Raw genomic sequence first — 107,683 nt, forward strand, 5'->3', positions numbered from 1 at the left:
AGTCTCCCTTGCTTTGACAATGATAGTGTGGTGGTGGTGGTGGTGATGATGATGATGATGATGATGATGATGATGACAATGATAATGATATGAGTCAGCTTGAGAGGCATGCACGCACTGTTTCTGAAGCCAAGAGAGTGTGACTTTCCAAAGTGCCTTTTCTGTGTGTTTTTGGTTCTTTAATGGCGATATTGATATCAGAAAACCTCTGAGGCAAGGCCAATGTAAATTGCTGTGATTTTTACAAACCCATGCACAGTGAAGAAAAACCAAAGTCCCTTAACCAAGTACACATTTCTGAGAAGTACACTTGGTCCAAGAACGGTGAAACCACCTTGACATGTTCAATATGCATAGCCATGTTAAACCCAAGGGGTTTGATTATGGAATAAGCCTCTGAAATATGCAAGAGGCCATGTTAAGTAAAGCCATGTGAAATGCACAACTGTGCTGTTGTGTGTGTTTTGGAATGCAGGTTGGGGGTGTTTGTCCAGAAAGGCACCGAGGAGGAGAGGGCGGGCACACGCCTCCTCCTCCTTGCAGGGCTTTGGTAGAGGCTCCGCCCCGGAGAGTGGCTCCGCCCCAGAGGATGGCTCTGCCCCGGAGGGTGGCTCCGCCCTGGAGGGTGGAAGCTCCGCCCCCAGCATGCAGCCACGCCCCGGAGGGTGGAAGCTCCACCCCCCGGCTTCGGCCCCCGGCTTCGGCCCCCGACTTGTCGGGGGGACACCAACCCGGCCCCCGGCTCCAAAAGTTTGCCTACCCCTGTCTTAAGTACTCCTTGCCAAAGAAAATCCTATGAAATTCAAGGAACTGCCTATGAAATCCTATGACATTCATGGCAACCTGAAAGCACATAAACACACATATAGAATCATAGAATTGTAGAGTTGGAAGAGACCACAAGGGCCATCCAGTTCACCCCCTGCCATCTACGTCATCAGAGGGAGAGTGAGGCCTGCCAGTTCCATCGGGCCTGGCCTGAACTAAGTAGTAGTGCCCTCCCTCCAGTCCATCTGCCTTGGTTCAGGCCTCAGAGGGAGAGAAAAACTGCTGGACCTGATCACCTTCCCCACTACCATTCCCTTCTCCTTTTGTGTCGTGTCTTTTTAGATTGTAAGCTTGAGGGCAGGGAACCGTCTAATTAAAAATAATTGTTAGCTGCTCTGATACCCTTTAGTGCTGAAGGGCAGGGTATAAGTACTCTAATAATAATAAAAAATAATAATGCAGGAATTCTCATAGAATCATAGAATCATAGAGTTGGAAGAGACCTCAAGGACCATCCAGTCCAATCCCCTGCCATGCAAGAAATTACAATCAAATCATCCCCGACAGATGGCCATCCAGCCTCTGTTTAAAGACCTCTAAGGAAGGAGACTCCGAGGAAGCATGTTCCACTGTCAAACAGCCCTTACTGTCAGGAAGTTCCTCCTAATGTTGAGGTGGAATCTCTTTTCCTGTAGCTTGCATCCATTATTCCGGGTCCTGTTCTCTGGAGCAGTAGAAAACAAACTTGCTCCCTCCTCAATATGACATCCCTTCAAATATTTAAACAGGGCTATCATATCACCTCTTAACCTTCTCTTCTCCAGGCTAAACATCTCCAGTTCCCTAAGTCATTCCATGGAGGAGAGAGATCTTGTAGCACCTTTGAGACTAACTGAAATAAAGACATTGGCAGCATGAGCTTTTTTAGACTTCAGTCTATTTCCTCAGTTAGTCTCAAAGATGCTACAAGATCTCTCTACGTACTGATTCTGCGGACTAACATGGCTATATATTTGAATTCAACCACATGGAGGAGAGGCTGCTCTCTAATATTTTCCCATCCTTTTGGAAATCCTTTTGGCAGTCTAAGCGTAAGAAAATTCAGCACAACACTATTTACAGTTCTTTTAATGACAGATCTATAACATATATTTAGAACTGTGGTTAGTAAAAATTAGTAAAAACCTATGAGAGGTGATCAAAACATGAAAATTACCTCTGTCTGTGCTTTAGGGTCTCCAGCTTTTGCTCTTTCCAAATGTTCTTCAAACAGTATCTCTTGTTCCTCCATCATGGCCTCTAAAAAACCAGTCAAAACAAAATTTGAAGTTTACTAAGAGATCCTATGAACAGCACTAGCTACAAACATTGGGCAATTATACAGCCCGGTGGTCCATGTCTTCATCAACATCTGAACATAATGATTAAGAGACAGCTTCCAGGATTGCAAGTCAAGTGCTTTATCACTGTAGAAATGAGTTTCTACAAGTAATGAGGCTAATTTACACTTGTAATAAAATGTTACTCATAGCATGATACAGTAGGACCTCCACATTCACAGGGGTTAGGGGTCCAATGTGGAAAAACCGCAAATTATTCCCCCCTGAAGCCTGTTAAAGGGACAGGTGGGTGAGATAAGAGGAGCAGGAGCATGCACATGGTCCTCTTTTTCTCCTGCCCTGACATCCCTTTAACTGGCTCCCTGCCCCTTTCCCAGGTAGATAGCTGGAAAGGGGTGGGGTTGGTGCATGCACCCTTCCCATCTTCTTCCTCCTGGGCTTTTTCCCAAGGGGAAAGACCTGGGAGGGAGGAGGAGGAGTGTGTGTGCAGGTAGCCTTGACCTCATGAATAATCAAAACCGTGAGTGCCAAAGCCACAAATGTTGAGGGACAATTGCTTGATGTACTATTAGCTTTATGTCACTGGAATTGTAATAAGTATGTCGCAACATCTCTAACTCTCCTCTTGAATAGAATTTTTAAAAACCTGGTAAGAATAAAGCAGCATGGAGAAACACTGTCTCAGAACTACCAAGACAAAGATATAGTTTGATTTTATTTCTCTCCTCCACATTCCTGGTTAATTTGTATTTGGAGGACATGTTTATTTTCAGCTCAGAGCTAGGCCTTTTAAAGAATTCTGACTCATATAAACGAATGGCTAATCTTCAAAACAAATCCATACTTTAAAGGTCACTTTCTTAGCTGTTGGAGGGAAACTTTGGCCCAGTACAGATGGGCCTTTTAGCACGTAAGGAGTACAGGGCGCTGCTTACAGATGCCCCGCAACCCTACTACATATACTGTACATCAAAATGGTGGCACCCTGTACAGACGGGTGCTGCCATTATGATGTCATGGCCGTGCGGCATCCAAATGGTGTGGCGCAGGCATGATGTCTTCGTGCCGCATCAGGCTGCTTGTGGCGGCCTAACAGCAATGCCGAAAGGAGCTCCAAAACGGAGCTGAAGCATGATAATAAAATCTCATGACCTTTATTTACTTGGTTCTATGGCTATTCATACTATGAACTACACAGTACATTCTAGAAAACATCAAGGTAAGCAGTGTTGCTTCATCAATTTCAGGCAGAATTTTCAAATACATATTAGACCCAACATATTTTTTATTACAAAGAAGTGGAGGGAAAATGTTGGAATTGTACATTTCTTCATCCTCCACCAGTTGCAGCCAAAATGAGGTAAATAAGATATATGCATTCTATTCCATGTGCAAATCAAGTATTTATTATATTATGTAATTTGGCACCCATTGAAAAAGATTTTCTTTTCTTAGTTTTCTTACCTGTGAATACCTCTTTAGGAATTTCTAGGTCCTCAGTTTGTGCATTTTGGTTGGCCAAATAAAGGTACAGTCACCCCTCCATTTTCGTGAACTTCAGATCCACAACCCTTGCTTGTGAAGAGCAAACGGAGGGGGGGAAATGGGGCAGGCACCTTTGGTACGCACATGCAGGCATCCATGGGTATGCACTGCCATTCAAGCCACTGGGGCTTGAATAGCCACAATTTTCATTTTTGCGCATGGGGGGTGGGTGGGTCCGGAACGGATCCCCTGTGAAAGCAGAAGGGCAACTATATTACTGTTTTGTGATTTTGGATGTTACTTTGATATGTGGCCAACATGGCTCCCCCGAATATATTTTCTGGAAGTGAAGTAAAGGCTACTTCATATATATATTTAAAGGGTCATGATGTTACTATTCTTTCAATACTACCTTATCCAGGAGACAGATTGGGAGCAATCATTTTAAAAGCACCTGGATTTACCTCAATAAGATAAGATTTTTGTCTTCAGTGTTCCAAAGACTCTGTACTTGCAGCATTCCTTCAATAAAGATGAGTGAGATTTATCTCAATAGTGGTGTATTACAATATGTTATCAATGGACATATGGCAAGAGAATACCAAATAAAATGATCCAGATTTACACAATCTAAAATGGCTCACCCACATGCAGGTCCACACATGTTACTTAGTAATAGGCTCGTCACTTTTGTATAATCTTGACTGCCAGTACTATCAAGAAGCAGGAGAATAGTCTTATTCCTCACACAAGCAGATTCTTCCCCACAACATCCTTATATGCATGCAAAAAGAGACAGCACCCTCCACTTACATACCCATCCACATTATAAATAGGATTGCAATACCAGCCAACTGATAGGTTCAATAAAAACTGGCAGGTGTCATCTTGCTGTCTGTTGTCAGACATTCTATTCCAAGAAGTCAGGATACCAATAATCTTTCAAGAACTGGTGTGATGTTCACTTAGCACAACTGCATTTTGAAAACTATTGCCTCTTTTGCTTTTGAGTTTTGTCTGACTCTAGTGCACAGGAAAAGACCTATGGTACTCAAATGAGCCACTTATAGAAACCTTAGCTAACAGAAGGCCAAAACACACTGCAGAAATAATCCAGTTTGACACTGCTTTATATGGTGCCCAATCACTGGGAATCTGGGTGGCTTACAACACAGGGGATAATAGACGGTTCCCTGCCCTCAGGCTTACAAGAAACTACAGTTCCCAGAATTCCTCAGCACTGAGCCAAAAGCAGTCTCAAATTGGATTATTTCTGCAGTGTGTTTTGGGCCAGAGTTAAAAGGCAAAATATTTTATTAGAGCTGCATGAAAGTTATTTTGTTTCACAGTAAGTTATTAATTAATAGTAGTAGTTTGAGTACTGGATTATGATTCTGGAGCTCAGGATTCAATTACCCGTATGGATGTGAAACCCACTGGGTAACCCTGGCAAGTCACTCTCTCTCAGCTTCAGGGGAAGGCAATGAACAAATATTGCCAAGAAAACCCCATTATAGGATCGCCTTAGGGTAGTCATAAGTCAGAAAGAACTTGAAGGCACACAATAACAATAATGAACAAACAGCAACAACAAACAAAAGCTGTATAAGGCACATATAGATCAGTTCTCTCTCTATGCCCCCATGCACGCCTCAATGTTTTGGTTTAACATTTTGTGGGCTCCAGATATCACTGAGCATGCTCAGCCTTCACTAACTATGATGTAAGGGCAAAGCATCATATGATCCTCTTTATTTATCAAAACTGTCTAGCCCTGATAACACAGAACTGCATTATGTTTGCTATTAGAGGGAATTACAATTGTTTATCTGATTCTACCGACAGAAAGGCAAATATTTAAGTCAGCTGTTTCAGAAGCACACTCATCTGTTTGTCTGCCAGTTCCTTCTTCATTATAGGCACCCTCAAAAGTAGGGCTGCCTATAATGAATTTGCCTATACCAAACATTTACACAAATATAGAAAACACTTATATAACTTTCAATATAGTGACTATAATATAGAATTTTCAAACACTATTGAAGATGTTTCTATACTGGAACTGAAGACATAGGTGGCCGACATTTTTTTTGTTTAGAGCTTGATTTTAACACAACATACACAAAGATTCCTGAATACCAGCATTAAGTACAGAAAATCTCCCACTGGAAACTTTTTGACTTCTTCCTCCAGGGCAAGTGCAGCTGCTGTAATAGTATCCTGAACTAAAAATGAGACCAGATATCAACAGGAGTTGCTGTTGTTGTTGTTGTGTGCCATTTCCGACACACAGTGCCTCTAAGGAGAACCTACCACAGGATTTTCTTGGCAAGATGTGGCAAGGTTGCAAATAAAAGGTTGAAAGCAGCAAAGCTTTCAGAAGAATAGGTTCAAAATACAATGAGAAGCCTTTTTCCTCACTTTGGCCTGTTACAGACTGCCAAAATAAAGCTGCTTCGTGTCTCTTTGGAGGTATGCTGTTTAAATGATGCCTGCATCCTAAGAATCCGGAAGCTGCACCAAAGCTGCACTCCAGTGCTTAGGAATGGAGTGTGGCTTTGGCGCGACCTCCGGACTCTTAGGACCCATGCATCATTTGAATAGCATACTGTACCTCCAAAGAGACCTGAAGCAGCTTTATTTTGGCAGTTTTTAACAGGCGATAGATTCTAAGGCAGGAGACAAAAAGGAAAAAGGTGGAGGTTACCATCTCTGAAGTGAGTCAAGTCAGCTCAACCAGCATCCAAAAGCAAAGGCAGTTGGCTAAAGCTATAGGTATATATTTGAGAACAAGAGTCCATCCATATGCTCCTTGGGGTTGACTACTGTACAAACCAAGCTTGGGACTGTTCTGGAGTGGACATCGTAAAACAAATGACAATGCATGCCCATAGGAAAACCATACTTGTGCATGGGGGAATACTTGCCCATAGGGAAACATAGGGGAATACCTGCCCATAGGGAAACATAGGGGAATACCTGCCCATAGGGAAACATGGGGGAATACTGCCCATAGGTGAATCTATGGGTGAATACTTGCCCTAGGGAAACATGGGGAATACCTGCCCATAGGGAAACATGGGGGAATACCGGCCCATAGGGAAACATGGGGGTATGGAATAATTCTGCCCATAGGGAATAGGGAAGCATGGGGGAATACCTGCCCATAGGGAAACATAGGGGAATACCTGCCCATAGGGAAACATAGGGGAATACCTGCCCATAGGGAAACATAGGGGAATACCTCCCCCATAGGGAAACAAGGGGAATACCTGACCATGAGGGAAACATGGGGGAATACTCCCATAGGGAAACATGGGGAATACCTGCCCATAGGGAAACATAGGGGAATACCTCCCATAGGAAACATAGGGGAATAACTGCCCATAGGGAACAGGGGGGATCTCTGCCCATAGGGAAACATGGGGGAATACTTGCCCAAAGAAACATGGGGGAATAATTGCCTATAGGCGAAAAATAGGGAAACATGGGGGAATACTTGCCCATAGGGAAACTGGGGATATTGCCCATAGGGAAACATGGGGGAATACTTGCCCATAGGGAAACAGGGGGAATACTTGCCCATAGGAACATGGGGGAATACTTGCCCATGAGGGAAACAAAATGGGGGAATACCTGCCCATAGGGAAACTAGGGGAATACTGCCATAGGAAACATAGGGGGAATACCCTGCCAGAGGAACCTGGGGATACTTTTGCCATAGGGAAACATGGGGGAATACTTGCACCATAGGGAAACATAGGGGAATACCTGCCCATAGGGAAAACATAGGGATACACTGCCCATAGGGAACATAGGGGGATACCTGCCCATAGGGAAACATGGGGAATACCTGCCCATAGGAACATGGGGGAATACTTGCCCATAGGGAAACATGGGGAATACTTGCTCCATAGGGAAACATGGGGTGAATGACCTGCACTATGGGAAATCAGGGGGGAATACCTCCGCCCATAAGGGAAACATGGGGGGAATATCCTCCCATAGGGAAACTATGGGGGAAATACCTGCCCATGAGGGAAACATAGGAATACCTCTGTTCCTATGGGAAACATAGGGGAATACCTGCCCATAGGGAAACATAGGGGAATACTCACCTATAGAGAACCAACAGAGAATACTTTCCCATAGAAAAACTATACTTGCCCATAGGGAGTCATTGGAGAAAACTTGCCCAGAGGTAAAGATTGGGCAAGTATTCAATGTTTCCCTATGGGCAAGTATTCTGCAGTGGTTCTCTGTGGGCAAGTATGGCTTCTTTTCTCTGGGCAAATCCTGTCATTTGTTTTAGTCTGTCCCATTCTGGAGCCTTGTGGACATTTCCTAGAAGCTGATCAGGGGCCGTCTACCTGCTGCCCTGGAAGTCTCCCTCTGCTGAGTCCCCTCTCCGAAGGCGGCTCTGAGGGAGGGAGGGAGGGAGGGAGGCAGGGAGGCTCCACTCTTCGGGACCTCCGACCGGGATGGGGATGGGGCGCCTCAGAGGGACCCCGAGAAGGGGGGAAGGGCTTAGGGAGGCTCAGGAAGTGGCCTCACCCTCTTGGAGTAAGAGAGGGGCGAAGCCTCCGAGGCAAAGCTTCCACGACCGAGGCCTGGCTCCGCGGCGCCTGGGAGGGAGGAGTCCAGGGCCAGCTGCTTCCTGCCCGCCTGTCCCCCGAGGAAAGGCCTCAACAGCCCCGCCCCACCAGCCCCGCCTCCATCCTGGATAAGAGAGGGCCCAGGGGGAGAGCAGGCAGAGGACAGGCCTCGCCTCATGGCCTCCCCCAGAAGGGAAGGGAAGGGGCCCGTCCCTAGGCAGACCCCCTCCTGAGGGCCTAGGACACGATAGGGAGGGACAGAAGGGTCCCCAGAATGGGTCAGGCCTAGGATTGGCCTCACAGTGTGGGAACTCATGGTGTTACACAGACACGTCCCATTGGCCTCCTTGATGTGATAGCCCTGTTGAGATACTTGAAGGAGGGAGCAAGCTTGTTTTCTGATGCTCCAGATAACAGGACCCGGAACACTGGATGCAAGCTCCAGGAAAAGAGATTCCACCTAGACATTAGGAGGAACTTCCTGACAATAAGGGAAGTTCCACAGTGGAACAAACTTCCTCGGAGTGTAGTGGAGTCTCCCTCCTTGGAGGTCTTTAAACAGAGGCTGGACGGACATCTGTCAGGGATGCTTTGATTGAGAGTTCCTGCATGTCAGAATAGGGTTGGACTGGATGGCCCTTGCAGTCTCTTCCAACTCTAGGATTCTGTGATCCTCACATTTCGCACCAAACAGAATCCTTAGCAATGCTTTTTTTTTAATTAATGTTACTCATAAATCATAATTCCTGTATATTATTGAATATGTAATGCTAATAGTTGTGACATAAACAACCAGCAAAATTAAAATTATACCTTCAGATTACAATATCATACACACAGCCTAAATGTATTTTACATACAAATAGTGAAGATTGGGTTAAAATGGGATTTTTTTTTAAAAAAAAGAACATTTGAAAAAGAATATTTTTTAAAAAACAGTCAACAGTTTTTTAATTTTTTAAAAAAAATAAAAAATATTTTTGTTAAAATTTGAAGTTATAAGCCTCTCCTTTCTCCTCTGACTGAGTTTCACCCCACTCCTACTTTCTCTTAAAGCCTTTTAAAGGGAAGCAGATGAATGGCACAACCCATTGCTGCCAAAAAGTTGGTGTTTGAGGAGCAGTGGTGTCACCCCCGCACCAGGGTGACATCTGTCCACACACCCCTAGTGATGCCACTGGGTAAGGCAAGGGGGCATACTAGCTCACATGTTCAACTTGTATGCAGTGGCACTACTAGGGTTGGTGTCACCCAGTGTGGGAACTCATGGAACACACACACATACCATTGACCACCTCCCTCCCATTTCAAACCACACAGAATCCCTCGTTTTTGCACTAATGTTCCTTGTAAATCAATAATTCCCATCTGCCACTGAATGTCACACTCACAGTTGTGACATAAACAACTAGCAAAGTTAGAATTATACCTTCGAATGACAATATACAGAGAAGCTAAACATTTTTACATATATCCATCAGTGACACCTTTATTGGCCAACCAAAATGCACAATATACTTGTAAGCTTTTGAAGCTCCATGGGCTTCTTCATCAGGAAAAATGTTAGAAACCAAACAGGATTGGGGGGGGGGGGAACCAATGGGAGATTTTAGTGTAACATCTTGCCTGATGAAGAAGCCCATGGAGCTTCGAAAGCTTGTGTGAGATACAGATTTTTCTAAGTACAGTACCAAAGTACCAAATCAAATGAATCAGGACAAAACAAGTGAAGCAGCATTTTCCAGTTTATTAGTTACAATCTTGCAAGAAGGGTGTCTCAGGCAAGAGGTTTCACACAGTATTTATAACACATTTCCTGTTACAATATTTCTATCTCATTTTTTATTGGCCAGATCTAGACATGTGATCAATTTTAAGACCACCTTTTTAAGTATGTAAAAACTCCACCCATAACATATCTCATCATACGTCTCATGACATTTAAATTAGCCATTATAGATTCATAGGTGTGTTCTAATATTGATCACCCCCCATTACGCATGCTCAAAAGGGGATATCTCTTGACTTTTAGTAACCCCACTAAAAAAACAGTGTTCTTGGCATTTAATGAGGATGGAGCTCTCTTATCAGTTGGCTCCAAAAACTGTTTTGCCTCCTTCTTTGCAACGTTGTCCTTGACTTCCAGGTGCAGTCTTATTTATTTATTTATTTATTTATTAAATAGAACACTTAGCCATTTTGATAATCTTAACAGAGACAAAAATACTATTTAAAATAACTTAAGTCCAGCATATTTTATAAGTGTATCTTATTTATTATCAACAATATAACCCCCCTTTATTCCTATAAAATAATATATTTAATATTTAATAAATAACAGTGTTATAAAAAGCTTATCTAAAAACTCTTTCTTTTACTAACTTATATATTTTTATAAAATTCCCTTTCACTTAAAGGGCCTCAGCTGAGCTTTACTCAATCTTATTAGAATATATATATTGATTATAATAATATACAGTGGAACCTCGCCATAGGCGGGCGCGCCATAGGCGGCCTTGAGCATATGCGCTCAAGCTGCGGCACACGCGGGGGGCAGAAGGGGCGGCGCGTCCCATTCAGTTGAATGGGCGCATGCGCCCGTTGCGCCACACGCACCTCCGCGCCGCCATGCACGAGCCCCATTGTTTACAATGGGGCTCGAGCATAGGCAGAAATCGCCATACGTGGCGGGCTCTGGAACGGATCCCCCGCGTATGGCGAGGTTCCACTGTACATGTATATATGTAGTTTCATATTATCTATACAGTATATGTATTTTAATTATAGTATACATTTATATAGTCTAACACGATTTCTACTCTATTCATGTGTTTCTAACTCTTTTTAAACCTTATGTGTTTGATTCAAATCCATTTCTCTCAGCTTGCAACAAGTATATTGTGCATTTCGGTTGGCCAATAAAGGTATCACTGATGGATTTTTGTTTGTATTTATTAAATGGCCAACACAGCTACCTCTGAATGTTTTCTGTATTTACATATACATAGTGAAGGTTTGATTAAAATGTGATGTTTTTAAATAAAATTTTAAAAGAATAAACTTTTCTTATTTTTTTAAAAATTGAAATTTTGAAATAATAATTTTTAAAAATTCTGTGGCCTCTCCTTTGTCCTTTCTATTCCCATCATCTCTTAATCCATTTTAAAGGGAAGCAGGTGATGCTGCAGCCTGTTTCTGCCAAAGGATAGGTGTTTGAGGAGCAGTGGTGTCACACACCCCTTACGGTGTCACCTGGTGTGGGCCAAGTGATGCCACTGGGCCTTACCATGTCCTGAAGGTGCTTAGGACCAGTGGCTTCTGACAGGACACAATATGGAGGAACAGAAAGATTCCTGTTTGGCAGAGGGATCAGGCGAGGGCGCATATGATCACCCTATGTGCTCAACTTGAAAGCAGAACATGTTGTAAGGAAAGCAGGTTCAGAACAAGAGGAGGAGTAAGGTAGGAGCTTCCTCAATCAACATCAACAATCTCAGACATGGGGATGACCCAATATGACTAGGGGGAAACATCACAGACTTGGCAAAATTGCTAAGGGAGGTCAAAAAAGAAAGTGCAAAGGCAGGATTACTGCTGAACGTAAAGAAAACAAAAATAGTGACCACAGAGGATCTTCACAAGTTCAATCTAGACAATAAGCACATAGAAATAGTAAAAGAGTTCTCATATTTTGGATCAAACATTTACCAGAACAGCAGTTCTGCTTTCCTCACTGTCCAGCTCTCGCAACCATAGATGGTAATAGGGAAAACAAAGGCTTGTACATTTTTGACTTTCGTGCTCAATTTTATACCTTTACATTTAACCACTTCTGAGAATTCCTTGCCCAAGAAAACTTTATGAAATTCATCCCATCACCATAAATCAATAGGCGATTGGAAGGCACATACACCCAAGGCACATACACCCTTCCCCACCACCCTTCCCTTCGCCTTTTGTGTCGTTTATAATCTTAACAAACTTTAAGATTATACTTCTATATATATAAACTTCCTTACCTATTTTTATCATTCATCTGTGATTAATGACAGAACTGGCCTCAAGATGATAGAACCTTTGAAAACATGGAAACTTCTTGAGGAATTCATTGTCCTCTGTGCATTTCAGTTGGCCAATAAAGGTATCACTGTTTGGTGGATTTTTTTGTTTGAATTTACACAGCTCCCCCTGCATGTTTTCTGGATTGTGAGATACCACATTGTAGCTGCAACAGGGGAACCCTGAAAAGTGAGCCAGTGGATTGGGACCTTCAACCAAAGTAAAACAACTTTTTTTCTTCTCAAATTTGGACTGGATTGGCATGTTTTACCTCTCCATCACCAAAATGTACCTGATGCAAAAACATTAAGACTTTCTGAAGAATCCATTGTCCTCTGCCTACAAACAAGTCTGTTACCTCACTGGAACAGAGACACATTGGACTGCAACAGAGGGGTCCCTGTTGAGAATGCAAATGGATTTTAAATTTCCTGGACTTTGAAAATCTCCCTTCCCTTCTGGCCATGGGGCAACTGGGAGATTTTCAAAGTCCAGGAAATTTAAAATCCATTTGCATTCTCAACAAGGACTGTTCTCTTGCAACCCAGCATGTTTCCATTCCTGTGAGTCTGAGGAACAGCCCTTACTGCCAGGAAGTTCTTCCTAATGCTGAGATGGAATCTCTTTTCCTGTAGCTTGCATGCATCCATTGTTCCATGTCCTATTCTCTGGAGCAGCAGGAAAAAAGCTTGCTCCATCCTCAATAAGATAAATAGGTAGCTCTGACATGGCTGCCTCAACCACCAGGGGGCGCTCCAGCCCCGCTCTCTCCCGCCCTGAAGGGGCAGAAGGGCCTAGTAGTCAGTTCTCAGCAGCAGGAGACGAAGCAGGAGGGCAGGCTCCTTCTTGGCCATTGGTTAGCCTCCTGCCCATCGGGAGGCGGGGCGGGAGGGCTCTGAGGGTTCTCTGAGAGGCTGCTCTGCTCCCAGCCAGAAGAAGGAAGCAGCGCAGAGCCCCAGGTAAGTTGGAGGAGGGAGCCCTGGGTGCGAATCCTGCTCTTCTGGGCCGCTGGGGAGGGCGGTGAGTTGGGAACAGACCAGGCCACCCTTCTGGAGTGTGCTTCAGCTGACAGTGTTTCACCCCGGAATCATGCTTTTGTATAATGTTTTGGTTTTCTTTAAAGAAAGAAAAAACTTTTGTATGTTTTCAATGTAGGTTATTTTCATTAGGTTTTTTTTTTTATTGTAAGTGTTTTTATCTTGTGAGCCGCCTTGAGTCCCTTTTTGGGAGAAAGGCGGCATTACAATCAAGTAAATGAATGAATAAATCAGAGGTTCGTACTAAAACAAGTGACAACGTTTGCCCATAGAGAATCATAGGAAAATACTTGCCCATAGCAAGTATTCCTCAATGATTCTCTATGAACAAGTATGGTTTCACTATTGTTCTCCAATTATTCCTGATGGAAAGTATTCTGCAGTGATTTCCTATGGGCAAATATTCCCCAGTGATTCTATATGGAAAGTGTTCTCCAATGATTCCCTATGGACAAATATTCTTACATAGGGCATCATTGGAGAACACTTCTCTATGCCATGGGAAGTATTCACTATTCAATACTTCTCTATGCCATGGGAAGTATTCACTCATGATTCCCTATGGGCAAGTACTCTCCAATGATTCCCTATGTGTAAATATTCTCCAGTCATTCCCTATGAGCAAGTCATTTGTTTTAGTACGTCCCAATAAATAGTCAGGATAAATAGGCTGCCCAGTGCTTTTCCTTAGCTCCAGTCAGATTTAGCCCCTGGAAATGGTGGGGAGTCCGCCTTATTCAGGTCCTCCAAGTCCAGGCCTTTTATACCAGAGGACCCTGTTAGATTCGTGTGATCTTCATAGGCCCATGGGAGACTTGTAGGCACACAGTCACACTCATCCTTTCAGACAGCTAGGGCAATATGAAAGGCCCTCTTGCCATGTGGCTTCTTGTTAAAGAAGTCCTCTCAGGGTTGCCTTAGACTCATAGAGCTGGAAGACACCTCAAGGGCCATACAGTCCAACCCCCCATCTCCCATGCAGGAACTCACAAAGCATCCCCAACAGATGGCCATGCGGCCTCTGTTTAAAAACCTCCAAAGGAGACTTGCTGTGTATCATTTGGTGGAATGGCATTTCCCAGGGACTCAATTAGAATAATAGAATCACAGAGCTGGAAGAGATCCCCAAAGGCCATCCAGTCCAACCCCTTGCCATGCAGGAACTCATGATCAAAGCACCCCTGGTAGATGGTCATCCAGCCTCTTAAAAACCTCCAAAGAAGGAGACTCCACCTCACTTCATCACACACAGTGACAAGGACTGTGACTCTCCCTACATTTTGTAGTTCATTTATAACACTTGGTCACCCTGTTCTGGCCTCCCACCTACCAGAAAGGAAGTGCCATGGTGGTTTTACTTTTTTATCTTTACTTTGTGAGGTACCTCTGATGGTAGGGAAAGACGGGATATAAAATCATAGAGTTGGAAGAGACCCCAAGGGCCATCCAGTCCAACCTGCTGTCATGCAGGAACTCACAACCAAAGCACCCCCAACAGACAACCATCCAGTCTCTTTTTATTTGGCTGGTGGCTCTTCCTCACCCGCTTTAGCATTACATCAGTGGGGCTTGGGTATTCCCTATATAGAGAAGGAGCTTCCGTATTAGAATGGGAAAAGGTAGGAGTTTGTGCTCAGACTTCAGGTTTCTTGCTTGCTTGATCCTGTGAATGGTTCCTAAGGGGCAAACCATACACAGGCTGCAACCACACTGTAAGAATAATCTGGTTTGACACTGCTTTAACTGCCACAGCTCAGTGCTGTGGAATTCTAGGAAACCATCTTTGCCCTGGTGCCACAACAAACTACAGTCCCCAGCATTCCATAGCCTTGAGACATGGCAGCTAAATTGGTCTCAAACCAGATTATTTCTGCAGTGCGGATGCAGCCATAGTGTAACATTTTGATTTTCACTTAAAAGCAGCCACAGCCATACATTCCAGTGAGGTCAAGTGCCTTAAACATGACAGTTAAACATGCTGGTGGGAAAAGGTTCATAACACTTTTGTCTAAAAGGGAAAGCAGCTGATTGTTAAGGAGAGGCAAGTAAACAATAAATAGCCCTCCCTCTTTCTTTCCTCCTGCCAATGTTGGAAGAGGGCAGTAAAAGAGGGAGGACCCCCACCAGGGTCAGCGCCACCTCCTCTAAGATCTGCCACTTCTGGCGAGAGCAGGAAAGACACGGGCAAAAGAAGGCACTCTCTTATGTCCCCCTTGACCCACTGGAGAGGATGCCCACTGGCCAGAGCTGAGGATTGCCACGTGGCATGGACGGTTGATGATTGACCCCCATTCCCCCCAAGTGACTGTGCCAAAGATTGGGTCCAAGTAGCCCAGTCCTCCACAGGCTTCCACTGAGAGAGGGTGAGCAAACAGGTAATGATGGTGGCTCCTCCTCAGTCACTCTCTGGTTGAGTCAGGCCAGTACTTCCTGCTGAAGACACAAGAACTTCAAGGCAAGAACCCAAAGATATAAGCATCATAAGCAGGTAGAGCATGATGAAATCAGGAGGAGAGAGCCCTTGCCTATTGTTTCTCCTGAGAGAAGAAGGAAAAGCTGAATGGCTAGGAGGAGACAGCCTTTTTCGAACAATGGTCACATTATTTATTCTTAATTATTTGAAAACTGAATCTGTGGACATTTCACACAGTATGTGGCAACATATGCAAATATGTTGGCATATGAACACTGTTTTTATGTGCCTTCAAGCCATTTTTTACATATGGCAATCCTAAGGTGACCCTACCATGGGGTTTTCTTGGCAAGATTTGTTCAGAGGGGGTTTGCCTTTGCCTTCCTCTGAGCTGAGAGAGTATGACTTACCCAAGGTCAATCAATGGGCTTGTATGGCTGAGTGGAGATTCAAACCCTGGTTTCCTGGATTCCTGGTCTAATACCCAAACCACTACATCATGCTGGCACTCTAAATATGAACACTGACACTCCTTTAAAATTACTGTTCTTGAGTACGTGCACTGAATGTACACATTAACATTGTAAGGTGGCACTAAGGAAAGCTCACTGACCTTAGATGAAGTAGGGGTGATGATGATTAGCTGGGGCAGAATAAGAGGTGGTATTTGCTCTACAGGTAGTGGATTTGTCATTTTCTGTTTGCAGACTCTATATCCTGTCTATTTTTAGATGTTAAGTATATGCTAAGCTTCTTGGTATGGAAGGAGGACAGTTTGCTTCTCTTGAAACCTGCTGTAAACTGAGTTCCACTGCAACATTTTTGCTCTCTTTGGGACTTAATGGGTTAAATCTTGTTTAATCCAACGAAGGTAAGCCCATCATAGCTGCAGGGTTTACAGAATTTTTGACCTAACATCCAGCAATTGATTCAATGGTCTATAATAGGTGGAACTAGAAATTGGATTTAAGAGAATTTTTCAAAAGAAAATGCTACAATGTATTTGTCTCACACTCTGAGATTGGCTTTCAGTGTTAATGGTAAAGCAACTGTCTTTGCCTGTGGTTATATGCGCCAACCCTAGTTCTTGAACAGAACCATGTTGGAGTTTTCTTGAGAGTCCTGCTAGAGCGAGCTGTTGCAAATATCCGGGGGGGGGGGAAGCAAACACAAGTCTACGTTGATCGACATTAGATTTTTTACAAGCTTTTGATATGATTAGTCTTGATACTAGGATTGTGCTTTATCCTACTACACTGAGGCTTGTTTATTTCTTTTATACCCACTATACAGAGATCTATAAAATTTGCTATTGTTTACAACAGATGGGTTAAAAACGAATAAAACTATACTGTTGCATGTCTCTCAGTGGAGTGGGAAGTTACAGGTGCACTAGCAGGTGGGTTTGTCTTCCTTTCACTGATAATTAAACAGGTTAACAAGATATTTTAAAAAATATGTATTTTTAAAAAGTCATTAACTATTTGTTTAATGTAAAATTTGATCTTAAAAATTGAAGCCCATATCTACGTTAGTGCCAACTAGAGTAAACCCATTAAATCTATAGGAACTTGATAAGTCAAAATTTATGCAAGTTTTATTGCTTCAATGGGTCTACTCTAGTTACTCTAATCATTGGATTTAGGCATGTTTTCCTTCCAAATAAAATTTTTCTCCCTTTAGTAATTTTCCTCAAAAACATGACAGACTGTATCTTATAATCTATCTATCTATCTATCTATCTATCTCAACTTCTGTGCAAACTAAACTATGAAAAAAATCAACACTTAATTTTTGGGGTCCTTCTCATATCACCATGCACAATTCGTTATATCAAGGTACCATATACAACACAGTTTCTTTTATCAGGTTATATCAAGGTAACAGTCACTTCATGCTCTCACATGAGACCGGAATATAGTGGGGGGAAGGTATAGCCATCTGACTGTGACACACTGAGCCCAGTGTATCCTGGCAGTTGCCCACTGAATTATGAGTAAACAGAACATAAGTAAGGGTCTGTTAATAGATCAGTAAAGGTTTCTAACTCCCAGCTGTTGAACACAAAAATGGCCTTTTCCACTTAAATTAGGATGCTGAAATGAAGAGTTACTACAGTTTTCCCAAAGGAATATCATATTACAAACAGATCAACTTTAGCTGGGCATGTCCATTATATTCATCTGATACTTTCTTCTTGTCAACTAATCTACATTAATTTTTGTTTTGTGTTTCCTTTAGCACTTGCCATTTTAATGGGCAGAACTGTTTGGCAATTGCTATAACATACATGTGAGTATATATCATTTACACTATGTCTAAGAAGAGTCGCACAAAGGTAGAGAAGGCTGACATGGAGGCTGAAGCTATCCAAGCGTCTCATGAAGAACTGCGGATTAAATTTAACAACATCCAGACTGAATATCAGCAGGAAAAAGTCAAGGTGTGTAAACTTAAGGCTAGACAGAGTAGGTTGAGTTGATGGTGACTAGATCATTGATATGATTAAGATTCAGTGGGACTTAAAGAAAGAACCATTTATCATATATGATGATGATGATGATGATGATGATGATGATGATGATGATGATTTGTATCCTGCTCTTTTCCCAGAACTGGGACTCAGAGTAGTTCAACAATATTAAAAGAATAATGCAATTAAAAACAGAAAAGAAGTGCCTTAAAAAGGAATTGAATTATTACAATATTAAAATAGATAGCTATTACAAGAATAAAATACATTTTTAAAAGATAAAACTGTTTCAAACACTTTAAAATGAAACAACATTGTAAGCCAGTCCTTTACAAACATCCCGTTTTAAAAGCCTGTCTTAGCCTGCCAGCAGAAGGCCAACAAGGAGGGAGCCATTCTGGTCTCCTTGGGAATGGAGTTCCACAGTTTAGGGGCAGCCATAAAAAAAGCCCTCTCTCGTGTCCCCACCAACCTTGCTTGTGATGGTGGTGGAACAGAGAGAAGGGCCTCTCCAGAAGATCTTGGTGTCTAGGATGGTTCATACAGGGAGATACGGCCTGCCAAATAGCCTGGACCCCATATAGGGCTTTATATGTTGTACTTCCACAACTAATTACAGTTGTATATTGTACGTCCATAACCAGTTTCATAATACAGTTTTGTATTATGAAAAGGAATTTCACCATACATTTGATTATGTTCTCTGTGAAGTAAATTAAGGATTACATAACAGAGTAATTTAAATGGTCACTTTACAAAGCAAGGATAGCTGCTCTCCCAAGCCTTAATAGTGCAATTCTAACTCAGCAAGAGGGCCAACAACTGGGTGAGGCAACATTAAGACAGCTGAAACTGTGCTAAATCCAAACCTCAGTCCTTCCAGGATAGGTGTGGCTCTGGCCAACAGACTGGGACTCAGAATTTTATTGTGGAGGAGCTCCCAATGGTTTCCATGGGTTGGCAGTAACCTATAGGGCCCATGTCTCTGGGCTCAAGCAGGTTTGAATGTAGCGTTAATTCAGCTCTTCCCCTGTTCCACTCCTTTTTGGCTGATTTCTGAACTGACTGATCCCTGGGATCAGCTGGCACAAGGGAGTTATGGCAGCATAATGGGAGTTCAGCCGGTTAAGGGCTAGTTAAGCCACCGTAAGTGCCTTACACCTCATCTAACCCTCTCCAGCTGGTCTGTCTTTGAGTTAGGATTGCACTGCTAGTCTTCTGATTTTTTGATTGATAAGTACGTCAAAGTAATAAAAAAAAGTAAGTCAAAGGTACAGAAAATATTTAACTAGTTTGATCCTACTTTCTGTATAGTATATATAAATTAAATTAAGTAAAATACATAGAGTATAGAATTGTAGAATCATAGAGGTGGAAGAGACCACAAGGGCCATCCAGTCCAACCTCTGCCATGTAGGAACTCACAATCAAAGCATCCCCAACAGATAGCCAGGGAACAAAGCATCCCAATAGATGGCTGAGTAGTAAAATGCATCCTCCTTGTCCATTGAAAATCATTCTGTATCTCCATATTCTGCCCTGACAATGGCTTATTGTGTCAAGTATAAACTGTATAGCAGGACAATCAAATGTTGTGGCACACACACCTCTTTTATAGAAATCCATCATTTTTATGATCTACACCAGTGGTTCCCAATGTGCAATCCTCCAAGTGTTTTTGACTTTGGCTCCCAGAATGTCTGGCTGTTGGTTAAGGTGGCTGGGCTTTCTGGGAGTTGAAGTCCAAAAACCTGTAGGACCAAAGTCTGGGAATCACTGATCTACACAATGAAAATTTTGGCATAATCTATAAAGCACAAGTTGATTTTCTTCTGATACTCTTTGTTGTGCTCCATTAGCTGATGATGGTTTGTAGTGCTGAGCCCAGCTTTGACGTCTAGCATTTTTTAATCCATATATGGTAAAAGTCTTGGTTGTAAAATCTTGAGCATCACTTTACTTGCATAGATGATTAATGTTCCCTTTCTCGGAGATTTGGGATGTATATCCATTTTCCAGTCTGTAGACCATTGGTTTGTTTTCCATATTTGTTGGCAAAATGTTAGAAATGAATGAATTCCATCTCTATAGCTTGAAGCAGCTTTATTGGTATGTTGTGAATTGTTAGTATTTTTCCCCCAACTGCTTTGAGAGTCTCTCCTATTTTCAAAAATTATGGATTCATTACCAAAGGTTCTTCCTTGCTTGTAGGAATCTGCCATTCTTTCATCACTTTAATATAGTTCTTCAGTATATTGCTACCAGTGTCTTTTTATATTAACCTAATCATACAATGCTGATCATTCAGCATTCCTATTGTTGGTCCAATTTCTGTTTTTTGCATTGATTGTTATAATTGTTCCCTTTTCCTTGTGTACAAATCAATAATTGTGTTTAGGATTCTGACTGTATTTTTGTTACCCTTTACTGGGATGCCATTTAGATTGTATTTTGGTACTATAATTTACCAGTGCAACTTGGTACCTCAGACAGTCATTCAAAGGGGAGATGCCATCCTTAGTTGGGCTGCTTCAGTCACCAAGGATGGCATCTCCCCTCTGAATGACTGTCTGTGGTCAGTAATGGACTGGATGAAGGAAAATAGACTTAAGCTGAATCCAAACAAAATGGAGGTACTCGCTATGGGTAACCCTAATCTGGGTATGGAGATGCGTTCACCAGTCCTGGATGGGGTCACACTTCCCCTAAAGGACTGTGTTCGCAGCTTGGGGGTGCTCCTGGATTCGTCGCTCCAGCTATCAACTCAGATAGACGTGACAGCCAGGAGTGCCTGTTATCAGCTTTGTCTGATATGCCAGCTGCGGCCCTACCTGAACCTAGAAACGATTGTACATGCTCTGGTAACCTCTCGTCTCGATTTCTGTAACACACTCTACATGGGGCAACCCTTGTGTTACATTCGGAAGCTGCAATTGATTCAAAACATGGCAGTTAGACTGGTTCTTGGAAAATCAAAATTTGACTGCATTACACCGATTCTAAAGTCTTTATATTGGCTGCCTATTAGCTTCTGAGCACAGTACAAGGTGTTGGTTTTTACCTATAAAGCCCTACATGGCTTGGGTCCAGCTTACTTGAGGAAACGCCTCCTCCCATACAGTCTTTTTCACACACTCATGTCCTCTGGGAAGAATCTATTGCAGCCAAATAAAGCAAGATTAGTGGCAACTTCCCAGAGGACCTTTTCAGCTACTACTCCAAATATTTGGAATGATCCGTCACATCACATCTCTTGACGCCTTAAAAAGGTGATAAAAACTGATCTCTTCTGGCTGGCCTTCCCTGACTAACCCCCAAGAAGAACATCCAAACACCTTCCAAACAAATTTCCCTTCATAAGGCCACCTCACTCTAATTTTTATAAGTTCTGTTTTTTCTTATCGTAATTAATTGTTAGTGTGGATTACATGATTTGATTGTATTGTCTTATTTTTGGGAGGGAGGGAAGGTTGAAGGGATGAATTGTTTGGGAAATGTTTTTATTATTGTTTTTGTAATTTGTCATTTGAATTGCTGTTACCTGCCTCGATTCTCAAAAAGGGAGAGGTGGAATACAAATAAATATTTTATTATTGATATTATTATTATTATTATTATTATTACTTTAGTTTCTCTGTAATTTTTTTATTGGCAGTTCATGGTTTGTGTCACAAGCTGTTCCTGGTCTCTTTTGCCTCTGTAGTTGTAGCATAAACTTGGATTACAGTTGTATTAATAGGTTTAGCATGAACGCTTAGCCACTCTTAATGACACTTCATTGCTTATTATATTGTCATTTCTAGAGGAAAATACTATGGATGTTATCATACGAGCCCCTTACTTGCCACAATTATGCTAATTAATAAAAATGCAAACATACTGGTTTGAGAGGAGTCTTTGCAGTTGTGTGACTGGGGCTGCTGCCACCATCACACTCTCTTCCAGACTCCTCCTTAACCCTTAACTTTTTGTGGGTTCTTTTTCCTGCGGAGGGAAGCCACACATTTTGGTGGCTGTGGCTTCCCTCTGCAGGAAAAAACGCCGCTGCCAGCCTAGACATAATGCAAGGTATGTCCTGGGCCTAGGTTGGAATGCCCCTTGTATCCCAGAGTGGCATATAAATTAAATAAGTAAATGATATAGTTAACTATGGAGAAAATGATGTGGGAAAGGAAAAAGGAAAAATGATTTTCAGAGTGGTGATTAGGGATATGAGATGATTTATATAGGAAAGGGGTAAGTTTTTGTGAAATTGTGAGAGCATTTAGGAGGGCAGGATCAGAACAGAAGGAGATGAAGGGAATTCAGCAGTTTTGGACCAGAGCAGCAAAGGTTGAAGGACAGAGTTGCCAAATCAGGGACAGTTTCTAGAGTGGGACAGTATGGTTTGGGGGGGGGGGAGATGTGATGATAAAGGGGGGTGCCAATATCTCAGACAGAAGCAGACTGAAAACAAAGCCAATTGAAGAAAACTGAAGAGCTAATGAGGGGAGCACAAATAGCAAAGTGTTGGGCAAAGAGAAAGTAGGCAACAGAGAAGAATTTCTATTCAGGATGTTAGCAGTGGGGTGGAATAATAACTAAAACAGAAACTAATTGTCTTATAGACTAATTAGGAAGCAAAATAGAAGAATTCCTTCCCTTTATTTTCTGGCCTGTTCTCTTTGGAAGCTCTTGCTGAGTTTCACTGGGAATATGTGAAGGTGAGTTAAGTACTGTATTAAATTATTTGTTATTTATGCTAGCATGATGTAGAATACCAATGTAATATGAGCCTGTGTTAAAAAGGAGGAGAAATTATTATAATTGCTTGTGTTTTGTGTGTTGACTTACCGTGACCCCATAAATTTCATAGAGTTTTCTTGGGCAAGGAATATCAGATGTAGTTTCCCCAGCTTCTTCCTTTGAAATACAGCTTGCACTACTTAGTATTCATTGATGGCCTCCCATCCAAGTACTAACCAGTTAGGATCCTACTTAGTTTCCCATATTAGACTTGATGTGGTGCCATTAGGGTATTTGGGCCCTTGGGTAGGAGGTAAAAAACTTTCATTGTATCAGGAAATCCATCCAAGGATAGAAAAGGAGATAAACAAACAAAACAAAAAAAATCAAATTAGACCTGGCTACAGGAGCCCTTAGAACTAGCTCCTAGGCATGTCAACCAGGGTCTTATCCAGGCACGTGTATACATACCTTTTCTCCTTCTCCCATGTAAAACCACTTGCAACTCAATAGACAACTTTGAAGTTCTTCCCTGGCTTGTTGTCTCTTTTGATGCCTATAACCCTAGGTATGGCAAGTGAACATCTGAGAGCTAGCCAGAAATCAAGACAAGAAACTGATGTGAAGACCTTTGGTTAGATTTGCAGTCTCCTTTCTCTACAGACCTCTAGTGCTTCAAGGCATTCATATACTGCTTCAAATTGGAGTTACTGAACATGTGTCCATCTGTCTGAAATAAAAATGAAGCCTAAGCCCTTTCTCACTCTCACTTAGAGTAGAGAAGTCAGAGGCCTGAATCTTATTGGTAGTCCCAACTAGAGTAAGCTATTGAATCAAAGAGAAATTATATAAGGATAGACCCACCAACTGACAAATCATAGAATCATAGAGTTGGAAGGGGTTCCATGGGCTATTGAGTTCAAACCCCCTGCAATGCACGATCTTCAGCTAAAGCATCTCCAGCATGTAGCTGTCCAACCTCTTCATAGAAAGAGACAGAGACCCCACTACTTCTCTAGGCATTTGGTTCCATGACTGAACTGCTCTTATTATCAAAAAGTTCCATATAATGTTCAATCAAAATCTACCTTTCTGTAACTGAAAACTATTAGACCTGGCCCTGCTTTCTGTGTCAGCAAAGATTGAACCTCTACCCTCCTCTCTATGACAGCCTTTGAGGAACAGTCAGCCCTCCATATCTATACATTCTTTATCCATGGATTCAACTACCGATAGCTTGAAAATATATTTTAAAGCAAACTTTGATTTTGCTATTTTTAATAAGCGATATCATTGTATTTAAGAAGCGATATCATTGTATATAATAGGATTTGAGCATCACAGATTATGGTATGTATGGAGTCTTGGAACCAAACCCGTGCAGTAATATTACTGGTAAATCTTCTCTTCACCAAGCTGAATAGCCGCTTCAGTTTTTCCTCATATGTTTTGTTCTTCATACCATCCTTGTTGCCTTTCTTTGAACCTGATCCAACTTGTCTATATCCTTTTTAAACTGATTGCATCTACTCTCGTTCAGATTACCAATTGGATTTAGGTTAAAGCGATCCCATATGACTAGAGCATGGATGATACAGGAAGGTATCCAAAACTCAGAAAAGCAGCAGTAGTAGCAATGGGAAATAAAGGCAGCCACACTGCCCTTCAACAGTTGACTCCAAGGCACTTAGTTACCTGGTGTCCTCAAAGGCAATGCAAACACTGTGGGAGATGGAGTGGAAAATGGCCTGACCTCTCATGATTTTTAAGATCACTATACCTTGGCTCCAAGGATCCCTTCAAGCTGGGTATTCTGTAAGAGGCAACTCATAACTAACCTCTGGAAGGCAGGAGGTGGCTTCTTCCCTTGTGCCTCTGTATGCTGCCAGAACATTCTCCTTCTCTCACATAAGTTTTCTGATGTGCCAAAACTGTATAAGAACCTAGCCTAGGTGTATCATTTCTACCAAAAATATTGCAACAGCTTTTTAAATTTTACTATGTACACCGCTTTGATCACTGCGGGAAAGCGGTATTGAAATAATAATAATAATAATAATAATAATAATAATAATAATAATAATAATAATAATTATTATTATTATTATTAAATTTGAATTTATATACCGTCTTTCTCCCAAAATAGGATTCTAATCTACTGCCTGTTTGTATTCCAGGTGGGTAAACTGAGAGAGAAGTTGCAAGAAGTGAAACAAGAGGGAGAACAAGTTCAGCACAAACATAAAGTCTACATATCTGAATTGAAGGCTAAACTCCATGAAGAGAAAGTGAAAGAACTCCAGGCTCTCAGGGAAATACTGATTAGACAGCATGAACAAGAAGTGGCTCGTATGATGAAAATAAAAGACAGTGAAATTCAGAGATTGCAGTCCACAGTGAATATGTTGCAAGATGGAGCAGCTGACAAAGTGAAAACTGTCTTGTTAAATGAAGCTAGGGAAGAAGCCCGGAAACTATTTGATAGTGAGCGGATAAAAATGCAGCAGGAGATACTAGAACTCAAGTCAGGGAAGAAACAGTTAGAGGAAGCCTTGAGTAACATCATGCAGGCAGATAAAATGAAGGCAGCTGACCTGCGCATTGCCTACCAATCACATCAAGATGAAATTAATAGGATAAAGCGTGAATGTGAAAAGGACATCCGCAGGCTGGTAGGTTTATTGCAATGCATACTTGACACTTTGAATATTTATAGTTGTAGCATATGATGGCCCATATTTTTAAACTGAATTAATTTTAATACTGCCATGTAAAATTATCTTTTAATAGAAGATGGGTATCCTAGGATGTGTGGTGTGTTCCATCCACTCCCAGAGGCGGGCCCTATTCCAAGATTTCTTTGCCAGGATGGAAGAGCTCCCATTACTGATATTGCCTTTTGCAACAGAGCAGATTTTCTAATAGTTGCAGTAACGTTTTAGACCTGCTGATTCTGTTTTCAGTTATATTTTTCTCTTCCATTCTTTCAGCTTTCACCAGCGGAGTGAGTGAGAGTAAAGGGCATTTTAGGATGAGGTGGAAAGATTATATTTTCTTCTTCTCCTCGAATGATGAAGTGTAGAATTTCACACTAACCTGGTGTGTTCACTCCTGCAGTCCTGCAAGGCTGCTGGATGCCCTTTGTTGAGTTTCACTCTTCCTGCTCCACCCTTCAGAGACAGAGCTGTCATCTTTTATGCAATTAATAATATAACTGATAGATATAATTACTTGGTGTAGAATGATTCTCATGACTTGAATATAACAACTGAAGGAGATAACCTGTTTTAAAAAAATAGCTGTGGAACAAAAAGAGAATGAGTGGCATTATATCTCAAAGACAAATTAAATTGTATAGACATCCACAAGAATGATCAGAGTGGACCAGAAGAGAAAAAATAAATGGAAAATAAATAAAAGCAACATTGTGGTAGGCATTTAGTGTTGTTGCTGTTGTTGACTTATGGCAACCTTAAGGCACCCTATCATGGAATTTTCTTGGCAAGTTTCTTAAAGTTTCAAGTTTGCCATTGCCATCCTCTGAGGCTGAGAGAGTGTGACTTGTCCAAGGTCACCAAGTCGGTTTACATAGCTGAGCCTGATTCGAACCCTGGTCTACAGAGTCTTAGTCCAATGCTCAAACTACTATGCCATGCTGGCTCTCTGCCAACATCTACTACAGGCCACCAAACCAAGAGGTGGTAAATGATGCTTTTCTGAAGCAAATCTCGGATACATATGGATCTCTGTTTTCTCACCCCCTTTAAATTTTTATTAATGGGCTGAGAAATTAGCCACCTCCTTGGGTTAGGCATGAAAATCTTCAGATGGTTCATTTGCAAATGAACTGTGAGACAAGAATATCCATTTGAAATTCATTCTGAATGATTTTGTGTCCTCAGTGCTAAGTTGAGCACTTAAGCAACACGGGTGCAATTCACACCCTCCTTTGTTGTTGCCCTGTACTTTCAAGTCATTTCTGACTTAGGGCAACCCTAAGTCAAACCTATTGCAAGGTTTTTATGGCAAGATTTGTTTAGAGAGAGTGTGCCTTTGCCTTCCACTGAGGCTGAGAGAGTGTGACTTAGACAAGGTCACCCAGTTGGTTTCTGACCCAGGGGCCTGATGCTTTTTAGGGCCATCTTAGATCATAGGCTCCAGGGGCTGCAGAGATTTAAATTGTGTGTGTCTATGCCGTCAAGTAGCACAGCTTCCATGATCCAGATGCAGCTGACTGCATTGCCCAGGATTTCTCAACGTTGGCTGCACCAGCTAGGGGATGCTGGGACCTGTCATCCAACAATAACTGGAAGGCCATATGTTATGATAAAATAATATAATGCCCAAAAACAGCTTTTTAAAAAAGAAATAGCTGTATGATTGAATGGAACATCTGTGTTCTCTATTGAGTTCAGAGAGGAATACATGGGCATGGATTTAAATCCAGTAATCTTGTGAGGTAGGCCTCAAACTGACACTGACTGCCATAAAGCAACAATGTAAATTTAGGTTGTATCAAGGATGGGAACCTAGATCTTTCCACCTAAAGTCCAACATACTAAACATCACACTGGACTGTATTTTCTATGTGTGTTGGCTGATCCAAATAAGATGGGCATTACAATATGAACTGGAGAGAAGGGAGATGGAGAGATAGAATTGGAAAAGTTTGGAACAATAGCTCCTACAATCCCCCACCCAGCTATGGGATATACATTCCAGAAAAGGCAGTGTTTCCAAGCTCTGACAGATAAGGAACAATACAACTGAATGGATATTTGTAGTCTCTTCTGGGAGCTACCTTTGAGGACCACAGTGTGCGTGTATTTCCTGAGCTACACAGAATGCTTCTTCAAACAGTTGATTTTGGTTTGAATGCAACACATAAGGAACTGAAATGAAAAACTGATCCCAGCTTGTCTTTACTATATTCTTAAAAACTATACCTTCCCATAAAAGATACCTTCCCCTGCCATTGTGTGACATTTTCTGTTTTAGGAATGACAAATTTGAATCCAGTCATTTGCAAAAACAACACAGAATTTCAGCATCTCATTGTCAATGTGTTTGGCTTTATTTATTATGATCTACAATGGCCCCAGAAAGCACAGAAACCCACTGGGTGACCTTAGGCAAGTCACATTCTCTCATCCTCAGAGGAAGGCAATAGTAAAGCCCCTCTGACAAATCCTGCCAAGAAAATCTTGTAGTGGGCCCTTGGTATACGCGGGGATCCGCTCCAGACCCCCCCCCGCGTATACCAAAATCCGCGTATGCTCAAGTCCCATTTGTTCCCAATGGCGGTGCGTGTGCACGAGTGCTGCCATTGGGAACCAGAGTCTCTGGCCTTCCCTCCCTCGCTTCCCTCCTCCCTGCCTCCCTCCTTCCCTCTTACATTCCTCTTCACCGCCTCCACGCCTTTCCTTTTGAAGAGGAGACACGAAGCGCAGCAGCACCAGAGGCTTTCAAAGCCTCCCGCACTGTCACCCAGCCTCCTCACTGCTGCCGTGGAAGGGCCGGGTGTCGGTGTTGGGGGCCTATAGGCCTCCAACACCGGTATCCGGCCCTTCCAGGGCGGCAGAGGCATCAAGGCCGGATGCCAGCGCTGGAGGTCTTGAAGGCCTCCATGGTGGCTCTGCCTCCTCGCCGCCGCTGTGGGAAAGGCCCAGTGGCGGTGCTGTTGAGGCCAAGAGGCCTCCAACACTACCATCGGGTCCTTTTGCGGTGGCAGCGAGGAGGCTGAGGCTTGGCCTCCGCCACCACCGCCACTACCCGGCTTTTCCCGCAGTGGCAGCGAGGCCAAGCAGTCACACCGGAGGCCCTCAAGGTAAGTAAGAGGGAGGAAAGGGAGGGAGGCAGGGAGGGAAGCAAGGAGAGGAGGGGAGAAGAAGGAAGTTGTCCCCAATGGCGGCGTGCGTGCATGCGCACCGCCATTGAGGACAACTTCCCGGTTTGCCATCCGCGGATGCTCATATCCGTGGATGACAAATCCGCGTATAAGAAGGGCTGACTGTAATAGGTTTGCATTAGGGTCATTAAAGTCAGAAATGAAAAGAATAAAAAGAAGTCAATTGCAACCCCTGAGCCATTACAATCACTGATATACAGGGATTATGATTTATGAGTAACATTGGTACAAAAAACATTACCAAAGAAAGATTCTGTATGGCGTGGTATAGGAGGTGGTCAAGGGGGAGTGACACTATGGAGTATATCACACAGAGCTTTTTGGAGATTTTGCAGCTCAGATCCAACGTGAGTGCAGGTCCAATGATGCAGATTCACGTCCTAACGTAAATGTGTTATCAGATGAGATTCATTTCTGTGGGAGCTCCTTCCGTGGCACTTCTGCAGTGATTCCAAAGTGACCCCTCATTTTGGTGAATTCACAGAATTCGCATTCAAGCTCACTTCGATTTCACTCCAAATTGGTCTGGTGTGGAATGCAACTTTGGCGGGTTACAAACCGCCATAAAGTACGCGCTCCGCGCGTACTAGGGTTAGGAAGGGCCGTATTAGGGTTAGGAAGGTTCTTACCTTCCTGACGGCCCTTCCTCCCAGTACGTGTGGAGCGCGTACTTTTTTGCGGTGCCCATCCACATGGGCGCCGCCATGTTGACGTACTGGACGCTGTGCGTCCAGACGTGTCGCGGCGGAAGTGACATCGCGAGGGCGCACTCCACCCCTCGCGGCGCCACTTCCGCGTTCAAAAAAGGAGCGGCATTTCGCTGCTCCTTTTTTGCTGCGCAGGGAAGCCTCACGGTCTGGCAGCTGGGGCTTCCCTGCGCAACGAATGGCGGTGGCGGGAAAACGGCCCCTTGAGGGCCGTTTGTAACCCGCCTATGTTTCCCTCCCGGTACACCCTCCCAAACCTCCAAAGAGACAAATTTCCTATGATGCTGCACTGCAATTTCCTCCCAATTGCTTCCGTTGCTCAGAAGGGTAGATGACAGGGATGGAGGGAATGAACAGGAGGCTGGGGGGAGCAACAAATTCCAGCTCCCAGAATTCCATAGCCTCGAGCCAAGGACCCCACAACAAACCCCAACCCCAGAATTCCATAGCACTGAGCCAGGCCAGTGAAAGCGGAGTTAAACTGGAGGCAACTGTTAAAAAGGGAAGGAGAGTGGATTGGATTCAGGGAGATGGTACTTTAGGGAGCATGGAGAATAACTATAATAATTATAATAAAAAACAATTTTAATAATAATAATAATAATAATAATAATAATTTATTTTAAAAATAATAATAATACAAATAATAAGTTATTAGTTTGCTGAGCCACCAGAGCTCTCTGGCAAAGAAGGTTCAATGTTTCACAACACTACAGTTCCCAAAATTCCATAGCGCTGAGCCAGGACAGTTAAAGTGGAGTTAAACCGGATTATCTCTCCAGTGCAGATGCAACCTAAGAGAAGGCAACTGTTACAAAAGGAAGGAGAGTGGATTGGATTCAGGGAGGTGGTACTTTACATGGAGAATAAGGGATAAGAGAATAATACAATCCTCCAAAATGGGTCTCCTTCAGATCCAAAGGATTTACTTCCAAGTAAACCTGCAGCTTCTACACTGATTATTTTGCAGTGAATAATAATAATAATAATTCCTTAATAATAATAAATGGATGGGGGTGCTGACATGGAAGATAGATATAGATGTGGCTGAAATGGATGAGGAGAATAACAGGAAAATAGATGTAGATATAGCTGAAATAGATGAGGAGAATGACAGGAAGAGAGATGTAAATGTGGCTGAAATGGATAGGGGCTGGAGGACCCGTTTGAATTTGGCTGCCAGAGATGGGGAAATAGAAGGGAGTCATTCACGTGAGGCTGTAATTCACATGAAAATGGAACCAGGCTCCCTTCTTCCCCCCGGAAGTGCAAAGGTTCAGGATGCGTTCAGACCCCCACTGAGCACGCCCAACCGTCCAAATTCGAATCAAGTTGAATCCGCATGGCATGTCCTGGTGTGGTAATACAATGTATACTCACTCAGCTTTGCTTGAATCCGCATCACGTGACTTGCTTGGAATCGAACTGACTCCTCTTCTCCCTCGATTCGGAAGGGCAATGGAAAGGCAACAGATGTGGTAAAACATCACGTTTTAACGTGAATTTGCATTGCTAGACAGGAGTGACTCCGGACCTGGTGTGAAAAAACATCACTTTTTGCACTGCTAGAACAGGAGTGACTGCGGATCTGAGCTGCAGACCCTCCATGTGTGATAAGGGCCTGTGACTTACAGCACCAGGTGACATCAACCCTAGTGATACCACTGGCAGAGAACAGATCTTGAGTGTGAAGTCAAAGGCTTTCATGGCCAGCATACAGTTTTTTATAGGTTTTTCGGGTTATGTGGCCATGTTCTAGAAGAGTTTATTCCTAGGAATAAACTCTTCTAAAACATGGCCACATAGTCTGAAAAACCCACAAAAACCTATAGATCTTGAATTACTAGGCTCAAATTACAAGAGAGATTTTAAACAAGTTTTAAAAAGAAGCTGTTCAACAGTGGAAAAGGTAAACTTCAAAGGTGATGGCATTTCTATTATAGGTTCATGGATACTGGATGGCCATTTACCAAGATATTCATTCTAGAAGTGAATTTCCTGTTTGGCAGCTGATTACACAGAACAGCAAAGTTGATTTTGCAAGCTGCAATTTTTTCATATGGAAGTGTGAATAAAGTTACAACTTAAAGTTTTGTAATGGCAAGCATAACTATATCAAACACAACACATTTTTAGGTTAAATCATAGCAGCAATACTTTGCCAACTTGGATCCAGAGGATCAGTTTGTATTACAGTTGAGTTGGTGTTTTAGTAAGGGCTCAGAGATTCAGTAAGGTTTAAACTGTACTATTGACTACATTTACAGGGAAATTACAAAAGGAGATTGCTTTAGCAATTTTGGTCTAAATGGCACAGTGCTCCCTTCCCTTACACGGGGAACCGTTCCAGACCCACCTACCCTGCGTAACAGGAAAATCGCATATGCTCACCTTTCACTAGATTCTTCTGGTAAAAGCCACGGAAGTGAAGCCTGCATATGGCATTGGTTCACTGTATTATGAGTCCCAACTAGAGTAAATCCATTGAAATCAACTGATTTGGGGGAAGTGAACACTTAGTGAAATTCTTCTGATTCAGTGGGTCTGTTCTGGTTTCCTATGCATTTCATAGGACCCCACCCCACCCCATTTTTTAACATAAGGCTTTTTGTGCTCTTTAACATACAAATCAATTTAATTATTGATTACAATGTATAGAACCAGTGAATTGGTCAAACATGTACTGCATATAGAATGTAATAATCACTTGCTATCTGGTTGTTTCTATGTAGACCAGGCGTCGGCAACCTGTGGCCCACGGGCCGCATCCGGCCCGCGAAGCCTCTAGGACTGGCCCGCGCTTGCCCCTGACGCCGATTGGCGCCGCTCCGACCGCCATTTTGTTTTTTAAAATGGCGGCGCCCCTCTAGGAGGCCCGGGGCGCTTGCTGCAGCCCTGTTCCAGGGCTGCAGGGCCGCGCCAGCCCTCCGAATGGGCTCCGCCCTCCTCCCTTCTCTCTCTGCCCTCCGCCCTCCTGGCTCCGTTTTCCTAGCTCTGCCCTCCTCTCTCCGCTTCCCGCTATGAATACAAGAGTGTGGAGGGAAGGGAAAGGAGGAGGCGGCAGAGAAAAGGAAAGCGAAAGTAAGAGAGCCAGCCAGCCAGCCAGCTGGAGCGAGCCACTGAAGAGGTTGGTTGGTGCATGTATTTTCCTCTGCTTGGTGACTGTGATTTACTCTCCCTTGGTATCTTTGCAAAAACCCCCTCTCCCATGCTCCTTTGGGCATGCTTTGATTCTGATTTCCTGCATGGCAGGGGGTTGGACTGGATGGCCCTTGGGGTCTCTTCCAACTCTATGATTCTATGTTTCTCCTATGCTTTGTGACTCCCTTACTATCTTTGCAAACCCCCATGCTCCTTTGGGCATGCTTTGATTCTGATTTCCTGCATGGCAGGGGTTTGGACTGGATGGCCCTTGGGGGTCTCTTCCAACTCTATGACTCTATGAGGAGAGGGAGAGAGAGAAAGGGTGGGAGTGAGGAGGAGGGAGGAAGGGAGAGAAAGAGAGGGAAGAGAGAGAGAGGAGAGAAACCACAGCCACTGAGCCAGGTGAGAGGTTTGTTCATTGGGGGAGGGGGTTATACTACCTGTGCCTTTGTGTTTTGGAGACGTGGCAATGCAGTTTTTGCTGTTTTGTGGCCTTGCCTAGTAGCTTCTATCCTTGCAAATATTGCTATTATTATTGTTGTTATCCCTTGGTATTGTCTTTGCAAGATCCCCCCACATGGACTTGCTTGCACTTTTCTGGGTTCAGACAGTGGCATGCATTTTTTGCTGTTTTGTGGCCTTGCCTAGTCGCTTCTTGCAAATATTGTTATTATTATGCGGCTCCGCCCCAGAGGGTGGAAACTCCACCCCTGACATGTGGCCCCGCCTCCAGATAGTGGAAGCTCCACCCTGGCATGCAGCTCCGCCCCAGAGGGTGGAAGCTCCACCCCCGTGTACAGCTCTGCCCCCGGAGGGTGGAAGCTCCACCCCCGGCTTCGGCCCCCCAGTTGTCTGAGGGACAGCAACCCGGCCCCCGGTTCAAAAAGGTTGCCTACCCCTGATGTAGACTTAGAATTTCTAATATTTTGATAACTCTGACGTGCCCTGATCCCATAGTCAGGGATTTAGGATAATTTTTTTTGTTCCGTATATGCATAGATATGGAACACTATTGTATATGTGGGGAGTGGTTTAGCTAATATTAGCTGATTAAGTAGAATGGAGCAGGCATAAAAAACTTCAGATACAGGGTAGGTTAGAAATATTTTAATAAATAACCCAGGTTCAAGTAATTTATTGTTTTAAGCTTAACAGTGAAACCCAAGGCATATTCACTCAGGTTCTTAGTTCACTTTGAGCTTACTCCCAAGTTAAGTGTGCATAGATTGTTTCAGTATATATATAGAATAAAGAAGTTCAAGTGTACAATCATGTAAATAATCATGGCATGTGAGATACTGGGAATGATCAAATTCAGGATTTTTCTTAATAGACACAGGATTAACTTTATATCATGCAGTTGTACATCTGGATAACATAATATCATATATCCTCAACTATAAGTCAACCTCACGTATAAGTTGAGGGCAAGTTTTGGAGCCAAAATTATGGATTTTACTATGATCTGTGGATAGGCTGAGGGTAAAACTTGGAGGGTCCTTCAATGTATGTATGTGTGTGCACGGCAGGAGGGGCTCTCATTGAGACTTTTTGCTTCAGTATTCAGCTTTCCTTTCAACCTTCAGACAGCGAGGTGGACAGGCAGGAGAGAGACTCTTAAACAAACAGCAATAGCAATCAATCACCTAGGACTCTTTCTGCTTGGCTCAAGAGAGGAAGAAACTGCATGAGGAAATCTGAAAGAGCTGTTTTCACATTACCATAGTGACCCATTTATAAGTCGACCTGGGATTTTGGAGTCAATTTTTGGGCATAAATTTGTAGACTTATAGACAAGTATATACTGTATATTAAATTAAAAATGAAATATGAATTCCAAAAGCATATTTTTGTTATTGTTTATTGATTTATTCTATCTGAATTTATACAGATAAATTCCTCTTGACTGCTTTACTCTGTAAAATTGTTTGAGATTCACTCATGAACTCCAGTATTTTATCTGATAATTTACTATTTTTGATATTTACATACTACTGAAAGATTTTGGACTTGAATATTTAAAATAGTCAAAAGAATTTTCTGAGTACAAACCTGAAGTTACTGTATCAGTTGATTAGCCACTAAACGTATGGTAGAATTATTGCCTGTTCAAGAAATTGCTATCCTTAAGCAATATACAGTTAGGAGATTTCACAAAAGCATATAGCCAGACCTTTTATTGTGATGTTTTGAAAATGAATGTTGAGCTGATAGTGACTTTTTTATGAAGTGTTTTTTCCTAGCCTCAAATTACATATCCTCAGATGCTATGTCTGTCTGTTCACAGTTGATCTACATTGTCTATTTCCAACCTTTATGGGAAGGAATCCACAGTTCTCAAAGGAGTTTATCAGACAAGGGAAATTGGAAGTATAATCCAATGGCAATCTGAACACAATCATGGAATTTAACGTTATTGCATGATAGACTGCCACACACAATTTCGGGCAATGGGAAGTCAGTCTGAGCGCAATCATGAGGTTTCACGTTACTGTGTGATAGACTGCCACATGCAAATTCAGGCAATGGCATGCTATTTTGGGGAAAATGGGGAGCCAGTTCGAATGCAATGAGCATTCACGTAATTTCGCTAAACTAAGAGAAATTCCTCACGTGTGATAAACTCCAAAGGAATCTATGTTTCAATATTTCCAAAAAAGTTAAAGGTACAAACTAAACCAAACCTGCAAGTAGAATTTTGTTCTACTGGAAGAATGAAGGGAAAAAAATAACACTGTTTTACTTGGAAGGGCTTGAATAAGTTATTTTGTTTGTTGCTGTTGGTTTTCTAACTCTCTTTAAGATGGATGAGATAAAGAGCAAAGACCGAGTGATTCTGGCTTTGGAGAAGGAACTTGGTGCCCAAGCGGGCCATACACGAAAGTTGCTGCTCCAGAAAGAAGCTCTGGATGAGCAGCTTGTTCAGGTCAAAGAAGCGGAACGATACCATGGCAGCCCAAAGAAAGAACTTCCTCTTGGAGCAGGAGAGATAAATGAACTGGTAGGAGGCCCAGTAAGAGAACCATTTTTAAAAACATACCTATAATACCTTAGTGAAAAGATGGGGAATTTCCACTCACAAGCCAAATTCCACACCAGGCTAGCCCTATTGCTCCACAGGGCCTCAGAACATGGCCATTCCCCCTCCGCAAAGCCCCACTTTTTGAAAGGGAGTGTGTCAGGAGAACAACTGATATGTAGCCTAGAGAAAGTTTAGTTTTCATTGCTCTGAACACAGGAGATTAACTGTGTATTCAGCTAGCACCTGAAAACTATATTGGTAAGGTGAAGGATAAGTGAAGGCACCCCAACAGAGGCATCATCTGGAGGAGTTCCCAGCAGCCTTCATGGTGTTGAGCAATGGTGTCATTGTTGTGTGCCTTCAGATTGTTTCTAATTTATGATTACCCTCAGACAAACCTATTAGGGTTTTCTTGGCAAGATTTTTTTAGAGGGGGTTTGCCTTTGCCTTCCTCTGAGGCTGAAAGAATGTGACCTGCCCAGGATCACCCAGTGGGTTTCCATGGTTGCATCCAATCTCTCATCTCTAGTCATAGTCCAGTGCTCAAACCACTATACCACACTGGCTTTCTGAAAAGTACTACATTTATTTAAATGTGGGATGGGTATAGGGAGGGGTGTAATATAAACTCTAGCTATTAGAAAGTTTCCCACTCCCACCTTAGCTGTTATAAAAGTGTGATTATTCCAGCAAATAAATGGGGGGAAACAGACACGAAGGGGATGCTTCAAGGCGCCCCTGCCCAAGATGTCTTGGGACAGCAGCAGCCACACGCTGTGAGCCCAAATCGAAGCAGAAAAAAACGCTCCTTTTTGGGTTGGGTTTCTATGGTCCAGGTGCAGCTTCGGTGTATCTTCCACATATCTTGGGGGCATATATAATCCAATCACCACAGCAGAGGTGGATGCAGAACAGAACAAAAGGTGAACCCTGGCGCCACAAACACTGAGAGGGAATCTAACTAAGCACAGGCAGCCCTCCATATCCACGGATTCTGTATCCATGGGTTCAAGTACTCATGGCTTGAAAAATACCCCCCCCCCCCAAAAAAAAAGAAATTCTAAAAAGCAAACCTTGATTATGCAATTTTATATAGGTGACAGCAATTTACTATTCCACTGTATAAAATGGGACTTCAGTATCCATGGTGTGTGTGTCCATCCTGGAAACAAACCCTAGTGAATTCCAAGGGGCTCACTGGGCAACTATACCTAGTGATTAAAAGGGATAGATTTACAGGGAATAAAGTTTCAACTTGTCAAAAATCCTCTACTTCCACCGTTGGGTCCCACCACTGAATGACTGAATTGGGTATTCTCCAAGTCATACAAAAATAAGGTTAGCCCTGTTGATTATAAGGAAGATTCCAAAATCTCTGTTAAGATAATGCCATTATTAAGGTAACTAAATTGGCATACACACACACACACACACACACACAGAGAGAGAGAGAGAGAGAGAGAGAGTTCGTGTATGTGTTTATATGCTAACATTGGGTTTATAGAGTAGAATTCTGTATGAAAATACTTTTTCCCTTATTAAAATATAATTGGGTCTTGTTTGTCTTGTTATATTGCATTCCATGTTAGATACTGATATGAAGTATTTGTTAACAGTTATATCAGTAATGTGATTTCCAATCTTGATGCGAATCCTACTGCTTCTATTTTATATAATGGTTAATTGTTTTGTCTACGCTGATCTACCTTATGATATGAAATTGTTGGCAGTTTTATGTTTTAATACATCTTTTATATTTTAAAGGAGCAACATACAGATGAGCGAGACATACGGAGATTTCAACTAAAAATTGCAGAACTCAGTGCTATAATACAGAAGCTAGAAGACAGAAACACACTTTTAGTAGATGAAAGGAATGAACTGGTAAAGTAACTCTCACCACTGTGCTAAAACACACAAAACAAAAGATTGCTTGAACCTTTATCAGCTACCTTCATATTCCATAATTAACTAGATGCTGAAGAAAAATTTAGAGAACTCCCAGGGGTTGGAGGAATATTCAAAACACCAGTATGAAAAATCCTTTATACCTACGAACGTTCAAATCCCTTATCAGCATTAGTAAGATTTATTTTAGACACAGATTATACTAATAATATAAATAAGATTATGCTTTTTATAAAAAGTGTCAGTTTATAGACATTTTAAAACAACATTAGTTTATTGGACACTGAGGGGTAGCACATGCAAGGAACTACTAACTCCTCTCTTTATAGTGAGTGTCAAAAACATACATTGGTGTTTTATCTCATCCCTTTAGGAGAGAGCAGACAGAAATTAGGATTGGGACTGTGAAAAAAAATAGGATTAGAATGTGTTAGTGTGATAAATTGAGCAATAGGAAAATGATTTTACCTGGTAACAATAATATCAGTTTATAATGTTACAGTGAAGAATTAACTCATATTCTCACTATTTAATTTTCCACTTTTTTGCAGTTGAAACAATGTCGAGACACAGAAGTACAGCTTAAGCCACTTGTAGAAAAAAACAAAAGACTGACTAAAAAAATTGAGAATATGTTGCAGAATATACAAAGAATGGAGGAAAAAATTAAAAACCTTTCCAGGGAAAATATGGAAATGGTAAGCTGTTGTTCTCTTTGCATCATAAATTCTGATCAGTATTCTTGTTTACTTAGAACTGATTTGGGTAATAGTAGTAAGTTTTTAAAAGCACATTTGACACAAAGTATTTGAAATCTCCACCTTTTTCCAATATGTAAATTAGCTTGAGCAGAACAATCTTCTCATTCATCCAAAGATTATCATTGCTAGATCAGAAAATAGACCTACCATTACCACAAATCAGAAAATAGACCTACCTACCACAAAATGTTCATTAGTGATTATGAAGCTGTAGACTGGTTGGGTCTTGCATAAATACTGACTCCCTGGCCTTCTGTTTTGCTATACTTTTATTATTTATTTAAATATTTATATATCATCCAAGCTTAAGTGCTTGGATATACAAACTAGATCAGTTTAAAACAATATGAAACAATCTAATAATTTAAACAATTTGAAACAATTAAAACAGTTTAAAACCAAGTACTATGCACCTATACAGATTTGGGCAAAACCTTTAAACTCCAGTGGGGTTGATAAAATGCCATATTTTCACTTGGTGTTAGAATGAACCCAGCATTGGGAGATACCAGTTAGGACTCTAAGGAGGTAGCAATCCACAACTGACACACAACAGCAGAGAGGTTGTCTTCCATGTTCCCTTGTAGATGCTGCTGTGCAGTGCAACAGAGGAGAGCCCCTGGAGCAGACCGTTGCTGTGTGGTCCCGTAATCCTAGCATGGCGGGAGCACGGCGCTATTGCGCCATCTGTGCCACACCAAAGAAACAGCTAGAATAGCAGTATGTTTATGGAATCTTAGACCAGATCACATGGACTGAGTTCCAACATATTGCCCAATAAGTCACATGTCACATAAGTTTCTTTTTATTGATGTGTGTCCCCAAAAGGAGCAAAGTTGGATAATTTAGTAACAGGCATACTTACTTGAAAGGAATATATGCATGAAGTAGAAGCAACAGCAGCTGGATTAATTGTTAATATTTATGTCTTAACTTTACTTCATTGACACCAAAGTGGTATTGAGATCAAGATGACTGCTTTTTCACACCTTTTTATCATAAAGTAAGTCAGATTGAGATAGAGTGATTGGTCCACAATCACTCAGGCAATTTGTGAAGTCAAAAGTTTTCACAGTCAGCAGCCATAGTTTTTGTGGGTTTTTCAAGCTATTTAGCCGTGTTCTGGAAGAATTTATTCCTGATGTTTCACCTGCATCTGTGGCTGGCATCCTCAGAGGGTGGTGGCATGGATTTTCCTGTTCTTGATAAGCCTGGGTTGTATATAGCTGCATATGGGCTGCCTACCGGGAATGCAGGAAGATCCATCATTGACACATGTCTATTCCATTGGAGATAGTCACGTGTGATAACCTCCTCAGAATTGCAGTCTTCTGTGTTCCAGTCCAACATTCTAACAACTGGACCACTGTTGCTCTGCTTAGGATGATGGGCTGTCCATCTATTTCATTCGTAATGGTGATGTTTTTACACATGTGTTCCTTGGTTTTTTTTAGACAAGTTTAGAATTTAGCTTGATTGAAGGTGACAAGATGAGGCTATTTGTATGAATATTTCTCTGGGCTTAATCCAGTCTTTTTGTAAGTGTAATTTCTTACTATGTTAATGAAATACATTTTTTATAGAAAGAAAAGTTATCTGTTCAGCCAACCTTGAGAAGGCATACTTCGTTGAATGACATCAGCAGCAGACGGGAAGAAAAGGAAATTGAATTTCTTAAACTACAGATCATACAGCAGCAGCATCTTATTGATAATCTCACAGTGGTAATATTCCAGTATTTGTCATAGTCAGCCTTTGCCTTAATTTCTTATTCCTTCTTAGACAGACCTTTGTAAAGACATATTTTCATTTGATTGAAATATAACATAACTTGCATTTTGTGCAACCTGTCTCCCATGAGCTTTCCTTCATACTCTCTGCTTCCCCTTCATTCTGCTACAATTAGAGAGAGTGAAATGAATTTGAAAAAAGAGATTTGGGCGCAGTACAGATTGCCAAAAAGCAGTGTACTAGCGCCGGTATTAGGGTTAGAGAGCATGCACCATCTACATGCTCTCTAACCCTAATACGTACCCCCAGCGGCATAATGGCAGCATTCTGTGTACACAGGCACCACCATTATGAAATTAGGGCCGCGCCACGTCCAAACGACATGGCACGAGCATGATGTGTTCGCGCCACGTCAGGCCACTTGTGGCGGCCTAACAGAGGTGCTGAAAGGAGCTCTGAAACGGAGCTCCTTCTGGAGGGTGCCTCATTCCCACAGCCACCAAACTGTTGTGGGAACAGCGCCAGGGAGAAAGGGGCCGAATGGCCCCTTTCTCTCCTGGCTGTGGCTCCCGGGGTGTCCTGGGGCATGAAGCCCCAAGGACACCCCTTTTTGCCACTTCTCCCTGGTCCTGAAAAGCACTGGATTGGGGCCTCTGGGCTGCCGCTGTGGATGCCCTGGCCCCAATCTGTGCCTGAATGGAGCGGCTGCAGGCCGCCCCAAAGGGACGGTCTGTATCCCGCCTTGGTTTACTGGGGGAAAGAGGGAGAAGAGAGGAAAAGCTGGCCAATGGATGGGGGCTTTTGTAAGGCTGTATCCATGTTAGAGGCTTGAGGCTCACCTGGATCAGGGCTTTTGTAAGGCTGTATTCATGTTATAGGCTTGAGGCTCACCTGGATCGGGGCTTTTGTAAGGCTGTATCCATGCTACAGGCTTGAGGCTCCCCAGGAGTAAATCATATTTAACTCAATGGTACTTTATTCTGAGTAGATACATATAGGATTACATGTGAGGGCAATTATACTTTTGAGGCTGCAATTCGATGCATACCTACTTCGCTAAACTCTGCTAAATAGAATATGAATATGCACACATAAAAACAGCTGAAAACCAGCCAAGATGGTTCCTGGAAGTGATGCAAATGTGCGGTACCACTTGCAGAGGATGGGGCACTATCACCATTAAGTTGCCTGCCTGTCTTGTTACGGAAGAATCCAGGCATCTAAACCTATGAAGAAAGTACATCCTGCAAGTGAAGATGGCATTGTTTCCACAAAAATGGAAGCCATCTGGCTAGAGCAGTGAAGTGTTTCACTGTCCTGTGCTGTTAAAGCATCTAAATGGGCAAAGAATGGAGGCTGGTGGGTAGCTGCAGGGGAAAAAGACAAATACATTTACCATGTCTCTAGTCCCAATCAGAATTGGGCTCCATGCTAGAGCAAGAAGACAAATTAAATACTACTGTGAAAGAGCAGGAGACAAATTAAGTTTTAAAGATTAGAATCTCAGTGGAAGAGCAGTAATTAGGGCAGAAGTGGATGAAGTTAATAACAACAGCAATTGGCCCCATCTTGGACTAGTAGAACACTATGAAGAGTTCTACTAGGCTATGGAATTCTGGGATTTGTAGTTTTGTGGGACATTTAATCTTCTCTGTCAGAGCGCTTTGGTGTCATGACAAACTACAAATCCCAAGATTCTACAGCACTGAGCGATGACAATTAAAGTGGTGTCAAATTGGATTATTTCTGCAGTGTGGATGCAGCCTATGTCTCTAGGGAAAAGATGAGTTAGTTGTGGAAAGAGAAGAGGAATGGAAACATCCCTAGGATTATCAGATTACATCACAAACCGGGATCAGTATAGGTAGACTTGGAGGGAGCTCATTGAAGGTTACTCTTAATTATCTCTAAGTCTATTACTACTCCCCACTCGGAGGCATTAACTCTTTCATCACAGAGTACGTTTTGCACTTCCAACACATATTACTATGGGTGAGAAGAGACCCCAAAACTTGGGGATTTCCTGAGATGGCTCATGCAAAGATAATATCTGTCTGCTTGTTTAAAGTATTCTGCCACACCTCTATGTTGTCAAAAGGCTATGCCTGATTCTCTCCCCACCCCCATTTGAAATACACTTTTCTGTTTCCAGACCTCAATAGCAAAAAAAGTTGGGAACTGCATAATTAATTAACCCAACTGAGAGATGAAATATATTAGGGAAATTATGCAGATTTTGATTCAGTCTTCTTATACTTGGTCAAAAATGTGTGCATTGTAGATGGAGTGACCCCCCACCTCCAGTTATACAAATGTGGGAAACATTACAAAAAGTGCATCTTCCAATAGTAATAAAAAAGGGGGTCTGTAGTTTTCCTGTGGAACATACTGGACCTTATGAATACACTGTAATAATCCTGTGCATTTCTCTAGAAATCCCCTTGTGTGCATCTGTGCATGTAAACAGACGCACATCCTTGCAGATTACAGTTGGCCTGGCTAATTCATGGATTTTGCATCCACGGATTCAACTATGCACAACTTCAAAATATATATTTTTTAAAAATAAAAAAAAAAACCTTGATTTTTGCAATGTTATATAAGGGACACCTTTTTATTGTGTCATTGTATATATTTGGACATGAGCATTGTCAGATTTTGATATCCGTTGGTCGGTCCTGGAACCGAACCCCAGCAGATACCAAAGACCCACTGCATTTACATATACATTCACACATACCTATATGTTTCTATGTACATAATGACTTTTTTTACTATAGGAACAGGAGCAATTGTTACACTCTAAGAAACAGAGAAGAAAATCTGTGAAATCCCCAAAGGTGAGTAACGTTTGTCTCTATCATGATGGCAATTTTCCTCGAAAATGTTGATATTAAAATTTGTCATTAAAAGAATGACTTCATTATTAATATTTAATTATATTTAATTAATGGAGAAAAACTGCATGGCTTGCTGCTGCTGTTGTAATTATGTAGACGTTAGATATTTACCGTAGTCTGCAGTATAAGCTTGAACATTGATAGCTGATAGTGATGTTTTATTATGCCTTTCTGTTTCACACAGTTTACTCTGTAATCCTATACTATTGGTAATTTGATAAAATTACCAGCTTGTTAGATGAAAGAAATGCTGTGGATATAGTATATCTTGATTTCAATAAGGCGTTTGACAAAGTTCTCCATGACATTCTTGCAAACAAGCTTGTAAAACGTGGATTAGACAAAGCAACTGTTACATGGATTTGTAATTGGTTGACTGACCGAAGCCAAAGGGTGCTCAACAATGGCTCCTTTTCATCCTGGAAAGAAGTGACCAGTGGCGTCCCACAGGGCTCTGTCCTGGGCCCAGTGCTATTCAACATCTTTATCAATGACTTGGAAGATAAAATTGAGGGCATACTTATCAAATTTGCAGATGACACCAAACTAGGGGGAGTAGCTAATACCCCAGAGGACAGGATCAAAATTCAAGATGACCTAGAAAGCTGGGCCACTGCTAACAAAATGAAATTCAACAGGGAGAAATGTAAGGTACTGCACTTAGGGCGGAAAAATGAAATGCACAGATATAGGATGGGCGACACCTGGCTGAATGAAACTACATGTGAAAGGGATCTGGGAGTCCAAGTAGACCACAAGTTGAACATGAATCAACAGTGCGACGCAGCAGCTAAAAAGGCCAATGCAATTTTAGGCTGCATCAATAAAAGTATAGTGTCTAGATCAAGGGAAGTAATAGTGCCACTATATTCTGCTCTGGTTAGGCTCCACCTGGAATATTGCGTCCAGTTCTGGGCACCACAATTTAAAAAGGATGTGGAGAAACTGGAGCATGTCCAAAGGAGAGCAACTAAAATGGTGAAGGGTCTGGAAGCCATGCCCAACGAGGAATGACTCAGGGAGCTGGGGATGTTTAGCCTGGAGAAGAGAAGGTTAAGAGGTGATATGATAGCCCTGTTTAAATATTTGAAGGGATGTCATATTGAGGAGGGAGCAAGTTTGTTTTCTGCTGCTCCAGAGACTAGGGCCCAGAGTAATGGATGCAAGCTACAGGAAAAGAGATTCCACCTCAACATTAGGAAGAACTTCCTGACAGTAAGGGCTGTTCGACAGTGGAACACACTCCCTCAGTGTAGTGGAATCTCCTTACTTAGAGGTTTTTAAACAAAGGCTGGATGTTGCATCTGTCGGGGATGATTTGATTGTAATTTCCTGCATGGCAGGGGGTTGGACTGGCTGGCCCTTGTGGTCTCTTCCAACTCTATTATTCTATGATTCTACTCAATTACCAGGCAAAAAGGCACATTGAATTTAATAGCACTACTTAGCAGCAGACATGGCCATAGCATTACTGTGTATTTTGTTATTATTATTTATTATTAATATTATATTTCTAACCTTCCCTTTTCCCCAGATTAGGATTCAAAGTGGCTTAAAATTATTAAAGAAGATCATTGTTAACAATAACATGGTTAAAACTATTGTTTTTAAAAAATACATGTGGAAATCGCTGATTATGTACTTCTGTTTGACATCATACCTAACAGCTTTTTTGAAATAACACAAAATCCAACAACCCCCCTAAAAAGTAATAAAATAATAAAGAGTCAGATATAGCAAATGAAAACAACTAAAATTCAAGGACCCAGCATACATTGGAATATTTGTTTGGATTCTTGACAAATGTGATTTTTTTTAAATGGAGTTATAGTTGCTTTGGTTTTTAAAAAATTCTTTAACCAACACTACATAGATATTGTACCTGAAATTCAAATCAGATGAATAGGGGTGGACAGGTAAATTGAGACCATGTCATTTTTTACATTGTTTACATACGGTATCTTGTTTCTCATTTATTTGTAAATTTGTTTTAATGAAAACAAATATTTGTACATATTTTTGGAGTTTGTCTCAGAAAATATGCACCTCATTTCTCTCAAAATATGCATTTCTAAATGTTTTTAATTTTAAAATAGATGCAGATTGGTCTGCATTTCTATATATTTTGGAGCTCAGAACTACATTGCAAAATATGGAGAATTGCAACATAGCCATGTTCTTGGAAAGTTGAGAATCTTTTTAAAATAAAGGAACATGATAAAAAAAAAATAACCAAGAGAGTGTTCAGATCAAGTGTAATAATTTCCCTTTTCCTGCAGTCTTTGTTCTGATCAATATTTGAACAAAGGTATGGGAACTCTATTTCAATTTTTTGTTGCCTAGGATGAATTCCTATAGATCTTCCATGGCCATTGTTTTTGTTTTTTGATGTTCAGCATTAACCCAACCTTGGTATTTTCCTCCTTGACTTTTTTCAGTACTTGCTCCAGGTCTTTTTTGGTTTATGCTAGTAGTATTATGTCATCTGCATATCTTAGGTTGTTAATGTCCCTTCCTCCTATCATATATCTTGAGTCCAAGCCCACTCTGCATATGACATTTTCTGCATATAAATTGAATAAATATGGTGCCTTGCCTGACCCCTTTGCTGACTGAGAACCATTCTGTTTCTCTGGATTCTGTTCTGATGGCAGCCTCATGTCCTCAGTATGGGTTAGCATCAGAACAATCACATGCAGTACTCCCATTCCTCTAAATGCAAACCATAGCTTTTTGTGATCTATGAAGTCAAATACTTTGCTGTAGTCCAAAAAGCACATGCATATTTACTTCTGGAATTCTCTTGTGTACTCCATTATCCAATATATGTTTGCAATGTGATCCTCACTGCCTCTTCCTTTTCCAGCTTGCATCAGGGATTTCTTGCTCCATATATGGTAGGAATCTTTGCTGCAGAATTTTAAGCATGACTTTGCTTGCATGGGAAATTACTGTGATGGTTCTATAATTACTGCAATCTTTTTTGTCTCCTTTTTTGTGGCTGGGGATGTATAAGGATTGCTTCTATTCTGTGGACCACTGCTTTTTTTCCATATTTGTTGACAGATTTTAGTTAAAGCTAAGCTTGACTCTGTCTCTGTGAGTTATAGTAATTACAAAAAGGAAAGTCGATTATCTGTTCCTGATTATTTGTTCTCTCCAATTGCTTTTATAGCAACTCCCACATCACTTTCCAAAATTGGGGATTAATCTTCATAAGTTTCTTCTTCCCATGTGTAATTCATATTTTCACATTTTTATATAGCTCTTCTGTGTATTGTTTCCATATTTTTTTTAAAATTTCATCACGCTCATGAATTGTGTTACTCTTCTTTTTCTAGAGTACCTCTACTCTTGGTTTAAATTTCTTCTTGCATTCTTGGATCTTGTGGAAGAGGTCTCTTGTTCTTTCTTTTATTATTGTTGGCTCCTATTTGTTTGTATTGATTGTTGTAGCAGTTCTCTTTATCCATACACACTGAACAGTAGGATTTAAGCTTCAGATTAAATTTCTGTCTCCTTTTCCTTTTGCTTTTCTTCTTTCCTTCTTTCCAGATGAAATGTTTAATCTCTCATGCATTGTTTCTTCTCCTTCATTTTAGCTACTGATATTGTCTTTCTGCATTCCTCTTTGACTGTCCTTGATGTCCGTCCATAGTTTTTCTGGTTCCTAGTAAACTAGGCTTAATAGTGCAAATCTATTTCTCACCTTGTCTTTTAATTCCATGTCACCCTTTATTCTTCTCTTCTCCAGGCTAAATATACTCAGCTCCTTAAGTTGCTCCTCATAGTGAATTGTTTCCAACATTTCACTGTTTTGGTCACCCTTCTGTGGACACATTCCAGCTTGTCAACATCCTACTTGAACTGTAGCGACCAGAACACACTGCCTTGGAGAGTGGTGGAGTCGCCTTCTTAGGAGGTCTTTAAACAGAGGCTGAATGGCTTTGATTGTGCATGGCAGGAAGTTGGACTGGCTGGCCCTTGTGGTCTCTTCCAACTCTCTGATTCTATGAAAAGAGATGCCACTAACATTAGGAGGAACTTCCTGACAGTAAGAGCTGTTTGACAGTGGAACACACTCCCTTGGAGAGTGGTGGAGTCTTCTTCTTTGGAGGTTTTTAAACAGAGGCTGGATGGCCATCTGTGAGGGATGCTTTGATTGTGAGTGAGTGAAAAATCAACTTAACATTTATTGTACTAGCCAAAGGCCATGATAGAATGAGCTTATCAAAAAGGATAAAACATTTAACATTTAAAACAAAAGGCACAGAATAGAAATGACAAAAATGTCTTAACATGTAATGTGCAGTTAAAAATAGTTAACTGTTAAAAAAGGACAAAAGGAAAAAGAGACACCTTTCCTGGATATTAGTAAACATATTTGATATAATCATAAAATCTAATTAATACTTGGCATCTCTCTGGCAATTTATGGGAATTTTGTTTAACTCTCTCTATTTAATCTTTTTTTAAATAAATTTTATTATTAAAAACAGAAAATGACAAAAACAGTATTTACATTCAAACATATACAGTAACACATACATTACACTTCCACCTATTATCACTCTTTATCTATTTTACAAATACCTAGTCAGAAAAGTCAGGGGGACTTATAGATGACACCCCTTTATTGCTTCCCCTCATAAATATCAAATCTTAAATACCTTAAATAATCTTCTTACTCCTCCTGTCTCCCTAATACCATCTACTTATTCTATTGCTTGTACCTTCCTCTCTGTCTTTCTCTCCACTTCAATCTTCTCCCTCTATAATTCTGCACCTTGACCATTTTGGTCCATTCCTACCTTGTCTTAAGTATCTTCCACATACCATCTCTACCTTCTCCAACCCTCTACACTTACTGTATCCCTTTAACTTTCTTTCCCTTCTTCTTTCCAATCCCCATTCAACTCTTCTGACATCATTCTTTCTTCTTCATTCTCTCTTAGACATCTTCATACTTTCCTATTTCTTCTTTCACACTCATTCATACAAACTGACTTCCTTCCTACCAATGCTTGTCTGATTTATGTTAGTTTTGACTTTCTTAATTCCACTCTCCTTTAATTTTAATGTAAATTAATAGTCGCTATTTTACCCCAATTCTCTTCTAAAAATTTAATTACTTCATCCCATTCACCTATAAATTGTTCCTTGTTTTTATTTCTTAATGCCTGCATTCATTTATCCATTTCTATCCCATCATATAATTTCGTCAACCAATCTTCCTTTGATGGAATATAATTACATTTCCATTTTTGGGCAAAGCACATTCAAGCAACAGATATCATGTAGAATACAACTTCTCTTTCTAATCTTTTTTGCAGCCTTGGCAAAAAGAGCCACTCTATGTGTTACATAGTCATTGGCGTCACTCAAAAGGAATTGGACTGAATCAACAGTAGAGCTCCCACTTTTGTTTATCAGCAAGGGTGTTAAAACATTTGTTTCTAGGGTTGCTGTACAATGGACAAATTAATAAGTAGTGAACAATGTCCTCCACCTGAGGCTGACTGCAGATGCATAGTCTGTTCTTAAAAGGCGCTTTATTGTAGCGTACATCTAGAACCGCAGTAGGCATTAATTGAAGTCGTAGCTCAGTGAAGGCCATTTTTAAAGTAGGCGAATTGAGTTTAGTCAAATATCTGTCTCTGAAATGTTCAGTCTTCAAAAAGGAGAACCAAAAGGAAAATTGTGAGGTCCTAATTGACTGCAGATCTTTTCTTGAATCAGTCAAAAAAAGGAATTCTCTTAATTGTCTCTCATCCATGCCAATAACAGCGTTCAACTCAGAAAAGTTATATTTTTGTAAAAGAATTTGAAAACTTGATTTTCAGAACTGGTTGACACACATTTACAAGTAGCACAATGCTGGGAGACGATTAGTTGGTAGGGTAACAATATGTTTAAAATATCTTATCTGTGTAAATTCTATTCTTGTTTAACTAGTGTTTAACTTGATTGTGTGTTTCTGCATGACAAGGGGAATGGACATGATGGCCCTTGAGGTCTCTTCCAAATCTATGATTCTGTGATTCTATGAATCCATGATTCCTGAAAAGCTTACACTGTAGACAATATTAAAAGTTGCATCACGAAAAAATAGTGAGGTTAGAGCTCTGTACATTTACTCTACCAAATGTTTTATTTTTACAATCAGTTGATGCAGCAGTGTGGATTCAGATTGTGCCTTTTGAGCATGCCACGTTAAAGAACATTACTTGCTTTGGTGCTAGAGCTACAAACAGGATGCTTCATGACAAGAAACAATAATAATAATATAATAATAAATATTTATTTATATCCCACCTCTTCCGTTTTGAGGATCGAGCGTTGTTTAAAAATATACAATAGTAAAAACAACAAGCCCCACAAGACCCCAGCCCAACCCTCCCTCCCAAGAATTGTGTTTCTCAGTGACCTAGCAGAAGACCACAAGGGCATGACTAACTCCCATATTTATATTTGGGAAGGACTTCCCCCTAGGTTACATGGGTTGGTATGTAGGTTTGTACTAGACTTTAAAACATATACATCATTCTTTGCAGTGTGTAACTGAGTCATCACAAGCACCTTTTTCAGTGCTGTTGCTTCCTTCTCATGGCATACTGTAGATTGCACCATATGGCATTGTAAGAATTATGTGGCCTTCTGTGGTGGTGGCATGGTTTTATTTTAATTTTTGATGGTGTCTAAGAATACCAGGAAACTGTTGCTATGCTGGCTTTCATTGGGCTCTCTGTTAATTATCTTGGGATTTTGAGAATAGCATGCTGCTCCTGTTAGCTCAGATATCTAGGAGCACCTCAGAGGATGAAGCTCTAAGCTAGGGAAGAAATAGTTGTATGCTTAAAGCCAAGCACCATGTTTTTCTTTTCTGAGGCCTATTAACTTATTTGTTAGATGTTTTGATTTTTTTTTTTAAAAAATGTTATTTTACTCTTTTGAATTCTAATGAGAGAAATTATTATAACAGTTCCAAATGTTTCTGGCTTTGTAGTAAAATAGTGGAAGCATATGTAAGCTGGAGAGCTTGTGGGACTACTTTCTGCCTGGCAATATTATATTGTTTTCCTAGATATAAAGTGAACGTTTCAGTACCTGCATCGTTACAATGGAATATATATTTCTTGCCTTGTATTTCTCTTTTTTTATCTGCCTGTGTGCTCTGGTGTGCCTATATTTTTCTGGCTGCCAAGAAATGACTTATAGACATGAAGGTAAGCAGTTCTTTATTCACTTTTGTTTGGTCATGAGTTTAGTTTGGGACTTTCTCCTGCTGTCCTGACTAATGAAGTGAAAAGATTTTCTGTATGGCTTAGTTCCTAACTCTTTAACAACTTTTATGAAAGATATAAAGGGATGTTGTTGTTGTGGTGGTGGTGGTGCTAGTGGTATGTCTTCAAGTCATTTCCGACTTATGGTGACCCTGTCATGGAGTTTTCTTGGCAAATTTCTTCAGAAGATGTTTGACATTGCCATCCTCTGAGGCTGAGAGAGTGTGGCTTGCCCACACTGAAAACAGATTCTTGGTTATTTGGAGCCTGTTGAACATGAATTATGGACTCTCTATTGACATGTTAATTATACATTGCAAATTCTTATAAATGGTCGATTGCTCCTGCTTAGATAGCAGAAATAAACTAGGGCATATTAATAATTGATATAATTCCTTATTTATAAAATATAAAGAAGAAAAATTATAACACAGAAAAATACCAAAGCTCTTAGGAGAGATTTATACATGGGAGCAAGGCATTCTGTTCTGTCAGTTTCTGAACTATGAGATGTAATCCTTAAAAGAGAGAGAGAGAGATGGGCCTTATTCTCTGCCTTTTATTTATTTGGCAACTGTTAACCACAAGATCCAGTGGGATAGTTATGTTAGTCTTTTGAAGCAAAACCAGCAGTATATTATTCTTTAAAGACAAACAGATTTTATTGTGGCATAAGCTTTCAGTGTCCATAACAAATGTGTTCATGTGTAGGTTACAAAAATATTCTTAAGGTGCCAAAATTGCAAAGGCACAAGTGAGGAGACAATGCTTCAGTCTTGTGCTTATACCATATTCATTGTAAATTCAGTTGATCCAGAAACTTTGCACCTTTTGCCCATCATAGTAAGCATATACTTTGTATGGCCATAGCAATGTTTTAAGCAAAAAAATAAACCACAGTCCAATTCACTGAAATAAACTGTGCCATCATTTTTTTCTTAAACCTAAATTTGGTCAACATTCTACTATAGTTTTAAATTGTGCATTATAGAAAAGTCCTACTTATTCAAATATTTAACTGCTTTTCTAATAAATATTAAATTCTTACACTGTACATTTAATGCAGATATATATTTAATGCAGTGTTGAACTTAACCTTTGAAAAATGGGGTGCTGTTAACTTTCAGTTCAATAATTCTGCATTGCTCCTAGGCAAGGCAACTCTAAAATAAGCTTCATTTACTTCAGTGAGCTTGTGTATATGTACATAGGATTGCAAATTTATTTATTTATTAGTTTCACTGTATCCTATTGAATGGAAAATTATATGACATTATCCATGTGAAATCAGTCCAACCATTTTTCATATATTAAATAGATCATTTGAAAATGCAAAGTTTTTACAAGTTATTAAAAATGTACAAATGGCTATAAAATTCTGTTTGTAGAAAGAGTATCTAGATTTTTGTCACTTATTCCTGTTATTGAAATCCTGTTTTGATAGCCAAGAGTACTGAGGAGAAGGTACAGAAAGCTATGAAACAGAATGGAAAAAGCGTTTGTTTTGGTTAATGACTAGTAAGGGAGGGCATAGAATTTTCTTGGCCTGAAAAAAGAAGGACCAGTGATACCTCTGTGAATTTGTAGCTGCACAATTGTATTGCAGTTCTCTCCCTTATCAGTAATTATATTAGGAAGAGAAGCAAGAAGAGCAGCAATGTCAATCCTCAGAGAATGTATATGAGACGTTGAAAGGTTCAGCACATGGAATGGCCTCTGCCAAACCTTTGAGGAGTTGTGAGATGGTAGTGGTAGAGGACTTCCTTCTGCGGGGAACAGAATCAGTGGGATGTGGGCCTGACAAGGTGCTGTCTTCATGCGGCAAAAAAACAACCATGTAATGGAAAGGCTGACAAAGGTCATCAAGCCCATTAACTGTTACTTTTGGTTAATGTGGGAACCAATGACACTGCAAGGCATAGTCTTCAGGATATCATAAGGGATTATGAGGCTCTAGGTAGGAAGTTGAAGAACTTGAATGCACAGGTTGTCATTTCATCTCTTTTCCGAATTGAAGGCCATGGTCCAGGAAGGAAGAGAAAATAGTGGAGGTGAAGAACTGGCTCTGCAGATGGCACTGCCAGGGACAATTTGGCCTCTGGGACCATGGTGTCAGGTTTCATGAACATGGACTTCTCGAAAGGGATGGGTTGCACACCTCACAGCAGTGGGCAATAATATTTTTGATAAGAGTTTAAAAAAATCTAATCAGGAGGAGTTTAAACTGTGGAGGAAGGAGACAGTATTCTTAAGGGCAGAAATTCATCAGGTGTTGGAGAAAATAGCCTGACTGTTATACAAAGAACAACTACAATAACCCAACAGTTGGAGGGTAAAGAACTTAAACCCTTGTAAACATCTAGGGGGATGATATGTCTTAGATATGTCTACACTCATGAACAGAGCATGGGAAATAAACAAGATGAAGTTAAAATCTTAACACAACAAAGCAAATATGATATAATAGACATCACTGAAACCTTTTGGAATGAGTCTCATGATTGGAATGTAGTAACAGAGGAATATAACCAATTTCAGAGAAAAAGATCAAACAGGAAGGAAGGAGGAGTAGCATTATATGCCAGGGATATTTATGCCTGTGAAGAGATCCATGACTTGAATCCTGGAAGCCAGGTTGAGAGCATATGGGTGAAAATTATGGAGGAAGGAAACAACAGTGATGTCATTGTGGGAGTCTACTACAGACCTCAAAGGCAGACTGAGGCCTTGGATGATGCCTTTCTGGAATAGATGACTACATTCAGAAAGGAGATATATAGTAGTAATGGGGGTTTCAACTATCCTGATATTTGTTGGAAGTCAAAATCTGCCAAGAAAATAAGGTCCAACAAATTCCTCACTAGCCTTGAAGACAGTTTCATGGTACAGAAAGTGAAAGTGGCAAAAAGGGGATCAACTATACACTACTGCTGCTGGTTGATGGATTTATAACTGGTTGATGGACTAAACCCAAAGTGTGGTCAATGGTTTCTTTTCATCCTGCAGAGGAGTGATTAGTGAGGTGACCATGTTCTCCTGGAGTTTGCTGTACACATTAAAAACAATTAAAAGGGCTTTTTATTATGTCTGTAGCAAAAGGATGAACAAGGAAACAGTAGGGGCACTGCATGGAGAAGGTGGTGAAAAGTTAATGGGGCAGAGAAAAGGCAAAATTACTCAATTATCTCTTTGCCTCAGTCTTCTCTGAAAAGGAGAACAGTGCTCAACCTGTGGGAAATGGAGCAAATGATTCAGTAGAGAGGAGATACAAAATAGAATAGTTAAAGAGATGGTGCAGGAATACCTGGCTACTCTAAATGAATTCAGGTCTCCAGAGCCAGATGAACTTCATCCAAGAGTAATAACTGGCAGAAGAAATCTCAGAACCACTGGCAATAACCTTTGAGAATTCCTGGAAACCAGAAGTCCCAACAGACTGGAGGAGAGCAAATGGTGTTCCTGTCTTCAAAAATGGGGGAAACAGGACCCAACTAATTGCTGCTCAGTCAGCCTGACATCACTACTAGGAAAGACTCTATTGATCATGAAGCAGATAGTCTGTAAGTACTAAGAAAAGAATGCTATAATCACTAAAAGTCAACATCGTTGTTTTTTTCAAATACAAGTCATACCAGAATAATCTTATCTCTTTTCTTGATATAGTTACAAGCTTTGTAGATGAGGGAATGCTGTGGATGTAGCATATCTTTTAGTAAGGCTTTTGACAAGGTTTCCCATGATATTTTTTAGAACTTCACTGAAATTGTATTGATTCTTCAGCCTTTTGACTGACTTAAGAACATAAGAAGGTTTAAAGGTGACATGATAGCCATGTTTAAATATTTGATAGGCTGACATATGAGAATGGAGTAAGTTGATTTTCTGCAGCTCCATAAGCTAGGGCCCAGAACAGATGGGACAAAACAGGTGGCTTCCAAACGCTTTGGAGGCATGATGTTCAAACAATACACACCTCCAACATGGTCCAAAGCCACCCTGAAGCGGTGCTCCATTCCTTTGGACAAGAACATAAAGGATCTGAGATAATCCAGCTCCTGGTGTTGCAGGTTGGATCCTGCAGCCATGGTCTGCTTTGAGAGAGGGTTGTGCGGTCAGCACAGTCTTGATTCATTTATGGCCAGAGTGGACCATAAATGCCTATCTGCTCCGATCCTAGGACATGGAGCAATGGATTCAAACTACAGGAAGAGTTTCCACCAAAACATTAGGAAGAACATCCTGTCGGTAAAAGCTTTTTGAGAGAGTGCCTCAGAGCGGAGTCTCCTTTGGATGTTTTGAAACAGAGGCCAGACCCTCCTCAACTCTGCCAACTATTCCTGCCAAGAAAACTTCCTCCTCTGGCAATTACAAGTTTAGGGGGGAAATCCTTGTACCAGTTGAAACAGCATGTTTGACTTCGAGGAAAAGGATACTACGGTTGTTCTGCTTTGCCATCATATGAAACCATCCTTCTAGGACACAACTTTCATGACATGTTTCAACTCTTCTACCATGCGTGGGCCTCCATCACTTCAGACAAGTGGGTCCTAAATTTCATCAAGAAGGGATACACCATTGAATTTTAGGAGTCCCGACTGTTGGGGTGTGCCGTGCAAACCCTGCTTCTACCACACTGGAAGGCAAGGTAGAATCTGTCCTTCAAAAGGATGCCGTAGTGTATCTGATCTGCATCGAACCACTCTTCAGTCATTGAAGATAAGTAGTATTAAACAGGTCTTTGACAGCTAATAGCAATTAATTTGAAATGACAAAAAATTCCATGCAGTTTAGCCTCTTCCAAACATGATAGCACTGTGGAGCACTTCTCTTTCTAGTTCTTTTCTTCCCCTCTCTCTATTATTCCAGGAAGAATAAGAATCCAATGTTCATCCAAGTTTTATTTCCTGTCTATAAGGCACTCTTGTTATGGCTGGGGAGAAAGGTAAACAGACTTAATCCTTGCCGTTTAAAGAAAAACACTCAGTTGTTTAAATTCACTCTTTTACCTTCCCATAATTTATTTCTTAAGAGCTCACTGGTTGTGGGATGATGGCTTTCAACACTTCCTCAAACATAGCTTAAAATTAATTTCCAGCTGTTTTCCTCCATTGTAGTTTTAAACTCTTTTCTCCATAAAATTTTCTTTATCAACTACTAACGTCTTCTAATCTGTAGAGGTGTGAATCAATACAAAGCATAACACATAGTCATCAGTTTTTAAAATGATATCAAGTTGTCCTTCAGCTTTTAAAAGGGTCAGTTGTGGCATTTGTGCCAATTAGCAATGATCAGCTGTGGTATGTTCTTTTCACCCCAGTCCCCTCTGCCCTGCCATTTCTGAGTCCCCAATAACGGGGACACTTTTGCTGGTCCAAATGACACTGGACTAGTAAACTCCACAGGTAGTGTGTGGCACCTCAACACTTTCACTGAAGGTGCACCCAGAGCAACGTCATTCCAACTGGAAGTCTCCTGATCCTGGCTTTAGACAAAGCACTGTTGACTTCCTTCTTCTCCCAGTGTTCTCTTCAGTCATAGCAACTGCTCATCCTGTTTGGATGTATCTTAACTAGTGCATATGAATTAACAGCCATGCTGCATGAATGAAAACCTTTAAGAGAGGTTTTGTTGCTGATTTCATGGGGAACAGGGAGGGCATTAAAGATTCTAAGTCTTAGCTTAAGAGGAAATGATTGAGATGCACAGGGAAGTATGGGGGTGTATGTGTATGCATGTATTTTGGGAGGGGTCCTTTGGGATCTTATTATAAGAATGAATTTTGTTGCTATTGCAGAGTCATGTTGTGGAGACATTTTTTGGATTTGAAGAAGAATCAGCTGATTCCGAAGCATCATCAGTGACTTCCTTTACCACAGATAAAACTGACAGGACTCCTGATGCACCAAAAGATTTGGAATGTGTAAGTACTTGTGCATGTAAAATGGCATGTTGGAAGTGCAACAGTGGCACTGAAAGAGTTAATGGCTCAAAGTGGCTGTAGCAATAGATTTAGATAGTTTGAAGATCTGGAGGGAGCTCCCTCTCTGTGTGCCCATCCTGACCCCTGTGTTATGTGAACTGATATGCTTCCACTTCTTCTATCCAGAACTCTCTTAGTTCTTTGCTAGAATGTAGCTAGATGAGTAACTTTCCTGTCTAAGCATGGAATTCCTATGATAAAGTCTTTAGTTTGTTCTCTGAGCCGTCAGTGTCTTTTCTCCTTAAGCCAGGTTCTCTAGCTGGTGCACACACAAAATGAATAAGGCATATAAAGGTAATGTTTCTCAACTACTTTTCAGTGAACTTGCCTTTAATTTCTCCTGTTCTTTAAAAACATATTTCACACTTAAGGTATTTAATATTTCAAACTCTGAATGTGTTCCATTAATACAAAAGACTAATATAAAGAGCCCTGGTGATGCAGTGGTTAAATGCCAGTAGTGCAGCCACAAGGTTGTGAGTTCAATCCCAGGGGCTCCAAGGTTGACTCAGCCTTCCATAGATCACTAAAATGAGTACCCAGCTTGTTGGGGGCAATTAACTTACAGATTGTAAACGAGTGCTGAGTTTACTGTACTGATAAAGAAATGCTACTCTATTGCTATAATGTTCCTCTGTTAGTACAGTGCACCCGCACCATACACAGGTGTACCATATGCAGATTCAAGCTTACTCTGAAGCCACGATGTAATTGGGCAAATGGTTTGCATGCCCATGGCGCCCGCACCACAAGCGAGCATACGTGGAATCCCCCTTACATGAGGGAAGGGCCCACTGTACTTACCTCTCTCTCTCTTTTTCTAACCTGTTAATCTGAACTCAATTTTCATTTTCATTTTGTATTATTTTGCCTAGCAACTTTCATAGCAAAAAATGATGCTTTTTTCAAAACCAGAAGTCTCTTGCCTGCTTCTAGTTACCCTAAATTTGGGGACTTTGGGGACAGTCTTTCCAGCACATAGGATGCCCCACAAGAAGAAAACTGGCCCCATCCCAGCCTAGATCCTTTCTATTTAGTTGTAATAGAGACAGTTGCTTTCCTATTCTCCATTAAGAATACCAGATTTTTAAGTCCAGCAGCTGAGGCCTAGCTGCCTTTTCTACAAGTAACAACAGTGAGACTGGGAAGCAGAAGAGACTGGACCTTTTCTGTGGTGATAACACATCTTTTGAATGCTCTTCTATTCAATAAAATAAAATAAAATTCAGACCTCCCTCCTTTGGGGAAGAGAGGGTAATAACTGAGAAAATACGGTACCTGCACATCCATTTTGGGCACTGGAACAGAAGTCTAATTATAGTTGCTATTCTCATTCTCTAGCTAGACCGTGAACTGGCTGTAAGTGTTTGGTCCAGTTTATTAATGACTGGAATGGAATGCCTGGAATTTATCAATGGGAGGTTTCTTGGCATGGTGTTCATGCCCCCCCTTTTTTTACCAGTTAATAATTACTCTCTGTTCCCTGCCTGGGAGCCAGGGCCAATACCAGTGTTAGGTTAAAATGTTGGATTAAAACCAATAAAACTCAGGTCCAAATCTCCATGAAATTTGCTGGATGACCTGATGTTTGCAGAAAGAGAGGGAGAACTTTGTATGTTCCCTGGAGCTCCTTTGAAGAAGAATGGGATATAAATGTGCTAAACACAATCATATTTATTTATTAACAGCAAGACCATGGCCCCTATATAAGTCAGATTTCTAAAAAATCTCAAATTACACCTTTCCATGGTATTAGCATTTTAAAATATCTAATACTGTACTAACTGTTGCTAAGTGTGTGTTTCATCATCATGAAATACCCTAAAACTTGCCTCATGAGAACTTTACATAGAAATGGTACTTTGTTAACTGAATGCAGATTATTGAGGAGATTTCCTTGGGTTGTCATGTTTGTTTTTAAATAATTGCTTCTTTTATTTAATTGTTTCTCTTAAAATAGCAAATAATAATAATAATCTATTAACAGTGTTTGCACTATTAGAAGAAAATATTTTAAATACAGTAACTATTTATTTAAAGAACATGCCTGAAGAAGCTGACTTGCGGTTTTGTGAACTAACAAGAGAGTATCAAGCTTTGCAAAGAGCATATGCATTGCTTCAGGAACAAGTTGGGGGAACCCTGGATACAGAAAGAGAAGCTAGCGTAATTTTATTTTGTGTGGCTTTGCAAAGAATACAGCTCCTCTAGTTTAATTTGGCATATATTTGATTATGAGATTTCCAGTGATGGGATCATGCAACTATTGTTGTTGTTTGTCTTCAGGTTGTTTCGGACTTATGGCAACCCTAAGGCAAACCTATCACAGGGTTTCCTTGGCAAGATTTATTCAGATTTATTCAGAAAGCCTTTGCTTTCCTCTGAGGCTGAGAGAGTATGGCTTGAGCAAGGTCACCCAGTGGGTTTCCATAGCTGAGCAAGGATTTTAACCCTGGTCTCCAGAGACTCAGTCCAATGTTCAAACCAGTAAACCACACTGGCTTTTGCAACGATTAGTCTGCTTTAACTTCTAGTGTGTCTGATTACGAGCTGCCTGATTTTTAGCTTTATCTTTCTTCTTTAATTTCCCTTTTGTAGATTAGTAGAGGTTGGCATATCACTGGTGGGCTTAAAATGTTCCGTGTCTGGAATCTCCTGAAATTTTAGAGTGGGCTTGGAATTAGACAAAATCTAACATGGCTATTTTAGGTTCTGAAAAAGAACCCAGCACATTTCTTTGGAATGTTGCAAATTAATTCATTAAAATTCTAGCGATATAGCATTAATAATAATGATAATCATAATAATAAGCGTGCTTTCTCATCTAGCTAGGTCTAAACTCTTTTTTGCTTGACATGCTGGTTATGCTGGTTTAAATAAGCTGAAATATTTTCTCAGGCATTAGGGCATTTGTTCTTTAATCCAGTTGACCTCTCAAGTTTTCATCATTTTTTTATTAGCTGAAGTCTTTGTTCCAGCGACTCTTTCAGTTAAATTGTAGATTTAACGGAATTTAAATTGAATTTGTAGAATTCATAGATGTTCTCCCATCATATCTTCCAGTGTAGTATCAAATCTATTGTATTTCCTAAATGATGGTTTTAGGATCCCTCACCCCACGACAGCCCATCACTGGTAACAGTTAGTTAGCTGGCCTGGAGTAGTGAGTAGAAGACTTCAAATTTTGTGTTTTGCAACAGTGGCTTCTGCACAAAAATAATATCTCATATCCAAATTTTAAACTATCTTGATAACTGTAATTTTGATTTTAAATTACTATGATAAAGAATAGTATTTTTAAAAATCTTTATTCAGATACATGAACAACTAGAAGGAGATCTTTTCAAATGCCAAGCAAAAATTGAAGACTTAAAGAAAGCTCTTACTGGGAAAGGACAGGTAAAATGCTTCCTTCACGGTTTCTGTCAATTCATTCTCTCTTCTGCATGCACAGCTGCCTTTATCATCATCATTGCTTCCTGGTACTTTTCTGTGTCTGACGCTGTGCGCTAGCTGCTATTCTACTTTTGAAAAATGCTTGTTTAAAACCAGCTAAGAAATTTTTTTAAATGATATGAATCTTGAGCTTAGGTTGCAGTCCTGAGACCTATTTCTGTTTATTTCCAAAGCAATGTTTTAGGTTTGTTGTGCTTTTTAAAAATATGTATGTGACCTTGTGTGTTTTGTTTCTTGAATTGTATCTTATTATAAGAAAATTGTTGAATATCTAATAAGTTCTACTTCTGCCTAAGACTATAGGGCAAACTACACTTTTCAGAAATGTTCCTAACAGTGGCTACTTTATTTTTCACACACACATATGAGCCATACACTGCCTAAATGTATATTTGAATGTCAAAGAACAGGAACAAAAGTATTACCTCCTCCTTCTTTTGTTTTGTGGTCTCAGCCTGTAACAGGGACCTGCATGGCTGCATCTTGTGACAAAATTAAGTAGCCAATGTTAAACTCACCTGTAAAAACACATGCTAAATATGATACACAGTTTGCCCCCAGTGGAGTCAATTAGGATGTAGTATGTAGCTGTTTATGGAGTTTCTTTGTGATGTGATTATGTCAAGTGTTTACACATTCAAATGTTAGGCTGAAAAGAAATATTGATGTAACTTTTATAAAATCTAATTGTAATGCAAAATATCTCAATCAAAAAGCTAATAATGTAGCAGTGTGTACATTGTTGTGATGATACAGTTCTCTGTCCATGTTAAACATTAGTCCATGTTAAACATTAGCCATATGGAACATAAACATATGTTCCATATGGCGTATTGCATTTCTCTGTATTAGTTCCAAAAATAATTGAACTATTTGGTTTATGGGGCCATTGTAACATAGCTGCTAGAGTAATCAGTTCTGACAGTGCATTATTTTCACATATATGTACTCATGGAATTACTTTAGAAAGTAATCGGTGGAGGTGCCTCCATTGCTTTTCCCTCTACAGATTTCTTCCAGTAGCACAAAAATCATCAATTTTAGCCAGTAATTTATTTTGAGTATTTGCACATGGGCCTCTACTGATGTTTGCCCTGTCTCTAGCCTCAGGATAGTATTGGATATACATGTTGGTATCACTAATAAGACTATCAAAAATGATGTTTGCACAACTCAAAGGGTGCAAAATTGTTATATTCACATAACTGACATGTGTACATCTGTGCTAACACCTTAGCAATGGAGACTTGAATGGCTGAAGGAATAAACTGGCCAACTTTAGTATAAAAATAGAGAAGGAGAGTTGAAAGACTCCTCTCAGTATGTGCAATGTCATTGATCATTTGGGCTTTCCATAATTGAGTTGAGTGGAAAACTACACCTACACTGTACCTATAAGAGCTAACCTGATTAATTTTATGGCCATTAATTTGCAATTTGTACTTGGTCTTCTTATTCACTGCAATAAGAGGCGAACACATTTTTTACATGTTTAAAATACCCCTCATTCCATTGAATAGAATGAGATCTGACCACATGCAATTTACAGAAGTTCAGGCTTTTTGTTGCCCCACCTCCTCAGAAAAACTCCTTAAACTCTGTGGGAAAAGGCTTTGTGGTTTTTACCAGAGTATCTGCTGAAATCCATAGAAAATGTATTGTGTGTGTCTGTCTGTCTACTTCACATGCATTTGAATGACTGTGCATTTTTAGCAAAGTGAGGGAGAACAGATATGAATAGATTTGATTTTGAACAGGAAAGTAAATTACCCATCAATGTGAATGTGTGAAAATGTACACCAATTCTCATAGCACACTTGTGTAGACTAGCCCCAAGAGATGTTGAAGATTGACTGATAATGAGAAAAGTTGTGTCCTCTGCATGTTCAGTGGCACAGTGCCTCTGTTGGTTGAGATTCCATATAGTCTTCATGACTAGTATTCATTGTTAGAACTCTGTTCCATAGATTTTTTTTTAATGCTTTGCTAAATTCAGAGACTGCCACCACTCCTTATAATAAAACTTTTTTATTGTAGAGATGCCTACTTGCTTATATTTTATTAAATGTGGATTTGAGGAAGAAAAGAGAAACACTGATACACTGTGAATAAAAAGAATGGAATAAAAAATACACATTCTTTGTACTCTAACAACAAATATGCTACTTAGACTACTTGGCGTTGACAGGGTCCAACAATTAAAAACCATGAGGGTCCTTTGACTGGCTATAGCTCAGTCAGTTCTTGTAACCATTTAAGGAATTACTAAGATTATTCATAGACAGATAATTAAGAATACTGTTTAGGTGTGTTGAGGGGAATATTATGCTTTTAATATTTGTAAGATATACACATATCCAGTGCAACCTCTTCTGCATCATGGGTTCAGAGACTGTATGTTCTCATTCTCAGCATGGGACAATCAAAGGATTTGCTCTGATGAATAATGGTCTTGGAAATGCACAAGAGAAAGTTTCAGTATGCACTCCATTGTCACATAAAGACCTTGTGTATACTGTTTATAAAGTATTTGAGTCATGTGAAATGTTTCTTTCCTATGCCATTAGGGACACAGTTTTCTTATAAAAATAGCAGATAAAAGGTAAAAGATTTATATGATCTGAAGAGACACCAGAGTATTGGTTAGATACTCTCTCTGATACCATTTAGGACGAATCCTTTTACCTCTGTAGCGATAGAATCATAGAGTTGGGAGATACCTCAGGAGGCAGCAAGTCCAACCTTCTGCCATGCAGGAATATGGGGAAAAAAGCACTCCCGACAGATGGCCATCCAGCCTCTGTTTAAAGACCTCCAAAGAATGAGACTCCATCGCACTCTGAGGGAGCATGTCCCACTGTCAAACAGCTCTTACAGTCAGGATATTCTTCCAAATGTTGAGGTGGAATCTTTTTTCTTGTAGTTTGAATCTGTTGCTCTGGGATCTGTTCTCTGGAGCTGAAGAAAATAGGGAATCATAGGACAGAACTACAGCAATGATTGGAAGAGATATTACTATGACGTTGCTGATTATGCTTTCATCTTTGTTCTATTTGAGGTGGCAAGACAATAAACATCAATATTACTATTAGTAACAACAAGAATAGCTTTCTTTCAGAGTCTTTTCTGGTTTCGATATACACATAATGTTTTGCCAAATCATATATGTAAGATATAAAATTAACTAATGTTAAATCACTACTTTTACATCTAAATATGATGTTACTGACACACAGTGTTGCCAATTTCTGGGGAATTCCCTGAAATCTGGGGAATTTAATTAATATCTTTCCAGGGATTTTGACTGAATATTCCGGGGGGGGGGGAATGGGGAAATCTGGAGATTTTGGATTTTGATAAACATTCTGGGAAATATCTTTGACGTTCGTTGGCAACACATGGGTTAAAAGATGGGATTGTGTATTTTTTCATTTTGTTCAATGGATTTAAAAATAGTTGGCTTTAAATACCAAAATAACAAAATGATATGCTCACTGCATTTTATCCAAATGTGGTTTATCTCTCCAAGGCTGGGATCTGCAGCAGGGCGACTCCTTCACATTTATGAAAGGAGCATGCTGCGGCCCCGAACCACCACTTTGCTGGTGCTAAAAATTTATTATTATTATTATTATTATTATTATTATTATTATTATTATTAACCTTTATTTATAAAGAGCTGTAAATTTACACAGCGCTGTACATACAATCTTTCTAACTGGACGGTTCCCTGCCCTCAGGCTTACAATCTAGAAAGACACGATACAGAGGGAGTGGTGGTGGGGAAGGGGCATCTCTAATAGGATAATACATATAAAATACATAGCAATACAGGAAATGATTCAATAAAACAGACAACAAAAGAACATCAAATAGCAAGTGACAATTATGCAATGCCTGGGAACGCTGCCCTGAACAGAATGGTCTTCAACTCCATTTTGAAGCTGGTTAAAGAAATGATGGCTCTTGCTCACGGGGGAAGAAGGTTCCAGGAGTGAGGGGCAGCGAGTGAAAAGGGGCGAATCCGGGATGGGGCAGAGGAAATCCTGGGCTGTGACAGCAGGCCTTGACTACCAGAACGGAGGGGCCTAGTGGGAAGGTGAGGAGAAATAAGGTCTGATAAGTAAGGGGGGGCAGCCCATGGAGGGCTTTAAACGTTGATAGCAGGAGTTTGTCCTGAATGCGGAAAGGGAGGGGGAGCCAGTGAAGGGATGCCAACACAGAGAGATGTGGTCAGAGCGGTGGGTGGAAGTGATAATGCGTGCAGCTGAATTAAAGGACGGAGGTGAGAAAGAGGAAGCCCAGCCAGGAGGACGTTACAGTAATCAAGTTGTGAGATCACTAGGGCATGGACCAGGATCTTGGCAGTAGAGGCGGAGAGATATGGTCAGATTTTGGGCAATATTGTACAAAAAGAATCTACAAGCCTTGGCTGTGGTCTGGATCTGAGGGATACACGACAGAGAAGAGTCAAAGATAAAACCAAGACTGCGGGCTTGCTGGACTGGTTGAATAGAAATGTTGTCCACAGAGACAGAAAAGGAGTGTTGAAGGGTGGGCTTAGGAGGAAAGACAAGAAGCTCCATCTTGGACAACGCCGATGGCGCATCCACTGCGAGACAGCTGTAAGGCAAGACGAGACTTGCTGTTCAAGCCTTGGAGAAAGGTCAGGGGTGGAAAGATATAACTGGGTGTCATCGGCATAGAGATGGTAGGAAAAACCAAAAGAGCTAATGAGTTTACCTAAGGACAGTGTGTAGAGAGAAAACAGAAGGGGACCCAGAACAGAGCCCTGGGGAACTCCAACAGATAAGGGAACAGGAGAAGAAGTCTGACTGCCTGCAACCACTGCAAAAGATCTGCCAGACAAATAAGATCGAAACCAGTCGAGAACAGAGTCTGAGAACCCAAGGTCAGAGAGTATGTCAATTAGGAGACAGTGATCAACTGTGTCAAAGGCTGCAGACAAATCGAGAAGGATGAGAACAGAGTAACGGCCATTAGCCTTGGTCTGTAAAAGGTCATTCGAGATCTTAGTGAGAGCTGTCTCTGTGGAATGCCTTGGGCGGAAACCAGGCTGAAAGGGATCGAGGATGGAGTTGGCTTCAAGAAACTCAAGACAGCGAGAATAAACAACCCGTTTCAAAACCTTTGAAAGAAAGGGGAGAAGAGAAATCGGACGATAGCTAGACAAAGAGGAGGGTCAAGAGAAGTTTTTTTCAGAATTGGGGAAATGAGAGCATGTTTGACGTCCGACGGGAAGGAGCCTGTAGAGAGAGAGAGAGATTGAAGATATGGAGAAGCGAGGGCAGAAAAGAGGGAGCTACAGAAATTAGAAGACGAGTAGGAATTGGATCAAGAGGACAGGTAGCAGGTTTGGAAGAGTTCAGAAGTGTAGAGAGTTCATCCAAAGAGGCAGGAGGAAACACAGAAAATTTGTTAGGGGAGGGCGAAAGAAGATTATGAGCGGAAGAGGAAGCAGGAGGGACTATCTCAGAGCGAATGGTGGTAATCTTAGAGACGAAATAATTAGCAAAGTCATTAGGAGAGAATGATGAAGAGACAGGAGGAGAGGGAGGTTTAAGCAATGAGTTGAAGATGGAGAACAAATGCTGCGGGCGCCTCTCATTGACGGAGATCAATGATTTGTAATAAGTTTGTTTAGCCATAGACAGGGCACGTGAGAAGGAAGAAAGAACAAATTTGAAATGGATAAAATCAGCCCACTCTTTGGACTTTCTCCAAAGATGTTTGGCCGCTCTAGAGCAGGACCAGAGAAACTTAATGTTGGGGGTAAAAAGAATGGCAAAATGCTGCTCCTTCTAGTGCCGGCCAAAAGGTGCTTTGCCACTGCAGCAGCAGCAGCTTTTCAGGGTTTCTTTGGTGCAGCGTGTCTAAACACTGGTCCAAAGAAATGGCATGACACTACCCGCCCTCTGGTTGGGTGGGCAGTGTGACGTCAGCATTGGGACATAGTCGAGGCATGTGGCCCCCACTTTGCCTGGAAGCTAGTGTTTATCACAGGCCTGTTTAGCCCCATACTCTTCTGAGGCATATCTAAGAAATACAACTGGTGAACAAAATATAAGATTGAATAAGTGGCATTGTATTATTACTTGGGTATAATACCTATTGCTTCTTGATCATGGCAACCACATGTCAGGACTACAAAACACAAGGCTGAGCAGCTCACAGGTGTGATTGTTAAGTTTTGCTTAAGCAGGAGGCAGGCAGATGTTCCCAGTTTAGCATTTAATTCAGCTCCAGTTGCAGGTGGTTGTACACTTCTAAGATTGGATGGCATCCACAACAGAATTATAAGAACCATCTTGGGAACCTTAGGATATACCCAGATACAGTATTTGTGACTAGAAACAGGATCACAGTCCTAGCTCATGAAGATCTATCTGTTTTTTTAATTGCTGGTTAAGACTGAAAGGAGTGCCAAAAAATTGCCTAGAAAATTTATGTTTTCTCGAACAATGGTCTCTTAGCTTCTCCAAAGAAAAATCTTGGCATCAAAATACATGTTTTCTTCATAAATTTGGCTTTTCAAAAAATTTATTTTTCCTAAAAAAGATAATTTACCAAAAAAGAAAGAATTTCAGTTATGTGTTAATGACATGTTCTTGCAATAAGACTTTGCTTCTCTCACTTCAGTCAAATTCTCAACATGTTATAATTTACTCAAACACCTTCTAGGCCCAGAGGACTGTCTGTTTAAAACTGAAAAGTTTTGTTTAACTGGAATGTTAACTAGGTTCCAGCTAAAGCCCTCAAATGTCTTGGACAACCGATTGGCTACTCTTCTTACCATTTACACTACTGTCTTTGTCGTCTGGATGAAGTTGAGGACTTTTCTCATTTGTTTAATTGACCTTTTGTTTAGGTGTCCTTTGCCAAAGGAAACCAGAGGAAAAATACATTGTTGGGTTACTATCTATTAAAAATAATTGGTCTGACTGCCAAAATAGATTTTTTTTGTCTTTTAAATAAAGATTCTAGTATCTCTAAAGAGTTACATATTTTACTTCTTACTGGTAAATGTAGTAGTAGTAATAATAATAATAATAATAATAATAATATAGTTTATTTGCATTTTCCCACCTCTCCCAGATGGATCAAGGCGGGATTACAATCAGTTAAAAACACATACATCAGTATAAAATACATTTAAAATACATCAATAAAATAATACAATTAATCTAAAAACTAAATCCTTGTCGAGCGGTGATGCAGTGATTTGTCGAATGGTGAAAAGGTGATATTACAAAAGGTCAGGTGGATAAGCTCGCCAGAGAGGTCTGTCTTAAGTGCCCTCTTGAACAACTCCAAGGAGGTAATCATACAGATCTCTTCTGGGAGATCGTTCCATAGCTTTGGGCCAACTGCTGTAAAAGCTCTCTGAGAGGTCAATGTGAGCTTAGTTGGGACGTGTTCTAACACGTTCTTCCCAGTTACTCTGAGAGTGTGGGGCAGATTATGTAGGGAGAGGCGTTCCTGCAAGTAACTTGGGCCCAAGCCATGTAGAGCTTTAAAGGTGATAACCAACACCTTATATTGCACCTGGAAGCTGATCTGCAGCCAGTGAAGAGATTTTAGGACAGATGTTATATGGTCAAACCTACATGACCCAGTGACCAATCTGGCTGCCGCATTTTGAACCAATAGTAGTGTTAGAAATGGAGTTGGAAATGTTGTATTTTAATTTTGTTATTTGTATAACCTCTTTGATATTACATTGTGATGATCTATAGTTATAAGCAATTAAAATGTGAATTAGTAATTGTTCGTTAAAAATTAAAATTGTTTTGTTCTGTAAATAAACTTTGCTTGTTTAAAATTACCCTAGCAAAATTGTTATTTTCCACAGAGCTAGAAATATTATTTTACTGTCACCAGTCTGCTGTCACCCTTCTATCACTGATTTTTTGTACTTTTCACAGAAGAGGCAGGCAATTGTCTTTATGCCTTCAGGGTTTTTTTTTAAATTGGGATAATGTAACCACACTAGGTTATCCTGCCAATGTTGTCCAAACATTTGCAGCTGAGAACTGTTATTTATATATGAAAGGTATGCAGTACCCATAAATATTCCCTAGAATTAGCCTGTGGGTCTGGAAGTGTTGAATTGGTATCTTGAATCAGTAACAGGTGGGCTCCTGGGAAAACAGAGCACCTGTGTATAGATGGTTTCTCCATTTTCAGACATTGTGTGTCAATGGAGTTATGTTCCCACTGAAAGAACAGGTTCACAGCTTGGGGGGAGCTTTTTAATTCACCCTTGTTTTTAGAGGCTTAAGTGACTCCCTGGAACACAGAGTAGTTTTCAGCCACTGTGGACAGTGTGTTTTCTTTACACAGAGCTAATCTGGCCAAGGTTCTAAACTGTTTGATTTTTAATCCACATTGTGGTAACATATATGCAAGGACCACATTTTTGGGAGGCTGGGGGAGGCTGGCAGTGATTGCACAGAACATATCTCACCAGCTATTAAAAAAAATTTCACTGGCTGCTGCTTATATGCTTTCAGGCCCAATTCATAGTACTGGTACTTACCTTTAAAACTTAAAACACTCTAGTACCTCATATGGATCATTCAACAGGGTTCCTATGAGTGGGCCTCAAACAATTATGTGGCAGTGTGCACAGCATGAAAGAAATGTGTTTAAAATAGTAGGTGTTTTTAGATCTTGACCAGAGTGGTTGTGGTCCTTCTTATTTCCATCTACCTTCTTGCTGCAGTCATCACCCAGTGCCCTCATCTGAATGTCTCATCCAACATGGGTGTAGCTTGTTTTAGTGATGGAGGGACAATCTTGGCTATTGCATTTCACCCATAGAATATCATAGAATCAACGAATCGTAGAATAACAGAGTTGGAAGAGACCACAAGGGCCATCCAGTCCAACCCCCTGCCATGCAGGAAATCCAAATCAAAGCATCCCCGACAGATGGCCATCCAGCTTCTGTTTAAAGATCTCCATCCATAGGATATTATGTTTGGTGCCAATTTTGCTGTTTTGAGTACCACAAAAATGCACTAACCTGCATGTTTTAAAATTTTGCTTCAGGTATTTGTAATTATCTGACCTTTTAACAGCACTTTTATTTGACAGTTGATTTGTATGTGTTTAGGCCTAAGGCCCAAAGCATACTGCAGAAATAATCCAGTGCTAGGAATTCCTGGGAATTGTAGTTTATTGTGGCACCAGAGCTCTCTGATAGAGAAGGCTAAATGTCTCACAAAACTACCATTCCCAGAATTCCCTAGCATTGAGCCAGGGCAGTGAAAGTAATTCAAAATAGATGATTTCTGCAGTGTTTTGGACCTAAGTCTACTTTTATTCAAATTGAATCTACTCTAGTTCAAACTAGAGTAAGCCCATGGAATTAGTTTCTGAGTGATAAGTCAACAATTCTGTAAATCATTCAGTGGGTCTATTCTAGTTTAGACTAGCAACTAGATCTATGCCTTATATTTTGTATGTTTGTAAACTTCCTTTAAATTCTGATAAAAGTTTTATATACTGTAAATATTTTAATTTTTTTTAAAAAAAATCTGAAATGTCACTCTTTCAGGATTCTAAGGTGATAGAAGAAAAACAAGTACTTCTCAGGACAAATCAGAAATTACTAGAAAAGGTATGTAACGTAAATGGCAGCTTTAGTACTTTCATTGCTTAATGTTGCAAAGTCAAATGGACTAAGATGCTTCACGCTGCTCTTGCATTGATAGTTTTGCATGTTGGAACGAGGAACAAGTTAATTGGATATTTTCCCCAATGTACATCTTCAGTCCAGATTTGTCATTTTAATATAAATGCTGTATCACAAAACATCGTGGCTAGTGTTGCCCTGAAACAGTTGTTTAATACACAATGCTTCGTAGCAAAAAAAATCAAAGGCATATTTTCATCTTTAGCTCTTAATTTTCTTACTCATAGGCTTGAGACACTGCTGTTTTTCAGTGTATAGATCATTTTTGGTTTTTAGACTCCTGCAGTTATGTAAACTAGTCCTAAAGCTTTTGAGCCATCATTATGCAGTGGACACTATAAGTAATATTATTTGCACCTTTTGGCATTCACCACAACTTTCGTGAAGGTGTTCTACACACTTCCCTGTTTATTTTTTCAAAAATGAAAAATAACATAGAGATGATCTAAAAACACCTGTTGTTTTAAAATACAGACATATCAGTGTTAGTCTGGAATAACAGTATGCAAAGGGATCTAGTAGCACTTCTGAAACTAATTGTGTGAAAGACGTTGTAGCATAAGCTTTTGTAGACCTAGTCTACTTCTTCACATGCATGGTCCTTCTCATCTACTTCCTCCACGTATCTGAGAAAGTAGACCAAAGGGTGAAACAGACTGCCCTGAAGGGGGCAGCTCGATGCTGTCCCATTGAACGCCAGGTTGGGGCTGCCACAACGGCATGCCATGGCTCCAACCTGGCTATTTGCTGGCACAAAAAGAAGTGCAAATCACTGCTCCTTTTTGAGCCAGCAAAAAGTCGGCTTTTCCGGTGCCACTGTGGCTTTGTGGCACTCCTGCTGCGTGTGGCATGGAGACACTACACTACCAGAGCACTGCAAAGCCACCCCGTGTGTTTGGGCGGGCGACATGATGCTGGCTTCCAGGTAGCATCGGCGTGTGCAGCTCTCTGACACCGCCCTGAAGCCAGCACAAGGGACGATCTGTTTTGCCCCTAAGTGTACAAAAGCTTGTGCTGCAACTTCTTTCACACAGTCTCAAAGGTGCTGCAAGATCTCTTTGCATACTACTATTTTAAAAACATTTCTCTTAGGCTGTGCATATTGCCATTTATTTGTTCAGCAAGGCCCACTCATAGGAGCCTGCTGAATCTGGTCTATTACCCTGTTTCCCACAATGATCAGCTGATTCAGGGAATCCCACAAGAGTTTTCCTTTTCCTAAGAAACCCTATATGATGTTTGCCTTTTTTAGAGCTGTTACTCACAACCTACTCAAGATTTTCAGAATTATCCAATTGGAAGGGCATCCCCCTAAAGCTGATGTCTAATTTTATGGGGGGGGGGGGGGGGCTATTCATATTACTAGGGGAGAAGGCATGCTCACTAATGCACTGTTTTCATATATAGTTCTCCTCTGCTTCTTGCTCCTAATGTCTACGTAATGTGTGGCTCTCTAGATGTTGGAATGCAACTGTCATCCCTACTGACTGTGTTGATTAGGGCTGCTGGCAGTTGCTCTTCAGTATCTAGAGGATCACATGTTTCCCACCATGGATGTTAGTTGGTTAATCACTAATGGGAAACATGTCCTCCAGATCTTGTTGGAAATAACTCCCAGTAGCCTTTATCAACATAGTCCTTGTTGGCCCTCCTCAAGAGCTCTAAAAAGTTAATCATAGCGGACTTACCTTTGCAGAAGCCATGTTGATTCCTGCTCAGCAAGACTTGATCTTCTATATGCTTTAGAATTTTACCTTTAATGTTTCTTTCTTTTTGTAATATTTCTTTAATATTTATTCATTGACAAGGTTTCCCATGACATTCTTACAAGCAAGCTTGTAAAATGTGGGCTAGACAAGGTAACTGTTACATGGATTTGTAATTGGTTGACACCTGGCTAAACAAGGCAACATGTGAAAGGGATCTGAGAGTCCAAGTAGACCTCAAGTTAAACATGAATCAACAGTGTGATGCAGCAGCTAAAAAGGCCAGTGCAATTTTAGGCTGTATCAATAAAAGTATAGTATCTAGATCAAGAGAAGTAATAGTTCCACGGTATTCTGCTTTGGTCAGGCCCCCACCTAGAATACTGTGTCCAGTTCTGGGCACCACAATTCAAAAAGGACATTGAAAAACTGGAGCGTGTCCAAAGGAGGGCACTAAAATGGTGAAGGGTCTGGAAACCATGTCCTATTAGGAATGACTTAGGGAGCTGAGTATGTTTAGCATGGAGAAGAGAAGGTTAAGAGGTGATATGATAGCCTTGTTTAAATATTTGAAGGGATGTCATATTGAGGAGGGAGCAAGCTTGTTTTCTGCTGCTTCAGAGAACAGGACCCGGAACAATGGATCCAAGCTACAGGAAAAGAGATTCCACCTCAACATTAGGAGGAACCTCCTGACAGTAAGGGCTGTTCAACAGTGGAACACACTCCCTCAGAGTGTAGTGGAGTCTCCTTTCTTGGAGGTATTTAAACAGAGGCTTGATGGCCATCTGTCGAGGATGCTTTGTTTGTTTGTTTTTTAATTTATTTTATTTTACAAAATTACAAAAATACATATTCATACACTGACATACTACAAACTGTATAGGAAAAAATAGAACAAACAAAAAAGGAAAACACAACTACTACAACATCAACAACATAAAAACGCATAGAAATAATTTATAATTTTCCTATTTAAGTACTTCCTCAATAAACAGTGTGGACTAATAGCGAAGTTAACTTGTGAATTGTTCCTCTATTCATCAGGGATGGTTTGATTAAGAGTTCCTGCATGGCAGGGGGGTTGGACTAGATGGCCCTTGTGGTCTCTTCCAAATTTATGATTCCAAACAGACATTAATCTAATTGCCTATAATTTCCAAATCTCAATCCACTCTCATTTCAAAAATATTTGTGCCAGTAATAAGCATGCAATTCTGTTCATGAATTTTATATTTTCAAAGAACAAAACTGAAAAATGAGTAATCATTTTATTTTTGAACTTTTCCAATAGATAGTTGAGTGTAATTGGTTTATCATATTATCATGAATAACGATCTTAAATTCATCCAGGATAATCAACTGATCAGAGCAAATTTTAGTAGCACTGGAGAATTTCTGGTGACAAAAAGTAGGGTTTTTTTTAGTCCTTAATGCCAGTATCGAGACCAGCGCAAAGCGCCGGCCTGGATACATACTAGGGTTGCCTCTGGGCATCCTTTCCAGATGCCACGCAGCCCTAGTACATTGTAATGGTGACACCCTTTCTACATGGGTGCCGCCATTACGACGTCACGGCCGCATTGCAGCCAAACAGCGCGGTGCGGACTTCACATCCTGGTGCCGCTGCAAGGCGCTTGTGGCACCCTTTCAGTGGCGCCAGAAGGAGCTCCATGTATCTCTGGCGCAGCCTTTAAACAGCCGCGCCAGCGATACAAAGAGAAAGGGGCTGAGCCCCAAGGACACCCCTTTCCAGGCCACAGGGAAGTGGCATTTTGTCGCTTCCCCGAGGCCAGGAAAAGTGGCAGATCAGTGCCTCTGGGGCTGCCGCTGTGGCAGCTGAGGCTCCGATCTGTCGGGGAAAGGGGCGGTCTGATTCTTATTTTTAAAATACACATATACATACAAAAAGAACACATTGTATATTTTATGATAAATACCATTGTAAACAAATTTTCAGAGGTGTGTGACCCTGCCATAGTGAAAGAAATATATAATATAGTACATTTTCATGTATATCCATGGTGTAATGTAACCTTCATTTGCCAAATTTTGTTGATCTGACAGGAAGTTCCCCCTCCACTATAATATGTTCAGTTCTCTTAGAAACAGGAGATTTCTGTAGCCCAGGTGGCCTGGATAGCTGGAATAGCTGGAATAGCTAAATTTGCAGGCTCACATTCGGACACTTTGCATGATACAATTTTCACTTGTTTTTTTCAACAAATGTCCCTTTTTCTTCTATGTTATAAATATTGTGCCTTGAACTACTTCTTTTGACTTGATCCATAGTTAAATGTGTGTGTGTGTGTGTGTGTGTGTTTTCCACTTTAGATTTACAAAATGGAACTAGAAAAAAACTGGCTTAAAAATGAAATGGAGGATGCCAGAGATCAAAATGAGCTCCTGGAATTCCGTATCTTAGAACTGGAAGTAAGAGATTCTCTGAGTTGTAAACTGTCAAATGGAGCAGAACTTGTTTTTGAACCAAAACTGAAATTTATATGATATTTACTAGCATCCTGTCAGAGAAACATAATCAGATTTTTTGTAATCTGTTGTGATGTTCGAGCAGAGAATGTAATGCCACTGTCAATGTGGTTTAGAATGCTCATTGGTTTAATGGAAATGTAACATATATAATATGTACATTTTTATAGTCTGTTTTACAGCCAATAAATTTTTCCTATGCTTTTGTTGTTTTGTTTTATTTCCATTGTGACTCCTTTCTTGCATGTGACATTATCTGCTAATGCATACTGTCAATTCCAAGTTGACATTGCTTCTATTGACACAAGTCATGCATAAAATGAATTTTTAAATTGTAGCACATACATCATTTTATCTCATTCTTTTCTTAATTTAAGTTTACTTTAAGTCAGTTTTGAGAAGTCATAGGAGTGAGCTAAACTGTTGCAAAAGGAAGCATTTTCATATTCTTTATCTTAAATGTTTGAAAGGTTATTAATTCAAACTCAGTCTCTTATTTGAAAAGCTGGATTTTATTAGGGTAATACTCAAATTGAACTGTGGCTGTAATGGCTGGCTATTGTGTGTAACCTTAAGAAGTATATTATACATCTTCAGCCACTTTGAATTAGAACACAAATAAGCATTTTGAATGGCGTCCACCAGAAGTAATCTGGTGATAGTTTGGTTTTATTTTATATAATAAGTAACAGTACTAACAATAATTTAATTCTCTACAAATTTACCTTTTGAGGTGTTACTGTGGGCTATTTGAGAACTGAGATTATGATGACTTTTTAAAGACCAACATATAGCAATTTGATAATACTGTGCCTTATTGGGGTAAGCAAAGTTGTAAATTTAAAAGAAAAAAAAGTAAGAAAATAAGAACCTTGTCAAGAGATGTAGGTTCAATCCCCTATTACCCAGTTAAAAAGATCTTTGATAAAAGATTTAGAAATGCCTTCCTGGCTGTACCCAAAGTTATATGGTCAGTGATGAGCTGGATGAGCCAATAATTTGACTTTGCTTAAGGGGTTTTGTATAGCCAAGTTACAAATACCTAATGTTAACACTTTCTTGAACTTGTATGCACTTGGCAGGACACTCTGGGGCAGCCTGGAATATTCTGGTCTCGGAGCTGCCCCAACTGTCCCCCCTCCATTACCTAGCCTCCATTCCTGCACCAGGGTGGCTGCCTGACACATGAGCCATTGTTGCAGGTCATGCACTTCTGAGGTCAGAACCAGACGCCCATTGATGATCACATGACTGGGTGCCTAGTCCTGACCTCAGAGCAAGCAACTGGCAGCTCAGCAGGATGCTTGTGCAGACAGCCACCCCAGTGCAGGAAGAGGATCTTCCTGGAAGATCCAGAGAAAGAGGTAAGTTTTTTTAAAAAATTCATGCTAAGGGTGTTATACCCTGGCTCTGATGATGAACATGGGAGGCCCTTATCATCTTGGAAAATGGTGCATGCGTAAAATGACCAAGTACAATGTAATAATGCATTATTAGTGGAGATGTGCAGAACGTAATCATAAGTTAATTTGGTTTTTGTTGCCAAATTTTGTTACACTATTGCTTTCATGTGCGAAAATATCAACCACCATAACAATACTGTCAGATTCTCTTTTAATGCTGTGATTGTTGCTGAATTGGCTCTGGTGTGATAATCTCTTGTGTTAAAGCTCTATTCTGCTCAGAGTAAATGGACTTCATGCATGCTTTCAGTGTCTGTGACACCAAGACTTTGAGAACAAGAACCCAATATTATAAAAGCTGACAATCAATCATCTCAGTACTGGAAAAGAGAGAGGCCAACTAGTCCTTGGTGGATAATATTGTAGGAACCTGTATCAAAATAAAAACAGTTCAGGAGTAATGAACACATCGTTGCCTTTGTATTCAGTAAAGCAAAATCTTGGTTCAGCTTCAGGAATTCTGAAAAGGTTATATATATTACATTATTCTTTGTAATATCTACAATATAAACAAAGTATCACACACAAACCTAGCATTTATTTATCACATTTAAATTGTTCAGAATGTGTTGTGTATAGTGTCTGCCCAAGTCTTACTACATTTTGCACTGTAAGAATATTTTTTGGAGGAATAATATTTGTTTATTTGACAATATTAACATACTTACGCTCCAAAATTTCAAAGCTATATGCATCAATAAAATATAAAATACACACAATAGAAACATTTATCCTTATTAGTGCAGTTGCAGCAGAGAGCCCAAATAATTTTGTTGGTTACCCTCAGAGTTTTTTTGTATCTCTAATGTTGGTTTAAGATTTGCATCTATACACATAAATTTTTATTATTGTTGTGTGCCTTCAAGTTATTGCTGACTTACAGCAACCCTAAGGAACCCTATCACAGGATTTTCTGGGGCTGAGAGTATGTGACTCACCCAAGGTCATGGGTTTGCATGGCCAAGTGACGATTTGAACCCCGGTCTTCAGAGTTGTAGTCCAATGCTCAAACCATGCTGGTTTCATATATATAAATAGACATATGCATATTTTTTGTGTTCTGTGACTCTGGGCTCCTGGTATTTTTATTACCTAGCAATGCCACAAATTTCAGGTTTCACCTCAGGACAAGAGGATGTTAAATCCTGAATGGAGAAGGTTCCTTAAGTTTATTAACTTTAAGGGACTTGCAAGAGGCCATACCTCTAGAAGTAGAGTTGATAATGTTGGCAGAACCATTTTGGCCGACATTCAAGTACGTGCACAATAAAAAAACAATCTGCTTTTGGTTTAACAGATTTCAGTGTTTAATAACTACATTAATTGAAAATATCACTTAAAAACATATCTATTCATTCTTTCTGGATCTATTCTTGTCCTAGATATATAGATCACAGTTATGCCTCTGCTTTATATTTGCTAGTACATACTCTGTCAGCTCATCTTGTCATCTCTTACTGTATTACTTGCTCTTTCTTCATTCATTCCTCTTTCTTCATTTCTTTAATCATTACATTTCAACTGATGTTATGTGCTGTTTTTTAATCTGCTGTTCCCCACCTCAGTCCATAGAGAATGATGTTAAGAAATCATCATCATCATCATCATCTCATACGAACGAAGCTGCAATTTTAGTCCAAAACAGAGTGTAAACATGGCATGTAACTTTGCAGAGTTGCTTCTTCCCATTTCTCTCTTATCTGGCAGCTTCCACAGCAACCACCCCCTGAAAGGTTCACTATACTCTTACACAGTTTTTTCTTTCCCTTATACATATTGTAGTGGGATATTTCAGAAATCCTATTTGATTAATGTTCATACTGCAACAGCATAGTTTTCAACTTTGAGATGTTTCTGGAAAAGCAAAACCAAACCAAGGTTGTATAAACCTGTTGCAGTCTATGCTTGTATGGATTAAACAGAAGTAATTGCCAATCAATGTTATCACTGACTTATATTGCTAGTTAAAAAATAGCATGCTAGAACCACAGTTGTTGTAGAGTGGTTTGAGTGCTGGACTACAACTCTGGAGACCAGGATTCAATTCCTCCCTCAGGCATGAAACCCACTGACTGACTTTGGGCAAGTTACATGCTCTCAGTCTCAGGAGAAGGCAATAGCAAACCTCCTCTGAACAAATTTTTCCAAGAGAACCCCATGAAAAGTGCACCTTAAGTTGGCCATAAGTCAGAAACAACTTGAAGGCACACAACAACAAATATTTAATTGCCCATATTCCCTCAGCATCAGTGCCTGATTCGTGGCACGATAAATAACAGTTATACAAAATAGTCTGACTGTCAAGGGACACTACATCTGTGGACATTGTTCAGTGTATAGACACAGCAGCAATTTGAAATGTTTTGTGAATACTGCTGATGGTAAAAGTTATGAATTATATAAAATTTTTACATGTGCAAGTAAAAATGTCATATACATAATTGAATGCCCTTGTAAACTAATTTATGTGGGTATGACCAGCAGAGAGAAAAGGACCCGAATTATTGAACACAGAAATTGTATCAAAAATCGTAAATTAGAAGCTCCATTGGTAAAACATTTTTAGAGGAACATCATACTTTTGATTCATTTAAATTCTGGTGCATAGATGGGATATCTAATATTAAAAACATAAAACAATTACAAGTATTGGAACTCAAATGGATTCACTGTTTGAAATCTGAATCCCCGGTGGACGTAAATGAAAATGTGAATTGGCTAGTTTGATTTTTTTCATATTCTTTCCCTAAGTTCTTTTTGTTTTGGCAGGATGGTTCCCATCATTGGTTTTGCTGCTTATACAAGGGACTATGTTACAGGATAAGTATTTCTTTTAAAATTTGGTACTTAGATGGGATATCTGATACCAAGAACATAACACAACTAGAGATATTGGAACTCAAATGGATTCATAGTTGGTGATCTGAATCCCCATTAGCCTTATGTGTGAGTTGGCTGTTTTGAGGTTTTTATTGCTCTTCTACACCCTGGGTTTTCCCTAGGTTCTTTTCTTGAGTCTTGGCAGGATGATTCTCATTACCAGTTCAGCTGGTTATATAAGACACTCTGTGAGCAGGACAAGATCATTGCTACTTTTGAATTGAGTGCAGTCACATTGTGTGAGCTGAGGAGTTGATGTATGTATATATATATGTTGGCAGGCCACTGAGGAAGACTGTAGTCGAAACGCGTCTGGCCTTGAGTTTTTATTATTACTATCTCAGTTTATTTTCTGCATTTGCATAATTTTAAGTGGGGTATTTTTACCCATTTAGATATTTTACTGGCCTTTTTCTTCCAGGGTTCAGTTACTCTGCCCTTGAATTTTGAAATTTTTATTATCATTATATATTCACTCTTTGCATTTGCAGACTTTTTAGTGGGATATTTATACCCTTTTAGGAATAATACTGGCTTTTCTGCTCCAGGGTTCAGTTATTATCTTATTTCTTTATACAATTGCTTTTTTGTAATTGGAAGTGGGATACAATTTATCCTGGCTATTTACATTTTTTGTTAGAACCCTTCAGTTTGTTTTGTTTTATATATCTTGGGTTTTTTTGGTTTTAGAGACTTCGGTTGGTTTATGATAAAATAACAAACCTGACAGGATAATTTTATTGAAATATTATGAATGATGATTTGAGGTGCTACCTTTAGAATTCCTCTTGTGAGAAACAAACGGAAGTAACTTGCTTCAATTAGAATTACATTTAATTTCCTCTTCATAATAGATATAATCCTTTTTTTCCTTTTCTTTTTGGAAAACAAGACCAGACTACCATGGTTTTGGAATATGTGAATGAATTGTACTGACTTCACTTGCTTCTGTGCATGCTTGCCCAGTAAATCATTTTAATTCTTGAAATACTGTATATCCAAATTGTTTAAATGTTGTGTGTATGGCTTGGTACCTTTATAACCATATTGAACAAAATTTTCCCTTAGGAGACAGAATGAAGATCACTGACTTTTCAACTCTATGTAATTATTGCCTTCTCTGAAAAGAAGAAGAAGAAAAGAAAGAAAGAAAGAAAGAAAGAAAGAAGTTTATTTCATTTGTTCTGTCTTCACCAGCAAACCAAGGTAGATTTGGATTTGTTAGTTCTGGTCAATACCTGCAATATCACAAGTAGTATGTAAGAAAAAGCAGATACAATGACAGCAAAGTTTTATTAACTAACATTTATATATAAAGCAGGGCTTGTCAGTTTCAAAATGAAAAATGAAAACATAGATAAATAAAGCTGAACTACTTCTCTATCCTTGATCACCACTCTTGATCTAGAGGGCAGGAACCAAACCAGTAGATTGAAATTGCAAGGAAGGATTTTCCATTTAAAGATTAGGAGGAATGTCCTGATGGTAAGGGCTGTCTGACTGAAATAAACCACCTCTAAAGGTGTTGAGCACTCTTTCACTGGCATTTTTAAACAAAGGTTGGATGGCTGTATGTGAAGGGTACTTTAGTTCTTGATAACCTTCAGTGATTCAGATAGGATGACTATTGGGAGTACTTTCCAACTCTGCAATTGTGTCATTCTATGCTTGACACAAACGTATGACTTGACAGCATATCTTTTGGAGAGCCGGTGTGGTGCAGTGATTTGATCGTTAGGCTAAGACTTGGAAGACAGAATTTCAGTCCCTGCTCTCCCCACTGGGTAACCTTGGGCAAGTCACACTCTCTCAGCCTCAGAAGAAGACAAAGGTAAACTCCCTCTGAATATATCTTGCCAAGAAAACCCCATGTCTTAAGATTGTCATAAGTCAGAAATTATTTGGAGGGACACAACAACATCATCATCAACAACAGTAACATCTATTTTGACTACCTACAGCAGTAGGTAAAGTGTGGCCCCAAGGGTTTTACCTTTTGCTTTTGTGGATCCACAGGGCCCCTTACTGTCTTCCTCTAAAAAAAGCCCTCATCAAAAGTCATAAGTAGGGAAGTACTAGTCAACAACTGGTGGAAGTAATGAGAACCTTGGGGTGGAAGAAATCATTTTCTCTTGTGATTTGTTGTACAGAGGAAAGGGGAAGCCAATGTAGCAAACATGCTTGATGTGACTGCCAGGAAAGGTTCTAGAATAAATTATCATATTGGACTTTGCAGATAAAATCACTAGATTCCAGTCTGAATTGGATGCTATAATTATTACAGATCCAGTGGGTGTAACTTTGGCCTCTACTTGTCCAGTGATAGTGGATACTTTTCCATAGGTACAGCCCAACCATATGAACAGGATTCCTGGAGAGGTGAGGACCGCCACACGTGTATTAGATCCTGGCCCTTCCTGGTTTATTTTAAAAAGCCAGAGGGGGACTGGATGAATGAATACACCGAGTGGCCAACTACATCTTGCCTAGAGGTGTTCCATTTGCTTAAAGGGGGTAGTTAGAAACCATTGTAGTAAAGCTCTCCCTGGATCCCACTGTATTGGACAACAACTTGTTAGTTTCCAGCAACATTTCTGGACAAGGTAACAGAGTGCATGGTAGTCTCTCAGCTCTCAGATGAATGAGATGGATTATCAAGATCCATTTCAATCTGGTTTGAGACTTGGAAATAAGACAGAAGCAGCTGTAGTGTCCTTGGTGAATGACCTATACCAGGAACTGCAGAGTGGGAACCCTTCCCTGTAGATTCTGCTCAGTGACTTTTTATATCATATTATTATTATTATTATTATTATTATTATTATTATTATTATTATTATTGGGATTCCTTTGGAGGATGTTTGCAAAGCTGCTGTCTCGTCCCAGCCATTGACTTTTATTAAACATTACAGGCTGGACACCAGAGCCAGACGAGATGCAGCCTTTGGGAGGGCAGTGTTACTATCTAGTTTGCATTGACTAGTTATGGTCTATTTTTATGTTGACAAATGACAATGACAGGTGTTTTGCCATGTATATCTTTATTGTCATTAATAAATTCAGCTGTTCAACTTTACAACCTGTGTCATGACACTCCCTCCTCCTCTGACCTAAGCTTGTCAGTCTAACCCATTTGTGTGATTTGCAGAGACCATGAAGAAGAAGAACAGGTTGCTCACCTGTAACAGTGTTTCTTTGAGTGGTCATCTGCGAATTCACACAAACCCGCCCATCCTTCCCTTCACTGTCCTGCTCATTGCTAGCATTGCTGTCACACTTAATGCAGCTCATTTGGAACTGGAGAAGAGCGGGACTGTTAGAGTGGGCGGAGCTACCGCCAAAAAGTTGCAAAAAGTTGCTAACTAACTTTTGCCCAGAGATTCTAGAAGTTTCTGAGCATTGCTGCACAGATGCACAATAACCCATTTGTGTGAATTCACAGATGACCACTCAAAGAAACACCATTACAGGTGAGCAACTTGTTCATTTCATTTTTTCTGCCTAAGTGAAGAGAATGAAGCTGCCTTCATTCAAATAATAATTGACTTGGAATTGGAACCTTACAGTTCTCCCTGATTAAATTAACTTTAATCATATTGATTTTTGATCTTCTCCTCTGGGGTATTAGCTAATTTGGTGTCATCTGCAAATTTGATAAGCATACCCTCTATTCTTTCATCCAGTTTGTCAATAAAGATGTTGAATAGTACTGGGCACAGAACAGAACCCTGTGGCACCGCACTGGTCACTTCTTTCCAGGATGTTTATCACACGGGAGGAATTTCTCTTAATTTCGAATGAAAAGAAAATGGGGCCAGAATGCATTCACATGAATTCGCTAGTTCAGCGAATTCGCATGAATTCAAATTGTGTTCAAACTGACTTCCCATTGCCTGAAAATAGCTTGCCATTGCCCTAAATTACGTGTGGTAGTCTATCACACAATAACATGAAACCCCATGATTGCATTCGGACTGACTTCCCATTGCCCAAAATTGCATGTGGTAGTCTATCATGCAATAACATTAAACCCCATGATTGCGTTCGGATTGCCATTGGATTATACTTCCAATTTCCCTTGTCTGATAACAGGACGAAGAGGAGCCACTGCTGAGTACCCTTTGGGTTTGGCCAGTGAACCAGTTTCAAATCCGTATAACAGTTGCCTTGTCTAGCCCACATTTTACTATCTTGTTTGCAAAAATATCATGGGGGACCTTGTCAAAGGCCTTACTGAAATCAAGATATATTATATCCACAGCAATCCTTTCATCTACCAAGCTGGTAATTTTATTTTAAAAAGAGACCAGATTAGTCTGGCATGACTTGTTTCACAGAAACCCATATTGACTTTTTATGATTATGGCATTCCCTTCTAAATGTTCACAGACTCTCTGTTTAATAATTAATGAGCAAATTGTTTAATGAGAAAGTTGTGGAATGTAAGGTATGTTAGCTTTAAAATGATTCCCCTGTCTAATGTTTAGTTTAAATACTGTTGCAGGCTATAATTTGTTTTGTGACTATTTTTTTTTACGTTAACTGCTAGATAAACGGAAGAGAGTGAAACTGCCTTTATTCAAATAATGATCGACTTGCAGTTGGAAAGGTAAGCAAATGATTATTATTTCTTAGCAAATAACAGGGAGTTTGAATATATGCTAAAATAATTATATGCAACACAAATACATAACCTCCCATACAATAATGTATATTTTCCCTTAAGCATGGCTGTATAATTCTCAAAAAAAGTTGGGTTGACCCAGAAACTCTGTCCATAATTCCAAAAATTAATTGTTTGCAGCAGAATTATCAGATAAACATTCAAGAAACCTTTGGCCTCATGAATCTTCTTCTTGGCACCCTGAACTTACAAGGAACACTCAGTCTGCTTATATCAGTTTATTTCAGGAGTCCTTGACCTTCTACAGGATGCTACCAGGGATTTTCATTTAGGCCTAGGAGGGAATCATACCTGAAACTCTGGAAAGTCAATGCCAGTAAAACTTGACAAAGCTCAGCTGGATGGACCAATAGTCTGACTAAGGCAGCTTTCTGTGTTCCTATTTCTGGCAACCCTATCACAGGGTTTTCATCGCAAGATTTGTCCAGAGGGGGTTTGCCTTTGCCTTCCTCTGAGACTGAGAGAGTATGAATTGCCTTAAGTTACCCAGCAGGTTTCCTTGACCAAGGGAGGATTTGAACTCTGGTCTCCAATGTTGTAGAACTTTATCACACAAGCCTCATTCTCACTGCAGTCACATCAGTCGATGAAAATACTGTTTTGGAGCATTCATTGTTGCGTGACTCTGCAGTAGTGCAACAGAGGCTGTTTCTGCCATTGATGATCCTTCACACATTCTACTGCACTGTCTTACCCAGCATGCCTTTCAGTTTGGGGGGGAGTTGTAACACAATTCTGGAGTGATGGCAAAGTGATTTAGTGAAACAAAGATGAAAGAAAAGAAAATAGAAAAGAAGAAAACCAGTCTGTTTAGAAATAGGGTGAGGGGCGGGAGGGAGGGAAAGAAAAGAAGAGACTTACACCATTCTACTGCCTAATCTCAGAACTGCCATGGGAAGAATTTATTGCACCTGAGGACTGATGGCATAGTTGCACGACTGGGAGCTTATTGATGGGTTTCCCTATCGATGAACAGGTGCACTCTGATCACACTTCAGAAGCATAGTAGTGATGGGTCGGAAGTGATGTCGTGTGCTATTCTCCAACTTTAAGTGCAGTTTAAAAGCCACGTGTGATAAAATCTTTAGGCCAATGGTTAAACCACAACACCACGCTAACTCTGAGTCACCTCTTTACATTTTGTCAGTATGATATAGCAATTGTTTCATGGTTTTCAGATTACCCCTGAAATATATTAGGAAAATAACTCTGATTAATGAGTGCCAAATTCCAAAACAATGTATTTCCAATGTCAAGTTGATTAACTAGTAACTGCAGTGCTATAGTAGCAGCTCACAGATCAATTCTGCTAGAAGTTCAGCATAGTCAGCTACTCCCTTTTTAAAATGAAGCTCCCAGTGACTTCAGATATACCTTTGAAAATGACTACAGTTATTTTTTTGGGGGGATACAGATGGGCATCTCCATGGCGCCCATTTTTGCTCCTCGTTGGTGTTGCGCCAACCTTTTTAGAAGCACCATAATGGCACTTGTGCGTGTTGACGATGATGCTTCTGGCAAGTGCTGTTTGGGTGTGCGGATGCCCACACGTCATCATTGCGCACCCCGTGTGGGTGGAGCACTGGCAAGATGGCGCACAGGCTCTGCTAGAAGGGCTAGGCACATATGGATGCCCAGCCCTTCAGAGCCCTAAAATTGGCCCCAGGATGGTGTTTTTGGTCGTCTATATTGAGCCACTCTTTGTAGTTGGCCATTTCCACAGTTTGTTTGGTGAGGATATTTTGTTTACATATATCAGTTCTAATCTATATTAGTTTATGCTACATGTATTGAACTTATAGTGCTGTAAATTTATGTCCATTTATAAAATTAATAATAATAATAATAATAATAATAATAATATAACTAATAGTCAACTAAAAAATTGCTGTGTGTACTGTAGTTATTTTGTAGGGGGGTGGGTGGTAAAAATTGTAAAACTGTTGGAGTCAAACTTTACTATAAATAACATGTGCTATCCTGTTGCCTCAAACGGGCATCTGCAGTCTTCAAACCTGTTATCTTGAACTGCCAGGTTTCAGATCAATCTGTTGGCCCATTTTCTCTGCATAAGCCACAGACCCTACTGTCTCCTCCCCTGCCTAACTTTCTGGTAGTAACAGTGGAATGCTTTTCCTCTTTCTAATTGATATAGGCAAGTGTGACGGAGTCACTGGCCAGACTTAGTTTCCTGACAGCCAACCTCAGTTTGGGCTGATTGTGAGGGAGGGGCTGCAGGGGAAGGAGTAGATTAAAAAAAGCAGGAGTAAGTGACTGTGAGTGCAGTTGAGGGGGAGTTTAAGAGAGTTGAAAGAAGTTGAAGGGAATTGAGTTGCGGGAAGGTTTGAGTTCAGGGGAGGTTCTTGAGTGAGAGTTATGGAGAGAGGGTCAGATAGGGAATCTGACTGGGCCTAGAGAAAGTCAGAGCAGTATTCTGATAAGACTGTAGAGAAATCGGAGACAGAGACAAAGTGGTCGCAATATGGTCAGAGAAGGATACCAACTGGGAGAGAAAGTGTATTGGAGATTGTAAAGAGGAAACTCAGAAATGCTGCAAGTGTTAATGTAACCGTACCACATATGCACTATTCTAGCTAAGCAACATTCTTGCTAAATGTTATTTAATAAAGTCAATATTTATTTGTCATAAAAGAAGCCTCTGCCTGAGTGAAATCATATAGGCACAAGCAAACACACTACCTAAGATATTGTAAGAGGAAGACACTTGGGACATTGACAAGGGGCCTTCTACGAGTAAGAGGTAAAAGGCAACCTCAAGGCTTAGAAAGGAGGTTTCCAGTGCAAAATGTTGAAAGTGGAGCAGAGGTTCTCCTTTCTCTTTGCTAATCCCCTGTGCCAATTCCCTGTTCAGTAGTTAAATGTTACATCAACACCAATGTCAATGAAATTTAACATAAGTACTTTGCATCTAACCTCAGATTTGAACATTGTTCATGAATATTTATGGTTTTAAGTATTTTTGCAGAATTTTACTATGCAGAATTTGTAGAAACCTTGCATTGGGAGCAGAAGCAATTTTGGAACAGGGATATGTGTCTCTTCTTCAGAAAACAAAACAAAATCCCAAATTATTTAAATTGTAATTTCCTAAACAGAACCAATATGTGTATTCTACACATAATAATTTAAATTCTATTTCATTAAAAACTCTTGTTAATTCTTTTAAAGAAGTTGTGAGATGCAATTTGTATGACCAAAAACTATAAGACTGTGCCAATAATAATTAGTAAAATGTATCAAGAACAGATTATTTTGCGAAACAAATAACTACAGACATTTGGACATTACTATTCTTTAAACAGATGGTTGTTTCTGTGTGCTTTCAAATAGTTTCTGATTTATGGTAACTCTAAGTGATGGTATCATGGGTTTTTCTGGGGCTAAGTGTGTGACTTGCTCAGGGTCACCCAGTGGGTTTCCATGGCTGAGCAGGGAATCAAACCCTGATCTCCAAAGTTGTAGGCCAATGCTCAAAACACTATGCCACATTGGCTCTCTTTAAACAGCTAGTACACTAAAACATTAACCAAATACTAAAAACTGAAACACATCAGATTCCTTATGACAATAAAACATGTAGACATTACACTCTTAACAATATAACACTAAAATACAGGAAAAGTATGTCTATTTTTATATGTCTCTTATCATAACAAAACCTCCTAAGTGACTCTCATTCCCATTCAGACTGATTTATACTGTAACTTTCCTTCTTTACCAGAAGAACCCATTTTTCCTTCTCATTGGAACTGCTTGAAATTGTGCCTTAAGTATCTCCCTTTTGAGAAACTCCCATCTGGCCTGACCTCCCTTCTCTTTTACTATTCGTGACCACTGGATCACCCTCAGTATTTCTCTAAATTCCAAGCTGGGAATCTCCAGAACCATAGTCCAACACTAAAACTACTAAGCCACGCTGGCTCCACTGCATATAAATGATTTTGTTGTTGTTGTTGCTAAAGATGCAGGGGCCCTCTGTTCATTCAGAATATTATATTCTAATTTTAGTTTCATATTTCATCAGAGATTCCCCCCCCCAAGAATTCTTTCCCATTTTTAATGTAATCTGGTGTTCCTTGAATATACATGATGATAATGTGCCACACTATCTTCTTAAATATATTTAGTTGTCACAACCTTTTTTTCCTTAAGCAACTATTCATAATCTATTATTTGTAAGTATTCAAATGAAACCAGTCTTGCATGACGTATTTTTTTTTCAGATGGTGGAAAGGCTTATGAGATTCAGAAATTTATCAATGCTGTATTGTTGCCATTTTTTAAAATGAGACATTCTCTTTTTATTACACTGTGAATCAAGTAAGACTGATACCAAAGAAGATTTCTAAGACCCAATTTAAACAAGCCTTTGCGCCGCCCCTGTCACATGCTAGGGGTTGACTGAGGATGCAGCGTCCATACTGGCCTCACCCCTAGCACGTGACAGGGGTGTCAAAATGGCGGCACCCGGTACACACAGGCACCGCCATTTTGACGTGACGGACGCATAGCATCCACATGTCCCATCGCGCTGGTGATGTCACGGGTGTGTCATTTGCACACTCAGGTGTCGCAAGCGCGACGCAAAAAGAACCCGCATTTTGCGGGTTCTTTTTTCGCCGCCAGGAAGCCTCACTGTTTGGCAGCTGAGGCTTCCCGCTGGCGGAAATGGAGGAGGTGGCAGGCCACCCTTTTTAGGCGGTCTGTATCCCGCCTAAGACTGCTTTTAATGAAGTTTAGGCTGCATCCACACTGCAGAAATAATCCAGTTTGATGCCACTTTAACTGCCATGGCTCTGGGAATTGTAATTTGTTATGGCAGTAGAGCTCTCTTACAGAAAAGGCCAAATACCTACAAAACTAGAAATCCCAGAATTCAATAGCATAGAGCCATGGCAGTTAAAGTGGTGTCATTAATACTTTCCTGGATTGTATTCAGAGATGTTACCACTGCAATATGACTTCCCCTTATATAGGAAGTTACACTGATGATGAGGTTATTCTTACTTTGTAGATTAATGTTATTACATAAGAGATGAAAGGATTGGCCTGGTGCATAGCTGAGGACAGAATGGTAGGCAGGGAATTAGGTTACCTGCTATGTTACTACAGAATGGTTTTGAGAACTGGAAGACAAACAGCACCTCCCTTGTAGTTTATTTCTGTTATAGTTTATTCCTGCTGATCAGTTTGAACTTGTCCCAGATCTTAAGCTTTAAATAAAATAAGATTACAGCTCAGAGAACATGTGATACACTGTAGTACAACCACAGAGAATGATTTTTGTCTTTGACAAAAGCATGTATTTCAAAGGGGTAATAACACAAAGCCACAGATGGTCACTTTTGTGTTAAAATACAAAAATATTTTAATATGTTAGTTTATTTAAACATTTTTGAGTTGAAAATCTTTTTTTTTTTTTGTTGGATATGCTGAACTGTAAAAAGTAATTAATATGCAGTCAATCTCTTTCTAAAAATATTTTAACATTGATATTTATGAAGCATTTGCTTTTAAAATTTCTAATCTTTCTAAAATATATTTGACTAAAGATATATATATCAGCCCATACTTTATTCTCATCGTACTGTCACTGTACAACTTGTTTTTCTGCAAATTGTTGATAAAAGATGACCATGCACTATGACCAAAAGCTTCCATCCATGTGCAGAGAGTTTCATTCAAGCAGGGGCTTCTGCTAGTTTGTTATTTCTTATCATGGAGCCCTGGTGACACAGTGGTTAAATGCCTGTACTGCAGCCATTCACTCGAAACCACAAGGTTGCGAGTTCAAGACCAGCAAAAGGGCCCAAGCTCGACTCAGGCTTGCATCCTTCCAAGGTCGCTAAAATGAGTACCCAGACTGTTGGGGGCAAATTGGCTTACTTGCTAATTAGCTTACTTGCTGTTCACCGCTATGATCTTTGGAATAGCGGTATATAAATAAAACAAATTATTATTATTATTATTATTATCATTATCATTATCATGAAAGATCTTGCTATTGTGTGCACATTAGACAAATGAAAACAAGATGGACCATTCCCACACAAACATGTATGTATTCATTAGAACCATGAAGTCAGAACTGTGGATCAGAGATAGGTCCCTTTCTATTCAGTGCTTGTTTGAAGGATATACTATATCTATCTATCTATCTATCTATCTATCTATCTATCATCACCCAGCCAGGATATATACCATCCATCCAATGTTTAAAGGTTTACATTCAAATTACTAATTACAAATATAATGTAAATTTCTAAACACTGACTGGCTAGTATATAGAAGGAATTGAAATAACATAGCCCTCCAGAATTTGTTGAACTACAATTACCACCAGCCCTTGCCAACCTAGCCTGTGGTAAGAGGTCTTATCCAACAACATCTGGAGCACTGCATGATTTTCATCTTTGGAATATAGAGTTAGATTAGATAGAAGCACAATTTAAGGGGGAAGGGATTAATCTCTGGATTTGGTCTTGGACTGTCTATCAGTTTTGCAGATGACACAAAGCTAGAAGAAATAGTCAGCTCCACAGAAGACAGGCTTTCCGTACAAAAGATCAACATGCTGGAACCCTGGGATGAAACTGATGAGACCAGATTCAACAAAGATAAATACATTTAGTTACATAAATAAATGAATAAATAAACTGTGAGAGACTTAGCTTGGCAACAATATATGTGAAAAGGCTCAAGACATCTTAGAGCAGTGATTCCCAAAGTGGGTGATACCAGCTCCCGGGGCAGCAGAAAAATTCGAGGGGGGGTTGAGGGAAAAGGAAATGGGAGAGGGGCTTCAGTCAAAATATTATTACACAAGAGAGACAAAGGGAACCAGTGGCCTTTAGGAAAATGGTGGAAATGAGGAGTTAGAAAATGTTTGTGTTGGGGGGGGGGGAGCAAGTAGCAGCAAAAAGGAGCTTTCAAATTTGGGAGCCTGCTTAAGCTTTGTGACAACCTGAAGCTTTGTAGGGAAGGCATGTCTCTGGGGAATGAAGGGGAGCGGTTTCCGGTGTTGATTCTTTGAAAGAGTCCTTTACTTTTTTAAATGGGGGTCCTTTCTCAATGGGGAGAAAAGTGGGAAACTGGCTGCACCCCTCTCTGCCTTGACAATGAAGGACTGAAGAAGAGCCATCTCCCTTTGCACCCAGTCATCTTGGGAGCAGGAACTAAGAAGCCACTCGAGAAACAACCGAGAAGGCTCTCATTCACTCCAGCCTATGCCACAAGGCTGGCATGGCCAAGAAGCTTCTTGGTCGCTGCTCAGCTGGCTGCTTAGTTGCTATTTCCTGGGTGAAAGGGTGCAAAGGGAGCAGCAATTGAGCAGCCAGTCGAACAGTGATTGAGAAGCTTCTCCCCCATATCAGCCTTGTGGCATAGGCTGGGATGGACAAGAGGCCTCTCAGTCACTGCTTGACCAGCTGCTTGGTCACTGCTACATTACATTCAGTCACCCTGGGAGCAGCAACTGAACAGCTGGCCTGTTCAGCCGTATCTTTTGGAAAAACCCAGGTTCGGCTAATATGAACTTGCCCCTAATCATAATCGGGGCAAGTTCAGGGGAGGGATTTAGGTCATAGGAAGGGCAGTGGGTAGAACATTCCCTCCCCTTCATCGAGACGGAAGAGGAGGAGGAAGGAGCCGGAGGAAGGATGCAAAAAAGGGCAATCGGGGTGACTGACAGGGGATGCAAAGGACAGTCAGAGGGAAGGCAGAGGGAGGAACTGGAGAAAGGGTGCCAAGAGTGACAGAGGAGGAGGATGAAGGAGCCGGGGGGAAGAAGGGGGCCATGGAGGTCAATCTTGGAGGAGAAGGAAGGAGCAGGATGAAGGGTCAATTCAGGTCAGGTCAGAGGGAGGGCACAGAACGGAGCAAGCCTCCACTCTCACACCAGGAAGCTTTCTCTCTTTTTTAAAAAAAAATTAAATTATTTTTGGCAGATTATGTGCATGTTTTTTGCTACAGGTACAGTAGACAGATATATAGACAGAATGTGCCTGCCTGCCTGTTCACTTGCCCTTTCTTTCCTTGCTTCCAGCAGCACTTTGCAGGAGGCTTTTTTCCTATGCAAATGCTACAATGCGAATGTTACAAATGTTTCTCTTTCCAGTTTGGCAAATTGATACAGAATGCTTTTGCTACTGTCTCTAAGGAATTTGAGGGAAAGCAAATGATGCATGGCATCCTTTTCTGGCATTCCGTGGTGAGGAATTTATTATTATTTATTATTATTATTATTATTATTATTATTACATGTGAATGAGGCACTCTGGGGTGGCAAGGAGGGAGGATGCAGAGATGGCATTAGATTGCATTTTGGATTTGAAAATGGGGCCAAGGGAAGATCCATAACCTGCAGTGACCCAAATACCCACAACACACACACACACACACACACACACACACACAGGAGGTTTTAAAATTTGACAAAATATGCGTATACTGGTGCCTGTTTTTTTAAAAAAAAAAAAAAGGAGGGGGGAAGGGGGGAAATCATCCATCCGGTGGCCTGATCGCTGTAAGAAACATTACCCTTGACAACAGCAGAAGATAATTTGATTGACAGCAAAGGAGACTTTTTTTACACCGGTTTGGCAAATGAGAACTCTCCCCGGGGCTGCATGGCATTCAGGTTAAATTACCCTGGGGTAAATAGTGGGCACTTGCTTCCGGAGAGATTCGGGGGGAGGGCATCCGGATCTACCCAGTTCCATCCAGCGCAAATAGCTCAGTATGAATGGGGCCTGTGTCTGAACAAGACGAACCAGGATGGTCTGGAAATGGTCCTGTGAGGAACAGTTGAAACAGAAGGGTATGGCTAGCCTGGAGAAGATTAAGAAGAGACACGATAGTAGTTTTCCCAATACCAGTTGTATTACTCCAGAGGGAGGTCTAGAACCAATAAGTGTAAATCATAGTTCAACTAAACTTTAAGAATAAGCTGCTAATAATGAGAGCTGTTCATCAGTGAACAGACAGTTTGGGAAGTGGTGGAGTCTCCATTGCTGGAAGTATTTAAGAACATGTAAATATCAAAAGAATGTTCTATGACAGATTTTCTTTGTTGCGAATGTCTGAACAATGAACTGAATAGCAATAGATGAGTCAGTATTTGATGTTTTTATTGTCACATGGGCATACATGAATTCGCAAGGGTTGAAATAATCCTTGAGTAGCGAGATCCAGTGTGCTTTGAGCATTGGACTACAATCCTGGAGACGAGGGTTTGAATTCCCACTTAGCCATGGAAAGCCACTGTATAAATCACACACTCTCAGTTTCAAAGAAAGGCAAAACAAAGCCCCCTTTTGCCAAAAAATCCCCATGAAACACCTTAGGGGTGCCATAAGTCAGAAATGACTTGAAGGCATGCAACAAAAACAAAACTTTGAAAGCAGCATGTTCATTCATACTCTAGAGACAACTCTATATATTTAAGGATTGTTAACTCTACAAATAAGATGCCACTATATCAGAAACACTAGGTGGAAAGTAGTCCCACAACAGGGACCATTTCTCATGGTGAACAGTTTGTTGTTTAGCATCAAAACAAAACTGCCTTTTTTGCTTTACTGTTTTACTGACATCAGTATTTAACAGCAGTTGTGGTAACAGGTCAAATAATATCTTTTATGCAGTGGCTCTATTCTGAATCAGACAGAACAAAAGGAAAAAAGCTGGAAAGGGTCACATTCAGCTAAAGCCAATATTTAAAAATGGAGGAAGACTAGCTTCCAATTACAAAGAGTAAGTAATAAGGTTGATGCCTAAGGAATTTAGTGTATATATAGTCTGATGAACTTATAAAGACTATTAGCTGCCTATTCAGCTGTAGGCTATATTTCAGAGGAAGGAACTGGCAAAAACCACCTCTGAGTATTCCTTGACTAAGGTTCAAAACACACTGCAGAAATAATCCACTTTGAGACTGCTTTTACTGCCCTGGCTCAATGCTAGGGAGTTCTGGGAACTGTAGTTTTGTGTGAGACATTCAAAATTCTCTGTCAGAGAGCTCTAGTGCCACAATAAACTACAATCCCCAGGACTCCCTAGCACTGAGCCAGGGGAGTTAAAGTGATCTCAAATTGGATTTTTTCTGCAGTGTCTTTTGGACCTTAGTCAAGGAATACTCAGATGTGGTTTTTCCTCTGAAATCCTTCCTATTTTTTGGACCTATGAAAATGCTATGAAATTCATAGGGTTGCCATAAATTGACAGGCAATGTGAAAACACATATGCACACATGTCCAGCAGTTACACCTCTATACACCAAAGAACAAACCAACCTCAGTATCTTAATATAGCAATGAATCGGGGGAAATACTGCAAAAACAAAGAAAGAGGAAATAACGTGCAAGTAAATTATATTAAAAAATGAAATGATGATATTATTTATGATCAGAATGGCATCACTGTGGCTTTTATGGACTATTATTTTGATCTTATCAATCAAAAAAACATCTAGATGACAGTGTATTAAGTTATATGACTTGGTTAATATATTTAAAATATATGCAATACCTGTTCTAAATTACAGAAAATTTAGAGGCTTCAAGTGGTGGTAAGAGCTAAAAAGGAGATTTAAAAGGATGAATTACCATGTCCAGATATAACAACAAAGATATTTTATCAGAACTTTAAAGACCCAATGATACTAAGGCTTATAAAAATATTCAACAAAGCATTTTAGCATTTTTACTCAATAACATCATATTTAAGCTATTCAGTTTTTATCTATGTGACATATAGCATATTTTAAGATGATATTTTGCTTATCTAATTTTTGACATTTTGATTACAAGAGATAAATGGTACCATTGCAGTGAAAGTACAGTTCCTTACCATTTTGATTCAACTGATGACTTTTTCACTTCTCATATCCTAGACTATATGTTAGTTTCAGCCTGTATGATACCGTTGCTTGCAAGAGTTCTTCTCCAAGGGATATCTTGGAAATCAAACTGAACCTTTCATATGTTTTCAAGCTGTGAGTCTAAGCAGCTTAGCAAATCCTCGTGTACCTGATCTGTGCTAAAATTACCAAATTGTTTTCATGGATTTGCTGATGAAAGTAAATCCAATAAGATTTACAAGTCACAAGAACTATTAAGCTGCTTTCCAAACCTATGGTTTAGTGTTGTCTTTCCATAGTTACAAAATAGAGGTTCAGATAACATTACTTAGATAGATGTCCAGATTCAGTCTGATAATGTAGCATGCTGACTGTGAGAATCTCATTGTAAAGTATCAGATGCTATACTTGTGTTTTCTCTCTAGTCTTTTGTTAACAATTATTCTATTATAATCTTATTTCCAATTAAAAAGTGTGCATATACAAAATCAGAAAATAATAGAAGCAGTTTAACAAGCTTACATTTGTGGGATGCACAGTGGATACTATCTCTCTGGCTTTGCTTCACGAATGAAGATTCAGGAAGGACTCATCCCACGCTTTGTACAAGCGCATTGATGACTAAAAAGGCCAATCCGGGATAAACAGGTCCGCTTGCAGAAAGCACAGCAGAAAGTCTCCTTGAGTGATGTTTCTGGGTTGCAGTTCTTTCTGCGTTGTCATTTCTCTTCGAGACTCGTTCAGCGTGAGCTTTCAAAAAAGGCTGCAGCGAAGTGAGGCCAGGGCGGACCATTGTTGGTGATCAATTTGGCCAAGCCTGAGATGTTGTTTCAGGGAGTGCTTGTATCTCTTCTTTGGGGCGCCCCTCTTACGCTGACCTGTGGCGAGTTCACCATAGAATACTATTTTTGGGAGGCGATGGTCCTTCATCCTAGAACTGTGTCCTGCCCAGCGCAGCTGCGTCCTCAATAGCATGGCCTCAATGCTGGTGATCCCTGCTTGCTCAAGGACAGCAACATTCGTCACATAGTCAGTCCAGTGTATATTTAGAATTGTGCGTAAACAGCGCTGATGAAAGCGTTCAAGGAGTCGTAGGTGTTGGCTATAGGTGACCCATGTTTCAGACCCGTAGAGGAGAATAGACAGTACAATGGCTCTATACACACTGATTTTTGTGCTTCGCCTCAAGTGTTTGTTACTCCAGACTCTTTTGTGAAGCCTTCCAAATGCACTACTGTATATGCCTTTGCCAGTCTGTGATCGATCTCTTTATCAATCTTGGCATCTGAGGAGATGATACTATAAGATGTAACAAATTGCATTTCAGCCACTTTATTTAAGCATCAGATTAAATAGAGAGCAAACTACTATTTTAATAATAAATAACTTACCTTTAAATAAAACCATAACTATATTTTCCAGGTCTAGCTAGGTATCAGTGGGTCCTTTCAGTAAAGATGTTTAGAGCTACCAACCTCTTTGGTTGAAATTTTGCCCAGAAGTCAGCTCTAAAATCAGGCTCCTTTTATGACTTTGAGAGGCCTAGAGGTTAAATACTCATTTAACATGCATTCTTTTTCTGCTGCTGCTCACTCTACCATACTGTTGTTGTTCTTAAAATAATGAAACTAAATATGAACATAATATTTCAATAGAACACCTATATTTGTTATCAGAATATAATACAGTAGTATGTCTCAGAAATTAAAAGAGAGAGAAAATTGTTTCATTTGCAAAGTACACCAAAATACTACATGTGGTATATTTTAATAAATACAATAATAAAATAACAAGTTCAAAATATATATTCATACAATTAAGGCAAGCTTTACTGAGGCTATGGCAAAAATTACTCCATTTTCTTTTTTTTTTACGTTTATTGGCCAATAGAAAGGAATGTAAACCCAAGAGTCAGGAGTTTTAGATGCTTTTGTCCTGCCATAATATGGGGATGGGATGTGTAGTGGTGATAGTATATTGTAGAAATGTGACTTCAGATACAGGTGTTGAGATAAGCTGAGAAAGTAGGCAAACTAGCTCAGGGTCATTTGTAAGAAAGTGTTTGGCAACAACAAAGAGAAAGGGACAGTATGTGGGGGGGGGGGAAGGAAAATGTGTTCATTAATTTTAATGAGTAAGAACGGAGCCTGCCTGAAATTTGAATTGTGTGTAGTTTAATTATGTGATTGTAATGTTTGGTGGTCACTTCTGATAATGACAGTCACCAGACCAGATCTATAGTTTGTTTAATAAATATCAGCCCCACAGAGTCAGAAAACACAAAAGATCCAAGTGCAAATCTTCCAGTAGAAAAGGCCAGAGTTCCTCTTCAAATTCTTTATCTTTCTTCTCTGGGTTGCTCATTCCCACATATAGTAGGAGACCATCTTTGGCACTTTGCACCAATATGGGAAAACATAATTTCAGACACTTGTAGAATTCAAGACACTGCCATGTTAGTCTGGAATATCAGTATGCAAAATGATCTTGTGGCACCTTTGAGTCTAACTATGCGAAAGAGGTTGTGGCATAACTCTGAAAGTCTACGAAAGCTTAAACTACAACATCTTTCACACAGGCTCAAAGGTGCTACTAGATCTCTTTGCATTTAGACACTTATGTCCAGGAAATCATACAGTATTAGAGCTCTCTTGCTTGCTATGGGACAAATATGTGGCTTCTTCAAAAGTAAAAGTGAAAGTAACAATCTTGATATTCAAGTTGGGGAGACTAGTCCATGTGGCCAGAGCCATTTAACAGTTTAATTTTTTTTTTCCTGTTCCCAAAGGGGAAAAATGAAAAGGCCTGAGCCACCATGAACCAGAAGTAGCTGAAAAGGGGCCTCAGGAAGAAATGTTTTAGAGTGGAATAATTCCTGGTAGCAGCCAACACAGTGGCAGGCTGGCTATGTGAGGCTTCAGTACAAAGGTCAGAACAAGCTCTCAGTTCCAGAACATTCTGGATACTGTTGTAATTTAATACATAAAAAGTGAATCAATTTATAGTTTTATTGTGGGTTTTTCGAGCTATGAGGTCGTGTTCTAGAAGAGTTTATTCCTGATGTTTTGCCAGCAGCTGTGGCTGACATTTTCAGAGAATCCTGGCATGGAAGAGAGTGGGGTATATAAAAATACATTTAGATTGTGCATATGATATTGCAATTTTAATTTTAATTTTGCTAGTTGTTTCTGTCACAACTATTAGCAAAACATTCAATGATATATGGGAATTACGATTGATGAGTATTAGTACAAAAAAGCATTTAAGTCAGGTTTATTGCTTATGCATTGTTAAGCATTATTAAGGATTCTGTGTGAAATGGGAGGAAGTCAATGGGGGGACACTATGAGTTACATCACTGGGTGACACCAATCCTAGGGACACCACTGATGCTAGGAAAGGTGGAAGGAAAGAGAAAAAGGGGAAGACCACATGCTAGATGTAGATGGATGGACTCCATCAGCGATGCAGTGGGCATGAATCTGCAAGAACTAAGGACAGGGAGTATTGGAGATGTCTCATTTACAGGGCAGCCATGAGTAGAGATCGACTTAGAATCATGGAATCATAGAGTTGGAAGAGACCACAAGGTCCATCCAGTCCAACCCCATTCTGCCATGCAGGAACTCTCAATCAAAGCATCCCTGACAGATGTCCATCCAGCCTCTGTTTAAAGACCTCCAAGGAGGGAGAGTCCATGCCCTTACTGTCAGGAAGTTCCTCCTGATGTTGAGGTGGAATCTCTTTTCCTGGAGCTTGCATGTATTGTTCTGGGTCCTGGAGTAGACCTTGGCACTGAGTTGAAATACTCAGAAGGACAGATTTAGTGTAAAGTTGAAGGCTTTCATGGCCGGCATCCATAGTTTTTTGTGGGGTTTTGGGGCTATGCGACCATGTTCTAGAAGAGTTTAACCCTGACATTTTGCCAGCATCTGTGGCTGGCATCTTTTTCCTCTTTTTCTCTGACGACACCAGACACAGATGCTGTCAAAATGTCAGAAACTAAACTCTTTTAGAACATGGCCACATAGACCCCACCAAAAAACCCACCAAAAAAACCCCTAGAGATTTAGTGATTTATGACTTTATGTGAAGGGAAGTCCTTTTATTTTGGGGCAAGGGGAGTGATTTGCTTTGTCGAGTTTGGGGGGCAGGTGGAGGGGCAAATGAGGTCTAGGGCTGAAAGGTTTCAAGGTCTGAAGTGTGATGCTGGTGTTGGGAGCATTGCCATGTCATGGTCCCCTCCCTCCCTCTCTCCCAGCCTTGCCTGAGTCATGGAAGGGGCCTAGGGCCAAGGCTGAGTGGGGCTTTGCTTTGTTGCAGGCAGTGGCTTCTGAGGCCTATCGCCACTTTGTGTCAGCCCTCCGTTCCCTCTGTGAGCCTTGGAGCCTTCTCTGCGCCCTGGTGCTGAACGGACAGCTCCTTCCTCCGAAAAGGGAAAAGGGAGGGAAGGCGAGCGCTCCAGCCCCGCAGGCCATGCTCTCCCTCCCTTCTCGCCTCTGGGGCAGCCTTTCTCTCCCTCCAGGCCGCCTCCCTTGCAAGAAGGACGCCTTTAGAAGGAGGAGAAGGCCTCCTCCTCTGCAGCTCCAAAGGAGCAGGGAAAGTGGGCCAGGAAGGCCAAGGCCAGGGAGGGAAGGCAGGCAGGCACCCCAGGAAAGGTAACTCCAGCCTCCAGCCTCCTTCCTGAGCTCCAAATCACGTTCCAGGAAGTATATCAGTGTCTGGGGGACGTACTAAGACAAATGGCAGTTCTTGCCCGCAGGGAATCATTGCAGAATACTTGGGCATAGGAACAGGACGTAGAGAGATCTTGCAGCCCCTTTGAGACTCACTGATAGAAAGATATCGGCAGCAGGAGCTGTCCTAGACTTCAGTCTACTTCCTCAGATGCATCTGCAGTAGACTTCCGTCTGGGAAAGCTCATGCTGCTAACTTCTTTCTTTCGGTGAGTTTCAGTGGGGCTGCAAGATCTCTGTACCTGCTGATTCTACAGACTGACACGGCTATATCTTTGAATTGTGCATAGGAAACAATCGGGGAATACTTTCTCATAGAGAATCTTTGGGGAATACTTGCCCATAGAGAAACCATCCTTTCCCATTGGGAGTCGTTGGGGAATACTCCCTGTGGGCAAGAATTTTTCCACTATTCTCTCTGGGCCAAGATGGTTTCTCTCTGGGCCAGCCCTGTCGTTTGTTTGAGGAGGTTCTAGTACCTGGAGGTGGGCTGCTCCCAGGGCCTTCAGGGTTTCCTGGCCTGTGAGTCCTTTGCACTGGAGTGGGGGGTCATGGGGGTCTCCAGGGGGAGCAAAGGCTGAACGGCCTCATTCTGCGGCGGAGGAGGGAGTCGGGAAGGGGCCTTTCTTGCTGCCTCTGGGAGGCTCCTTCTGGCGGAGGGAGGGGAGGGAAGGCGGCCTTGTCTGTCTGGGCAGCAGAAGGGCCCGCTTTCCCTCCAGGAGGGGCTTTGCTGGAGGCCTCCTCCTCCGACTTCTCGGCGGCGGCTCATCGCTTCCGACGCGGCAGCTCCTCAGCCTGGCCGCAGGGGCCTCCCCAGTCCCCACCCCAGACCCTCCGGCTCTGGGGATGCCTGGGGGCCCCTCCCCCTGACCCTCCCCTCCCCCGCCTTCCCAGGACAAGGAGGAGGCCCTGGGATCCACCTGGGAGAGACCTGCGCTTGCCTCCCTGCGCGCTGGGCCCCGGCGAGGCGTGGGGCGGCCTTCCTGAGGCGCTGCTGCGGCCCCTTCCTCCTCCTCCTCCTCCTCCGTCCCTCCCCTCCGCCGCGTCCCTTTGTACTTTCCCTCACGTGCCTCGGCTGCGGAGCCGGGAAGAGAAGAAGGAAGGCAGACGGGCAAGCAAAGGCTAAGGGAGGAAGGGAAGGGAGGAAGATTGAGAGAGGAAGGGAAGGCAGGCAGGAAAGGGCTAAGGGAGAGAGGGAGGAAGGCAGGCAAGCAAAGGCTGAGAGAGGAAGGGAAGGGAGGAAGGGGGAAAGAAGGGAAGCAAGGACCGAGAGAGGAAGGGTAGGAAGGCAGGCAGGAAGGGCTAAGAGAAGGAGGGAGGGAGGGAAGAAACAAGGGAGACAAGGGCTGAGAGGAAGGAAGGAAGGAAGGAAGGAAGGAAGACAACAGGCGAGGATCGAGGGAGGGAGGTTAAGAAGGGAGACAAGGGCCGAGGGAGGGAGCGAGGGAAGGCGGGGGTCGTGCCCTTGCCCCTCGGTCTGCCCAGGAGGGAGGGAGGGAGGGAAGGAGGGGGAGGATGTCGGAGGAGCAGCGCCGCCGGGGCCGCCGCCGGGTCCCGTGGGAGTCGGAGGGGGAGCTGCCGGTGTACCTGGCCCGCCCGGGCTCCACGGCGCAGACCCCGCGGCAGAAGTACGGGGGCATGTTCGCGGCGGTGGAGGGCGCCTACGAGAACAAGACCATCGACTTCGAGGCCTACAGCGTCGGACAGAAGGGCTCCCGCACCCCGCGCAGCGGCAGCCGCCACGAGGGCCTCGACGCCGCCTCCGCCTCCGGAGCAGCCGACAACAACAACGGCAGCGAGACCGGCAGCGAGGTCTCCGGCTCCGTCCTGAGCTCCCCCGGCGGAGAGGCCCGGGCCACCCTGGGCAAGGTGGTGGCAGCCCTCCTGGGACCCGACGGAGGGGAGGTAAGCCGGGAAAGGCCTTCTCCAGAAGCCCCCTCCCCATCTTCCCCCGCAGGAAGGAAGGCGGGCTGCTCCGGAGAGGAGGGTAGGGCCAGGGCCAGCGGTGGCAGGGACCATTGGAAGGAACCTCGTGACCAGTGCCACAAGTCAAAAAAGGCACGCTGGGAAAGGAGCCATGTGTCCAAAGGAGGGCGACTAAAATGGCGAAGGGTCTGGAAACCATGAAGCCCTATGAGGAACGACTCAGGGAGCTGGGGATGTTTAGCCTGGAGAAGAGAAGGTTAGGAGATGATATGATCGCCCTGTTTAAATATTTGAAGGGATGTCATATTGAGGAGGGAGCAAGCTTGTTTTCTGCTGCTCCAGAAAACAGGAAAAGAGACTCCCCCTCAACATTAGGAGGAACTTCCTGACAGTAAGGGCTGTTCGACAGTGGAACAAACACACTTCCTCAGAGTGTGGTGGAGTCTCCTTCCTTAGAGGTCTTTAAACAGAGGCTGGATGGCCATCTGTGGGGATGATTTTATTGTGATTTCCTGCATGGCAGAATGGGGTTGGACTGGATGGCCATTGTGGTCTCTTCCAACTCTATGATTCTATGTGGGAGAAGACTGGCTGGGCAATGGAGCCACTTCTCCAGAGGGCTGCTGGGCCTGGGCCTCTTTCCCTGGACACCTCCAGAAGGAGGGCTGGATGGACAGCTACCTGCTGGGGAGGCTCCAGGTGGTTGGAAGTCCCTCATCTTTAGGATTCTGTGATGCCAAGGGCTTGGTTTGACTCTGGGAGTTCTGTGGGACAAAGTAGTGTTCCTCCACAAGGGCTGCCTTGCTCCTCCTTAAAGGGTTCACCCAGGAACTCAATGGAGACAAGCAGTTCTCTTCTCAAGGCCTGAGGTGTACCAGCTCCAGCTTTGCTGAGCTCCAATGTGAAGTCGAAGGCTTCCACAGCCATTGGTGTTCATGGTTCTTTCAGACTATGAGACCATGTTCTAGAGGAGTTCATTCCTGACATTTCACCAGCAGCTGTGGCTGGCATCTTCAGAAAATGTTGGCATGGAAGAGAGTGGGGTATACATACTGTTGGATTAGAGGAAGCATGTTAATCTGTGTGTGTTATTTGAAAACACTGAAATTCTGGAGCATGCCAACAACTATCAGGTCAGAATGCACAAGGAAGCCATTGAAATCTTCTGTGAAGATGCCAGTCACAGATGCTGGTGAAACATCAGGAATGAACTCTTCTATAACATGGCCTTATAGCCCCAAAAACCCACAAAAAAAACTATTTGCTGAGTTCAACAGGACTAAGCAATGACATCTCTTTGATGAGAAACTTCTCAGATTTTCTGAAGTAGCTGAAATAGCTGAAAGGCTCAGCCATGGTTCAGTTAAGTTTGTGGAGAGCGGCACCACAGTTGCTGAGAAGGAAACCCAGTTTGGTGGGCTACCTAGTAACCTTGTGTAGAGCAGGCCGTTTGGCCTGCAGCTATCCTAGCATGGACGACTGAGAGCCTCAGACTTACACCATTGTGGTGGAAATGACCTACCTAGGATATTTTGATATATTCAGATGTTATTGATGACTGATATACATACATACATATAAATATCTATGTATATATAAATTATTGATAAGAGAGATGTCGTTGGTTAGTCCTGATGAGCTCAGCAAAGCTGGAGCTGTGACACATCAGGGCTTCAGAAGAGAACTGCTGGACTTCACAGGGATCCTGACTTTCTGATGGACAGGAGGAGCAAACAACCCCTTTGGCCACTAGCCTTTTTCTGCATCCTTTGATTTCTCCACTGCACCCATCACTGAGTCTGGAGAAGGGCAGCTTGGTCCCCCTGAACTCCTAGAACCAAACTAGCTCCTTAGAAGCAATAATGAGAATCGATTATATATCTATATCTCAGTAATTATGATATAGTATACACACACACACCTTAAAATCAAGCACTTTAAAGTGTTTAATCAGAACTGAAACTTCTCATAAATACATTGCTAAAGTATATGGCAATGCATGGTTGTGGTGCAAACACAGGAGAATTTGACAGTGGTTTGTGGCTTTCTGTGAGGCGCCAACCACACACTAAAATGATAAATGAAGAAAGGAAAGCAAGAGAATTTTATTGGCCAGAATCACCACTGGAGAGGTATTTGCTACTGGAGGCTTTTTTGTATTTTTTTTTTTATGAAACCAAGAATGTGATGCTTTTGACACATAAGTCTAAGTACTTAGTTATTGTCTAGTTCTGTAATGACCATGAGAAGAAGAATTATAAATTGAGGTAATGATCGTATCTTCTACTGCTCTTTTCAAGTCCAGGCTGACCTGTCAGCCAAGCTTGCAATAGAGCAGTGGTTGTCAGCCTGTGGCCCGTGACCCCTTTGGAGGTCAAACAACCCTTTCACAGGGGACAGCTAAGACCATCAGAAAGCACATATTTCCAAAGGTCCTAGGAACCAAGACACCGGTGGGGAGGGAGTCATCATAACATGAGGAACTCTATTAAAGGGTTGCGGCATTAGGAAGATTGAGAACTACTGCAATAGAGGAAAGATTGTGAGTCCAGTATCCCAGAACCATCTCACCAAATAGGCAATGGATTCACTTAGATGTTATTGCACTTCACAGCTCAACTCCCCCTCCTCGCACTCCCCAGACCTTGGCATCTGTGTTCTCTCAAAATTGTAGCCATAGTTGAGACTCCTGTTTAGGCATCTTGGCACATTCCCTATGTTTTTCAGTCTTTTGGTACAAACATGTGCTTGGTGAACTTATGTTACACTTTGATTATGAGTTTTTGCATGGTGAGGTTGGACTGGATGGCCCTTGTGGTCTCTTCCAACTCTACAATTCTATGATTCTATGATTGCGATAGAGTGGAGAAACACGATCAAAAACAGATTGTAAGGATACATTTGGAAGAAGTGCCTGAAATTTTCAGCACTACTTTCTCTCCATGTGATTGTCATCAAGACACAATGGGAAGTTTTCTGTAATGTCCTGGCACATACATGGCAGTGCATGGTTGCAGAGCGAGCTAAGAAGATACATGGGTTGAGGCAGGTGAAAGCCGCTTCATGTACCATGGGCTACTTCAAGTTGCCTCCCTGTTTTGACTACTTCATCTGGCAAGCTGTACTGTATGTACCAATCCGTCATCGGTTGGCTTCCACAGTACATTTTCTCTCTCCACCACTGGCAAAATTCCTAGTGCATCTTGGAGACTAAACATACACAAATAAATGAAGTGAATAAATAACGATATGAGCCAAGCCAAATGTGGAAGCAGAATGGCAACTATGTGGTGGTCCTGGTGCTATTCAAATAAGAGAGCAGGAAAGGATGAAGTGAGTTAATATTGTGTTCCAAACTACTAATTTGCAAATGTCTTAGACTAAGACTTTAATGTCTGCCATTAGAAATGACACACAGTTTAAAATTTGGTTGGCATGAAAGAGAGTCCTTTTTAGATTGTAAGCCCGAGGGCAGGGATCCGTCTAACTAAAAAGATTGCATGTACAGCGCTGTGTAAATTTACAGCGCTTCATAAATAAAGGTTAATAATAATAATAATAATAATAATAATAATAATATTTTTGTCACAGAACAGACAGGAATATCTGTTAAAATGGAGTGCACAATTTCTGGAGAGATATAGAGCAGCAGTTCTCAACCAGCCTTTAGCTGTGAGCAGAGAACACACATGATGGCTGCAGGTATGTCCACAACATCAGCCATTGTGCAGGTATCATCTTTTGCCGTGGTTGTCGCCACACTATAAAATGCATATTTAAGGGCCACTTCCTAAAAGTTCTCCTGGTCCGAGCTATTTGTATTGCTTTTCTCACCTTAGTATATTGTAAACATTCAGGGGTACCATCAGTGTTACCTTTATTGGCCAACTGAAATGTACAATATACTTGTTGCAAGCTTTCAAAGCTCCATGGGCTTCTTCATTAGGCAAGATGTTACAAACCAAACAGGAGAGAAGAAAACAATTGAAGATGTTAGTGAGATGGCTGCATGTTGTTTCAGTTCTTAGTAAAGATGTTATGATGGGGAGGATATGGGAGCCCTCCCCATCATACCATCTTTACTAAGGACTGAAACAACATGCAGCCATCTCACTAACATCTCCAATTGCTGTTTTTTCCCATTTGGATTGTAACCTCTTGCCTGATGAAGAAGCACATGGAGCTTTGAAAGCTTGCAGCAAGTATATTGAACATTTTGGTTGGCCAATAAAGGTATCACTGACCTGTTACAAATGGGCACCCTAGTACTAGGGTTAGAAAGGGGCATCCTTTCCAGACGCCTGTAACCCTAGTACGCGCTTGGCGCGTACAAATGGCGGCGTCCGTTCTACACGGGCGCCGCCATCTTGACGTAGCAAATGCTAATTGTCTGCACATTGCACGACATTAATGATGTCGTGAGTGCACCATTGGTGCCTTGTGGCATCATTAGCGCGCCACAAGAAGAAGCTGCATTTTGTTTGTTTGTCCTATCCTGTCCAGGTGATATGATAGCCCTGTTTAAATATTTGAAGGGATGTCATATTGAGCAGGGAGCAAGCTTGTTTTCTGCTGCTCCAGAGAACAGGACCTGGAGCAATGGATGCAAATTCAGGAAAAGAGATTCCACCTCAATATTAGGAAGAACTTCCTGACAGTAAGGGCTGTTTGACAGTGGAACACACTCCTTCCTCGGAGTGTAGTGGAGTCTCCTTCCTTGGAGGTCTTTAAGCAGAGGCTGGATGGTCATCTGTTGGGCATGCTTTGATTGGATTTCCTGCATGGCAGAAAGGTTGGACTGGATGTCCCTTGTGGTCTCTTCCAACTCTATGAAAATATGATTCTATGCCTCCTGCTTCTGGTTGGACAGGCTTGGCAGGCTTCAGAAGGACCCAAGGGAGAGTGAGTTGAAAGAGGGCACCCTGGGCAAAAGGATTCAAAGATATAGCTATGTCAGTCTCTAGAATCAGTCTGTAGAGAGATCTTTGAGACTCATTGAAAGGAAGAAGTTGGCAGCAGAGGCTTTCCTAGACTCCAGTCTACTTCTGATGCATCTGAGGAAGTAGACTGAAGTCTATGAAATGCATCTAGAGGAAGTAGAGATTCTGGATGTTGTAGTTTTTTGGCCCCACAACATACTCCAACTCCCAGAATTCCATAGCCTTGAGCCAGGGCAGTTCAAGCTGTGCCAAACCGAGTTATTTCTCCAGTGTGGATTCAAGGCATGTTGATCAGGACTAGGATTAAGGACGGATGGGGCTGGCCCTTTCTATGATGAGGGTCTCCAGCTTTTCCTTTCGTTCGGCGGTGCCTGGTTCTCCTTTGGGCTGGGAGGCCTGGTCCCTCGGGGCCCGGGGTCCTCTCCTGGGTCAGGGCTGGGAGTGGGGAGGGTCTTCCGGCGGAGGGGGGTCCTTTTCCGGGGGTGCGCGCTCCCGCCCAGACACCAAGGCGGCCTCCCTCTCCTTCTGGGGCGTTGAGCCCCTCGCTTTGTCCCCTCTTCCTCCTCCTCCTCCTCTTCCTCCGCCGGCATGTCGGGCTTCCAGGGCAAGAAGAGCATCCCTCGCATCACGGTCAGCCAGCCCCAGCCCCCCTCTCTCCCGCCCCCCCTCCTCCTGCTGGGCTGGGCCTGGAGGGGCTGCTGGGCTTGGGGCTGCTCCCTTGGGGGGCAGCGGAAGGGGCTCCCCTGGGCTCCGGGCCTCTCCTGGGACTGGCAGGGGCTGGGGGGGGGGGCCTGCCGGCCTCCGACCCCGCTCTTGCTGCGCCCCTCCTCCTCCTCTTCCTCCCAGGAAACAAAAGCGGGCGGGGCCCAGTGGGGGGGGTCCCAGGGCTCCCGGGGAAAGAAGGCAGGGGAGGAAGGGGGCAGCTCTCCCCTCCTCCTCCTCCTCCTCCTGCCCCCCTTCGGCCCAGAGGCAACCAATGAGTCCCAGGGGCGCTGGAGGCAAGCAAAGACCCCGCCAGGGCTCCCGGGGGGCTGGGGGCCCTCTCGGCCTCTTCCCTAGCTAGCAGACCCCGAGGAGGAGGAGGAGGCCGGCGGAAGTCGGGGCCGCCCTGCCCAGGTGTGGGGCCCTGGGCGTTTTCGGAAGGGTCTTTGGCAAGGAGCCGGTCTCCTCCGGAGGGGGAAGAGGGGCCATGGTCTGCATTGATAATGGGGCGGACTAAGACAAAGGGCAGCACTCGCCCAGGGAGAAAGCCTCCTTGCCCCAGAGAACCAGGGGGATTGCTTGCCCCACCCAGGGCAAGAGAGGCATGGCTTCTTTCCGAGGGGTGCAGGGGATCTTGCACAGCGAGCAGGAGGCAAAGGATTGAATGGAAGGAACAGGAAGAGAAGCTTTCTTAGTCGTCCTCTGGAAACTCCCATCCCCTCACTTGAAAGACACCCAAGCAAACATCCCTCAGCGATCCCCTTATACCACCATGTCCCCTCCACTCCCAAGTCTATTGAGGAAACGTCATAACCAGATCTAATGACATCCCCAATGACATATTAGATCGAACATACATAGGATAGACTTGGATCCAATGACATATCGGGGGACTTTCACATGCTTATGCTGTATTGTGATTTGTGCCATACTGTGCCAGCAATGCCCTCCACATTGGGCAAATAGGCCAGATCCTGTGCCAGAGGATACATGGGCATTGGGAACACTTCAATTTTCCTGGGCATTCCATCTTGGACCTCAGAAAAGTGGTCCTTGAACAAAAAGACTACAAAGGAAGATTGGAAAGAGAAAGAGCAGAACGGGAGTATATCAACAAATGTCAGTCCATCGGCAGTGGGTTGAACAGAGAAGGACAGGATTGGTGCAGATGTGATAAGGATGACTTCAGGATGGGGTAAGGATAGGAGCAATATCTCCTTACCCCATGTGTAATCTCCAGTGCTTTCCTGACACGCTACACGCACCATAACACTAGCTATTCTCCCAGCCTAATGGGGCTCTCTTGGCCAGTTCATCACATCTTCTTTTTGGCTCCCACACTTACATCCCAATATTCATTTGTATGGTTATCTACTAACCTTGGCTTCAGGTAACAACCTTGCTTTGTCCCCCAATGACCATTATTAAAAACTGAATTTGTCACCTCATCTCTACACTCACAAAGTTTTGCATTCATAGAAGCATAGAAGAGACCCCAAGGGCCATCCAGTCCAACCCCATTCTGCTATGCAGGAAATCTCAAAGCATCCCAAACAGATGGCCATCCAGCTTCTGTTTGAAGACCTCCTAGGAGGGAGACTCCACTACACACCGAGGGAGTTTGTTCCACTGTCAAACAGCCCTTACTGTCAGGAGGTTCCTCCTAATGTTGAGGTGGAATCTCTTTTCCTGGAGCTTGCATCCATTGCTCCGGGTCCTTTTCTCTGGAGCAGCAAAAAACAAGCTTGTTCCCTCCTCAATGTGACACCCCTTCAAGTATTTAAACAGGGCTATCATATCACCTCTTAACCTTCTTTTCTCCAGGCTAAACATCCCCAGCTCCCTAAGTCGTTCCTCATAG

At 41.3% G+C, this 107,683-nt stretch overlaps 3 protein-coding genes across 13 annotated transcripts in view; 2 read left to right on the forward strand and 1 right to left on the reverse strand.

The window, feature by feature from the left end:
• WFS1 (wolframin ER transmembrane glycoprotein) overlaps nucleotides 1-4,740 on the reverse strand; it is a 27,384-nt gene extending 22,644 nt beyond the window's left edge. Inside the window, 2 exon segments of the mRNA XM_042470917.1 lie at nucleotides 1,985-2,067; nucleotides 4,411-4,740. Coding sequence (XP_042326851.1) covers nucleotides 1,985-2,067; nucleotides 4,411-4,420 — 93 coding nt within the window. The 5' untranslated portion in view covers nucleotides 4,421-4,740.
• Nucleotides 4,741-13,056: 8,316 nt separating this feature from the next.
• Nucleotides 13,057-79,116, forward strand: JAKMIP1 (janus kinase and microtubule interacting protein 1). 9 transcript variants are annotated; one of them, XM_042470901.1, is made up of 14 exons: nucleotides 13,057-13,206; nucleotides 16,991-17,096; nucleotides 17,939-18,140; nucleotides 25,073-25,567; nucleotides 35,458-35,667; nucleotides 37,441-37,560; nucleotides 38,136-38,282; nucleotides 39,929-40,069; nucleotides 42,857-42,916; nucleotides 56,054-56,179; nucleotides 59,555-59,638; nucleotides 69,279-69,341; nucleotides 73,457-73,555; nucleotides 77,845-79,116. In XM_042470901.1, exons 3-14 carry the CDS (start codon nucleotides 18,012-18,014, stop codon nucleotides 77,995-77,997), a joined length of 1,827 nt encoding a protein of 608 aa, XP_042326835.1. In that variant the 5' UTR covers nucleotides 13,057-13,206; nucleotides 16,991-17,096; nucleotides 17,939-18,011; the 3' UTR covers nucleotides 77,998-79,116. The 9 variants fall into 9 exon arrangements, with proteins under 9 accessions (XP_042326835.1, XP_042326843.1, XP_042326839.1 ...); XM_042470909.1 differs by having other exon boundaries at nucleotides 79,024-79,116; XM_042470905.1 differs by having other exon boundaries at nucleotides 35,458-35,655.
• A 20,535-nt stretch (nucleotides 79,117-99,651) lies between these two features.
• The window catches only part of CRMP1 (collapsin response mediator protein 1), a 70,576-nt gene continuing 62,544 nt past the window's right edge, over nucleotides 99,652-107,683 (forward strand). Inside the window, exon 1 of one of the 3 annotated variants that reach the window (XR_006104312.1) lies at nucleotides 99,652-100,159. Coding sequence is in view for 2 of the 3 variants with exons in the window: in XM_042470897.1 (XP_042326831.1) it covers nucleotides 99,770-100,159 (390 nt within the window). In the remaining variant the exon portion in view is untranslated. Of the gene's footprint in view, nucleotides 100,160-105,611; nucleotides 105,751-107,683 lie in introns of those variants that run through there. The other 2 variants (XM_042470897.1, XM_042470898.1) reach the window with 2 other exon arrangements.

The sequence above is a fragment of the Sceloporus undulatus genome, chromosome 5 (assembly GCF_019175285.1).
Source record: "Sceloporus undulatus isolate JIND9_A2432 ecotype Alabama chromosome 5, SceUnd_v1.1, whole genome shotgun sequence".
Lineage (NCBI taxonomy): Eukaryota > Metazoa > Chordata > Lepidosauria > Squamata > Phrynosomatidae > Sceloporus > Sceloporus undulatus.

What these genes read in the sequence shown, in the direction of transcription:
- JAKMIP1 (XM_042470901.1), top strand. Translation starts at nt 18,012, where the DNA reads ATGTCTAAGAAGAGTCGCACAAAGGTAGAGAAGGCTGACATGGAGGCT. An exon ending in TAGATGAAAGGAATGAACTG is followed by an intron (nt 37,561 to 38,135) that starts GTAAAGTAACTC and finishes ACTTTTTTGCAG; the next exon opens with TTGAAACAATGTCGAGACAC. An exon ending in AATCTGTGAAATCCCCAAAG is followed by an intron (nt 42,917 to 56,053) that starts GTGAGTAACGTT and finishes TTGCTATTGCAG; the next exon opens with AGTCATGTTGTGGAGACATT.